Source organism: Lemur catta, chromosome 1 (assembly GCF_020740605.2).
Source record: "Lemur catta isolate mLemCat1 chromosome 1, mLemCat1.pri, whole genome shotgun sequence".
NCBI classification, from domain to species: domain Eukaryota; kingdom Metazoa; phylum Chordata; class Mammalia; order Primates; family Lemuridae; genus Lemur; species Lemur catta.
Genome location: NC_059128.1, coordinates 121,595,791 through 121,739,969, shown reverse-complemented (window position 1 = coordinate 121,739,969; position 144,179 = coordinate 121,595,791). Strand labels below are relative to the sequence as shown.

General features: G+C 38.4%; 1 protein-coding gene across 5 annotated transcripts; it reads right to left on the bottom strand.

Annotated features, from left to right (window-relative positions):
* Positions 1-23,942: 23,942 nt before the first annotated feature.
* On the bottom strand, positions 23,943-121,016 carry EPC1 (enhancer of polycomb homolog 1). 5 transcript variants are annotated; one of them, XM_045554224.1, is made up of 15 exons: positions 120,802-121,016; positions 58,584-58,743; positions 45,939-46,084; positions 45,332-45,538; positions 44,819-44,967; positions 43,357-43,516; positions 39,212-39,385; positions 39,042-39,131; positions 38,813-38,961; positions 36,765-37,117; positions 28,730-28,848; positions 28,581-28,649; positions 27,613-27,754; positions 27,142-27,505; positions 23,943-25,309 (listed from the first exon to the last, which is right to left on the bottom strand). In XM_045554224.1, exons 1-15 carry the CDS (start codon positions 120,802-120,804, stop codon positions 25,237-25,239), a joined length of 2,358 nt encoding a protein of 785 aa, XP_045410180.1. In that variant the 5' UTR covers positions 120,805-121,016; the 3' UTR covers positions 23,943-25,236. The 5 variants fall into 5 exon arrangements, with proteins under 5 accessions (XP_045410180.1, XP_045410165.1, XP_045410188.1 ...); XM_045554209.1 differs by lacking the exon at positions 120,802-121,016 and adding an exon at positions 91,656-92,104; XM_045554232.1 differs by lacking the exon at positions 120,802-121,016 and adding an exon at positions 90,447-91,643.
* Positions 121,017-144,179: the final 23,163 nt, after the last annotated feature.

Below are 144,179 nucleotides of genomic sequence, written 5' to 3'. Positions count from 1 at the left end.
TGTTTTATTCAAGTTTTTAATCCATTTTGAGTTGATTTTTATATATGGTGAGAAATAAGATCCCAATTTAATTCTTCTGCATGCAGATATCCATTTATTGAAGAAACTGTCATTTCTCCATTGTGTGTTCTTGACACTTTGTGAAAGACCAGTTGAACATAGATGCATGGATTTATTTCTAGGCTCTCTATTCTGTTCTATTGGTCTATATGTCTATTTTTATGCCAGTGCCATATTGTTTAGATTATTGTTACTTTGTAATATATTTTGAAATCAGGGAGTGTGATGCCTCCAGCTTTGTTCTTCTTCCTCAAGATTGCTTGACTATTCAGGGTTTTTGTGGTTCCACATGAATTTTAGGATTTTTTCCCTATTTCAATAAAGAATATTTATTGGTATTTTGATAGAGATTGCACTGAATTTGTAGATCACTTTGGGTAGTATGGACATTTTAACAATATTAATTCTTTTAATCCATGAACACAGGATATCTTCCCATTTATCTGTGTCATCAATGTCTTATAATTTTCAGTTTACACATCTTTCACCTCTTTGGTTAAGCTTATTCCTAAGCATTTTATTGTTTTTGTTGTATTGTGAATAAGATTGTCTTCTTAATTTCTTTTCTGGATACTTCATTGTGTATAAAAACGTGATTGTTTTTCACATGTTGATTTTGTATCCTACAACTGTACTGAATTTGTTTATTAGTTCTAACACTTCTTGTTGTTGAGTCTTTAGGGCTTTCAATATATAAGATTATGTTATCTGCAAATACAGATAATTTTACTTCTTTCTTTCTGACCTGGATGCTTTTTATTTCTTTTTCTTGTTTAATTGTTCTAAGACTTCTAGTAGGATGTTGAAAAAAGTGGCAAGAGTGGGGATTCTTGTACTGGATCTTTGTACTGAAAACTGAAAAAAATTTTCCATTTTCCCCATTGATTATAATGTTAGCTGTGGGCTTTTCATATACGGGCCTTTATTATGTTGAAGCCAGTTTCTTCTATACCTATTTTGTTGAAAGTTTTAATTATAAATGGATGTTGAACTTTTCAAATGCTTTTTCTGCATCTATTGAGATGGTCATATAGGTGTTTCCCTTTCATATTGTTAATGTATTGTATCACATTGATGGATTTGCAAATGTTAAACTATCCTTGCATCCCAGAGGTAAATCCCACTTGATCATGGTGTATGGTCTTTTTAATGTACTCTTGAGTTTGGTTTGCTAGTATTTTCTTTTTGCATCTATGTTCATCAGACATATTGGGCTGTAGTTTTCTTTTCTTGTATTATCTTTACCTGGTTTTGCTATCAAGGTCATGCTGGCTTCATAGAATGAGTTTGAGAGTATTACCTATTCTATTTTTTGGAAGAGTTTAAGATGGATTGGTATTAATTCTTCTTTGGTAGAATTCGTTCATGAAGCCATCTGGTCCTGGGCTTTTCTTTATTGAGATATTTTTTAAATTACTGATTCAATCTCTTTATTTGTTATTGGTCTGTTTAAAATTTCTATTTTTTTCTTGATTCAGTTTTGGTAGGTTGTATCTTTCTAGGAATTTGTCTATATCATCTAGGTTATTCAGTTTTGGGACATATAACTGTTCAAGTTAGTCCCTTATGACCCTTTTTGTTTCTGAGGCATCCATTGTAACGTCCCCTCTTTCATTTCTGATTTTATTTATTTTAATCTTCTCTTTGTTTTTATTAGTTAATCTAGATAAAGTTTTGTTATTTTTGTTTATATTTTTGGCAAACCAACTCTGTTGATTTTTTTCTATTTTTAAAAATTCTCTGTGATTTATTTCTGTTCTAATTTTTGTTATTTTAGTTCTTCTGAAAACTTTGGGTTCAGTTTGTTGTTCTTTTTCTAGGTCTTTGAGGTATAAAATTAGGTTTTTTATTTGAGATTTTTTTTTCAGACAGGGTCTTGTTCTGTCTCCCAGGCTAGAGTGTAGTGGCATCATCATAGCTCACTGCAACCTGAAACTCCTGGGCTCAAGGGATCCTCCTGCCTCAGCCTCCTGAGTAGCTGGGACTACAGGCGTGTGCCACCGTGCCTGGATAATTTTTCTATTTTTTGTAGAAACAGGGTCTCACTCTTGCTTAGGCTGGTCTTGAACTCCTGGCCTCAAGTAATCCTCGTGCCTCAGCCTCTCAAAGTGCTAGGATTACAGGCATGAGCCACTGTGCCTGGCCCAGTCTTCTTTTTTAATGTGGGTATTTCTTATTATTAACTTCTCTCTTAGTACTGCCCTTGCTACATCTCATAGTTTTTGGTATGTTAGGTTTTCATTTTTATTTGACTCCAGATACTTTTATTATAAAATTCCTTTTTGATTTCTTTTTCGACCAAATGGTTGCTCAAGAGTGTGATGTTTAATTTCAAAATATTTGTAAGTTTTCCAGTTTTCTTGCTGTTACTGATTTCTAATTTCATTCCATTGTAGTCTGAAAAGATACTTGGAATAATTTCAGTCTTTTTAAATTTGTTAAGACCTGTTTTGTGACCTGTAATCTATCCCAGAGAATGTTCCATGTGCACTTGAGAAGGATGTGTATTCTGCTTTTGGTGTGGAAAGTTCTGTGTATGTCTGGTAGGTCCATTTGGTTTATAGAGTTAAATATGTTGTTTCTTTACTGATTTTCTGTCTGTATGTTTTATCCATAATTATAAAGGGGAATTGAAGTCTCCCACTGTTACTGTATTGCTGTCGATTTCTGTCTTCAGACCTGACAATATTTGTTTTATATGTTGAGGTGCTCTAGTGTTGGTTGTGTATATATTTATAATTGTTACATCTTCTTGTTGAGTTGGCACTTTTATCATTATATAATGACCTTTTTTGTCTCAAAAGACTGGTTTAGACTTAAAATCTATTGTGTGTGATATAAATATAACCATTCTTACTTTCTTTTGGCTACCATTGGCATGAAATATCTTTTTCCATCCCTTCACATTCAGCCTACATGTGCCTTTAAATCTGAAGTGAATCTTTTGTGGACAGCATATTGCTGGATCTTGTTTTTTTTTTTTTTTAAATTCATTCAGCCAATCTATGACTTTTGATTAGTGAATTTAACTGATTTAGATTTAAGGTAATTATTGATAAGTGAGGACTTACTCTTGTCATTTTGTAAATTGTTTTGATCTATTTTGTAGTTGTTTTGTCTCTCTTTTCCTTTTTTGCTGTCTTCTTTTGTTATTTGATGATTTTTGTAGTAATTAGCTTTGATTCTTTTCTCTTTATCTTTTGTGTATCTATTATAGATTTTTTTATTTGTGGTTACCTCAAGGATTGCATAAAATATCTTTAGTTATACCCTTCTATTTAAGTTTATGACAATTAATTTTCATCACATACAAAAACACTACAGTTTTACTCCCCCCACACACACTCTTGTAGTCAATCTGCCTCTTTTTATATTATGTATCCATTAACAAATTTTTATCTTTTAACCTTTATAGTAAGATTAAAAGTAAATTACATACCACCATTACAATGTTACATTAATCTGTATATGTCTATATATTATTTTACTTCACCAGTGAGATTTATGCTTTTATATTGCTGGTTTAGTGTGTTTCCATTTCAATTTGAAGAATTCCCCTAAGCATTTTTTGTAAGGCAGGTTTGGTGGTGATAAACTCCCTCAGTTTTTGTTTTTATTGGAATGACTTTATCTTGTCCTCATTTTTAAAGAATAAATTTGTCAGGTATAGCATTCTTGAATAGCAGTTGTTTTTGTCTTTTAGTACTTTGAATATATCATCTCACTCTCTCTTGGCTTGCAAGATTTCTGTTGAGAAATATGCTGACAGTCTTATGGGAGAGTCCCTTGTATGTAATAAGTTGCTTTTCTCTTCCTGCTTTCAAAAATCTCTTTTTGTCCTTTACTTTAGAAAACTTGTTTATAATGTGTCTTGATGAAGATCTATTGATGTTCAGCCTATTAGAATTCTCTGGGCATCATGGATCTGGATGTTCATTTTCCTCACAAGATTTGGGAAGTTTTCTGCCATTATTTCTTTAAATAAGATTTCTGATCCTTTCCTTTCTTCTACTCCTTCTGAGACCCCCATGATGCATACATTATTTTACTTGATAGTGTCTTATAAGTTACATAGGCTTTCTTCACTCTTTTTTGTTTTTTTCTTTTTGCTTCTCTGACAATAATTTCAAACAATCTGTTTTTGAATTCACTGATTCTTTCTTCTGCTTGACCAAGTGGGCTGTTGAAGCTCTCTATTGAATTTTCCAATTCAGTCATTGTAATTGTCAGTTGTAGCATTTCCATTTGCTTCTTTTTTGTGATTTCTATCTCTTTTTTGAACATCTAATTTTGTTCAAGTATTGTTTTCCTCATTTTGTTTAGTTATCTGTGGTCTCTTGTAGCTCATTGAACTTCTTTAAGATGATTATTTTGAATTCATTGTCAGTTTGTAGATCTCCATTTCTTTAGCGTTGGTTACTGGAAAATTATTGTATTCCTTTGGTGGTGTTATCTTTCCTTTATTTATTGTGTTTCTTATAGCTTTTTATTGATGTCTGCACATTTGAGGAAGCAGTCACCTCTTTCAGACATTATGAACTAGTTTTTGCAGGGAAAGAACTTTACTTGAGTGGGCTTGAGGGTGCTGGCTGGGTGGATGCAGCAATCTTGGCTCAAGGGAGGGTGCAACGGCATAAATGGCATAGTCTCCATGCAGTTCCATCAGCTGAGGTCAGTGTCAGCAAAGATTGTGTGGGTCCTCAGTGGCCAAGGCTGTGAGTGTCTGGGAAAGTAGCAGAAGCTGTTAGGTCCTCAGAGGCAAAGGCCACTGGGGTCCTCTTGTTCTTTTGTTTTTTTTAAGGGGGAGCACCTGTTGCTCTGTGGTCCAGGGCACAAGTATGCCTGCTGTGGTGATGGCTGCAGGGTTTTAGGTACAGGCATGCCCACTGAGGCAGGGGCATCAGTTTCTGAGGCATGGATGCTCATGAACCCTATGGGCTGGGGTCTGGAGCAAAGGTATGTGTGGAGCAAAGGTGGCTTTGGGATCCAGGCATGCATGGTTGTAGGCAGAGGGAGGAAGGGTGACAGCTCTAGCCTAGGGTATCCCTGTGTGAGGCCACTAGATTAATATTACTATATTAGAGACAGAAACGATTTCAGTAGTTTTGCAAGGCTTTACCCTGAAGGAATATGTGAATGTGTTAGTTTGCATATCAAAAGCTGCCTAACCTCAGGAGAGCGGTCTTAATGGTCAGTAGCAGCTGCTTTCCAAGGTGACCCTGCAGTCTCAGGCCTGTGGTTTCCACCTGCTTTGAAAGACAAAGCAGGTTTGCATGAAGCCATGGGATGGGGAGCTGATGAAAGAAGTGACCGGCTGAGAGACAGACACCTGTGGCTAAAAGCAATTAGCCCAAGGGACAGCTTTTGCTAGACTTCTGAAGACCTGTCTCAACTCACAATAACTAGATAAAATATGGAGCCACTATGTCTCTGTTTAACTTTTCTGCTAAAGTGATAGTTTTATCTTTTTATCTTAGAACTTAAGTTTGTTCTAGAAAGATTTTGTAACCGTTTGTTCACATATATAGAGTTAATTAGGGGATCTATAGAAACCTTGTGGGAGACTTTGAACCTAAAATGAACTATCTGTTATTATGTAAATCTGTTACCCCTGGCAACCGATCACTGTACCCATAAATACTGATGTGAAATTTGAGTCCTGTCCCTGAAATTTATGAGAATGTTTTGGGGCCCCCTGAGGACCTCTACTTTTTCTATTTTCATAAATCTATTCTTTATAAACTGTATTTTTGCCTCTGGGTATTGTTTTATTTCTATTTTCTATTATTTTCTCATCCTTTGCAACGACCCCTGCCTGAGGGACCCGATTCTTCGCTGGGAGCACAGCTAACTCCCCACATCCCTGCATTGACTTCTTCTCCAAGGAGGTACAGTGGCCTTTCCTTTTCTGGGGAATCCATGGCACCTGCAATGGTTGTTGCGGTCCTCAGTGCTAAAGGTTGCTGGGGACAGCAGAGCAGGCCACAGAGGACTGCTGTGGTACCTGCCATGTGGCTGATACTGATAGTTCCTGCCCTTCCTCTGTTGCTCTCTAAGGGCTATCTCCTATGAAGACATGTAAGATGGCAGGAGTTTTGCAGGGCTTTTCCCTGAAGGAATATGTGAACGTGTTCACATACCAAAAGCTGCCTTGCCTCAGGAGGGTGTCTCACAGATGAGTGGCAACACTTTCCAAGGTGACACTGTGTCTCTCAGACCTGTTGGCTATGCCAGTTTCTGTATGACAAAGCTTGGCATAAGGCCACGGGATGAGAAATGATCAAAGAGTGCCCGCCCAACAGAGACAGACACCTGCGGCTAAAAGCAATTAGCCTAAGGGACAGTTCCTGCTTCACTCCTGACTACCTGTCTCAATCCACAAAAACTAGATAAAGAAATATAGAGCCATTATATTTCTGTTTAGCCTTTCTGCTAAGTGATAGTTTTATCTTAGAACTTAGAAGTTTGTCTTAGAAAGATTTTGTAACTGTTTGCTCACGTAGATACAGTTAATTAAGGGATCTCTAGAAGCTTTTGGGGAGACTTTTAACCTAAAATGAACTACCTATTATTATGTAAATCTGTTACCTCTGGCAACCGATCGCTGTACCCATAAATACTGATGTGAAACTTCACTCGGGGCCTCACAGCTCACGGAAATACTGGGGGTCTCCCGATTTCCCCAACTTTAATAAAATCTATACTTTATAAAACTGTACTTTCGTCTCTGTGTATTCTTTTATTTCTATATTCTATTATTTTCTATTATTTGCTTATCCCTTGCAATGACCCCTGCCAAAGGGACTGGATTTTTTGCTGGGAGCATAGCTAACTCCCTGCATTCTTCTATGTTCTCCGCCATCTCCAGATGTCTCAGCTATGCCGATCTTCCCAGTAACCCAGGTGGGGTAAAAATGAAGCAGGTCCTTCAGGCAGTGCTCCAAAGGCTGAGAAAGCTGGGTACGTACTCTGTTCTCCTTTTCCCCTTTTCCTTGTGAGGATTTCCCTCTCAGCATGAGCTGTGTCACCTTGGGGGATGGGCTAATGCAGGCAAAATGAAACTGTTCTTCCTACCCTCTTTGTGCATTATATTCTCTCCCCCGCCCCCACTACTGTGTTGCCACACCTTCTTAACTGGATTCCTGAGCACTCCCAGAACTTTTTTCTCATGGATAGCTGCCTAACTGTTGTTTTATGTGGAACAACAAAGGCTGAGATCTCCTACTCTGCCATCTTGCTGATGTCATGCAAATCTTCCTGAGGTAGTAACAAACAGTATCGAAGCCACACCTTTGATTTGATCTTTATCCTCAGGGAATTATTTCTTACTTGAAAATTTTTGCAAGATGGAGAACTAGTTTTACTTTTCATCCCAGCAAGTCCTGCCTTCTCTATATTTCCTCTAAAGTGTGCTTTTAAACTCAATTTAGCTAATTTCTTATTTTCTGTATTTTGTCATGTATAGCTTGAAGATAATTGACACTTTCAACATTCTGCCTTGAAACCTTCTTCATCAAATCTTAAATTTTGTTGGATGCTTTTTCCATCTTTCAAGTTAGTACAAGAGATACAATTGCCAATTATTGAGCTTCTGCATAACACAGGTCCCACTTTTCCTGCTGCTATATAGCAGTTTTCTCATTGCATCGTTTCCATTGACAGTTTGCTTGCCATTTTTTCAAGTTTCATTCTGAGTTTCTTTACTACATTTCCAGCTTCTGTCAAGCCAGTGCCACATATTTTGGATTTTTGTTATGACAGCATAACACTTCTGGTACCAACTTATGTATCTGCCATTCATTGCTGCATAACAAACACCCCAAAATTTAATCACTTCCAGCAGCAACCACTGTATTTTGATGACACTTCTGTAGGTCAGCACTTTTAGCTGAGTGTTCTTTCTGGTCTGGGCTACACTCAGCTGTTCTCAGTGAGCTTACCCATATGTCTGGGTCTTAGCTATGATGCCTGAGATGTCTTGGATGTCAGGGATATCTGGAGCCTTTGTTCACATAGTCTCTTACCTCCCAGCAGGCCAGTCTGAACTTGTTGCTATGGTAGTGGAAGCAATACCAGCAGCAAGAAAGCAATTCCCAATGCACAAGCTTTTCATGTTTTTGCTTCCATCACATATGCTATTGTTCTATTAGCCAAAGAAAGTCACAAGGCCAAAGAAAATGAATACAGGGAGGGGAAATATAGTGGTTGTGTCTGAACAATCTACCATAAAACATATTTTTCGTTTGTTTTAATACATAATCTGTAGGATAATCCTTTGAAACTATGTGAATATCTTGTTTCATAACTTTTTATCTGGTGGTTTTAACATCCATTAATAATCCCTGACTATATTGATGATTACACTGGGAGTTATAAAGTGGTGATTTTCTACTTCATCATTCCTTCTACATTTATTAGCTGGCATTCAGCAAAGGAAAATCCTTCCTTTTCCTCTCCTTTCTGTATCTCTTTTTGTGATTATTTCTATGTGCTCATGGATTTTTAAAGTTCAATGGGTTATAATCCATATGTTTCATTTTCTTTCTTTTTTCCTTTGTTGTTTCCGGAATTGTCTCAAATTTGGCTAGCGGGATCTCCTTCAAACTAAATTCTATGTCCTTTTGACATGAGCTCATTATCTTTTGAACTCTTCCTTCTTTTTGGAACAAGATGTTCATATTTCATGTTTATCTCGGACTTACCCTGCCCCAGGCCTTGGGATCAGCCAGAGGATTTCTAATTTCTTTAATGGGCAGTGGTATTTAGAAACCAAGAACTTGTCAATAGAAAAGAACCCAAACTCTGTAAAATAATGTAAAGAGGTTTATTCTGAGCCAAGTATGTGCAGCCACGGTCTGGAGAGCCAGGCCCAAGAAGCCTTGAGCAAGTGATCTTGCCGTGGCTGGGTTATAGTTTGGTTTTATACATTTCAGGGAGACAGGAATTAAACATAAAGCCATAAATCAATACATGGAAGATGTACATTGGTTTGGCCTAAAAAGGTGGGACATCTTGAAGCAGGGGATTACATGTTTTGGTGGTTTAAAGATTCTTTGATTTGTAATTGGTTAAAGAAGTGAAGCTTTGTCTAAAGGCTTGGAATATTTTAAGTTAAGGAAGTCCATTAATTAGAAACAAGCCACAAGACATAGACTCAGACTCAAGGTATCTGCTAAATAAATTGAGGACCTGCAGGTGTGGTTTAAGCTTTGTCTTGCGTAGCCTTCAGCCTGTTAATAAGGTATAAATGACATCTCCAAGAAGGGAGGGGGCACGATGAGGCACGTCTGACCTCACTTCTGGCCAGCAACTCAGCTTTAGGGTATTTCTGGGGTCCCCTTGGCCAAGAGGGGTCTATTCAGTCAGCTGGAGGGGCTTAAGATTTTATTTTTGTTCACAAACTAGGCATTAGATATATTCAGTATTCTGGAGTGTTGCTGTTTTTAGACTCTTCCTGTGGATGAAGCTGGGAAATTCACAGACACAATCATGAATTTATACTGATACCATCAACTTAAAGCTGTCACTCAGGATTCTCCTTCACTTTTTCCTATTTTATATCCAGATACATGAGAAAGTTTAGTTTGTGGTAAAGATAGTACTTCAGCTCAGTGAGGAAAATATGGTTCATTCGATACATTACTTGGGACATTTTGTTATCAGTTTTAAAGCAAACAAATCCTCACTTAACACTAAACAAATTCTAAATTGGTTAAAGAGCTGAGAAAACAGTATGAAAATATTAGAAAAAATTTTAGAGGAAAATAGCATATAATCTTCAGGAAGGAAAGACTTTCTTCAGAAAGATAAACCCCAGAAGTCATAAAGGAAAGGCTGACAGGTTTGGCCATGAACAACCCTGCACAATATTCTCATGCACAAGTGCAAGAAGTGCAGTCACTAGGTCACACTCCTTGTGATTTCCAATTTTGAGAGATAATGCCACATTGTATTCCAAATAGGAAGTGCATAATTAAATTTAAAAAATAACAATACCAGGTAACTAGCTGTCTCCCTGAAGGTCTCAAAAGAAGGTCAGAGACCAGGGGCCCGATTCCAGACTACTGCTTTAAAATGCTGTGGAGCAAGATCCACACGTGAACAGGCGGGAGGAGGAAGAGTATCCAGCAGAATTAGTGAACTGCCTTCTGGGATTGCTGAAGTCTCACACCTGTTCCAGGCCTTGGTCATCGCTCAGGCTTCCCTGGGAAGGGCAAGGCATAGATAGGGTCTGTCATGGGCACGTGGGGGACTGAAGCGCAGCACAGGACTAGAGATGCTGACCGCATCTCAGAGAATGAATGATAGAATTCTCCCTTTATGACTGTGCCTGGGTCAGCCCTGGGCTGAAGTAGCGTGATGGGGCCTTGGAAGCACATGCCAACATGCACCTATGGCTCAAGAGTCTAAGGGACACATGGTGGTTCCTCAAGAGATTAAACATAGACATATTTACCATTTATAATACCATTTGATCCAGCAATTTCACTTCTGGGTAGGTACACAAAAGAATCGAAAGCAGTGACCTGAACTGATATTTGTATACCAATATTCATAGTAGCATTATTCAGAATAATCAAAAGACAAGATAGACTAATGGCCAACAAACGTATGAACAAATGCTCAATGTCTCTAATCATCAGGGAAATGCAAATCAAAACCACAGTGAAATATCATTTAACTCCAGTGAGAATGGCTTCTGTCAAAAAGTCCCAAATGTTGGTGTGGATGCAGAGAGATAGGAACAATCATACACTGCTGGTGGGACTGCAAACTAGTGCAACCTCTGTGGAAAGGAGTACGGAGATTCCTCAAAGAACTGAAAGAACTACTATTTGATCCAGAAATCCCACTACTGGATATTTACCCAAAGGAAAAAAAGACATTCTATACAAAAGACACCTGCACTCCAATGTTCATAGCAGCACAATTCATAATTGCAAAGATATGGAAACAACCCAAGTGCCCATCAATACATGAGAGGATTAATAAAATTGTGGTATATGTATACCATGGAGTACTACTCAGCCATAAAAAGATGAGCTAGTTAATACCTCTTGTATTATTCTGGATGGAACTGGTGACCATTCTTCTAAGTGAAGTATCACAAGAATGGAAAAACAAGCACCACATGTACTCACCAATAAATTGGAACTAATTGATCAACACTTATGTGCACATATGGAAACAATATTCATTGGAAATCAAGTGGGTGGAAGGGGAGTGGAGGGGATGGGTAAATTCACACCTAATGGGTACAATACACACTATCTGGGGGATGGACACACTTATAACTTTGACTCAAATGGTACAAAAGCAAATTATGTCACCAAAATGTGTGTACCCTGTAATATTCTGAAAATAAAAAAAAAGAATGAGATTCGGATACACGGTATAACATGGATGAACCTCAAAGACATTACACTAAGTGAAATAAGCCAAACACAGAAGGACAAGTATTGTATGATTCCTTTTATATGATGCTATGGACTAAATTGTGTCCCTTCTAACCCTCCAAATTTATATGTTGAAGCTCCAACCCCCAATGTGACTGTACTTGTAGATAGGGCCTTTACAGAGGATATTAAGGTTAAATGAGTCATAAGGGTGTGGCTCTGATTCAGTAGGCTTAGTGTCCTTATACGACGTCGGAGAGCTCCCCGCCCCCTACTACCGTCATGAGGACACTGAGAGGCAGCAGTCTGCAGCCAGGAAGAAACCCACCTGAAACCTGCGCGTCCACCTGAAACCCACCATGTGCTGCCACCCTGCTCTCAGACTTCCAGCCTCCAGAAAATAAATGTCTGCTGTTGAAGCCACCCAGTCTGTGGTGTTCTGTTTGGCAGCCCAAGTTAAGATATATGAGGTACCTAGAATAGTTAGAGTCATAAAGACAGAAAGTAGAGGCCGGGCGCGGTGGCTCACATCCATAATCCTAGCTCTCTGGGAGGCTGAGGCAGGAAGGTCCCTTAAGCTCAGGAGCTCGAGACCAGCCTGAGCGAGAGCGAGACCTCATCTCATTTAAAAAAAGGAAAGGAAAGTAGAATAGTGGTTGGGGTACTGGGGAGTTATTGTTTAGTAGGTATAGAGTTTCAGTTTAAGATGAGACATTCTGAAGGTGGATAGTGGTGCACAACAGTGTGAATGTGCTTAATGCACTGGAAAATGACAAATTTTAGGTTATGTATATTTTATTACAATTAAAAATATTAAATTTAAAAATAGAAGAAAAAACTGGAAAAATAAAACCCAAAAAATAGTCAAAGGGGCATCTTATTGTCTTCCTGAAACCCTGGTCTGTGTGCTTATCCTAGGGCAAGGTGCCACCTTTCCTGTCACCCGGAATGGGCATGCCAAAAATGTCCTTCTGCCAGGGCCTGGGGAATGCACACGGCTCAGCAGATAACAAACTGGGGAACATTTTTAGTTCTGTCTGAATGAGCTCTAGAGCTCTGCTGTCACTGAATTTAAAAGTCTTTTCCCCCAAGAGTGAAAAAAAAAAAAAAAAACCATTGAGAAGAAAAAAATGTTTGCAGCTGGAGCCTGAATTAGCAGTTTTGTCTCCTGAGACTGGAAAACACCTGATCCCAGAAGACTTTCTATTGAATTTTATACAGCTTTCAAAAATAGACTAATTCTTAGTTGACTGGCAAGATTTAGTTATGTTTGGCTGTCTCCCACAGTGTTATCTAAACTTGAGCAATCACACGATATTTATTTTTTAGCAGGGAGGGGGGTAAACAAAATTACTGTCATATCTTTCCTAGATCAAGTTGTGGTTTTGATAAGTCAGGACACTTAGACCAGAGAATAGCCGGAAGCAGGATGCACATCTGCCAGGGCTTCAGCCCAGAGTCCCGGGCCCTGAGGCTTAGCACATGCTCAGAGCTTGTCAGCAACCCAGAATCTTCAGCTCCACCCCAGATGCACCGAATCCAAACCTGCGTTTTAACAAAATCCCTGGGAATATTCGCTACAGTTTGAGAAGTTCTGCCATAGAGCACTGTTGCTCAGAGGGTGGTCTTTCGACTTCCCTCAGCTGAATTGCGTGAATATTTATTAAAAATGCATATTCCTGGGTCTTGCTCAACACCTGTGAAAATCACCCCATATGATTTTTAGGCAAATGAGCTTGAGAAGCATCACTGTAGGTGTCTGTTAAAAAAGTTGCTCTGATGGTGGTGACAGTCACCCCCACCTCCGCAAGCCTCTCCCGTGAGAACCCCAGTTCTGAGAAAGTGAGACTCCTCAGGAGCCGTGGAGGGAGGACCGAGGGAGTGGAGCCTGCTGTGCTAGTGGGTTTGAGGGCCTTTGGCTCTAACTCCTGGTCTGATGAATTTTAAGGACGTGTGTGTCATTCTCGCTTCCTTCTCTCAATCTTACCCCCCACCCCCAATACAATTGGGATTGAGCCAAGAAGAGGAGTCAGGGAAAATAATCTTTGCACATAAATCCGAAGGGCTTGGTGCGGTGCTCACACCTGTAATCCCAGCATTATGGAAGGGTGGGAGGGGAGGATGCCTTGAGGCCAGAAGTTCAAGACCAGCCTGGGCATCAACACAGTGAGACTCCGTCCCTACAAAAATAGAAAAATTAGCCGGGCATGGTAGCTTATGCTTGTAGTCCCAGCTACTCGGGAGGCTGAGGCAGGAGGATCGCTGGAGCCCAGGAGTTGGAGGCTGCAGTGAGCTATGATCATGCCACTGCACTCTGGCCTGGGTGAGAGAGTGAGACCCTGTCTCCAGGGCAAAATAATTCTGAAGGATAAACTCTAAAGTGACATGAAGCTCAGACTTTTCACTGGGCTTACTGGGTAGCCTCATGATGTGTCATCACGACTAGGTGTGGCTGTACTCTTTCCTCCTCCAGTTTGATACAATAGCGCTAATGAAGTGGCAGCTTCTGCCCCCTCAGAGGGTTGCTTTGAATAGCGAGACGTGTGTGCAATGATGTGGGAAGGGCCTGGGAAGATTCTTCACCAGCTCGCAGTTGTGCCGGAGATGTCCCCATTTGAGCACCACTTCTCCAAGTTTCACATCGGGCTGGGAGCTGTTTCAACAGACCCTGCAAAGCGGATTTGTTGGTTCGGGTCTTTCTGACTCAGGCATCCAGTTGAGGGGATAATCCTATTGGCCACAGGTAAAGTCCCCGAGCCTGGGCAGAGAGGAGCTTGCAACATTGGGATGCAGGGGACACGGACACCAGTGACAAACGCCACTGTCTTCCCGGGTGCTGAAGATCAACGTTGGCAGGCTGAGATGAAAGCACATAAGGGAGCCCTGTCCGCTCTACCCCACTGCCCCACCTACCTGCGGGGCTGGGATGAAGGTAACCAGAAGTTCACTGAACTGGCTGCCAGAGCTGGAAGGGACAGTGCATGCAGAGTGTCTGCCCTGCCCGCTCACTTCACAGCCCGAGTCCCTGAGACACCCAGGCAACCTCAAGGGACCACTGAGTGGTGTGAATTGGCAAGGGGTGACCAGACTGTGCCTCTGGCTCACAGTGCAGTGCTGTCTTGGTGCCTCCTTGAGGCAGGAAGCCAGAAAACAGGGTCTACAAGGGCTGAATGCTAGTCTTGCATATGATGGTAAATTTTGCATTCACACCAGATGGCAGGCAGCCTGCTAACTAAGAGAATGGGCTTTGGCGTCAGATAGATGTGGGTTCAAATCTGACCTACTTATTTGCTCACAGGACATTGGGCAAGTGATGATTCTGAGTTTCAGTTCCCACTTCAGTAAAATGGGGATAACACTATCTGGACGGTGTTGTTGTTGGAAGGGTTAATGAGGTAACGTGAGTACAGTCTACTTGCTCAAATTTCAGTGAGCCTATGAATCCTCTGGGAGTCTTGTTAAACTACAGATTCCAGATTTGTATTCTTTGTATTTGTGTTGCTGAGAATCTGCATTTATTTTCATTTTTTTAGAGACAGGATCTCTCTCTGTTGCCCAGGCTGGAGTGCAGTGGCACAACCATAGCTCACTGCAGCCTCAAACTCCTGGGCTCAAGTGAGCCTCCTGCCTCAGCCTCCTGAGCAGCTGGGACTAGAGGCGTGAGCCACCATGTTTGGCTAATTTTTTAAAAAAATTTTTAGGGATGAGGTCTTGCTATGTTGCCCAGGCTGGTCTCGAACTTCGGGCCTCAAGCAATCTTCCCACCTTGGCCTCCCAAAGTGCTGGGATTACAGGTGTGAGCCACCTCACCTGGTCAGCATCTGCATTTCTAACAAGCTCCCAGGTACTTACCAAATAAGAGACTTAATTTTTTTTATTTGTAAACTTTAATTTTGAAATATCTTTGTATTTGCAAGAAAGTTGAAAAAAATAGTACAAAGAATTCCCAGAGAGCCTTTGCCCAGCTTCCCCAAACGTTAGCACCTTTTATATCATCACAGGTCAATGATCAAAACAAGGAAATTGGCATTGAAACAATACTATTAAGTAACCTTCAGACATTTTTCTAATTTCATCAATTTTCCCACTCATCTCCTTTTCTGGGACCAGGATCACACATGCTTAATAGTCCTGTCTTCTTGGTCTCCTTTGAGCTGGGACAGATGACACGAGAGACTTTTAATGGAGACAGTTTTAACAACGACAACCCACTTGAATTCCTTACACTTTGAATTCAAGTGTTTCTCAAACCGTGTTCTAAGACTCACCTGAGAGCTTGTTTTACAGGTTCGCTCCCCGAGAACCGGATGCTGTAGGGTTTGGGTGGTCTCAGGGAGTACGTATTTTTAGCAGAATGGCAAGTGATTCTGACGCAGGTGGTCGGAGGACCCCACTTGGAGAAACAACGCCCCAAAGCGGCCGGCACAGTCAGTGAGCTCTTGCTGTGTGATCTCCCCGTATACGAGGACAAACTGTCTCTGTTTCTTAAAAACACTTTGTTAACGCTGGGCATCCGCGCGGTGACATCGCTGGAGGCGTCGTGTGTAGACCCGCTCCCCGGTCCCTGCGTCCTCTCCTGACAAGCCCGAGCGCGCCGCGCCGCTCGCCCCCGGGCTGTGCGGTCTCTGTGTGCCACGCGCCGCGAGGGGGCGCCCGGGACGCGTCGCCGCACGCCTGTGGGGAAACAGTCCCAGCACGTTTCGTCAGCCCGTCACCACCGGCGGCCTCGGAGAGCCGGGTATTTATTTATCCCCTTGACGTTGGGTTAAGTTCCAGAAGCGCCGACTCCGGCCTCTCCCCGTCGCTAAGTGCCGGCGGGAGCGTGCGCGCTCGGACCCGGCTGGGGACTGCGCGGCCGCGAACACCTCGAGCGCAGAGCTGTAGGCTTGACACACCCTCCGCACCAGGACTGGGCGATCCTTTGTGTTTCCCTGCCCGAGCCTCTTGCTCCAAAAGAAAACAAAGAACAGAAACGACCCTCCATGTGGTCATCAGAGCCCGCCCTCCATGCTCCGAGTGCCACCGAGGCATTTGGAACAGCAGGGCCCTTTAGCTCCTTAGTGTCCTGTTTGATGGCAGAGAGGGCCGAAATCGAAATCTATGTGGTGTGCTGGTAAGTGTTTTAACCACCAGCTCTCCAAATAAACTACTTGTTTTTGGTGTGAACTGATTTCCGAGGGGTCAGTGGTCCCCTCCTGGCTGGTTTCGCACCGGCAGCGTTGGCAGCACTGGCCGGACGGAAGGAGGCACCTACCACGGAAATACTAGATGTTACTATAATAAATATAGTAAAATAGTACCAGGAAGTGACATCTTTTGAGTGTTTATTATCTTTGGGTATTAAAAATGTGTTTAATGTGTTAAAATATCATAACATTTAATCTTTACCAATTTTAAGTGTATGGTTCAGTAGAAGTTTATTCACGTTGGTGTGCAACCAATATCCAGAACTCTTCATCTTGGGAAGCACAATCTCTATAGCTATTAACTCCCTGTCTCCCCTTCCCTTAGTCTCTTGGTGACCACCTTTCTGTTTCTATGAGTTTGACTATTAGTATTTTAGATACCAAATATAAGGGGAATCATACATTGTCTTTCTTGTGACTATTTTATTTAACTTAGCATAATGTCCTCAAGGTTCATCCACGTTGTAGCATATGATAGGACTTCCTTCCTTTTTTAGGTTGTATATTAATAATATTCCATTGTGTGGAATTTGGCTGTATGGAATTCCATTGTATGGAATATTAGGTTGAATATTAATAATATTCCACTGTATGTATATACTACATTTTGTTGATGGACGATTGCTTTGCTTCTCCCTCTTGGTTATTGTAATAATGCACATAGGTGTACCTAATGATGAACATAGGTGTACAAATATCTCTTCAAGACCCTGCTCTCAATTCTTTTATATACCCAGAAGTGGAATCCTCGGGTCATATGATAATTCTATTTTTAAGTTTTTTGAGTAAACATTGTACTGTTTTCTGTAGCAGCTGCACAATTTGACATTGCCAGCAGCAGTGCTGAAGTGTGCCAATTTTTCCACGTCCTTATCACATCCTTACTTTCTGTGTGTGTGGTTTAATTTGCATTTCTGTAATGATTAGTGGTCTTAAATATCTTCATATGCTTTTGCCATATATTCTTTGAAGAAATGTCTATTCAGGCACTTTGCCCATTTTTTAGTTAGGTCATTAGTTGTTGTTGGTATATTGAGCTATAGGACTTATTTAATATATTGTGGATGTTAACCTTTTACCAGACATATGATATGCAAACATTTTTTTCCCATTCTGTAGGTTGCCTTTTCACTCTATTGTGTCTGACGCATAGAAGTTTTAAATTTTCATGTAGTCCAATTTATTTTTTCTTTTGTTATCTGTACCTTTGGTGCCATATCCAAGAAACCTTGCCAATTCCAAGAAACTTTCCCCTGATGTTTTCTTTTTTTTTTTTTGAGACAGCGTCTCGCTTTGTTGCCCGGGCTAGAGTGAGTGCCGTGGCGTCAGCCTAGCTCACAGCAACCTCAAACTCCTGGGCTTAAGCGATCCTCCTGCCTCAGCCTCCCGAGTAGCTGGGACTACAGGCATGCACCACCATGCCCGGCTAATTTTTGCTATATATATTTTAGTTGGCCAGATAATTTCTTTCTATTTTTTTAGTAGAGACGGGGTCTCGCTCTTGCTCAGGCTGGTCTCAAACTCCTGACCTCAAGCGATCCACCCGCCTCGGCCTCCCAGAGTGCTAGCATTACAGGCCTGAGCCACCGCGCCCGGCCTTGATGTTTTCTTCTAAAAGTTTTACATTAAATAGTTTTCGGTCTTACATTTAGATCTTTCACCCATTTTGAGTTAATTAGTTGAAGAGACTCTTCTTTCCCCATTGAATGGTCTTGGCACCCTTGTCAAAAATCATTGACCATATAGTAAGGGTTTATTTCTGGGTCCTTTATTCTGTTTAGCTGGTCTATATATCTGTCTTAATGCCATTACCACACTGTTTTAATTATTATAACTTTGTAGTAAGTTTTGAAATCAGGAAGTGTGAGCCTTCCAACTTGGTTCTTTTTCAAGATTGTTTTGGCTATTCAAGGTGCCTTGAGTTTTAGGATGAGTTTTTCTATTTCTGCAAAAATTATTATTGGTATTTTGGTGGGGATTGCAGTAAATCTGTAGATCCTTTGGATAGATAGTATTGACATTTTAACAATAGTAAGTTATCCCATCCATGAACATGAGATGTCTTTCCATTTGTTTGTGTATTGTTTAATTTCTTTTAGTAATGTTTTGTAGTTTTTGGTGTATAAATCTTTTATCTCCTTGGTTAAATTTATTCCTAGGTATTTTATTCTTTTTTGTGCAATTACAAATGGAATTGTTTTATTGCTGGTGTATAAAAACACAAGAGGTTTTTGTATGATTTTATATCTTGCAACTTTGCTGAATTTATTATTTCTCACAGTTTTTTGGTAGAGTCTTTAGGGTTTTCTACATATAAGATCATGTTATCTGCAAACAGACAATTTTTCCTTCTTCCGTTCTGATTTGGATCTATTTCTTTCTCTTGCCTAATTTACTCTGACTAGGACTTCCAGTACTATGTTGAATGGAAGTGGTAAAAGTGGCAACCTTGTCTTGTTCCTGCTCCTAGAGGAAAATCTTTGTCTTTCATCATTGAGTATAATGTTAGCTGTGGGGTTTTCATATATGAATTTAATGTAGAGTTTTTGCTCAGAACACGTTGGACACAAAATATAGGTTTTTTACCCCACACCAACAATCAGTTAGTTCTGCAACTCTTTGGACACCAACTGCGTGTCCTATAATTCAATTCTGACACTACCTGAAGTTAACGTAGACCCTCCCACAGGTTAAGGGCTCAGTCCCACAAGACTGCTCCCATTTTAGATACCAATCACAAGTCGCAGGTTGCCAGCTGTTCTTCTGACCTAGTGGGTATAAATATGGGGGTTCCCATGACCCTCTCCTTCAGGTTCAACAATTTGCTAGAACGACTCACAGAACTTAAGACATTGCTTTACTATTACCAATTTATTATAAAAGGTATAGCTTAGGGCCAGGCTCAGTGGCTCACACCTGTAATCCTAGCACTCTGGGCGGCCCAGGCGGGTGGATCATTTGAGCTCAGGAGTTCGAGACCAGCCTGAGCAAGAGCAAGACCCCACCTCTACTAAAAAATAGAAAGAAATTAGCTGGACAACTGAAAATATATAGAAAAAACTAGCCGGGCATGGTAGTACATGCCTGTAGTCCCAGCTACTTGGGAGGCTGAGGCAGGAGGATCGCTTGAGCCCAGAAGTTTGAGGTTGCTGTGAGCTAGGCTGATGCCATGGCACTCTAGCCTGGGCAACAGAGTGAGACTCTGTCAAAAAAAAAAAAATAAAAAAATATATATATAGCTTAGAAGCAGCCAAATGGAGGAGATGCACAGGGCAAGCTCCTCTGTGAGGGTGCTACCCTCTCAGCACCTCACTGTGACCAGCAATCTGGAAGCTCTCTGAGCCCTGTTATTTAGGGGTTTTTAATGGAGGTTCTGTTAAGTAGGCACAATTGACTAAATCATTGGTCACTGGTGATCGAACCCAACCCCCAGCCCTTTCCACTCTCCTCATGTTTGGGGGCCAGGCTGAAAGTTCCAACCCTCTAATCACATGGTTGGTTCCTCTGGCAACCAGCCACCATCCTGAAGCCATTTAGGGGCCCACCAAGTGTCATCTTATTAGCATAGATCCAGGGTTGAAATATGAATAAGGAAAGATGCTTGTCTCATTCCTGTCACTGGGGAAATTCTAAGAGTTTTAGAAGCTCTGTGTCAGGAACCAGGGGCAAAGACCAAATATATATTTCTTATCATACCTTTATTATGTTGAGGTACTTTCCTTCTATTCCTAGTTTGTTGCGTGTTATTGTGAAGGGTGTTGGATTTTTGTCAAATTCTGCATCAGTTGAGATGATTGTGTGGTTTTGTCATACATAGATTGATTTTTGTATGTTGGCCCATCCTTGCATTCCAGCAATAAATCCCATTTGGTTATCTTGTATAATCTTCTTAATGTGCTCCTGAATTCTGCTTGGTAGCATTTTGTTGAGGACATCTGCATCAACATTCACCAGGGATATTGGTCTGTTTTGTTTTCTTGTATTATCTTTTTAATATAGAATTTAACTCTAAGTTTATATAATTAAAAAAAGTGGTTTAACAACCAGTTCATAAAATTCCTGAAAATTTAAGTTGATTCTCATAAGCCAATGTGAGCCAGCTCTAGCCTATACCAGGCTAGACTTTGCATGTCTGTTCTTTTGCATTCTGGGCCACAGTGAACTGAGAGTCATTTAATTTCTCATAGTTATAGGAAGAACAGGAAGTGAAGGGTATATCTGCATTTCTGCATTTCCTCATTCCAAATAAGTATTGACAAACAAGTAAATATAAAACCAGAAAAAATATTAAGCTGTAAATTATCTTCCTAGTCCCCATCTCAACAGTATAAAATTCAGTTCTTTTTAGAGGAAGGCACTGTGTACTTTTTTTTTTTTAATATTGGCCTGAGTACTGTATCTCATTTAATTCTCATAATTTAAATCTCATGATTCTCATTGCATATTTCATTTAATTCTCTCAACAATGAAAAATGTAGGTACACCATTTTTGAGAAGACACTGAATTTTAGAGGTTAAGTAACTCATGCAAAGTCACACCGCGTCAGTGGTACGGACAGGATTTGAACCACAGCTGCCTGACCTCTGCTGTCATGTGATCACACATCTACCTGTCTTCAGTAGTGACTGACATAGTTAATAAATACTTGTTGAACCAATGTGCTATTTGTCTATTCTTCTATTGCTGTTATTTGTGAACGTTTAAAAAATAGCAGGACTCTTTTGTTGAAAGAATTCTTATATAGAACATAAATATGTAATATAAAAAAGATAAAAGCAGATTACTGCTAAGCATTAGTGAGGAGTGTGAAGCCTTGCATACCTGTAACATATTATACATTGTTTTAATATTCAGGAAAGGCCGGGCGCGGTGGCTCATGCCTGTAATCCTAGCACTCTGGGAGGCCGAGGCGGGTGGATCGCTCGAGGTCAGGAGTTCGAGACCAGCCTGAGCAAGAGTGAGATCCCGTCTCTGCTAACAATAGAAAGAAATTATCTGGCCAACTAAAAATATATATAGAAAAAATTAGCCAGGCATGGTGGCGCATGCCTGTAGTCCCAGCTACTCGGGAGGCTGAGGCAGGAGGATCGCTTGAGCCCAGGAGTTTGAAGTTGCTGTGAGCTTGGCTGATGCCACGGCACTTTAGCCTGGGCAAGAGAGTGAGACTGTCTCAAAAAAAAAAAAAAAAAATTGATGAAAAAAACTGCCGAATTTGGAATTCAGAAACAGTTTACATAGATAGTTCTTTTGCAAAAATGAGATTTACAGCTAGGGTAAAAAGTCATATAGTTTGGGAGGTTTTTTTGGTTTCTGCTCATAAAATGGACAAAATCATAACAATGCCAGGGTAACAGACTTAACATTACCAATTTCTTCAGGAACATAATAGGAACAAAATTTATTAAGGAAGCTGTTTAAATCTATTTTCAGGTTTATCCGCAACATAGTGGTAGGTAGGCAAACTACCTTTGGTGTCTGGCAGATAGCAGTTTAAATTCTAGACTGTCAATTATATATGACCTTCAGTGAATCCCGCTTATAATATGGTGACAATCCTAGCATCTACTTAAAAGGGTCATTGTGAGGATTAAACAAGGGAATTATTATGCATAGGGTCTGTTACATTGTAATTAAGTGGTAGTTATTAATTAGACTAGGTGTCAAGGTTCCCTGATGACCTATTTCTGTTTCCCTAAAGTTTTAGTGTTTAAATTGCTCTTTTGTATTAAGTCCTTTACTTCAGACTATTACAACATTGGTAGCGAAGTATATGAAAAAATGGCAAGAAATCTAGAGGCTGAAAACTCAGTTTTGGGTAAATTTTATCTTAAAATGTGCCTAATACTAATTTGTATTTTCTCGGCATCTCAGAGTTGTAGTTAAATAAGATAATTGAGTGCTGCATGGATATTGGTTGTCACTTGCTTGTCACTTAGCAACCCCAATGCAAGACTCATTTCAAATTCCTGATTGGATGTGTGTGATGAGGACTTAATTTTTCCTCAATCCAGTTATGAACTGGCTGTGGACAGTAGGCATACTTGGCAGACTTTGGGGACCCAGGTCTCATGCTATCTGCTGGGTTAATTTCAGAAACTTTAATCCTAATCCTAATCATTCTTGAGTATATTTAAACCAGCAGTTTACAGTTTAAAGTTTTAGTCACATTCACCAGCCACTAGAAGAGGGCAGCTTTTATATATTTTCCCCTCAAAAAATGTAGAACAAACAAAAGCAATTATCCAAATTGGAAGCCTGTCCTCTTGAGACAAGGAGTTCCCTTGAAGGTTAGAATAACTTTAGAATAACTTTAGAATACCCGGTGGTTGCAGATTTGATCCCACTCTCTTGGTGACCTCCCCCAGATTCGTGGCTTTAAGCTTCAACTATGAAGATGACCCTTAAGTTTTGAAACTCGAGCTCAAACCTCTCCTCCAAACTCCAGACTTTTCTATGCAGCTGACTGCTTGACGGCTGTTTGGATGTTAACGTATCTCTCAAACAGTCCCAAATTGAACTTCCTATCTTAAACCTGGCTCCTCCCACAGCGCTTTCCAACTGTGGTCAGTGCTCAGGGCAAACACTTTGACGTCATCCTTAACTCCTCCCTTTCCTGGGTCCCTTATGTCTATATTCAGTAAGCAAATTTTAATGGGTCCCTTTAAAATAAAACAGGATCCAACCACCTCTGACTACCGTCTTTGCCACTATTCTCTCTCTCACTTGGGTCACTGCAACAGCCTAACTGAGCTCCCTCTGCCGTCTACTCACCACCCCTCCGCTCCAAACTCCAAACTCCTTTCTCGGCAGATGGCAAAGCCAAAGTCCCGAAAGCCCCGCCCCGTCCCTCAGCAGGCCGCCGGGCACATTCCCACCTCGGGGTCTCTACTTTTCTTCTCTGCCTGAAATGCTTTTCCTTGATGCCAAGTCTCTGATCAAATGTAACTGCCTGTGAGGCCCTGCCTGACCACCCTGCCGGAAACTTCAACCTGCAGCCCACACTGCCAATGCTTTCTCCTTCCTTGCTTTACTCTTCTTCCTAATACTTACCATAATACATTTTAAAATGTAGCTTTTCTCCCCCCACGAGATTAATAAATTCTAGGAGGGCAGGGATTTTTCTCGCTGGTGTAGGACCTAAAACAGTCCCAGGCCTATAGTCATTCAATAAATAATTGTTGAAAAAAAGTGAACTTAAAAGTCACCACTCCCCATTTCCATCCCCTTTTACTCAATGATTGTGATTAAAGTCACACAAAAGTTCTTGGGTGGAAAATAAAAGCAAAAGACCACTACACATTAGTTTGTCAACATGTAATGCCCTGGGTTTATTTTGTGAGAATTCTATCACAATTTTTCCAGGTGGGATTAAAAACCTTAAGGATAATGTATGCCATTGGACTGGGCATTCAGACTTCGGCACTGACAAAGCCCTAGCAGTCGTCTGCCAGCGCCGTTCTCTTCACAGAAGAGAGGTCAGACATTCCCAGAGGAAGGCACCCGGTATTTGTGGCTCTGGCCTTGCAGCCTTCTGGAGAATCTTAAAAGGAAAAACGCTGGCTGTTTCTAGAAACTGGAATGATGATACACGTACAGCAATTACTGCATTCTTCTCCCTCATATCCTTTTGTAAGAACAAGTAAAGAATGAAGTCTTCCAAACAATCTGACAATAAAAAAGTACATTTTTTTGTGCTAGAAAAAGGGCAAGACAACATAAACTCCAGTTGTAAGGACTCCATTTGCATACTTGATTTAACACTTTTTGGTGTGGAAGGAAATGGGGCTACTGGGCTGTCTGTGGAGCAGCAACGTAACATTAGTGCTTTCAGTACCAGAAACCGCCCATAGCTCTGTGGGCAAGTGGGGGATGGGAAGATTCAAGAGACTTCATTTTTAGCTTGTTACTTGTCCTAATGATAGTAGACCAGGAAGATCCCCACTTAACAGTACATTCCCCATTTTGTAAAAAACTGATGCCTTTTTTTTTTTGTAAAATTCTGTATGTATGTCACCATTTTTTTCACATGATACACAGAAAACTCAAGGACCCAGAGGGGAACCAAGTTATGTTATACCATTTACAAAATACCAAGGAGTCCACAGCTACCTAACACATTTACTACAGCACAGGAACCAATGAAGGTACAGTGTACAAAAAACTGTAAACACGGCACAATAAATAGATAAAACAGCAGGTTCCGCACCATGCACATGATGTGATGACACTTCATCTCTATACAATCTCACATCTCACACTCTTTGTTGCAATTTATTTCCCTCCCACCCCCCCACCCCCAAGTGCAAAGCATCACGAATGAACATTTCTGTATTCAAGTAACATATATACAAGGGTATTACAAATATGCAGTACTGTACAGATAATTGCTGTATTCTTAATTTACAGATGTTGATTTTTTCCTATTAACAGTAAGGAAAGAAAAACTGAAGCATGAGAGATGAGCATTGCTGTCAAGTCTCCACAGCTGCCACAGAAATGCATGTGCTGCATTCTGTCATCCCTTGCATTCAAAATGCTACTGATGCATAGCACCTAATCAAGTCCCCAGGCTGCAGTTCCGCTCCTGAGGAAGCTACGTCACCTCCATTGCTACTGTATTGTCTGCTATGTTGTTCAGTGCTGGCTTTTCTGATTCATGATTTTCCCTGTTGAAATAAAGGTCGATCAATTACTTATCTACAATGTAAAATATTTAGCAAATGAAGACTATCTTCCCAATAAAAATTTTGATTGATTTTTTAATAACAGGAAGAAATTTGAGTCTCTCGGGATAAGACAGCAAGTAGAGAAATATGAACCTTCATATCAACTTTTATATATCAGGAATATATGCTCAGAAATCGGGCTAATGTTGACTATAAATTCCACGGTCAACTATGTTACCAACTGTAGCAGCACCCAAGCAACCTAGATGTTGAAAACACATAAAGAATTCTCAAGTTTTAGTAACCGTAGTTTTAACTTCCACTTCTATTAAACCTTTTCAAAGAGTCTTAAAAAAGGAATGCATATGACTGAGGTTCATGTCAGGACTTTAAGTCGGGGTTCTAAATACACAGGGTTGAGCAGGACAGCTGCTTAGCTAGTGACCAGAATACTGGGGTTTTACTTATTCTGTCACCTAGACTGTTGAGTGTCCCTGGAGAAGTCTGTTAACTTCTCTAGATCTCTCAGGTTCCTCATCTTTAAAAACAAAGGAACAAGTGACACACAAGTTCCACACACTGCAAATGTTCCACAGTTACACATTTCTATAGCAGTAGAATTGTATCATATGTATGTCAGAACTATGGCTGATTGATTAGCTGTGACCAGACCCAGAATACTATAGGAACGGCTGGGTGTTGGGCAGATAATGACTATTACTTAAGTTCAGAGCATGGCTTTGGAAACTAAAGGCTACAATCTGCTGCTACAAACCCTGCTCTTTCTCTTCCTCCTGGCTGAGGAAGTCCATCAGTCTAGCATTCAAGGTCCTCCACAGTCTGGCCATCTTCTGCCATTCCCATTTCAATTACTAACCTTCCTATAGAAAAATCAGTTTACCTGTTAACCTCTAAACACTTATATTTCTCCAACTTTGTTCTTTCACTTAGCACATTCCATCTGCCGGCAATACTTTTTTTTCCTCTTTGTCTAAGCAAATACTACCCCAGATTGAATCTGATCTTATTGTGTTAGAACAGTCCCTGAATCCCCTCAATGCAAAAAGATGTCTCTTCATACGGAAACTATAGCCACCAACCATACAATGAATTTGACAAGAATACAATGCTTTGTGATACCTCTAGAACAATATTCACCTATTACTTATAGTTAACATTATTTAGCTTTTCACACTTTTATGCTTGTCTTCCAACTAAACTGAAAACACCTGTCATTCTCTTTGTGTTTTCCCTATAAATACCTTGTAAACAACAGGATTTTAATTATCATTAATATTTAAAACATAATAGAGCCTGAGCAAAAATTCCAAACCATCTATTGAAACTCAAGAGGGCAAGTTAGCATAGAAAATAATGGTTTGATTAAAAGTTGACCTGGCGTGAATTCTTTAAGTCTTTGCATTATTAAGAATAGCTTAGGACACTAGTGATTGGGGACGGTGCAATCAATTCTAATTGTTTACATGAGAAGCTGTGCAAAAAAATCATAAACAGAAGAAATACTCTAAAGAGAATTTCTTCCATCCAAAGGTGAAAGAAAAATAAGAGCATTATAAACCATTGTTATAGTAAGAAAGGAATGTCCCAAATCATATACACAATATTTACTATACCATTTAGTTCAAATTCTCAACTAATATTAAATTATAACATTTTAGTTCTTAAATAAGTCATCAATGCTCATCTATACATTTTTAATGTATAACAGAAAAACAGCAGGAAACACAAAGAAATAGGTAAAGAACAATGCCAGAGGATTTAAGTTAGATCTCATATTTTTCAGATAGTTTAGGCTTAAAATAACTACTCACCTTGGAACTGAATCTACCGAGGACGAAGGCGGAACCTTGGAAACCTGACAGTTCGCTGCGGCAGCCAGCTTTAAGGCAGACGACGGAACAGCACTCAAAGTCCTAGGTATGTGTCGTGCACTTATTGGGGCAATAGAGTTTACAGTGGCAACTGACGAAGGTACAGTTAGTCGAATGTTGTTCCCAATCAGCACCTGAGCTGTCGCAGCACTGGCAGCAGTTACTTGGTGGCTCAGTGCACTGTGGGAACCTGCAGTCTGTGTGATATTTGAAGGCTGTAACAAAGCTGAACCTGCTGCCGATGGACTTGTATGCGCAAGTGCTGCTGGAGTCGCGCTGCTGAGGTGTAAGCCCTTGTAGACTCCTAGAGAGAAAAGGAAAGACACAGCTCAACCATGCATAACTTTGCTGTCTGTGTTACAGATAGACATTGTAAACATAACCAAAACAACTTAAATGTTCTCTCTCTACCTGAGGCTGGAAGGACGCCATTCACCCCAATTCCAAGCACCACATCATCCTTCATCTTGAATCCCATCAGTTGTTCTGACGTTACCAAAGCAGAAGCAGCAAACTGAGCACTAGCAGAATCCAAAGTCTTAGAAACAAAACCCTAAAAATAAAATACAAAAGGAATCTAATCAGTATCACTTAGTTTTAAATTAATATTAAAGCTACACAGGCATACCAAAATTAGCTTGAATATAAATGAAAATGCCAAACCACTGAAATCTCTTCATTTCTTCTGACAGTCATAAATTTGAGGGGTGAAAAGTAGCCTTCTAACTCAAGGGTTACATGTTTTGATCTTCATGTGTGACTATATGATACGTACTAGTCAATTATCAAAATAAGCCTTCTATAATGTGGAAACAGCAAACCTCCAACACAAAATGTTGGACAAGAAATATGCTAGTAGAGCATTTCATTTCAGTGATTTGCAAATACATATAATGAATAAATAAATACTTTCACCTAACTTAACACATACACACATATATACACACACAAACCAAGGGCACCTTTGGGATAGTAAGATAACTATTCCTTTAGAAATGGAAGTAATAGAATATCACATCATAATTAACCCTAAAATTGAGAGACCTCTTAAATTTTTAAAAATGAATTTTTCCTGCAAGATGCTCAGAGACTCAAATCTCAGCCTTTAAGCCCTAAATGTTTTAAACAGAAAACATTTATCATGCTTTAGGCTTAAAAGTGATCTCTTTCAATAGTAAAAGAGGATATTTTAGTATAATTTAAAAACTCTTAGTAATAATTGAAGCACCCAAGATAAGGAGCTGGTGGGGCGACACATGAAAGAGGTACGTTAACAGATCCCAGGTCATACTTGAAGACGGCATCTCCGTCTCATTCAACTATGTTTTTTATTTTTACTTTTTAAAATAGGGAGCAGAAGCAACGGCTTCGATACTCACCTGCAATGCTCTTTCTAAACCCTGTATATTCAGGCGAAAGCCACTTTTCTGCTGGTTAGATGCAAGGTTCTATGACAACAGTTGGTAATTAGAGATGAACTCTGGTGGGAAACAATGAGGGATAATCATAAGACAGACAAATCCCTCACCTGTGAAGCGTTGGTGGAGGAATTACTACTTGCTTGCTGTTGCTGAGTTTGCGCAAGCTGCTGTTTCTGCATTAGTGCCAGCTGCTGTTGATGTTGCTGGTATTGTTCGGCTGTAAATGCTGAACATAAAATAAGGAAACACTTTATAAAATGCACAGATATCATACATATCTTACAATATTTAAACAAATTCAGCATTAAAAAAATTGTGGAGAATTAAAGCATTTGACAAAGGTTCAAGATCCTGCTAAAGATCACTTCCAAATGAAAATTTCACCATTTCTGCTACCACGTTTAACAAGAGTGGCTTGAATTTAAAGAAAAAGAAAATTAAACTTCCCGAATTAAACACAGGAAAGAGAACTGCTCACTTCCCAAGTTTCAATACCACTATTTTTGTAAAGCTGTGTGACACTTGTGCTAGATAGTATAGAAAGGTAATATCAGTTTTTTTAATCCAGAGTTGGAATTCAGTTTTGTACTGAGCTTAAGAAATTCGATAATTATCATTTGATGTCTATTTTATCCATATTACCTTCCCAATGCATTCAGATGGTTCCTGATAGTTCTGTGTAAATATACTAATTGTTTTATATATTTTCTCATTTTAGTCATTACAAAAATTTCCTCTATATGAAAGATTACAATTATTGGTTTATTACCATTTTTTAAAAAATAATCCATCCTTTAAGTTTAACAGGAAGAAAAGAGGCTCCAATGTTAAGGTTAATTACTTTTCCCCACCCAATTAACCCACCTGGAAAAAATCCAGTCAATAAGAACGGAGCTGTTTGTGTTGGTTTACTGTACAGAATGATGTCTGAGGAAAGACACTGTGTTATGCTACTTATGTTTGTCTATGGAGAGCTCAGTTCTAAAAAAAACAAACAAAAAAATGTTCATTTATTACCCCCCAAAAGTGTGTGCAATTTTTAAAAAGGAAACCTTTTTCTTTTTTTCCTCTTTTTTGCCAATTAAAAAAAGGAGAAAAAAAAGCACATACAATCACAATACCTTTGAGCTCAAAGGCTTCTTTAAGAAGCCCATGATGCTTGAGTAAGAATTATTTTAAAACAAAAAAAGGGTTATCATGCATCCCTGGGTACCAGGGAGTCTATAAGTCATGCAAATTTCCTCAATCTAAAGTTTAATGTTTTCAAAATACTGTCACCTAATTTGCTGTTGTTTAACTGCAGTTTGATACTTTAGTTAGAGTATCACTTCATCAAGTTTTATAATTTTCATTTATAACTCAGGAGGAATCTTTCTCTATCCCTGAGGATACTGCCTCTACCTGGTACAACTAGAAAATGTCTAGGTACAAATTCTACCATATTTTGAATGAACCAGAAAATTATAAAATAATAAAATAATATTCAGGAAAACCTCATTAAGTTATTAGTATCTACACAGGCTCTTATACTTGAGCTGAACTAAGTTCCTGGGCTACAAGGGCAAAAAAGTAATTTCTTGTTGGAAAGATTCTACTATTGATTTTCTTATTTTATGTGTATGTTACAGATCTGTTTAGCTGGTACCTGTCCTTTGACAGGTTTCTTTTCCTACTATGTTTGTAATTCACATCATCTATAGAGAAGCCTTTTATAGATAATAGTATGATTCCTAAATATTGACATAAAAGTAACTTCCTGTTAACATGACCATTTCCATTTAACAGAAATTTGTATCAAAATTTGAAGACAATTGACAAAAGTCACTGCTGCCCTGAAATAATGTTCATAATTAACATAACATTTATTCTTATGTTTAAAGAAATCCACAAAAAGCAATTGTTTAAACCTTAACTTACTAGATACTTCTGTCAGTATGTGTTTGGGATTTACACTTTAATTTCCTAAATTGAGTGTGTTGCCTAATCCTTGATTTTTCCAGTAGGGAATGCTCAGTAAATTAAAGAAAAAAACTCCCTGTTTTTGGAAGGTCATCACATATATAGAAAAACAAGTAGCATTCACTGAATACCTATATACAAAACTCTATTTATATGAAGTGAAAGTATTCTTTTGTAGAACTTTGCTGATGTTTGTGTGTTTTAATTAAAATTTTAGCAATAATTAGAAATAAATTTGAATAAAGTTCCACATAGTTTTTGCTCTATTTAAATTAACGTCTTAATCCTGGGTCTCTGAGGGTCTTGTGAATTTCAATTATTTTTTAACAACTATTAACTTCCTCCTTGAGTTTTAGTCCTCAGCTCTATCATACCTAGCTGAGTATTCTTGGGCAAGTTAGTCAATCTTTTGAGACTCAGTATCTTCACCTAAAATGTGAAAGAGATTAAATTAGGTGATCATTAAGGTCCTTTTCAGCTATGAGATGCTAAGATTTTATATTGCTTCTGAGAAATGAAATTCCAATACAAAAGAAGGCAGTGTGAATAAATAGGAAAGGCTGGACCAAGGTGAGGTAGTAAATTTGCGCAAATAAAATCTGGACCGGATTTTACATGTTATTTACCCAGAAAAGCCCTTGCGTCTTTATCCTGAGAAGCCGCCAGGTCGCGATACCGTTGTAACTCAAAAGTCTAACCAAATGCTAAAGGGAGACAAGACAAAAATGACCACACCTCACCTCCCTAAATTTCTATGAATGGATTGAGACATCAAGGTAGAAAGCTCTTAGGTTGTATGTCTACCTCCAGATATGGTAGTCAAATTTGTAATTTACACAAAGAGGGGCAAGATGGTTACTGTTGGAAGATGACCAAACGTAGAATCAGAATCCTTTCACAGAATCAAAAAATGTGGAGATTAGGAGGGAGCCTGGTGATTTCTTCCTCCAATCTTACACTAGAGGTGAAAAAACTGAGGTCAGACTAGAAGGAATAAAAAAAACCCCCACATCAATGAGGTTTTAAATTTAAAAAGAAATAGCCAAAAACGTTTGGATTTAATATTATTTACAAGAAATAATCAAATATTTTATGCACCAACAGTATGACTCAAGTGCTTAAAAAAACTCATATGCAGAGGACTTTACAATTCTACGTAGAGGAGAAGACTAAGAATGTTTAACTGGGAACTGGGACTGGGGAAGGATGACAGGACTTCAGATATGTGAACAACATTATGGTGTTGGGGAGTGAGTAAACTTAGTATTCTTTCACGAGCAAAACAGGAACCTGCAGGTTTATATTTAAGGAGGCAGCTTTTGGTTCAACATTTGGACAAACTTTCTAACCAATATTCCCACATAACTTCTAGAAAGTTGAATTTGCCCTCACTTTAAGTAACCAATTGTCATGGGTAGGAATTTAGATGAAATAACTTAAGACTTTCTCAGTCCACGTCTTGCACAGGGAAACCGTGGAGCTGCGCACCAGCACCTGGAAGAGCCCATAGCTCAGACTGCTGCCCTGTAAGCCGCACTTCTGTAGCTCAGTCAACTGAGTGGGGCTGGGGCAGGGGACAGACACTTGGGAAGAAATAAACAACTTGAAAAATTCAGCTAAGAAAGATAAGAGTCTAGATTATCAAAATGTATACCTTGTGAAAAACAAAACCAAGACAAAAATAACTCCAAACACCTGTTTTAAAAGATATCCCTGAATTATAAATTTGAGTAGTACACAGGCAGAACATTAATGTAGGAAAAAAGGTAACTTTTTGATCTCCTAATTAGTGAGCTTGAGTTGACGAGATTCATGGGTCCTTATCAGCCATCAAGAAATCTAATTTGTAAACTAAAGTTTGTTGTAATTCATTTGGTGGCAAAGTATGATCGGGCCTGAACTCATCTGGCTTCAAGTGATTTGAATGAGATTATCCGTAGTCAAATATTTCTTAGAGTGAATATTCTCGTACTTCTCTATATACCTGTAAAACTATTTATGTATTTACTACAAGTCCTACTCTAGACTCTGCTATAGATGCTATGTGATAAATCCACTTTCTACAGTAAAAAAATTCTGAATTTTAAAACATATTTGAATAAAGATTAGATTTACAAACTATAGATTTATAAACTCTAATTAAAATATTCAGTGCTCAAATCTAGAGTTCCATTTCCACAGTAAGATTAACATTTTATGTTACTAACTAAATTGCACTAAGTTATAGATATTAAGAATTAAAACTTATGACGCTAGGCACATATCTCCTATTCACTTATTAAGATGAACCAAATCTTTAGTGCAGATTCTGAGAGCTTAGGACAATGACTTATAATGCTGATAAAATTTCACTGGGAATTCAAATCTTGAATATAAAATTGTAATTAAAAAAATCACTTTCTGTTTTCAGTCTTTCTGAATTACATAAGGACTCTTATGTGAGTATTTTGTAATTATGAAAAAGATATTAATTCTGATATTTGATATCCCATAAACTCAAACACATGCAAATGAATACTTAGTCACTGAACAAACACTAAATTTTTAAAGGTGCTTTTGTGAATTAAAAAAATATTAGAAAACTATATTTAGAAACTGTCCAAATAACATATTAACTAAAGATTATTAAAAATAAATAATTTATCCTTAAGTCCTAAAACCTAGTCCTAGAAATTCTGAATTTAAGTATATTAAGTCTTTCCAAGATCCTTAACATTGTGTTATTTATTCTGCTACACAGTGCCCAGAGGATCAAGCACTCAACACCACAAAACTAATAAGGCTACCCATTCCGTTCCAACTCTGCACAATGTCCAAGACTGGGAAATAAGTAAAAAAGATACCGAGCAGCTGAAACAGAGACTATAAAAGTTAGTGTGTTAAAGATCATGCACTTCACTAAAATAAATGGACTTCTGTTATCATCATTTATAATTTTCTATTTAAAAATGAGAGTAAGGAGGCCCTTATAATTACTTAGAAAAGGGAAAGTCAGCCCAGAGGGTATCACTATGTCACAGCATAAGTATAAATGTTAATATTTATGACAATAATTGAAGAATACAAAATGGCTAAATTATAACACATATAATTTAGCTTAAGTAGCGGGAAAGTGTTTCAACTGACTTGTAGCACACACAATGGTTAAGTTCAACTTAGAACAAGTTGGTACAAGTTGACCATCCCTAATCTGAAAATCCAAAATCTGAAAATCTCCAAAATCCTTAACGATTTGAGCATCAAAAAGATGCCATAAGTGGAAAATTCCATACCTGACCTCATGTGATGGGTCACTGTGAAAATGCAATGAACATTTTGTTTCATGCACAAAATTATTGAAAAATATTGTATAAATTACATTCAGGCTATGCATGTAAGGTATATATATGAAACATAAATGACTTTTGTGTTTAGGCATGGGTCCTATTTCCAAGATATCTCCTTATGCATGTGCAAATATTCCAAAATCTGGAAAAATCCATATCTGAAACACCTGTGGTCCCAAGAGTTTTGGATAAAGGATATTTGACCTGTAGAGTCAAAATTAAGCCTTGGAAATTCCTTTAGAGAGCACCCTGGTAGAGACTCTTTCAGTAAGCCCAGCACAGCCAGTTTTTCTCTGGCATCAGACTAAATCAGAGTTTCTTTGGTTAAGTAACAGATGAAATAGTTTGGTTTGTATTTGGGGGCCATGCTGTATTAAAAAAAAAAGTTATCTTTAAAACTACAATTATACTGAATGAGGTAAAATGCTTAAGCTAAGAATGCAGTGGCAGTGCAGGCAGGCACACTGCAGAAGATCAGATTCTCTTCTCCCATTCCAGGCCCACTCTGGAGAATACGCTCTTTCAGTAAAATTGTATTTAGAATTCTGTATAGCATTTGAACTGCTAATTTTTTTTTTCCTTCAGGGGCCTATAGTTGAATTCACTAAGTTAATTGTACATATATGACTGCACTGTAATATACTTTACAGAGCATAAAGAGAAAAGTTTTAGGTCTTTGAAATATTCACAAATATGAAAGAATAAATAGTGTTCCCTTATTAGTCTGTAAGCATCTATTCTCTAAGTAGGAAGAGCTAGCAAAATTTGAGAAACTGAAAACAAGTACTACAGAGAAAAAAAACAGATAAACCCTCTTTTTTAATAAAAAGAAAAGTATCACATATAAGGGGGAAGGAAATGATTAAGAAAACTACAAGGTTACTAGAGATTTTTTTCAGCTAAACTTTTGGTAATGCTCACCTTTTAAATGTTCTTTGGGCAAACACAAATCAAGTGAGTTTTACAAATGATATGGATATGCCTACATAAGTAGTACAGCAAAACAATTTGCATAAAAAAGACCATTATAAAATCCTTAGGAAGTTGAAGTTATATACTTCAACTTTTCTATTTTAAGGGGTAGAGCAGATGGGGATTGATGAAACATGTCTATTTTCTTTGAAAAGTCTCAAAAAATTTTATACAGCTTAGAAAGCTTAATTATCAGGGAAAACTACTGTAACTTTACACTGTTAAAATCTCTATATTAGCATTATATGTAAGTCTTCCTTCACATTGAAAATTTCATTATTGTGACTTTTAAGACAATAAAAGAAGAGAAGAACTGGCTTTTGGTGATAAAGACACTAAAATTAATGGGATTATAAATAACCTCTTAGGCCTAACAATAACGGTGATTTTCTTCCACTTGATTTCTGAAGTATGATTATTTTTCTCATGAGCTGAAAGACTTCCATTTCATAGAAATACAGCTGACCCTTGAACAACGCGACTTTGAATTGTGTGGGTCCACTCACTCACACATATGTGGCTTCTCTTCTGCCCCTGCCACCCGAGATGGTGATACCAACCCCTCCTCTTCCTTACTGACCTGCTCAATGTGAAGACCTTTATGATGATCCACTTTCACTTAATGAACAGTAAACATATTTTCTCTTCCTTAAATTTCCTTAATAATGTTTTCTTTTCTCTAGCTTACTTTATTGTAAAACTATAGTATATAATACATATAATATATAAAATATGTGTTAACTGACTGTGATATGGGTAAGGTTTACTTACAGCCAACAGTAGGTAATTAGTAGTTAACTTTTTGGGGAGTTGGTTACCCTAATATCCAGGTTGTTCAAGGGTCAACTGTACCTTTTTTTAATCACCAAGTAAATTAGTTTATGGAACACTTTTCTGGAGCTCTTTAAGAGAAAATTTTCATATTTATAAGGCAGTTTAACTGTAACCTACCAGGTCATTAGGGAAACAGAGTAAGTATCTTTATAGTCCTTTCAAAATCTAAATTTAAATTATCTTTACAAAAATCTGTAGTAACACAATTTTAACAGTGAATTTCTATAATCTATATGCTTCACGTAATGCAGACTTGTACTTTAAAACAAAAAGCTAAGATTATAGGAATATTTTAAAGACAATATTCATTTTATACATATTTCACATTGTAGCTATAATAAAGTAGATATTATCTGAAAATATATCCAAAAATATTAAAACAACCCTTTAACATAAATATTCTTCTCTGAAAAACTGGCTTCTCTCTTATAAATTATTCTGAATTATTGTGTTAGCACATAAGGTTATGCAAATCTACTTACTTGCTGGTCTACATTTAAGCTGATTAGGTAAAAGACTAGAGAAGTGTTCAAGCATAAAATAGTTAACAATTTAGGGCCCATTTTCTTTTCATATTATTTGAAAATATAATGAATCTTGTGGTTCACAGACTGCATTCAAGAAACAAGTATCACACATTAAATGGTAATAAACCACCTTTGTATGTGAGTATGTTTAAATGCAGACACATACACACAAGTGCCTATGGCAACAGGATTCAAATAAATACTTAGACCAAGGTCTTTTTTTAAAACTGTTTTGAGAGAAAAGGACTTTTTTAGCCATAAATCCTGCAGACCCCAACCCCAAGCCGCGGCCAGTTAGGAAACAGGCTGCGCATCACAGCCTGAGCTCTGCACCCACCCCCCCCCCCCCCCCGCCCACAACAGCCCACCCACTACGCCCCTTAACCCCCGGTCCATGGTAAAATTGTCTTCCATGAAACCAGTCCCTGGCGCCAAAAAGGTTGGGGACAGTAGACTACATACTCAAAAGTCAGTGGATGAAGCCAACATTTCTACAGAAATGTGCGTCCTAACAACAAACATACCGAAGTGTGCTGAGCCACTGCCACTTTTACTTTGCGTAGAGGTACTGCATGTCTGGGTCCCGGGTTGTGCTGTCCCTGTTCGATTTATACTCCTACACAATTTTCTACAGGAGAGTTCATCATTGTGACCGTCATGTAGGGATGGTGTCCGAGGCCTAAAATGCCGCCATCTACGTGATTTGATATTGACTAGTATCTGACTGAGGTCTTTAGAGAAAGTTCTGTCCGAGGTATTTGTTTCTGAGGTATTGGCAAGCTGACCGGCTGGAGAGTGCTGCGGTGAGGGAAGCGTGTCTAAGTCCAGATGGCGAAACATGCTGTCATAGTCTGAATGGGCTCTGTCTAGTAAGACCCTATTAAAAATAAAACACGAAACATATATTTAAAATAGCTATTCAAAGATTATATAAAAAAGGTTTTTCTTTCTCTTCCCCAACTCCCAAAAAGCCAACTCATACTGAATATTTAAAAGCTACAAAGTTGATTACTTCAGTATTTAGGCTAAAATCTCACTTTCTAATAAAGGTTCTTTTTTCAAATTATTTTCAACCAAAGAGTTTCACTTCCATTTCAAAGCACCAAAACAAACATTTTATAAAATATTGCTGACATGTTTCATATTTAAGCAAAAACTTCATTCTTTTGGGAGGCAAAGGGGAAGGAAGGAGAAAAGCAGAAGACGTGATATTATATACGATTAAAATTTCTTATAAACAAAATATTTGAGAGCTATTACTCTAGAGGATACATATATACATTTATATATATTTCTTTTTTTCCCCATTAAGAGACAGGGTCTCGCTCCATTGCCTAAGCTGGAGTGCAGTAGCATGATCACAGGTCACTGAAGCCTCGAATTCCTGGGCTCAAGCGATCCTCCTGCCTCAGCATCCCGAGTAGCCTGGACTACAGGCACGCTACCGTATTAACTAATACAGTAGCTAATATAATACAAAATACCTGGCTAATCCAGCTAATTTTTAAATAATTTTTCAGAGGCGGGGTCTTGCACTCCTGGCCTCAAGTGATTCTCCCGTCTCAGTCTCCCAAGTTAGGCGGATTATAGGTGTGACTCACCATGCCTGGCTATAGGATACATTTTTATGCTATTTATATAAACTTTACAAATGACTCCATCTCAACATGCTAACACTGATTAATGCTAGTAATAAAGTATAGCCAATGTGAATTTTTACTACTACCGATGTCAACATAACGACATTGTAATGACTAAATAAAATGTTATTTTAGTTCTCAGATAATCCTACACTAATATTTAAGAGATTAAAACCTGAAATTAAGAACTAAAAATGAAGAAACCTATGTATAATCTATTAATTTATTATAAATTATACCCTTGGGTTTCTTCCTGAAAGCACCTTGATACCATTTTTCTGTTTTGCCTTTTAATTTTTTTCTGTATTTATACATTAATGTCTTTCCTTTTCTTTGTGTTTGTGTTCTGCAATTCCTTTGCTCCCCCCCCAAACAACTTCTCACACAAAGGCAAGCGGAATATAAAGGAGTCCTGCCAGGTTTGAACAAAGGAAGGGCAAGTAGATCCTGACAGGCTGGGATGTCAGGATGGGTCGTGCACAGATCCCCTTCCCTGACCAGCTCAGCAATCCATTGTGTTAGGTAAGGTGACAATTCTGGGTACATTTTATCCCCTTTCCCAGTATCTCTCAGAATTCCCCAAACAACTTTTTGTAGTTTCTTTAACATAATACAACGTGTGCAATCATGAATTACAATTGTTTTCATCTGTTGCCTTTCCTCAGAATTCTCTATCTCTTGATAATTTATCTGAGGTTTTCAATCTTGGGGAGAAAAGCAGATCCTTTGGGGGGCCTATTAGAGTTATGTATTAAAAGCTATGATTGTGTAAGAACCAGGTAGCAAAGTGGCAAAACTATTTTAGTCAACAAATCAGGTAAGAACAGCAAACAGGAAGTAATGAGCTGTTTAAAAAGATTACCCGGCTTTAAATTTTAGATTCGATTACCCAAAACAGCCCTATACTAGGTAGGAATACAGAAATATCTTACCTTCCACCACGCCCAACCCGTCTTCGTGCAAATCCAATACACCTTTGGGGTACGGTGAGAGTAGTTAAGCAGTATCTGTATCGCACATCCCCTAATCCTCCATCTTCAGGACTAGTCCAAGGCCAGTTGCCAGTTTGGTCTAAGTGAGGCTTGAAAAAAAATCCAAATTATTTTATTCTGCCAATTAAAGGTAAGCAGGTTTTATTTAAAAAGAGAGTCTGACACTTACAGCATAGTACTGACACCCTGCCTTCCTACGGAAAGCAAAAGGACCATCAGGATCATTCTCTTCCTCAGCTTCTGAAGAGCCAGACAAAACCTTTAAATAAAATAAAGTAGGTCAAATATGTGACTTCTTACATTCCTCCCCTATATTTACAGAGAAATTCTTATTTCTACCTGGGAGACAGGTTCTTCGTCCGAGCTGGGAAAGTCATACTGATTCAGATCTTTAGCGTTAAAGACGGGCAGTGCAGCAGGACTCGTCTGTTGGGGAGCAGCAGCAGACGATGGTAAGACTTTGGGCTTCTTTTCATATTTCCGTTTCGGTCGGATAAGATCGGCTTTATCTTGCTGCAACAAAAAGTCAATTAATCATTCACCAGAAACCATGTTTGACAAACTTGCAGTTTTTTTAGAAATTTAAAAAACAAGTTTATTGCTATAATGAAGGCATTCATACTCACTAAAGACACAGGAGTCTTATGTTTGGCCATCTTCCATTGTAAAGTCTTAGAAAAGCTGGCCTCTGTGAAAGCATGAATATGTCCTACATTCTAAACATAATCCTATAAAACTATTTTGTTTCCATTCAAGCAAAAGGAGAGAATGCCAATTCTCTAGCTTCTGAAGTCCTATAACTGCAATTAGTATTTACCACTGGCTTATCTACTTTTTCTAAATTTCCTATGGAAATTCTAGGAGAAAATTTTTAAAAACGGATGTCTCATCCTTACTCTCAAGAAATAACAAATCAATATAAAGGCAATAATAATGAAAACAATCTTATATATACACAAAGCAAACTACAGATAACTGTTAACATAGTGGAAAATAAAGCCACAATGCTGAGGGGTTATAGAAACACAGAGCTGGCCGGGCGTGGTGGCTCACACCTGTAATCCTAGCACTCTGGGAGGCCGAGGCGGGTGGATCGCTCGAGGTCAGGAGTTCGAGACCAGCCTCAGCAAGAGCGAGATCCCATCTCTACTAAAAATAGAAAGAAATTATATGGACAACTAAAAATATATATAGAAAAAATTAGCCGGGCATAGTGTTGCATGCCTGTAGTCCCAGCTACTTGGGAGGCTGAGGCAGTAGGATCGCTTAAGCCGAGGAGTCTGAGGTTGCTGTGAGCTAGGCTGATGCCACGGCACTCACTCTAGCCTGGGCAACAAAGTGAGACTCTGTCTCAATAAAAAAAGAAACACAGAGCTGTAAGGATTTGGTAGTTGGAACAATGAAGGCTTTTTGGAGTGGTGAATTTTGAGCAGCTTTAGAGGATAAAGATATGAAGTCACTAAATCGGGGGAAACACAAGGATAAAACACCAAGGCAGGAAAGACTGAGTTGATGGAACACAGCACACATTACAATATGTATTGCAGATGATAGCAAAGGTTAGCAGTATGGATTTGATGTGCAGGCAATTAACAGGTAAGGAAGAACAGAGATAAAAATTATATTTGCTGGGAAGAAAAAGATCATGGCAAGTATCATGGTTATTTAAATATGCTACATGTTTACATTAAGTATATGTAGTTCATGGCATTACAGTTTTTTGGGAGATATTAACTACTAAATACAAAATGTCCAATTTCGAGTCAAAAGTTTAGTTTATTATATCTCATACAAGAAGCAGTACAATTAATCAAATTATGTGCCTAAACTATAAAGGTAGCTTGTTTATGCCGGTAGCAACAAGCCTGGAGAGTGAGTGGCGATGAAATCACAAAAGGCATTTTCCACAGCTTGTTGAGAATTGAGTATTTTTCCTTGCAAGAAGTGGTCCAAAGCCTGGAAGAAGTGGTAGTCAGTCGGTGCAAGGTCTAGTGAATGTGGCGGATGGCAGATAGTTTCCAGGTCCAGCCTCTGTAGTTTGAGCAGCGTTGTGTGTGCGACACATAGTTGAGTGTTGCCTTGCAAGAAGATTGGCCTGTCTCTAGTGACCAATCTCAGCTGCTTAATCGCAAGCATCCTTATCATTTCATCCAACTGGTTGCAGCAGACATCCGCTGTAATCAACTGACTGGGTTTCATGAAGCTGTAGTGGATAATACCAGCACTGGACCATCAAACACCATTAGCTTTTTTAGATGAATATTTGGTTTTAGACTGTGTTTCAGCACTTCATCTTTATCCAATCATTGTGCTAAACACTCTCGATTGTCAAAAAGAATCCATTTTTCATCACGCGTGACAATAACGTCTAGAAATGGTTCGCCTTTATGTCGTGACAGCAAAGAAAGGCAAGCTTCAAGACAATTTCTCTTCTGACACTCGTTTAATTCACGCGGTATCCACCCATCTATTCAGTTTCTTTACCTTGCCCATTTGTTTCAAATGATCCAATACTGTTGGAATAGTAACGTCAAACCTTGCTGCTAATTCACAGGTAGGTTGAGATGGATTCACTTCCACTACAGCTTTCAGCTCATCATTATCCACCTTGGTCTCAGGGTGCCCATGTGGCTCATTTTCAAGATTAAAATCACCAGAACAGAACCTCTCAAACCATTGACGTACTATGTGTTCATTAGCCACATCCTTCCAAAACACTTCGTAGACATTTAGAGCTGTCTGCACAGCATTTGTTCCACAATGGAACTCGTATTTTAAAATAACATTAATTTTTGACTTAACCATGGTTTCACAAAAGTTTCTCTAAAAAAATCTGAAAAATAATCACAAGCCAAACCGTGCATTTGAAAGAATGAGGATCTCCACAATAAAAATAAAACAAGAAGTGTCAAAGTGAAATGTCAGTGATATCAACGGTCAAGCTTAGTATTTAAGGAAATTGGACATTTCATACTTAATAACCTAATATAAGGCATCTCTCTACAATTTCTTCTGCTGTATTGACAGGACAAACTTGAATCAAAAGCTTGCTATGGCAGTGCAAAATATTATTTAAGAGTTAATACCAATGGTCAGCTAGAACAGTGCCATAGTATGTTATTACCTATTACTTTTCTTATAATTCAGAAGCTTCATCTTATTGAATAAACTCTGGGATCCAATTACTTAAACTACAATAAAAATTATCAAGGTAATAGAAGCTCCATTAATAATTCTGTCTTAATTTGGAATAATTTAAACTAAATCACTTTCAAGTGTGAGGGCTCACACTTCTGGCACATATAGAAGAAAGCATAAAATAGGCCAATTAAAAGAATTTAATCTTAAAATAAAAAATCTGAAGGATAATACTGAAATAGTTTACACAGTCAGGCAAGGGGACCACAGAGTTAAAATACTAAAAGTGGGAAAATTCTATTAAATTTTAAAAACATATTTAGGAATAATAAATTATAAATATAGAACAAAATTTAGATAAATACAAAGTTTAAATAAATATGTGCTTTTTTTAATATAGGAAACTATTTTGGAGCATACCCCTAACTTTCTAGATTATCAAAGAGAATAACTCTTTATTCTCCTACCCACCTTCCCACCACTATTTTTTTAATTAAAATGTCCATGTATTCTCACAAAGTAGTCCCTGACTGCTCAACATGACAAAAAATAAATAGAAATAAAAATTCCAGGCTAGGGCAATCATCACTCTAACTGGTATGCCAAATTGTACATTCAGGTTTGAAGGTCTGTTTCACAACAATAAAAAAATTACAGAAACATGATATTAACCAACATGGGAGATAAAACTGATGGTAGACTCACCCACTCCCCAAACTGAACCAACATGGTGAATATTAAGTTTCATGAAAAATTTCACACAAAAATTACACAATATACTTTTTTCCCAGATGATGCACACTTTCCACGAAGGTGCCACTTAATTCACTCCTTTATTTCCCTTCACTAATTGTACTTCTCCTTAACAATTTTATTCTTCACAAGTTGTGAAGTATTTGATAAAGTACTAATTTGTCAAATATTTCCATTTGTAAACCATTATCAAACTACTAAAAAGAGATACCTCAGTTCCTTCTTACACACTGATGTGTCCACAAAAGATGAGATATACTCATCCTGAGGGATTTTATGTCCTTCTCCCTAAACCTCCATATTTTGTATGAATTATTTCAATACATCATAATCTACAACTAGTAAAATATTCCTTTTATTAACAAAGGAATATTCCCTTCATAACCAAATCTTCCCTTTATAAGAAAATAACAGAAACAAAAATAAAATTTTAATTATAAATTTCTGCTTTTCTTCCTAATATGCCATAATCGGTAAAGTCTTGCAGCATACTTCATAGTAGGGTTTATATGTATTTTTCTTTTTTACCCTTACTCTAATGATATAAATCCCACCCCATTATCATATACTATTATCACGAAAACTTTAGTCACCTTATTAACTTTGAACTCCTTCACATCCATTGCTTCCTGATGTTTAAACTGACTGCTATTAGCAATAGGAATGATGGGGATGGTGTACGTAGGTTTCACTGGCTGTCTCTGTGCCATAACCTCAGACATGATCTCTCCATTGTAGTCACCCAAATTATACCTAAAATAAAAAAAAAAAAAAGTTAAAATTATATATTTTCAGTGTATATAATGTGCTGTTCTGATATACATATACATTGTGAAATGATTACCACAATCAAGCTAATTAATATATCTATCACTTCACAGAGTTACCCTCTGTGTGTGTGAGACAGAGAGAGATGAGATTACTTAAGATATACTCTTTTAGCAAATTTTAAGTATACAATGCACTGTTATTAACCATGCTATACATTAGGTCTCCAGAACGTATTTGTTTCTTAACTGTAAGTTTGTACCCTTTGATCAACTTACAAAATATATAATTTTTACTTGTCAATTATACCTACGAAGCTGAAAAAAGAAGAAAGTTTAAAAAGTTTTTGAGTACTTTTCCTTATATGAACATTAACAACTGACTCTGGTACGATTATAAACATCAATGAGACCTAAGGCAAGATTACAGTTAAACCGTGACTATTGGCTAAATGTCTATTAAAATGAAAGAATACATAATTCCTTTTATTTCTTTCTTCTATGTGGTTGGATTATCTTGGCACATACATAGAAAGACTGTGGAAAACAAAACCAAAAGTTGGAATTTTAACTTAGCAATTTTGGTGAAAGATTTGGTGGAGTTGAAATTAATACCTAAAAATGGTGCTCAGGAACTTTCTGATAATTAGAATTGCCTGTGCAATTTTCTTTTTTTTTTCAATTCTTCTTTTTATTTTTTTTCTAAGGCTAGATAATTTAGCCTGTGCAATTTTCTTATTTTTCTAAAAGGAATCACAAGAAATTTAACAATGGTTTTCTGTGGGGAAAGGGACTGAGAAACAGGGCAGGGAGGCTTGAAGTTTTCATTAAGTACCTTGCCAAACGGTTGAGTGTGAAGATTTATGGGCCTTTTCTCTTCCTTCTTTATACTTTTCTACTTAAAAACCCCGTATTTTAAATTATAAATATATTTAAAAACAATCAGTATTATCAAGTAAATAAAATAAACTTTAGAATTGACAAATGTTCTTTTCCTCACAGTCCTGCACACAACATAAACATAAGGACTAGAAAAAAAAAAAAAAAGACTTTGAAATGGAAATACTTGGTACAGTTTAACTTTAGTGAACCCAGTCACGTTTAAAAAAAATAGAGGAACACATGCAAAATTATACAAAGAATAACATCACACCACACATTTAAACAGTCTCTGTTATTAAGAGAAGATATTTCTGTATTTACAGATAATTGCATAAGAAAGAAATTAACTCAATATACAAAACATTGATGGTACTATATTTCCTAATGCTATTAAAATATACCTTACCTCTTTTCCATAATTTCCAGTGTTAAGTGTAATAGCTCCCTTTTACTCTTTTCTCGTCTTTTTATCATCTCTAGAATAGTAACAGCTCGACTTAGATCTCGACGCAGCTTAAGCATTTTTTCATAAGAGGCTTCATCATTTTTGCGATTCTGCAAATATGAAGTTGCTTAACGTCAATAAGTATTTCTAACTAGTGGCACTGTGAGCATAGTTACTGATACATAAAAATTATATATTTGAAGGGTTAAATTAGAATTTAAAGATACTGAAAAGGAGCATGGATCACCAGGAAATCAATTTTGTATATAATTTTTAAATGTATTAACATTAAAATATATCATTAACAGCTTCATAATAAATCTTAAGGTTGATTTATTTTAAACTAATACTTTTAATTATAATTGTGTAGAATGCCATATTAAAGCACAAATTAAACAGTATTAAGATATGCATGACTATAAATAATATTTCTTATATTAAAAAGATTACCAAAAAATCCTCAAATTCACTTACTTTTCGAGTCTGCATTTTTTCAGTACGTCTTCTAAAAGCCACATAAGGATCATTTGTGCTGGAACCATCTCTCTTCTCTTGTTTTACTGATGGTATAAGAGATGGCCCTCGACAGTTTTTTCTCTTTTTAATCCAGTACTCATAAACTTCTCTAATTAATTCATCATCTTCTTTTAGCAGTAGTTTGGCTTCCTGCAGACTGACTGGCTAAATGTAAAATCATTATGTCATTTTCATATAATAAATATGTAAGGTTCGAAAGTATTTACTGTTAGATTTAAATGACAATCAAAATTACAACAGTATTAACAAACAGCAAACTTACATGGAATACCTTATACATGTCAGTCATTGAGCTAGGTATTTTATATACATTATTTTATTTAATTTTTACAACAATTCTGAGGAATTTTAGGTACAGGGAAATTTAAACATATTGTCCAAAATTACACAAGTTAGTTAACAGGCAGAGATGACATTTGAATCCATGCTTTTTAATTCCAAAGCCTGCTTGCTTACCTCACCCTCCCAATATTATACTTCTTCCATATAATGCAGATATGTACATAGAATATGCACATACACACTTATATAAATGAAGTTGTACCTGCTGACCACTTCCTTTTTCTAGACGGTCAATCATCTCTTCAAACTGCAATGGGCAGATGTCCATTTTCTTTTTCAGTTTATTTACAAATACTTCATCTTCGGAATCCAAATCATAATCAGGCTGCTCAGCATCCAAACAAAAAGCTGACAGAAGGAACCATAAGCAATCATTTACTATGTGAATTCACCGACAAAAACCTCTCCCAGATGTCTGGATAAAAACAAGACCTTGTATTTTCTAAAGAAATAAAGATTTTGTTTTCAGAGCCACAAATAATCTAAGCTTATACATATGTCTTCCACATTTAAAGAAAGGAGATTATCTTTACTGTGAATATATTAATAGACATAAGTGATTAAAGACAACAAATGTGATCTCCTCTGCCCCTCCTTTTAGCAAATCAACTAGAAGACCATTATTAAGAACATAAAGAGATCACTGAATATATGGGACTGAAACATGTGAAAGTGCCATTTCTGTAGCTCAAAAGTCATCACATAGCAGTAATTTCATATAGTTTGACATAATATAAAAGGATACGGTCTTTAAATATGATTTTTTTCTAGAATATTTAAGTCCTATTTTATAGATTATTTAGGTACTTTACCCACAGCTCAGGGAGTGGTATTTAAAGCAGAAGTGTTAGAAACCGCAACTAGTAACAGTACAGGCTGAGTATCCTTTATTCAAAATGCTTGGAATCAGAAGTGTTTCAGATTTTGGAATATTTGCATACACATAACGAGACATCTTGAGATAGGACCCACATCTAAACATGAAATTAATTTGTTTCATATATACTTTATACATATAGCCTGAAGGTAATTTTATATGATATTTTAAATAATATTGTGCATGAAACAAAGTTTTGGCTGAGATCCATCCTGAGGTGAGGTGTGGAATTTTCCACCTGTGGCATCGTGTTGGTGCTCACTCAAATTTTTGAGCATTTCAGATTTTGAATTTTCAGATTAAGGTTACTTGACTTGTTAAACAGCTATTGTTCAGTGAGTACATTTCCTGCCAAGGAGGTTTGCTCCCCCATGAAAATCACTGTCATGGTGATGGAAATATGAGGTTTATTTCTTCGATCTGTTGGCAAGCACCACTGCTCTATATTCTATTATCAAATGTCATTCAATTACTTACCAAAATTAAGCTAGGTTGATATAAATATAAGGAAAATATTAAACAGCTTGACATCAAAACTTGTCTCACATCTTCTGTTTACTTAATTTCTTCTATTAACCTTAGAGTTCAAAGCCTTACAATGGTTGAGAGCCCTTTTTTCCTAGTCTCTCCAGTGTCATCAGTACTTTACGATCTAGTAATATCAAATTTCATATGTCATACAGCATGATATTTCATGACTTCAGCCCTTTATATTAGCTATTTTGTTTGCCCATCAAATAGGCAAATGTCTATTTAATCTTTTTAACATGATACCACTCTTTTAGAATCCTTTCTTGACTGTCTCCTACCCAAGAAGTGGTTCTTTAACCACTTTCGTCTTTTTTAGAAGCTGTGAATCTACTCCCCAGAAAAAGATTATGTAATAAACATACGTTTTGTATAAATTATAGGTAATTCAAATATGACCCCTAAAAGCTTGTGGCTCCAAGGTTAAAAAATCCTGCTCTAAGGTCACTCCCTTTCTTTTGTGCTATTTTCTGCACATACTTTATAATCTACTTGTTAAGCATAGCTCCCTATTAGAATGTGATTGATCTCCTTGAGGGGAGGATGTGTCTTATTTACTTTTGTACTTCTAAGTGGAGAGAGAGTAACATCATGTTTCACCTCCTATGCTACTTTTGCTAGCACTCTACTGAAAAGCATTCTAATGTTACATCTATCTGTTCAAATGGGAAAACCCCCCAAACCAGTCATCTATTAGAGAAGGTGTGACAGGTAAAAGAGAGGACTATTTGGCTGTGAAATATGTACCACCACTGCTTCGAGTATAACACAGTATCTGGTCTGGAGGAATCCAAAAAATATTTGTAGAAGTGAATGTATTATTTTACTGTTTTATTTTCCATTTTGACCTGTATCACTTGTATAACATTCCTAATTAAAGTAAGTAAATATGCAGACTCTATAAAAATCTCTACAAAAACTGACTCTATAAAAAATGTTAACACCTCTGTACCAATGTCACTTGCAATCATAGGCCTCCAGTGATTTCCCATGATCTCATTTTGTCATTACTATGTAAACAGGCATTTGGCGAACTTGAAGTTGATTATAACTCTGCTAGATTAAAAAGATATTTTTGTCCCTACCAAAATAATGCAGATCTGTGTTGTCCAATATGGTAATCACTAGTTATATATAGCAAATTAAATTTATATTAATTAAATAAAATTTCAAATTCAGTTCCTCAAGTTGTATTAGTCACATTTCAAGTGCTACCCAGCTAACATGTGGCTTGTGGCTAGTGCTGCACCCGACAGCACGGATTATAGAACATGTCCATTATCACAGTAAATTCTATTAAAAGAATGCTGACCCAGCTAATCCAGAAAGCCAAACTGATAAGGACCAAGGAAGCAATGCTGTGCCTTAAGGTTCTATTTTATGAATCTCATTTATACATTATACTCTGACATTTTTATTATATTAAAATGTATTTATTTTCTTTAGATCAAATCACAAGTCAAATCATAATCACAAAGCTTAATTATTCATAAAAACTAAATAAGCTTTCCTAGTATCACCTTACTTGTCATCAAAATACACTTAACATGCTTCTAGTATACATTATATCACCAGTGACATATCACAGCCAGCGTATCAGGGAACAGAATGAAGACAGGAAAGGAAGATTCCTATCCTATAAATCAGAGATGCAGTGTCTTTCCCACTGAAGTTAAAGGATCTGAGAATCAGCGTCTTCTTGCCTCTCTAAGAGGCTTTTCTTCTAGTCAGTGAGAATTCATCTAAAATCTTAAATATGAGAAGAACCAAATCTTGTTCAGATATAGAATACTAAAACTCTAAAGAAAAGCTAGCACGTAAAAAATCTACTTAAGGATTTCATCTGATCGAAAAAAACCACAGCCAATGACCTTAATGAGTTATTCAGCTTTAGCTGAACGTGCAGCTTCCAACTGACAGCTCACCCCAAGCTGATAAAGATGTCACATATTTATCATGGTCCTAGAAATGGGAGTACCTTCATATTTTCTGAGTCATGTTATTGAATGTGTTCCAAGTAGAAAACAGGGTCTAAAGAAAAACAGGCAAATGGGTCACCTCTTCTAATTAAGGTCTGTCAATCAAAATGAGACCTCAGTAGCCAATAATTGTTAAATAATGGGAACCACACTACAGAATCTGACTCCTTTTAAAATATTCTGACAAGCAGAAGCCCAGAGATATGTATAGTTAAGCAAAATATAGTATTATATGTGATACACAGATGTAGGAAAAAGTATTACATAAAATAAGTTTAAGTGAAAAGAACACGACAGCACATATTCATTAGATTATTTTTAATGGAAATACGGAGCAGTCCAAACCATAGTGCTTAAAAGTGTAGTAAGAGAGAAGAAATGTTTACAAATGTCTTTGTAAGAAGTGCCATTTGTGATTCAAACTGAGTGTGCAAGGGTGGATGTCTGTAACTCCAAATAGCATTTTAAAAATACAGGAAGCAAATAGTGAAAGGATGTTCGAGTCCAAGAAACAGCAGAAAATGCAGACGAGGAACAGAACATAATCCCTGATTGAAAGGAAGGCACACTATCCAAGCTTAAGAAGAAATTTCTCAGCCCAGTTTCAACACAAGCACTAACTCTGAATGATTTGTAATATCTACTTGAAAAGCTCTTGATAATAGATTCTGAGCAGCAGAAAAGACTGTTTAATGGTGATATTTACTGTGAGGTGGTAGGTATATGATATCCTTGCCTTAGATCTAAGAAGACAAAGATGTCACTGGTTAGCTAGATCATGAAATCCTTAAACCTCTTGTTTAAAAGCTAGGGCTTAGAGTCACTTCTAGAATGTAGTTACGGAGAATAAATGCGGAATATCAGATTGGAAAAACTTGAAATCTCAGATGTGTGTCTCGGATGTGACATCCTTTGTACATAAAGTTCTGTGGCTGATGCTATAGATTTTATCTGCCAGAAAGCAGTACCAGAAGAATAGCATAAATTGATGATTGTAGTGTGATCTAATCTTGATTTATGACAACTGCAAAAATGATTTTCTAACTCTAGCACTCTTTCCACACTGTTTCCTTCAACTCTTGGCATTCTACTATAAGCAAGGCATGGCTCTTTTCCCCTACCTATCATCAGTATGAATTTAAGAATCCTTACTTTTTCAATGGTTTATAATTTATTATTGTACTTACTTTGTTGCTCAAACTGTCCCAGAATTAACTAAATAGTGGAAACCTGTGTGTCTTTGTGACATGCCTCCATCTTTTTCTTGAGTGTTTAACATCTGGTATAACAAGATGCTCCAGGGTCATCTTGTACCTACCCTGCCCTGGCCCTTGAATCAGCCACATCAGCCATTTCTCCAAGGATTCCTGGATCCATTTAGCAGGCAAATGGATTAGAGAACAGGTACTAAGTATGCTTATTGTTACTGAATATTTTTGCTTCTTTGCCCTTTCAGAGGAAAGAACTAGAAATAAGTACACACACATCCCCACACACATGCACATAATAATACTCAATGATTTCCTTTGATTATTAACAGGACAGCCAAGTGCAAGGGAAAGAGGGAGAGAGAATGGTTCTTGTCTGTTCTGGGCAACACCGTTTATTTCAGAAAGGAAAAGTCCTAGCTGTATGATCTAAAAGCCTTATAGTTTACCAATCAAAAGAGAAACAACATTAAGACCCTTTGGATCAGGAGATACTAAGTAGCAGCATTCATGGTACCCCTACCATCTGGAACTAAAGAGGATTATGGTTTTAATATAGGTTTCTCCCTATATAGCTCTAAGATAAAAGGAAGAAATTTATGACTTCTTTCCTAAGTCAGCTGAACACAAGAATAGTTGAAGTTGAAATTCTCCAATGAAATGTTAAAAGATAACATGTAATAAATACATCTGGAAAATGTTGGGTAATCCCATGAGACTCTCAGAGCCTCTAAACACAGTAGTAATATGCATTATGACCCTGGGAGTGGGGAGGGGAATATAATATGCAATCATTCCCAAACATATTTGACCACGGCTTTTTCAGGGAATACTAATTATCAAAACTCTGAGGAAAAGTTCATATAACATTAGGTGCTTTACAAATTAGAAATCAGGGAAGTTGAAATGAACCAGTTCATTTTTTTTTAATTAAAAAAAAATCAAGGCAATGTACTCTTTTATAAGCAGCTTACTAGACCACTTAGCAGTCAGGATTCAATTTTACCTTTGCAGAAATTAACGTTATAATTAGTTTTTCCTCATTTACTGTAGTATATTGAAAGGTGATACTAATTTTTAAAGAATTAACATCAATTTTACACAATTTCTTCCAGAAAACAGAAGAAGAGGGAACACTTCCCAACTCATATTATGATGCCACTATTATGGATACTCAAATCAAATGAGACAGAGCACAAGAAGTGAAGGCTACTGACCAACATCTTTCATGAACTTAGATGCAAAAATCCTCAATAATATTTTAGCAAAATTTCATCCAACAATGTATGAAAAAAATATATATACTATAGTCAAGTGGGATATATTCTAGGTATGCAAGGCTGGTTCAATGTTTGACAATCAGTGAGTATAACCTACTATATTAAAAGGTTAAAGAAGAAAAATCACATGGTATCAGTTGTTGTAGAAAAAGCATTTGACCAAATTCAACAACCATTCATGATAAAAACAGTACACTAGGACTAGAGGGAACTTTCTAAATCTCACAAAAGGCAACCATGAAAACCTATGGCTAACATAATACTTAATGGTAAAAGACTAAATTCTTCCCCTCTAGAATTAGGAATAGGGCAAGGATGTTATTAGCTCTCACCTCTTCTTCTAATACAGTACTGAAGTTCTAGACACTTTAACAAGTTAAGAAAAAGAAAGTAAATGCATAAAGATTAGAAAAGAAAAAATAAAACTGCCTCTATTTGCAGATTACAACATGATTGTCTACACAGAAAATCCCTGGCTGGGTACAGTGGCTCACATCTGTAATCCCAGCACTTTGGGAGGTCAAGTCAGGAAGATTACTTGATGCCAGGAGTTCAAGATCAGCCTGAGAAATACAGGGAGACCCTGTCCCTACAAAAAAAAAAAAAAAAAAGAAAAATTAGCTGGGTGCAATGGTGTGTACCTATAGTCCTAGTTACTCAGGAGGCTGAGGCAAGAGTATGCCTTGAGCCCAGGAGTTTGATGTTGCAGTGAGCTATCATGATGCCACTGTACTGTAGCCTGGACAACAAAGTGAGACCCCAAAACAAAAACACTCCAAAAAACAAAAAAACAATTACTTCCTAGAACTAATAAGTAATTTCAGTAAGGCCACAGGATATAAGATCCACACACAATTCAACTGCATTTCTATATACTGACAATGACCAAGTGGAAAGCAATATAAAAAATGCACTACTATTTCCAACTGTTCCAAAGAAAATAAAACACTCAGGTATAAATTTAACAAAACATGTACAGGATCTGTATGAAGAAAATTATAAAGTGTCAATGAAAGAAATCCAAGATAACTTAAACACTTCGAGTGTCAAATCGCATTCATGGCCTAGAAGACTCACATAGTAAAGATGTCAATTCTCCCTAAATTGATCTACAGGTTTAAGGCCATTACTGTCAAAAAATCAGTATGTTTCTTTGAAGACACAGACAAGCTTATTCTAAAATTTATTGAGAAAGGGAAAGGCCCTAAGATACCCAAAACATTTTGAAAAAGAAAGTAGGAGGAATCATTCTCCCTGATGTTAAAGATTACTGTATTGCTGCAATACTCAAGACAGTGGCACTATCTTGGGATAAACACAGAAATCAATGGAATAGAACTGAGAATCCAGAAATGGATCCATACAAATATGCCCAATTAATTTTTGAACAAAGAAGCAAAAGCAATTCAATGAAGGAGAGAAAGCTTCTTCAATAAAGGGCACGGGAGCAACTGCATATCTAGAGGCAAAAAAAAATGAGCGCCTTGACCCAAACCTCACACTTTATACAAAAATTAACTCAAAATGGATCATAGACTTAAATGTAAAACAGTAAAACTTTTAGAATGGAACACAGGAAAAAATCTTTACAGCTTAGAACAAGGCAAAGAGTTCTCAGACTTGACACTAAAAGCATGATCTGTAAGAGGAAAACTGATAAATTGGATCTCATCCAAATTAAAAACTTTTGCTCTGTGAAAAACTATCAAAAAGATTTTTTAAAAATTACAAAACAGGAAAAATGTTTCTAATCACATATCTGACAAAGATTTTGTGTTAGAGTATTATTTATTTAGTTATTTTTTATTTCAAAATATTAAGGAGATACAAATGTTTTTGTTACATGGACAACTTTTATAATGCTTAAGTTGGGGCTTTTAGTGTGTCCATCACCTGAATACTGTTCACTGTACCCAACAGGTAGTTTTTTACCCCTTTCCTCCTCTCACCTCCCCACTTCTTGATTTCCAGTGACCTTTAAACCTCTCTGTGCCCGTGTGTGCCCATGGATTAACTCTCAATTACTAGCAAGCACATACGGTGTTTATTTTTTCATTCCTGAGATACTTCACTTAGGATAATGGTCTCCAGTTTCATCCAAGTTGCTGCAAAAGACATTATTTCATTCCTCTTTATGGCTGAGTAGTACTCCATGGCACACGAAGAAGAATGAAACAAGACCCCTATCTCTTGCCATATACAAAAATTAACTCAAGATAGATAAAAGACTTAAGTGTAAGGCATGAAACCGTAAAAATTCCAGAAGAAAATGTAGGAAAAACCCTCCTAGACATCAGCCTAGGCAAAGAATTTATGATTAAGATCCCAAAGGCAAATACAGCAACAACAAAAATAAATAAATGGGACTTAATGAAATTAAAAGTCTTCTGTATAGCAAAGGATATAATCAACAGAGCAAACAACCTACAGAATGGGAGAAAATATTCGCAAACTACACATGTGGTAAAGGGCTAATATCCAGAATCTAAAAAGAACTCAAACAAATCAGCAAGAAAAAAACAATCCCATTAAAAAGTGAGCAGCATCAATCCACAAATGGATTAGTAAACTGTGGTATATGTATACCATGGAGTATCACTCAGCTATAAGAAACAACGGTGATACGACATCTCTTTGGTTCTCCTGGAGAGAGCTGGAACCCATTATATTAAGTGAAGTATCCAAAGAATGGAAAACCAAGCATCACATGTACTCACCAGAAAACTGGTTTCCCTGATCATCACCTAAATGCACATCGGGAAAGGATACCAACTGGATATCAGACTGAGACAGGGGATGGGGGGAGCGGATGGATGCATGCCTGCATGATGAGTGCGTTGTGCATTGTCTGGGGAATGGTCATGCTTGAAGGTGCTAACTCGGGGAGGTGGGGGGGGAGGGGATGGAGGTATGACTGCATGGTGTATGCCAGGCGCACTGTCTGGAGAGTGGACGCGCCTGGGGCTCTGACTCAGGGGGACTGGCGGGACACGGACAATGTATGTAACCTGTGGTTTTGTACCCCCATGAAGAGCTGAAATAAAAAAATAAATAAATAAAATAAAACACACAGTTGATTCTAAAAAAAAAAAAAAAAAGTGGGCAGAAGACACACTTTTTTTGAAAAGAAACTTTTCAAAAGAAGATAGACAAATGGCCAACAAACATATGAAAAAATACTCAACATCACTAATCACCCAGGAAATGTAAATTAAAATCACAATGAGATATTACTTTACCCCTGTCAGAATGGCCATTGTTAAAAAGTCAAAAAACAATAGATGATGGCATGGATGCAGAGAGACAAGAATGCTTATACACTGTTGGCAGGATTGCAAATTAGTACAATCTCTATGGAAAACAGTATGGAGATTCCTCAAAGAAATCAGCAAACCCACCACTGGGTATCTACCCAAAGGAAAAGAAGTCATCTCATCAAAGAGACGTCTGCATTCGAATGTTTACTGCAGCACAATTCACAATTGCAAAGATGTGAAATCAACCTTAAGTGCCCATCAATTCACAAGCGAATTAAGAAAACGTGATATATAGAGTATATTGTTAAAAAAACCCTTAAAACTCCACATTAAAACAATCCATTTGAAAATGGACAAAATACATGCACAATATTTTCACCAAAAAGGATATATGATGGCAAATGAACACGTGAAAAGATGTTTCGTATTAGCCACTTAGGAAAACGTAAATTAAAAGTACAATGAGGTATAACTACACACCTATTAGAATGGTTAAAATGAAAAATAGTGATAACCCCAAATGCTGGAGAAGATATGGAGAAACTGGATCACATATACATAGATGGTGATAATGTAAAATGGTGCATCTACTTAGAGAAATAAATAGTGTAGCAGTTCCTGTCCAAACTAAAAATGGATGACCCAGCAACTACACTTGTATTATCCCAGAGAAATAAAAACTTATGTTCACACAAAAACTTGTACATGAATGTTCATACCAGCTCTATTTGTAATAGTCAAAACCTGGAAACTACTCAAATGTCCTCCAATAATGGGTGAATGGGTAACAACTGGTATATACAAATCATAGAATACTGCTCAGCAATACGGAGGAATGAACTATTGACATATGCAACAACAGGATGAACCTCACGGACATTATGTTGAGTGAAAAAAGCCAACCTTTAAAGGATATACACTGCATGATTCCATTTATATAACATTTGTGAACTAACATAATTATACAGATGGAGAACAGATTAGTGGTTGCCAGGGTACGGCAGGCAGGGGATAAGTATGGCTATAAAACTAACAAGAAGGAGTCTTCTAATGATGGTACAGTTGAATATCTTGATTGTGGTGGTGGTTATGTAAGGATACACATGTGATAAAACTGCACAGAAGCACAAACACATGTGCATGTATAACTGGTGAAATCTGAATAAATCTTACAGATTGTACCAATTCCAATTTCTTGGTTTTGATATTTTACTATAGTTGTGCATGAGGTTAACACTCGATGAGGCTGGAGGAACTGTGCAAGAGATTTCTTTGTACATTTCTTTTTTTTTTGAGACAGAGGCTGACTTTGTTGCCCAGGCTAGAGTGAGTGCCATGGCCTCAGCCTAGCTCACAGCAACCTCAAACTCCTGGGCTTAAGCGATCCTACTGCCTCAGCCTCCCGAGTAGCTGGGACTACAGGCATGCGCCACCATGCCCGGCTAATTTTTTCTATATATATTTTTAATTGTCCAGATAATTTTTATTTCTATTTTTAGTAGAGATAGGGTCTCGCTCAGGCTGGTCTTGAACTCCTGACCTTGAGCGATCCACCCGCCTCGGCCTCCCAGAGTGCTAGGATTACAGGCGTGAGCCACCATGCCTGGCCTTCTTTGTACATTTCTTTACAATCACCTATGGGTCTATGGCAGCTAACACAGATTTAGCTGCTCTGCCTTTAACTAATATTCCAAAGTATACATCTTTCCAAAGATAAGATACCTCAGATTTGTACTGAGTAAAAAATTTTCCTCCCAAATAAGCTACAATTCTTCTGCCATTTTATTACTATTATTTGATTACAATATCAGCAGAGTCAATTCCTTTCTCAATATAATACCTTTTGACTTTTCTGACCACTAGTTACCAGTAAAATGTAAATGTAAAATGATTTTTTTTTTTTTTCTAAAAGACAGGTCTTGCTCTCTCACTCAGGCTGGAATTCAGTGGCAAGATCATAGCTCACTGCGGCCTCAAACTCCTAGGCTCAAGGGATCCTCCTGCCTGAGCCTTCCAATAGTTGGAACTATAGGCATGCACCACCACAACTGGCTAATTTTTCAATTTTTTTGTAGACAGGGTCTTGCTATGTTGCCTGGGCTGGCCTCAAGCAATCCTCCTACCTTGGCCTGCAAAGTGCTGGGATTACAGGTATGAACCACTGTGCCCAGTCTGTTTTGTGGATTTAAATCATCAATAAGTAGGACATCTTTAAGATTGTATTCAAAGTTTTTGATATAATAATATAAATTAATTAATATAATTTTATCTTACTTTACTCAATCTTGCTTTAACCTACAAGCATACATTTGTGGCAGTGGAATAGAATGTGGTTCCAGCTAACATGCACAGGGAGGATCAGACCTAGAGCTTTCAGATCCTTTGAGAGGATCTGAAACACTGACATGATTTTCCAGAGAACAACTTTTTAGGTTCTAATATTTGCCAGATTTGTTTACAATGTCTGTATTTGTCTCTTAAACATGTGAGTGCACAAGTAAACACATGCCATAGGTTAGAAACTAGTTAAAACTGGTTTATCTATGTGCTTACAAGGAGGAATAAAAACAAAATAGGTTTATATTGCCCTAAAACAATTTTAGATGGGCCCCTAGAAAAACCCCTTGATCACAAAGGTCAACAAACACAATGAAAGCTGCTGGAATTTACCTTACTAACCTTTCAACTATTTTTTTTTTTTTTTTGAGACAGAATCTTACTCTGTTGCCTGGGCTAAGAGTGCCATAGCGTCAGCCTAGTTCACAGCAACCTCAAACTCCTGTGCTCAAGCGATCCTCCTGCCTCAGTCTCCGGAGTAGCTGGAACTACAGGTATGTGCCATCATGGCCAGCTAATTTTTTCTATTTTTAGGACAGACAAGGTCTCGCTCTTGCTCAGGCTGGTCTTGAATTCCTGAGCTCAAAGGATCCACCTGCCTCGGCCTCCCAGAGTGCCAGGATTACAGGCATGGGCCACCGCCCCAGCCCAACTATTTGTTTTCAGATTGTCAACTACTTGGAGATTGGGCACAGGCTCTCAGCTGTTCATCATCAAATGTAAAAGCTAACAAAGGATCAATTCTATCCTTACATCACTATTAAGTGAAGTAAGTTTCCAATTAGAACACTAAATTTTAAAAATTATCATCACTTTACTAGTAGAAACATAGATGGCTCATGGTTCAATTCTGCCCTGCTATCTGTTTTTATGAATAGTTTTACTGGAACACAGCTACGTTTGTTCTGTATTCTCCATAGCTGCTTTTGCGCTACAACAGCAGAACTGACTAGTTGTGGCAGAGAATGAATGACCTGCAAAGCTTACCATATTTCCGATCTGACCCTTTACATAAAAAGTTTGCTGACCCCTCACTTACATCAAGAAGTTCTTGAAAACTATTAATATTACTGATTCTGAGCAGGAAGAAAACTATTTCTGTATCTGAAATATATTATTTATCCTACTTGTCTAAAGCAACATAAGATTCCATACTGGGATGGAACTAAAAATCTAGAAAGATAAATGCTATCTTTTTTGTCAGGTAGGTGTTCAAACACAATTTTAAAAGTTGAAGATGGGCTCTAAGTAACTCTCAAGTTGATGCTGGTCTATAAAACAGGTAAAGAAAATGTTCTTGAACAGATAAAAATCTGTCAAGTTACATAAGAGGATAAATATAGAAAACACAATTATTAAAAGAATAATTACTAATACTTACGCTGTATGTGAATGAGCTGCTTTGGCATCTTAAATTCCCCAGGATATATAGACTCATAGTAAGCAATATTACTTTCTGCCTCTGGGACTGGTATAACCATATTATCCCTCTTCTCGCCATACACCTGCTGTGCTGAAATAGCCCGCTGAAGATGATGTTCCTAAAAAAAGGAAAAATAGATAAGTTTATGTAGTATTAAAAAGTAGCAAACAGAACGTATAGACTTACAAAGAGGGTTTTGCTCCTTTTTTTTTTTTAAAATAGTGGGATTTTAGCAGATCTTGAAAGCATGCTGTTAATAATAACTAGTGATAAAAACATTTTTTTTTTAAGAGACAGGGTCTTGATCTATCACCCAGGCTTGAGTGGTGTGATCATAGCTCACTGCAGAATCCAACTCCTGGGCTCAAGTGATCCTCCTGCCTCAGCCTCCCAAGCAGCTGGGACTACAGGCACGTGCCACCATGCCCAGCTGATAAAAATATTTTAAGTAGAAAACAAGAACATTTTGTTAGAAATACTGAATATTTCCTCAATTAAGGAAAGGTACTACACCAAATTGAGAGTTATACAAAGAGATTCCAAAAAGTTGACTAGAACTATTAAAACTTGCATTTTACAGAAGAGGTTCGAAGAAAAAGAGTTAAAACATTTGAGGTTATCATATAAAGAAAGCAGGCTATGGATAAAAAAAGATTTCATTGATTCAAATCTCCTATTCCTATAGTACTCTGTAAATTTAGAAGGTACTTTCATACAAATCAACTATTAATAATAGGATCTGGCCGGGCGTGGTGGCTCACGCCTGTAATCCTAGCACTCTGGGAGGCCGAGGTGGGCGGATTGTCTTGAGCTCAGGAGTTCAAGACCAGCCTGAGCAAGAGCAAGACCTCATCACTACTAAAAATAGAAAGAAATTACCTGGACAACTAAAAATATATATAGAAAAAACTAGCCGGGCATGGTGGCACACGCCTGTAGCCCCAGCTACTCGGGAGGCTGAGGCAGTAGGATCGCTTAAGCCCAGGAGTTTGAGGTTGCTGTGAGCAAGGCTGACACCACGGCACTCACTCTAGCCCGGGCAACAAAGTCAGACTCTGTCTCAAAAAAAAAAAAAAAAAAAAAAAAGAAATTATACGGACAGCTAAAAATATATATAGAAAAATTAGCCGGCCATGGTGGCGCATGCCTGTAATCTAAGCTACTTGGGAGGCTGAGGCAGGAGGATTGCTTAAGCCCAGGAGTTTGAGGTTGCTGTGAGCTAGGCTGACGCTATGGCACTCTAGCCCGGGCAACAGCGCAAGACTCTGTTACAAAAAAAAAAAAAAAAACGGATCTCTTCAAAGAAGGGTAGAGATTATTATCTCCATTTTTAGTTCATGAAACAGACACAGATTCAAATTCTGTCTTTTGTCTTAAGTAATAACCTTTCTTACAAATTTCCGAACCCTTTTTGAACAGTAGCAGAGTATGTACAGGAGCAGAAAGCACAATGCTCTGCACTTAGGCTGTTTGGATTAGAATTCAACTGCAACACTAGAACAGTTTGTGACTCCTGGCAAGAAACATCAGTCTTCTAAATCTGTTTCACCCAGTAAGAGAAAACTAGAATCTACTTTACAGAGTTGGTTAGAGATGTAAATAAAATAGTATAATGCCTAGCATATAACAGGTGTTAAAAATAAACTTTGGTTTAGTCTCCACCCATGAAGCTTTTGCCAGTTTGTGATACCACCAGCTGCCACAAAGTATTGTTCCTCACCCAGCCCTACCAACACTGAATTCTGGCACACATTTTATTAAATTCAAACTATTTTATATATATAAAAATACAAGTCCGTATGTAAAAAACATTCCAACAGTATAAAATGAAAAGTTCCAGGCCTCACAGGTAGCTCCCATTAAGAATGGACATATTCAGATATTTTAATGTGTATACAAATATATAAATATATAGGAGCCTACTATACATAATATAGAAATATATACATTATATATAATATAGTAGTATATACTACATATTGCATAGTAGGATGCCACATAAATGTGTATATACATGTAAGTGTATACGTGGTATTCTACTATGCAATATAGAACTTTATCCCTAGCTTTGGTTCACTTGCTAGATCCTGGACATCTTTCCATACCAATACTTCTACTATATTCTTTGCAACAGCTACATTGTATTCTACTATATAGATGTACCATAATTTATTTAACCAGGCAAAAATTGATAGGAAAAAACCTTGGAAACAACCTAAATGCCTACCTTCTACCTTCCTTCCCAAATACTGCAAAAACCCATCCTGTATTATGTACAACATATCTTCGTGGACTTGTGAAAGCATCTGTAGGACAACTACAAAAGGAAGTGCTTGAGGGCATATATAAGGTTACGACAACATACATTTGTATTATTCCCTGAGGTAACTACTTCTCAAAATCCCTTTTGAATTTAAAAATATTTACCCATCTTGTTATTTTAGGTTAATTTCTTTACAAATGATGGTTAAGTTTTTCTTCCCTCAAATGTTGTTGTTGTTCTTTGCTCATTTTCAAAAGTGCTGCTTTTCTTTTTCTCACTGATAATTAAATACTTGGGTTAATTTCCTTTTTAATATTAAGAAAATCAGTTCCATGTAATAAATCTTACCAAATATTTTTCTGCAGTCTTTTGACTTCTGATTTTGTTAAGACTATTTTTTCCATATAGGAAAGATCTTCTATTTGTCTATCTAATTTATTAATCTTTTCCTTTATAGTTTTATCTTACTTAATAACACATAAATTATACAGGAACTAGGATGTGTAAGCAAACATTTTCTTTTTTATAACTCAATTTGATCTTTCATTCTAAACCTTCAGGATGCCTAGTGTCTCCTGGGAGCTGACAGAAACTAAGTATGCATACGTGCATGGAGGGTGGGGGAAATGGCGGGACTTAATGGCTAACTGTATCCTCTTACACTTTGATAGAGCTTGTTGTCCTATCTACTGGACCCGAATGCCCACTGACACAGGGTGCTTTTGTCAGCCCCAGCATCAGTCAGTTACATATGCTCTTCTACTCTGATACACTCTCTACATGTCAAGAGAGATATTCTTTGACGTACCCCCAGCACAAACACACCAAACTCAAGGCACTTTATTCATAATTTGCATTTTGTTTCCAGCTCAGAACCCTTCATCTATCATTTCTGTGCGTAGGTGAACATATGAGAGATACCGTTTACCTCTTGGACTCTCCTGCAAATCTGTTCTTACTCCTAGTAATACTTTTGGAACATACACTCAAGAATTTGTTCATTTTGTTTCACTAGTTCTGTTATATGAGACCTCTGGTCCAAATGAGAGGTAGTTGTAGGTGAGAACAGAATATGCCAATGTCTAAGATTATTAATTGATCAAAAAATGAATGCTTCACATACTACCCCATCCTCCCACCTCAAGCTTATGAAAAAAACATTCACCCTTGTCAGGTTTTTACCCTTTTTTACAATTTACTTATTTTTACATTTCTAATTTATTTTCTGTGTAAGAGAAGGATCTAACTTTTTTCCCCAAATAGTGAGCTTCCTGTCTTAATGTCACACATTAAATCATCTATTCTCCTTAATCATTAAAAATGTCTGATATTATATAATACATTTCTGTTGCAACTGGGAGTATTTCCACGCTTTTTTCTTTTCCTGCTCTATTCAGCTCTCTCCTATGCCAATATTAAACAGTGTAGCCTCAGCCGGGTGCGGTGGCTCACGCCTGTAATCCTAGCGCTCTGGGAGTCCAAGGCGGGCGGATTGGAGTTGAGCTCAGGAGTTCGAGACCAGCCTGAGCAAGAGTGAGACCCCCGTCTCTACTAAAAAAATAGAAAGAAATTAGCTGGACAACTAAAAATACATATAGAAAAAATTAGCCGGGTATGGTCGCACATGCCTGTAGTCCCAGCTACTCAGGAGGCTGAGGCAGGAGGATCGCTTGAGCCCAGGAGTTTGAGGTTGCTGTGAGCTAGGCTGACGCCACAGCACTCTAGCCTGGCCAACAGAGTGAGACTGTCTCAAAAAAACCAAAACAGTGTAGCCTCATACATTCTGTTATCTAGTAAGGCAAATTCTTCCCCCAGATTTCTTCTGGTTATTTAATTTTTTCAGATGAACCGTAATAAAGTTCTTTTTTCAGGTGTAAAACAGGACCCCTAAGGTGTTTTGATTTTTGTAGGCAAGAAAATATAGCATGGTCGTTAAGAACATGGAGTTTGTAAACAAGAATGCCCTGGATTTTGAATGTTGGCTCCACAGTTTACTAGTCCTATGACTTTGGGACTTGGGACAAATTATTTACTATTTCTCAGCAACAGTTTTATTATTTGTAGACGCACACTGTATACCTGCCATATGGAATTGTGGTTAAAATGCCTGAGGCACACTAAGTACTCAATACATGGTAGCCAATGTATACCTTTCATTTTTAGAGAAGCTGAAGTGTTTTACGTGCTTAGTTACTATTTATATCTTCTGTGTGAACAGTGTTCTGCAGAAAAAACTTCCCTTATGTTTATATCCATTTTTCATAATCATGAAATCAAATTTTTGTTTATCAATATTATAGTGAAAACTCACTGCTTTAAAAAATCTTATTTGTGGTTTTATCATTGCATAAAATATTTCACACAATTCATGACTTCCTCATATCTTTAACAGTCAAGAATATGATCCTCACTTTATAATGGCATTTAAGGGTCATGATGTGTGCAACCTCCTTCCAAATAGTTCAATTAAAAAACCCACGATTTACAGAATTAGAAGAAAATGCAAATTACTAACAACTATAGACTTTAGTTGAAGGTATATTTTCTATAAATTTGAAAATTTTATAATTCAAAAATTATAATTTTATAATCATTTCTATAATTAAATTTTTTAATTAAAAGTTGAATAAAGAAGAATAGAGTACTAAGGGCCAGAGATGTATATAATATAGAGCAAATATGGTTAAGTTCTTCTAAGTCATAAGTAAAAAACAAACTTATTCCTCAACTACTGGTATAACTATTATCTTCTATTATTTATATTTATTTCCTCCCCAAGTATAACAATGCCCCCCTTATCCACAGGGGTTATGCTCTAAGACCCTCAGTGGATGCCTGAAACTGCAGATAGTACCAAATGCTATATATATATACTATGTTTTTTTCCCTATACATATATACCTATGATAAAGTTTAATTTTTAAATTAGGCACAATAAGAGATGAATAATAAAAGAACAATTATAACAATATACTATAATAAAAGTTACGTGAATATGGTCTCTTTTTAAAAATATTATACTAAAATCACCTTTTTTGTGACACTGAAATGATAAAATACCTACATGATGAGATGAAGTGAGGTGAATGATAGAGGCATTGTGATGTAGTGTTAGGCTACTACTGAAAACTAATTCAAAACTTACAAATTATTTCTGGAATTGTCAATTTAATATTTTTGGACCATGGTTTACCTCAAGTAACTGAAACTACACAAAGCAGAAGCACTTGTAGGGGGACTAGTGTATACAAGGAGACTGGACAGAGCAAGCCAATGTGGCTGGGTAAGTAAGGGTAAGTAAGGTGGGGAACAAATTCATCTGCACAATGTCAAGAATCTGTCTTTTTTCTAAGAGCAACAGTGGTTGAAGGATTTTAAGAGATCAACCTGGTTGCTATGTAGAAAATAAACCATAGTCTATAAAATAGAATTTAGGCAGCTTTTAAATAGTCCAGAATAATATTTAATGACATGGGTAAACTATCAGTTTATTAAGTAAAGAGGCATCTGAAAATTATATGTTCAGTAATTTTGTTTAAATTTGTTTAAATATTTTTTTAGAGAAAGACACAGTTGAGTATATCTCTATTTAGAAAAAAGTCTGAAAGTGTATCTATCTCAATCTTCCCTATACTCCTTTATCCTCTTCCATACTTTATTTTTTCATAGCACTTACCACCTTCCGATATGCCATATACTTGGTTTGATTACTATTGTCACCCATCTGTCCCCCTACCCCCAATTTACGCATCAAGACAGCAGGGATTTTTATCTATTTTGTTCACTGCTATATCATCACCCTAAAATAGTGCTAAGCACAAAGCACGGTGCTTAAATGAATATGTATGCATGTATACATGCACACATATAAATAACATTTTAAAGCATACACACCAAAAAGTTAACAAATTACCTGTGGGCGATACAATTTTGAAACTCTTTCATACTTTTCCTTATTTCTCATATTTCTAAAATGTACTTGTAATACTTTTTGGCAGAAAAAATATTTCAAGTACATTTTACTAAATGACTTTCTAAAACAATGGTAATTTCTAAAAGACATAATTTACCTGATTCAGTAAAACTCTTCCCATCTATGTCAGCTTCTTTCAAGAGTAAAATATTCATTTACTCATAGTTTTCCAGGTAAAGAAAGTATTTTTAAAACCCAAAGCTATATACATCTATTTCCATAAAATAACATTAAATAATAATTGAAAATGAAATTATTTTTGCTTTGAATAGGAAGATGTAAAATGATGAAGCTAAGTAACAAACGAAATAAATTAGAATGATGAGTTCTGTATTCAGTTCAATAGATATTTTTTGAATGCCTTGACTAAGTACCTAAGATTATACAAGTCTAAATTACAATTATATAAAAAGTTCAGATATTCCCTGAAGACAGTATCTATGAATGAAATTTCAGAATAAACTGGCTTGCAGCATTAAATAGGCTAGCATTCCCAAACTGTGTTCACTGGAATACTAATTTCAAATTATCAATAAAGAGTTCAATAATTAAAAAAAAGTATAGAAAAGGCTGGGTTCAAAACTTAGATTTTTTTTACTTAAGCACTTCTGAGAGCTTTTAACACGCTAATGTAAATCATGCTTCTTCATGAGGAAGGATATGACCATTCCAAACCTATGACCACAGAATCATTTTTTCAGAAATTATCCATTAATAGTTCGTAGACAACTTTTGGAAAACAGTTTAGGAAATGCTGGTGTAAAACAAAAACTAGAGATATGGAGCAGAACATATGGGCTTAAGTAGGTTCATTAATTAGTCTATATTTACTGAGTGCTAACTATTATGTACCTGGTACTGGGGATATGGTAAATAAAACAGACATTTTCTACATAACACTGTAGAGCTTACACTCTAGTAGAGAGGACAGATATTAATAAAATAGTCCTGAAAATAAATTGTAAAGTATAATAAGTGCTATGAAGGAAAAGTACAATGTGTTTTGAAAATATAAAACACTAAAATCAATCCCAATTTTCCATAAAATAACTGGGGCACAAACTCTCAAATCAGTCTCATCTTACAGGAAACAAAGTAAATAACATGAAATAATTTAAATAATTCTTTTATATGTAATCTCATAAAAATGGAACTAGATGAACCATAATTTACATTAAGCAAGTAACTGAAAAAGCCTCTTGCACTGCAAATATAGATAACATGTTTTGCATACATAGCAGTATGGACGATAAAAAGAGCATCAGAAAAGACTGAACAGGGATCTTTAGAAAGTTCAGAGGCACACTTTCACTCCATGAACCTCGCTCTCAAGAGTATTCATTTCTGTTAGTTCAGCCTGCTTAGTACAACGGAAGAGCACAGGCTTTAGAGACCCAAGTACAAATCTAGCTTCGTCATCTGACCCAAGTCTGGGAAGCCACCCTGCTATGTATTTTTATTATTTGTATAACATATATTTTTTTCCTTACCCATTTTCTCCTCTCTTCTCTCCAGCAGGAAATGCTCTTCCTTTTACTCTCCTCTGTTATTTTTGCATATCTCCGTGAAAAATATTACCTTTTCCAGTGACTTTTTATAGTCTATATTCAATGCATGGGTAGTTAATGCAAAAGGGTTAACTATTTCTAAACAGAGCATATCGCTAATATTTAAGAAGTCAGAAAATACAATTGTTTTAGTTAAATAAAAGTGACATCAGCTCTCTGTAGATAAAACCTATCTGAAGGGGTAGGTTTTGCAAATGTGTTGTAAACGTCTGCTCAGTACCTTTGTTCACAGAGATGGGAGTCTCTGCTGATGAACTCCTACTTGTTCTTCAAAGTCTAGTTTAAAATTATCTTGCCTCTGCCTCTCCTAGAAGAATTTCTCCCTCATTTGTGCTCCTGCAGTGCTACATCCATACTTACGACATCGTGCTGTATTTATTTGTTTACATAATGATCTCTCAAATGTGAGCTCTTGTAAGAGTAGAGACCATGTCTAATTTACATTTGTATCTTTTCCTTCAAACAGTGTATTCTCCTGCAGTATTTGGGGACAGTAAATCTTTGTAGGATGAGGACTAAATAACATTATCTTTGTAACTTACTCAGCACCTAATATAATATTTTGTCTTACTCTAGGTACTCAATATTTTATAAATTATCACTATGTAAAGATGAAAAGGATCAACCTAAATGAAATGCATGAAAAAAATTAAAAAAGATATTTCTACTTGCTCTATAATAAAAGTCTAATAAATATCACCAAATTAAAAAAGAGCTACTCAAAGTCATATTATGTGGATTCCTAAACAAAGATTAAATTATATTCATTTATTCATTAAGTTTCTATTTAAGCAAATAATGACCTCAACACTTAGCCATAACAACAATTAAAACCACATTTAGACCTTTTAGGTTACTGAATTAAAAAGTTTACTAAAAGCAGTAACAATGTATAAAATTCCTTATGGGCAAGTAAGTAATGACTAATTCTATAAAATACTACTTAAGAAGTTTAAATCCCTGATTATTTACGTAGAGCTAGACACCACTGCTACCTGAATAAAAGGCCTGAGGTGAATTATTTTCTCTCCTATTTTCAAATGACATTTCTAAGAACCAAAACATTAACCCTATTCTAGAACACTGCTCCAGCAAATACCACCTAGTTTTTCTACATCCAAACATCCAACTCTTGCCTGACTCATTATAATAGTCTTCTAACTGGTTCCCTGCTTCCACTTCAGCTATTCTTCATCTCTTAGAGTAATCCCGTTAATATACAAGGAAGATTGTGCCATTCTTCTATTCAAATTCTTCCAATTATTTCCCATCTCACTCAGAATAAACACCAAAGTCCTTAAAACTGCTTACAAAGTCCTACATGATTTACATTCCCTGTCCTTGTTACCTCGCTGGCATCGTTTACTCCTTTTCACTCACTCTGCTCTAGTCATACTAGATTCCTTGCTGTTTGTCGGACTTAGAAGAAATAGCTTGCTTCCTCACCTCCTTCAAGTTTTTGCTCAAAAGTCATCTTCCCAGATAGATCAATGCCACCTCTCCCACTATACACCCACCAGAATGGCTAAAATGGAAAAGGCTAACAACATAAAATGATGGGGAGGATATAGGGTAACAAGAACTCTCATACACTGTTATGGAGAAACAGGCATGATAGATATTACAAGATCAAACATACACAATCCATATGGCCCAACAATTCCACTTCTAAGTATTTACCCAAGAGAAATGAAAACACAAGCCCACAAAAAGACCGAATAAGAATGTTCAAACAGCTTTATTCAATAATAGCCCAAAACTGGAAACCACCCAAATGTCCACCAATGGGAGGACAGATAAGAGCCACACAGTGGAATACTACTCAGCAGTAGACAGGAATGAACCTACTTATACATTCAACAACATGGGTTAACTCTCAAAAACATTACAGTGAGTAAAAATCACTTTACACAAAAGAATGTATTTATGAACTTCTAAACAGGCAAAATTAATTTCTGACAAAAAAAAAAATCCTAACAGTAGTGGCTTCTGGGGAGTAAGGGTGGGGATGGGTTAGGAAGGGGAATGAAAGACATTTCAGGGATGATGGTAATGTTCTATATCTTGATGGGGGGGGTTGGGTTATATAAATATATGAATTTGTCAACATTCAGTTAATATATACTATTTGTGAATTTCATTGTGTATCAATTTTACCTCAAATGGAAAAAAACCAGTAAATAAACAGTAAATTCTAATTAATATGCACGCTCATGTATTTAAGAAAACATGCACTGATGTCTGTAATTTACTTTGAAATTCATTTCAAAAATAAGATGGAGAGATGGACCTTGTGTCAAAAAAAAAAAGTCCTGTTACCCACAGTGGTTAAAAAATAAAAGGGGTTCTTACAGTCTCAAAACTTTGTTGTTTAAATACATACCTGTTTCCTTCATTTGCTCAAACTTACCCCTACCTTTATTTATAGTAATTAACACAGTAGTAGATAAAAAGAAATCATATTTTATAATTTCAAATTATTCTTATTAGGTTAATATTATTTGATACCATAAATTTTTTCTTCTATATTATAAAACATGGCATATAGAAATAAAGTTTCTGATCTGATTAGAATACTCTTCATCAATCAGGAAGGCATACAAAAGGTACAGTACAAGGCCGGGCGCGGTGGCTCACACCTGTCTGTAATCCTAGCACTCTGGGAGGCCAAGGTGGGTGGATCGCTCAAGGTCAGGAGTTCGAGACCAGCCTGAACAAGAGCAAGACCCTGTCTCTACTAAAAATAGAAAGAAATTATATGGGCATCTAAAAATATATACAGAAAAAAAAAATTAGCCAGACATGGTGGCACATGCCTGTAGTCCCAGCTACTTGAGAGGCTGAGGCAGAAGGATTGTTTGAGCCCAGGAGTTTGAGGTTGCTGTGAGCTAGGCTGAAGCCACAGCACTCTAGTCTGGGCAACAGAGTGAGACTCTGTCTCTAAATAAATAAATAAAAGGTACAGTACTATTTAACATCACATACTTTGATCAGAAACCTGGATTGGAATTCTAATTCTGTTACTTACTAAGTGTGATATGACTTCTCTAAACTGCCAATTTCCTGCCAGTAAAATCAGGTAATAGCCATTATAAGGATAAAATGAGGTAAGAAATGCACATAAACCTCTTTGCACAGTCCCCAGCATACACTTATTAGTTCTTCAAATAATGAAATCAATTTAACCTATTTCCTTACTGGAAAAGGGCCACCCAATTTATAAGGTTGCCTTTAGGATTAAATAAAGTTACATCCATAAAGGCCAGGTCCATTCTAAGAGGCAAATTATAACAATGGCCTAAATTATTAACAGAAAGTTTTACTGTAGCTTAATAAATTAAGAATAATTCAAAATTTACCTTGTGTTTTCTTAAAGGAGATCCTTCCTCCTACTCATCTTAAAAAAGAAAACATTTAAAATCTCCAATTAATTTTTATTGACTGTCACTGTTAACTGTTTTTGTTAACATCTGAAGATAATAAAATCTCACTGTAGAGCTTAAGAACAGTCACTTCTTCAACTTTTACAAGAGAATGAGATCTTTCTACACACTTTAAAACATAAAATAAAAAAAGGAAAAAGTGTATCAAGGAAGCCCTGTTTTTACAGCTTTCCTGATCAAGTTAAATGAATGGCAGTAATTCATTTCAAAGATTATTTATATCACAAGCATCATCCCATAATGGATATGAGATAACTCTCTGGAACATTTTGAAAACTTTGCATGCTATCTGAAATAAATATGGTTTTGTCTTTCCTATGGAAACAAGAGAAAATGCAAAAGAACTTTAATTTGGGAAGGAGGAGGTGAATGGTTGCAAACCTTGAATAAAAAACCTACAGCAGTTTCAGGTCTAATTCTAATAAATTTAAGTCATTAACTTTTTATAGTTGACGTTTACAGCCATAAAAGAACGGAAATTATATCTCTTTTTGCTAATGTCCTTAGGTTCATATAAATATCACACAAATCCCTTATTTCACAGAGGAAACAGATGAAATATCTCAAGTAAATAAAGCTTCTGGATAATATTTAAGACACCTTTCCTACAAAAATATTAAATAAACTACGCTTAAAGTTTCTATTATCTCAAGAGTTGCACTAAATTTGGTCAGAATGAAAGGCTGATTCTTCTATACCCAAACAAAGTAATCACAATCTCATTTTAAGGAAACAAATTGTGGCAGGTATTACTAGTCAATTTTTTTTTTAACTCTATGAAGGCAAATTAACTTTCCAGTAATAAATAGTAGCTGAAGACTGGTATTACAACACACCTGTATGTAATTAGGAATTTATTTCAGTCTGATAATATCAACTATAGTATGTCTTCTATTAATAGTCTGTTTATATTTAAGTGTGACCAAGCCAAGGTCAGAATGCAAAACTTAGTTCTCAGTAGAGGGAAGAAGGATAGATGAAAGACTTTAGGAACAGATAAAACATGGCACCCTGAAGTTACACTTCTTATCTGTCTTCAAAAAGGTACCCTAAAAACAAGAGTACTATTAACACACTGCCAAAAATGCAAAGAGTTGTAGGATAAAATCCACAATATCTCCATTTCCTCATCTTTCCTCCTCAAATACACAAAGATGAATACTGAAAGGGGTGATAGTCTTTAGTGCTGTTCATCAAATATTTCTGGTACAGTTGCACTTTCTGGCCCTCTTGTGTTTGGGTGGAGCTAGGTAATTCTGGCCAAGAGTTTTAAGTTAAAGCGACCTATATTCCTTTTGGACCGTAACTTTTAACTGCTAAAGATGTGAATCCTTTAAGGTACTCCTCCCACCTGTCCCCATGTTTGAGATATTGACTGCTGCATCAGCCTGTTTCCCCAGCTGATCCAGGATGATAACCCAAAATGTGACAAGAACAAGAAAAAAAACTTTTGGTATTGTATGACACTAAGATTTTGAGGCTGTTAGTTATCACAGCACATCCTAGCTTATCCTAACAAACATAAATTGGTACCCAGAAGCACAATACTATGATAATTAAAAAAAAACTAAAATATATGCCATTGGTTTGAAAGCCAGGCAGCAAGGAAACTCCTCGGAGGCTAGAGGGATGGCAGTCCATATACAATACAAAACATGGGTAAAAGTCAGTTACGATAACTTGAAGAGCAGATAAAGTACTTACTAAACCTGTAGTTCTTGGGGAAGAGGTTAAATAACTGAACATTTCTCAATGAGTATATGAGGGAACCATGAGGGAAATGCAAATCAAAACCACAATGATATATCACCTTACCCCAGTCAAAATGGCTATTATCAAAACGATGAAAAATAAACGCTGGTGAGGGTGTGGAAAAAGGGGAACTCTTATACACTGTAGGTGGGACTATAAATCAGCACAGCCATTATGGAAAACAGTATGGAGGGGTTCCTCAAAAAAATTAAAAATAGATCTGCCATATGATCCTATAATTCCACTACTGGGTATATATCCAAAGGAAATGAAATCAATAGGTTAAAGAAACATCCGTACCACTTTTATTGTAGCACACTCACAATAACCAAGATACAGAATCAACCTAAATACCCACCAACTGATGAGTAAAGAAAATGTGGAGTATGTATACAATGGAGTACTATTCATCCATAAAAAGGATGAAATTCTGTCATTTGTGAAAACATGGATGAGTCTGGAGGATATTATATTGATTGAAATAAGCCAGGCACAGAAAGAAAAAAGCACATGATCTCCTATGTGGAAACTCAAAAATAATCTCATAGAAGTTGAGAGTAGAACAGTGGTTACCAAAGACTGGAGAGAATATGGGGGAGGGGGACACTGGGAGGTTGGTCAACGGGTACAATGTTACAGTTAGACAGGAGTAAATTCTGGTATTCTATTTGCACAGTAGGGTGACTACTGCTAACAATATTGCACTGTGTATTCCAAATAGCTAGAAGAGAGGATTTTGAATGTTCTCACAACAAAGAAATGAATGTTTAAAGTGATGCATATGCTAATGCTACTAACCATGATTTGATCATTATACAACATATGCATACATCAAAACATCATATTGTACCCCATAAATATGCATTGCTTAATGATGGGAATATGTTCTCAGAAGTGCATTAGGCAAATTTCATCACTGTGCAAACATCATAGATTGTACTTACACAAACCTAGATGGTATAGCCTATTAAACACCTAGGCTATATGGTAGTGCCTATTGCTCCTAGACTATAAACCTGTATAGCATATTACTGTACAGAATACTGTAGGCAACTGTAACACAATGGTAAGTACTTTGTGTAACCAAACACATCTAAACATTGAAAAGGTAAAGAAAGGCATAGTGTTATAATCTTATAACACAGTCATATACCGAAATGTTGTTATGCAGCATATGGCTAGATATACAATTACTATGTGTCAATTTAAAAAAAAAAGTTAAGATGCTATGTTGGTAGTTCTGTGTTTGGCATTACAAGAAAGAAACAAATTTTAAAACTGACCAGAGTTTGTAAGCAGGAATAAAAGGGAAGAGAGTTCAAAAATTTGGGGCCTTGGAGACTTCGAGGGAAAGAGTCCTTCTCAATTCAAAGCCATAAATTTAAAAACCAAGAAAGGCTTTGAGCAACAAAGGAAGAGTAATCAGCTTTGAGATAAGGTCCAAATCAAGAGTGTGGCCATCATATTCACTGTTAAAACATCTGAATGGATAAAGACAAGAATCTCAGAGCAGAGACTCAATTAAAATTTTGATGCCTTATAAAAGCTTTCAGTTGAATAAAAATGCTCTCAGAAAAAAAAAAGACACATACAGTCCAATAGGTTCATGGCAGCAACATTTAGAAGACAGACATCCCATAAAGACGTAAAGAACACTGGCACACTGAGCTGAATAGAAATACATTAGAAGTCTACAATGTTGTGCTGCCAACAAACAAAAATCAAGAGCCTGGATGAAAAATCTGATTTAAGAGTGTGCTTAAGTCTCCAACTTTCTATAGGCAGGAAGCAGGTTGTAAAGCATTTCAGCTCCCAAAGAGGGCATATCCTCCAATGCCTACTTCAGATGAGGCTAAGGAAGATGAAAAAGAAGAACCTCCTAGGTATCAATGACAACTGCCACAATAAATAATGGATTGGGGAGCCCCTCCAAGGGGGCACATCTAGTGCCTAAACAAGAACATCCCCTACATCTAGGGTAAGGGGGCCTTCGGAAAGTCTGGCTGGTGGGATTTCTGAATTCTATGGATTAGGGACTGCAGTATTTCTGTCTTCTGTTATCCACATGGGAGTGTTTATTGCGGTTATCCTGTCCCTATTATTCCAACTGGTATTGGGTGGGTGGGTGAGGGACAGCTGCACATAACATTTTCATTCATGGATCTTCAGATCAAGAGGAAACACATACATACCCAGTACAAAGTAATGTGTTATCGCCTGGAAATTCCAAATTTGATGCTGGAACTAACTGGTGATTTGGGACAGGCTTCACTGGGAAAGAGACGAGTATAGTAAAAGACTACAATCAAATAATCACAAAAATAAAGTTAGTTTACAACAGTAATTGCTATGAAAGATACGAAATCATGAGAACCTGTCCCAGACCTGATATAATGAATGGACACCTAAGGAAGCAACCTTAAACTGAGATCTAAAAGATCAGTGGGAGATTACTAAACCAACCCACAGGGGTATAGTGTTTCAGTATATAGGAATAAATGAGAAATGATCCTGTGGCTCAAGGGAACTTGAAGGCTTTAGGGGAGGTAAAAGGAGGTAGGGGCCAGAATACGTAAAGCCTAATATATATGCCACTTTGAAAACAATGGGAGTCCTTCATAGGTTTTTAGCAAGAGTGATACAATGAGACTTCCATTTTCAAAGGACCACTTGCTAAGAGTACTAGGGAAGGAACAACTGTAGTCCTGGGAGGACTGGTGAGGAAGCTACTTAAATCTAGGCAAGAGATGATAGCACCTTGAATTAGGGAAGCAGCAATGGAGACAATAACATCTGAAATATTTAGGAAATTATTTGAACATCAATACACTGTAATTTTTACTCAGGATATTTTAAACTCTTGCTAGCCTATCTAAACTTTGATCCTAGTTCTCTAAATTCTCCACTGGGATTCATAGTGAATTTGAATACATTAAACTAAGTGGAAGGACAACCTAATACTAATACTGATTTGTTACAGCTAGCTAACAAAGGAACAGCATCTATATTAGAAGTATGCCTCCCCAACAAGTCCCAGCAATCCTTTTAGAAGACACATGTATATTAGGAATAAGTGGTCATCTTGTTTCATGACACTTTATTTAGTAGTTAAATACCCCAGATTACATTCCATTATTTCCCCACTGATAAGGCAGGCTTTTTAGTGAAAACTTTCTGGATCTCTGAATCTTAGAAATTGCTGATTCTATTCAAACTTAGCTGGGCCCTCAAATAAAGGAATATTTTTGTAGTTATTAGTTGGTTTCTTGCTAGTGATTTCCTTGAGAAATAAGTTTTAGATATAAACAAGAATTAAGGTTCAATTGAGAAAGTTTGTACAAAAAAACAAAGACCAGGAAAAAATGCTAATCTTAGCATACGCGTTTCTTTATTCTGTCCCTACTTCAACAACAAAAAAAAGAACAAAAATGTTTGTCACCACAAAAGTTAGAAGGAATTTCTGATATTCTGTGTATGACATAAAAGTTCAAACACAAGATGAAATAAAACCCAACAAATGTTTCAAAATAGTATATAGAAAAACCCAGGACAAATGAATCAAGCAATATATATTTCTGGAGTTGACTCTACAATATTTCTTGGTATACAGAAAAAAAAGGCTATTTTATTCTATTGGAATTGCATTACAAAGGAAAAATTCACAAAGAGAAAAAATTCATACAGAATTCTCAAGTTTACTATCAAGATTCTACCATGGTAAATAAAAAGGAAACTTCAAGGGAGGTAATAAGAAGGTAATTGCAACTAAAATCTTCATTTTCAAAACTTTCAGATCAGAGAGAAGGAATTTTAATGTAAAAATTTTAAAGCAGACCAATTGATTTTGATCTTACATGTTCTATTTTACTTATATTTACTTCAAGTGGAAAACAAGAGATGACTTTTCAGGAACTGAATTTTACAAGTTGACTTATAGAGTTTTATTAGATTCTGAGTGTGATAACATACAAACTATCCAAAGTAAAAATAAATATTTCTAATTTTTACAACAGAAGACTTAAAAAAGACTACTTCAGATTGTTTCATTTACCATATAAATTAAAAACTCCACAGTATTTAACATTATACTTTATAAGTTTACAAATATTTAATGAGTAAGTCATCTTGTAAGTTCACAAGTAAACAAGCACTTTAAGCACAGCATTACAAAAAACACACTTTGGAAAGGACATTACATTTTCTCTGGGTTAAAATTTTGACTTATTAAAATGTTTCATGTCCTTTCCATAAACCATAGCGTATAGCCTCACTCCAAAAGCTCAAAGGCAGAAAAACCCCAAACAGGTATCTGATTACCATTTCAGAACACAGTGTTATCACTGAGTGCCTATTTTTTCCCAGAACTATTTAAACATTAATTCAAGAAACATTTGTGACAGAACAATATTAAGCCTTTAAGATATAACACTGGTTTTGCTTTCAAAGAGCTTGTAGCGTAGAAAAGCAAACAATCATATAAATGAATTTGTTTTCTAAAAGTTCAAGTGCTACAATACGCCTTGGAAAGGGGGAGGAAAGGCTTCGTAAAAGTTGTCAGTAAACAGGGGTTTGTTGAGTGAATATAGGAAAAGGAAAAACATTTGGGGTCAAGAGAGGCCGTGTAAGTAAAGGCAAAAGTGAGAAACAGCATGGCCCACGAAGACAACATTAAGTACAGTTAAGCAGTTCAGTTCTCTGAGCAGCGAGCTTGTGTTAGCCAGCCTCCAGGAGGGTACCCAATGTTCCCTGCCTCTCTGGTATTCAAACCCGTAGGTAGTCTCCTCCCATACTGTACCAGAGTTGGTCTGTGCGACCAATAGCATATGGCAGAAGTGATGATACGTCACTTCTAAGATTAGGTTATAAGAGACTGCAGCTTCTCTCTCAGGTGGCACATCCTTTCACTTGCTCTGTGGGAAGCCAGAAGTCTGACTGTGAGGCCATGCAGGTAGTCAGTGGAGAGGCCTGCACGACGATGAGGAACAGAATCCTCCCGTGAGCCTGGAAGCAGGGCTGCAGTTTTCCTGCAGACTGAGCCAGAAGCACCCAGTAGAGCTGCTCCTGGATTCCTGATCCTCAGAAACTATGAGATTATAAATGTTTATTGTTTTGAGCTGCTAAATTTTGGGTAATTAATTACATAGTAACAGATAACTAACACATATGTTGGTACTGAGAGTCCCCACTGCCATAATAAAAAACTAAAATGTTGGATTGGCTGTGGGACCAGACCATGAGCTCTGAGGATAGTATTAGTGAAGAGGCTATTAATAAAAGCTTAAGTGGTGTTTCATTAGGCTACAGGTGAGGGCAGAAAAGTGAGGTAGATGTTTTGGGAAACTAGAGGAAAGGTTATTCTTGTTAGGAACGGGCAGACATTTAATAACACTGTCACCTGTAGTTATGTAAAAAGTGGAAAATTTACCTAATGAACAGGGTGATTTAGCTAAGGAGATTTTCAGCCAGAGTTGAAAGGGCTGCCTTGTTTTTTCTGCTGTATATAGAAAAAAATGAGAAGAAATAAACTCAATCAAAAGCTCTTAAAGAGGAGCCAAGACTCGATGGTTTTGAAAACTTGCAGTCTCTTCAAATTGCAAACAATGCTAAAATTTAGAAATAGACTCTGAGACAAGATCAAATCCAGGACACTGCCAGGAAAGCATGGTCCAAAAATTAAGCCAAGGGAGTAGCTATAAAATCTGCTGTTAAGGCCTCAGAAATATCAAAGACAGTACCTCAGAATACTATTTAGTCAGACAAAAAACATGCTAAAGAGAATTATGTGCTTCACAGATTGTCGCAATCAAATAATAGGGCTTTTGGGAAGCTTGAGTGTTGTCTCTCAGCAGAAATTCAAGGCAGTTAAGGACTTATCTCAAAGAAATTTATACATATGGCTTTGAACTAATGGATTGACCCCACTAAGTTTCACAGAAGACCTACACAATGTTTTTAAAATAATTATTTATGCAGAAACATTGCCAGCTTGAAATGAAAGAGACAAGAGCTAGTACAAAATCAAAAGAGGACTCCAGAGGCCCAGAATTTTGGCAGGAAGCAGGCTAAGAAAACTACTCAGCTGTAAACGTGTCACCTTTCAGGAAAAAGGGTGAGTCAGAAGGCAGAACCAAATGCCCAAAGGGCAAAGCTGAGAGCCAGGGGTACATTAAACCTAGGAATTCAGAACCAACCAAGGAACTTTCAATATTTGCCTGATTGGATTTCAGAACTGTTATGGACCAGGGACTCTCTTGTGCCTACCATTCCTTACCACCACCGAGCCCCTTGACAGGAATGTTTTATAGCAGCTATCTTAAGCCTGACCCAAGATTGTATGTTGGGTATATGGTGGTGGGGGGACAGATAACACCTCTCTTTAGCTTTACAGGTCAATAGAAATTGTACTTGAGAAGCTGTACTTAAGGAAACACATTCAAGATGCTTCAACTATACCTGAATTTAATTTAGATGAGAGTCTGGACTTTGAGCTGATACTGTAAAAGGGATGAGACTTTTGGGGGCTTTGGGAGGGGGTAAGAATAGTTTGCAGGTGAGAAGGATGTAAATCTTTAGGAGCCAGAAGGACAACAGTGGTACACGGCCTCCAGTGATCTCTACTTCCTAGCACTCACAGCCTTGTGCAGTCCCCTCGTGTGTTTTACCAGGGTTGATCTAAGTGATCACCAGCATATGACAGAAGTGATAGCAAGTAACTTCTGAAATGAGAACATAAAAGACTGTGGCTTTTGTCTTGTGTGCTTCTTGTGTGCTCTTTCATTTGGATTTCTCACGCTGGGGGAAGCCAGCTGCCATACTGTGAAGATGCTGACACAGGCAATAGAGAAACCCATGTAATAATGAACAGAAGACTCCAGCAGGCAAGGAACTGAGCCTTGCCGACAACCATGTGAATGAGCTTGGAAGGAATTCTCCAGACCCAGCCAAGCTTTTAGAAGACTGCAACTCTAGCCCAAAGCTTTACTGTGACATTGTGAAAGACTCTGGGCCAGTACCACCAAGATTCCTAGCCCTCAGAAACTGTGAAATAATTGTTTGTTGGTTTATGCTGCTAAATTTGGGGGTAATTTGTTATGCAGCAATAACTAACACAGGGTTTAAGGAGGAAAAAGGGAAATGACTGGAAATGGAGACAGAGGCTAGATGATGCAGGGCTCAGTAAACTCCTCCCCTAAGGAGTTTTTGCATTTTGTTCTACGAGAAAAAGAAACAATTTAAGCATTTTAGGTATCAAAGTAACAACCAAATTCACATTTTAGAAAGATCAACCTGAAGACTTTGAAGGGGCTGCAGCTTTGAAAACCAAAAGTAGGAAGACCAGTTAAGAAGCAATTATAAACCTTCCTAAGAGGGCATCATAATCTTTAGTAAGAATTCTCAGATTCAAATGCATTAATTTAAGTGACAGAGTAGCCTTGAGAACTTAAAAATCACTAAAATGTACATAACCTGTTAAAACGTGCAGAAAACTTTTTTTCCCTTTGGCAGCTAATAAATCCTTTCAAAACACATTTTATACATCCTAGGCATCCACTGGGAAGCCGAGCATGTATTTAAGTTGAGAAGACAATTCATTTGAGTCGACTTTGTCTAAAGGCCATGTTTTTGGATATCTTGCTTATTACATTATATCATAAATACAACTACGTATTTATAAAAACCAGTGTCCACTATAAAACCATTCCATAACCAAAATCACTTTTATGATGGAAATTTGTTGAAATTTCTTAAGCCTACTTAAAAAAATTTCTATCCTTCAAAGACTAAAAATGAAACTAAAATAGTAAGTTAAAAAGCTCTGAGCACTTACTGTATGTATGTAAGGCACCATGCTATATACTTTACACAGGATCTTGTTCAATTTTTATACCATGCTTAAAGAGGACTGGGGTAAGTAGCGCAACCAGAACTTTAATGGAGTCTAACTTCATAGCTTATGTGCTGAACCCAGTGGAATAGCTGCTCCCAACCCTATCAGACTCAATGCTCCCTCTTTTCAAATTCCTTCACTATCCTACTTATGCATACATTTTTCAAATGATCAATCCTAGGACCTAACAGCAAAATAAAGGAGAAATGAAAAGAATTTATAATAAAATATGCATTCTAACATATAAATGCTTGAGGTGTCTACTCTGGAAAACAAAATGAAGTAATCACAGATGCTTACATGTCTACAGAGAATCACTGTGAATATAACTAAAAACCCAGACTTTATACAGGTGTGTGCTATTGTTGATTCAAATACCACAAATGGTGTTGATGAAGTGATTTCCAAATCATAACAACACCTGCAAAAATTCTGAAAAAGTACAACATCCCTTTATATACCAGTTGCATTCCTGGAAAATTCAGAGTATATCAAAACTGTACAAAAAACACTTCACACATAAAATGGGATTAGGCCCTAGATTCAGATAATCTCTTAATGGAAATTTCATCTGCTAGAATGCTCTATGGCTGTGGTTCTCAACCCCAGTACCAGTCCGTGGCCTGTTAGGAACCAGGCTGCGAAACACTGCCTGAGTTCTGCCCCCCACCCCTCCCCCACCAACTCCTCCCCCACCCACCGCCACCGGGCTGTGGAAAAATTGTCTTCATGAAACTTAGGAACTGGGCTGGTGAGCAGCAGGCGAGGAGCGAGTGAAGCTTCATCTGTATTTACAGCTGCTCCCCATTGCTCACATCACCGCCTGACCACCCACTCCTACTCCCACCCCCGCTGTGGAAAAATTGTCTTCCGTGAAACTGGTCCCTGGTGCCAAAAAGGTTGGGGATCCCTGCTCTATGGCATAGTCAAAAGTCTTTTTGTAGGACTGTTTTTTTATGGTGGGACTTACATCATTCTAGGCCCTCTATTAAACAGCAATAGCATCCCTCAACTGTGCCAATCAAAAGCACTCCCACAAATTTCTGGAATGTCAGGGTGGGAGAATGGTACAGTCCCCTGAGCATCACTATGGAGGAAAAATGAGAGGTCTCAGATGTTCAATAATAACCCTTACAGGTCTACTTCCTGAGTCCTGAAACAAGTGTTTCAATCCTTTGTAAAGATATTTATGCGACTGTGCAGCAGGAATGATAGGACTCCTTGGAGTTCAAGGGCCCACCGGTCAGGTTATCACACCATTTCTAGCTGCAAGAGTGGTCCCTTATGGCTCAGAATATCTAGTAGGAGGGTTATCTTCAATTGTTTGCTCATTTGAGATGGCTGGATAAATCCCATCATTCTTTGTATCCATTACCAAAAGAGTCTAAGACTTTAACAGCATCATCACCATTTTGCTCTGATGTCTCCTAATCTGACCTAATCTTCCACTCTTCAGCACTTTCTCAAACTCTTCTACTTTGTTCTCTAAAGACATAAAAATAAACCCCTCTTCATACTCAGTCTCAACTTCTTTCAAGGTCCCCTCATCTTGCCCCAAATGAAGCCTGGCAGTGACTACCAGAAACAGCCTTTCAAGAAGCAGCTGTTTATTTTCCCACATCCTACATACTTATAGATGGCATAAGTATTCATCCTCCTTGCTTCCTATTGCCCAGTTCTGACCATTTCTTCTTTGTTATCCCTTAAAACAAAACCACAAACCCTCAGAAGTTCATACATCACTTTCTCCCTGGAGCTCTCATATACATTCTCCCAGTCACAGAGCTCACTGTCTTCTCAACTAACACACTTCTGGCATCATTCTAATGACAATACCTGTGTGGATAATAATCTAATACCATGACCATCTCACCCACACTGACCTTTTCCTCCACTCCACCTCAGCTACCACTCCTGCAGTAACACCGTAGATCATGCCTTCACTAATAATTATGCCTCCTTTGAAATCTAAATTCAAGCACCCCACTCTTTAACCACCACTCTCCTGACTTGGTTTCCCTTATCCCAGCATTCCCAACGTGACAAATCAATTCCACCATGCTTCCACTGCACTGAGTCCTGCTACTTCCCCACTATTCATCGGCTCCCAGACGCCTTCTTTCCCTGCTTACCCAGTTTACATCCCACGGCCCATCACAATATTCCACCTCACAAATACTTCCCTCTCTTCCTCCTCTGTACTTGCTAGGCAAACCTCAACCCTTGATAAACCCTATCTACCTACTCTGTGCTGAAACTCAAGTTAAGTGCTATTGTCCAAGCGAGCTGACTGGTCTCACTGTAAATGATCACAAATATTGGACCCTCAGCAGGTCCATCCATCAATCCTTCTACCTTTCTCTAAGTTAGCTTTCCCACACCCACCTTCGCCTCCCTCTCTTAAGGCTCCCCCTCACTCTGAGGTGATGATCTCACCACATACTTCATAGAGAAAACAGAATCTTAGGATGAAATACCTCATCTTTCATTACCAACTGTAACAACTGACATGCATCTTTCCTCATATATCTGCCTTCCTCATTTTTAAAAATGAAAAAAGTATTCTTGTTCTAATCAGTAACCAGTATCTCCATGAAACTGATCCAGGAAATAGTTATCAGGAGCAAAGTTCTTGAGTAGGAGAAGGGATGAGATTACTTCATCCTTTTTAATGGAATCAATCTACTAGTTCTAGCAATTTACTTTTATTTATAACCTCAACATTTTTTATCTATTAATTCCATTACCTGGGTTATTTTTACGCCTCTATCTGTTGATTAATTTCTTTCCTAATTATGGGTCTTATTTTCCAGCTTCTTTGCATGCCTGGAAGTTTCTGATTGGATGCCAAACACTGTTTTATGATGTAGGATCTTTTAATATTCCTTTAAACATTTTTGGCCTTTGTTCTGGGACACAATTAAGTTACTTGAAATTTAGTTTGATTCTTTCGAGGCTTGTGTTCAATCTTTGTTATGGTGTGTCCAGAACAGTCTTTAGTCTAGAACTAACTTAGACCCACTACTGAGACAGTAACTTGATGCCCTTTGTATTACGAGGCCTTTCTATTCTGGCTGGTGGGGATATAAGATGGCTTCAAGCCCTGTAGCTTCCAAAACTGTTCCCCCTCCTACTTCTTTCCATTTGCTTTTCCCCTAGACTTGGAAATTTCCTCATAGGCTCAGATAAGTTTTCAGTCAGAGTCTCAAGGGGAGCCCGGTGTAGATCTCTGGAGTTCTTTTTCTGTGCAGCTCTGGTACTCTGCCATGAAGTCACTTCAGCCCTCCAAACTCTAAATTCTGTCTTTTCAACTCGAAGAGCTGCCAGGCTCTGTTTGAGATCTCCCCACCCTGTGCTGCAATCTGAAAATTCTCAAGGCAGTGAACTGGGGCAATCTAGGGGGCTTGCCTTCATTTGGTTCCCTCATTTGTGTCTGCTGAAACTTCGTAACTAATTTTGAAAAGAAATCATTTGTTGATCTGGCAGCACCCTGAAGCTATTGCCCTATTTTTTCTGCTCTCTTTCATAGCAGACCCTTCCCCCAAAATCAACTATACTTGCTATGTCCCCCACTTCACCTTCTATTATTTCTTTTCCTCCAACTGGGTTTTCCTTCCCACCACTCGACCAAAGCAGGCCAATGGCATGCATCCAATCAAATCAGTTACTTTCCCATAACTCACCTTCTCAGTGGACACAGTTAACCAATACCCTCCCTTCTTGAGATGTTTTTATCCTCATTTTCTTTCTCTCTCTCTAATAGCTGCTCCTCTAGCCGAAACCCAGAGCACAGCTTTAAATACCATCCATATCCTAAAGACTTTTAAGTTTACAGTACCAACCCATGATTTCCAAATTATACACTTCTAGCACAAACTGTTCTACTGCACTACACCCTCACATATTCAATTAAATTAAACAAAAGGCATTTCAAACTGCACAAGTCTATCCTTTCTAATTTTCACTTTCTCTGTAAGTGGCCCATTCATATATCCAGCTGCTCAAGCAAAAATCAGAGGTTCCCTCTTGGATTCTCTCTCTCCATCTAGTACATTCAAATCCCATTAGCAAGTTCTGTTGATTCTACCTTCAAAGTGTGTCTCCAACCCATCCATTTCTCTTCATTTCTGCTACTACCACCCCACTGAAAGCCACCACCATCACTCCTGCCCAGTATGACTCATCTCCACATGGTAGCCAGAATAATCTTGAAAAAACATTAAACTAGATCATGTCACTCCCTTACCCAAAACTCTCTAATGGCTTACTTCGTTTCAGAACAATCTGTACTCCTTTCAGTCGCCTGCAATAGCCTACCTGATCTGGATTCCCTGAATACCTACGGTTCCTTCATCTCATGATATCTAACCCCTTGATTTCTCTGCTGTAGTCACACTGGCTTTCTTTCTGTTTCTACCTCAGGCTCTGTGTACCTTTAGGTCTCTCTGCTGTCACGTTCTTCAGCCAGACTTTCACAGGTTGGCTCACTCCCACCAGTCAAATTTCCTTGATCACCTATGCGAAGAAACTTATCTTCCTCCTTCCACCTAAAATTCTATATTATCTTGTTCTGATGCCACATAAGAATCATGACATATTTTTACTTTTATTCATTTGTTTTTTGTCTGTGTTCTCATCACAATTCAGTAAATTCCATTAAACAAATATGGAACACCTACTACATGCCAGGCACTATTAATATTTCTGGTGCTGAAAACACATCTGTGAATACAGCAGACAAAAATTTCTACACTCACAGAGCCCACAGTCTGGATGTAAGATCCACAGGGCCTATAACAGGACCCTCATAGCAAATATGCAACAAATATTTGCTACAAAAGTGAATAAAAATGGATTTATCTTTATTTTCTCAGTCTTTGTATTAATACAATGTACCTAGCCTCAGATACCACTACTTAGCTATTAGGACAATGATCAGTTTCCTGCTTTAGACTTCAAAACAGTCATATTTATACTCTGTTTCACCTTCAGACTCTATTACCTACAGGTAAAACACTAATTTGCAACCATCACTATAGAATTCTGGCTCTATTCTCAAATTCTCACAACAATAAAAGCATTCTGGCTACTGAACCCCTTTATATCCTGGAAGTCCTTTAGGGGTTGGCTTTCAGAACTTGAGGTGCCTAAACTGGAACCAATTATCCAGGTACTGACTACCTTTACTTCTGTATACATTATGTTTATGTAATATGCAGATAAAGTCTTTAATTCAAGATTTAATGGCTATTCTCTAAACACATAAAATTCATTTGGAAACAAATATACTGGCAACACAATATACTCATTACAACAAGGAACTATCATAGGCCTATTTCTTCATGACAGTTAAGAAAACGTGGGTGTGTGGGAGCACCCATATACACCCACACAGCATCATAGGCGAGGGTAGGCCTAGTAACTCCCAGTGTGATACTTTTTCCAATTAATGATGATCTAAATTTAAAGACACAGTGTTTCACAACTATTAACTCTTTTGAGAGAGAACACGTCTAACACTTTTTTATGTCAGACAACCTCAAATTCAAGGGATTATATAAATGTTAAGTCATTTTGAACACTAACAAAAGGCTGTTCTAAAAATTCAATTAGTGTTTGGTAACAATAAAATTCATCTGTGGATCACTTCTACATAAACCGCCTTATTCACTCCTCAGAGTTACCTCGTAAGGTAGGTCAGAAGACAACCCATGAAGACACAAAACTTCACCCAGTGAGATTAAGAGACTGCAAAGGACACAGAGTCAAGGTACATTTTCTCAGGGGATATACAACTGCTAGTTAGGATTATAAACTATCAGAGTAATTCATCCCAATATATAAAAAGATTGAGCCGGGAGCGGTGGCTCACGCCTGTAATCCTAGCACTCTGGGAGGCCAAGGCGGGCAGGTTGTTTGAGCTCAGGAGTTCGAGACCAGCCTGAGCAAGAGCGAGACCCCATCTCTACTAAAAATAGAAAAGAAATTATACGGACAACTAAAAACATATATATATATATATATATATATATATATATATATATATATATATAAAATTAGCCGGGCATGGTGGTACATGCCTGTAGTCCCAGCTACTCGGGAGGCTAAGGCAGGAGGATTGCTCGAGCCCAGGAGTTTGAGGTTGCTGTGAGCTAGGCTGACGCCACGGCACTCTAGCCCGGGCAACAGAGTGAGACTCTGTCTCAAAAAAAAAAAAAAAAAAAAGATTGGAACCTATATTAAACCATTCACAAGACATTTTAAACTTCAGGTTATCTTTGCCCCTGGATTCATTCTAACACCACATCCCATTTCTTCAGCCATTACTTGAGACACTGAGGGAAATTCAATTAAAATGATTTGCTTTATTAATCTCTTGCAAAATTCAGCAATGCACATCCAAAGCTGAAACAAACTTTGTAAAGATAACCTCCATTACAGCAAATAGTTGAGGAAGGGTTTTAACTTCTAAAGAAGTTATTACATTTACATTCATCAAAGCTACAAGTCAGATAATGTGTCATAGTAGATTTATTAAGTACAGCAAGTTTATTTTTATTTTGCAACTACCTACAACAGCCCTACTGGTGGATAAAAGTCACTTCATGTAAAAGTGCAAGGTTGGGTGTCCACTACATTTAAAATATTGTAGTAGTTCAAAATCACTACCTATAATCATAGCCTTTAAGTTAATAAACCTGATCAAAAAAGATTTGCTGAAGTTTATAAACGCGCTAAAAGGAAAGATAGCATCAAGTAATAAATTGGAAGCAATTCTAGCAAGTTGTTTAAAACATCTGGATCCTCTTTCTCATTGATTTCCCCATAATTTGTTTTATTCTTACTGAGAAGCTATTCTATTAATGTTAAGTCACACTTTAAGGGTCCAACAGTTTATTTTATAAGACATACTCTAATTCTGTCTCTAAAAATACTTCATACTTTCACACCCCTTTTGCACGTAGAGACTCACAATTCATTTTATTCCCAAATTACAATATAAAACTCTAATTCCCTTGTGGGTTCTCTTCTAAGCAGAATCACAAAATATACCACTATTCCATGGTATCATCACTCCCTTTAAAATGCTACCCTCTGCTTTTAATTAACTGCTGATATCAGTTAAGTCCTCTTAACTTTCCAGGAAAACTGAGTCATAAATGTAGTCAGAATCCATACCTTCACATATACAAAAAGAACTCTTGCCATTATTTAATAAGTGCTTAAAGACATGGCCATATGCATGTGTGTGTAGGTATACATGGCTTCCATATCTGTTTCTTTACCATTACTACTACTAGATATAACACAGTAGAATGCAAAATATAAAACTAAAACCTAGTCATTTTTAACAGGAGTGGTTGGCATAACATTTAATCTCGTCCACAAATTCATGAATCTTTAAGCACAGCTTTTTATCTCATTTACAAAATTTAAACTATCCTATATTTAGATGGTACTTTTCATTGAGTCCTATTGATTAACAAAAACGTAGTTCAGTACAAATTCTGATCATGGAGCACCGACAAACACCATTAGATACATGAGCCCATTAGTTATTATTACTGCTGTTTTATAAGGAAATTAAGTATAAACTAATCCAAAATTTTAAATATCAAACTGTACAATGAAACAAGTTTTACTAACACTTTAGGCATGTAAGCACTTAAATTTTCAAGAGGTCCCTTTTGCATTTAAGAATCTGTCTCTTCCTGAATTACCAATATCCTTTTTCAATTATCCTCCTCTTATTAAGTATATTTAATAATTGCCAAATTTAAAAAGAACCAAAATAACTGTTTGAAATTGCTAGGATCGTAACCGTGAGCTTTCTGCCCTAGCCCATTACCAATACCTTGAGAAATTGATGGCAACTATGAATCACCTTTTTCCTGGAAAAACATATCAATATTTCATAGGCATACTGTGGGAATTCAGCAACTTCCAGAATCATTTTCATGTAACCCTCAGAACCCCAGCTTAGAAATTTCTACTCAAAAATACCCTTGGAGAAGGTAAAAGCTGAACTTGTTAATACTTCTCAATTGATTTTTATGTGGACTAACTGTTTGCTACTTGAGGCAAAACCCCCAAACACTCCCAATTTCTTTCTAATTCAAACTATCTGTAATTAGTTTGCTGAACTTTGCTTGTATTATAATTGAGGTTTCACATATTTCTCTTTACTTCCAAGACAGTGGATAGAATTGAGAAATCTAGATTGATTTTTACAGCTCCAGAGAGAAGGGCTAAAAATCTTGGAAAATTTAAAAAAACTTAATTTCTTTCAAAAAATGAGAAATCAAACTTCTAAGCTTAGTAAAGTGACTTAAGCTTATTTTTAATCAAACCAAAAAGATTCCTTTAAGTTTTGAAAAAGTATTCATATCAGAGATATGCACACATTTCTAATTTCTCTCTAATTAAACAAAAAACTCCTGTCCACTTTATAAATCGTTCTTAACTTGGACTTAATAATATTGTCTATACTGGCTCAGTAATGAAGGAGAGAAAGGTGGGAGTATAAAACAATTTTGTCTGGTTAGAACCTCATAAAACCAAGGCCCTGGATGATGGTGGCTAGACCCTACTCCTAACAGTCTCAAAGGTGACTGTGTGGGTAAACATCAATGTGGTATCATCATTAACATCTTAATTACATCTAATATCCTACCCAAACCAGTTTAGGTAACAGGAAATGAAAGGTTAAGCCACCACCCCTCATGAAACGGAGCCTCACTCCCTAGACAATACAATGAAAAGTTAACCTATCTGGGAACAAGTAGCTCCAATTTGTTAAATATCACTTTAAAACCAACTTTCTACAAATGTCTATCCTAAAGTGATGTTCCCACAAAGGAGAAGTGCAACACATAAATTTCCAATTTTAATCAAAATAAGTCAATTTTAATAAAAAATTTGGTACTACTAATGTCTCTGGTAAGTTGCCCTTTCAATTAAATGTGAAGCTATAGTGCTACATTTAAGATTATAAAAATAATAAAATTAAATTATAATGTTAAACTCAGAAATGTTAAAATATTTATAAGGGGACATCTGTACCCCTAACCACTTGTTTAAATCTCTATCTTTTTTAATCCCCAAAGGAACTCATTCATTGCAGAGTTGATAGTCTATTATTTCCCTATGATTTCAAAATTCTATCTGTAATTCATTAAATACAAAGCTTTCATGATCAGAGTTAGCTAGTTGCAACAAATTACTTTTTGTAAATTTACTCCCTAACATCTATAACCCAGTCAAATCCTTCAATTTATTACAATCCAGAGTTACTTTTCAGTCCTACTACAATAACAAAAAAGTAACTAAGTTCTAGAGCTGAGTAACATTTTTTACCTCCAAATGATTTCTTTTTTTTTGGGGGGGTGCCTTCTACTTAAAGTTGTTTCCTAAAAATTAAGAAGCATGCCTAATTAGGCCAATGTGTTCACAGTTTATATTATTATTAAAATTGGTTAAATGGGGCTATATTAATAATAGTTATTTCCCCACTGTTAAAAGACCTAGATTTCTGTCAAGTTTACCACAGAAACAAAATGTAACAAGTATATTTCACATAACAATTTTACAGATTTGATCAAAAAATGCTTTCTTAAGGAAGTGTTGTATAAGAAAAGTGTGCTCATCTACATTTGCCCCCATCTTTCATGACCAAGATAAAATTATATACTTTTTTCTAACTAGACAGTTGATTCAGGTTCTAGGTTACCATGACCTAAGAGGGTAACCAATAACTAATACGACTCATAACCAACGTGTCAATCAAAGGCAGAAGTTTGTTTTAATCCTTCCTCTTTATTAGAAGTACAAAATGCTTCAACAAATCAATTTGTGTTTTTCGAAGGTTAATTCAGATACCTTTATTTATATTTAGTTATACATTTTCAACATTATGTAATATGCTACTTTCAATATTGTGACTGATACAACCTACAGCTACTAGCATGAACCACAGGATTGTAGAACAGTTTACCAGGTACTTCTTACATTCTTCTATCAAATTCAGTACCTATTCTTAAGGTCTATGCTTCACATAGTTTTGGTTGGATGTGAAGTGAAAAATTCTAAACAGATGAAGTACAAAGGTAGTCTGAATGGAAAAAAAACTTCTGTGTCCTTCAAAAATAGGGACTCCACATCAAACTAATGACAGCCATTGCACTATAAAATGTCAACATTATTTCAGTGAACAAATATTATCTGTAAAATCTGACAAGCACTGATACTTTAGTTATATTGTAACTCTTGGTACTATCCAAAGTATTCAAAAAAGACTTGAGTAAATTTCTAAAGTGTACTGTAGTGCTGTCTTGCTTTAACCAAGACATTCCCCTTCCTTGGCTGCACAACAACTACAAATTAATTTCCAGGGCAGAGTAAAACCAACACCCCAACTTTAAAGTATTATCTGTAAAACTTATAAACAGAAACAAAAATAAAACCAAAAGACAAGATTCTGCAGTCACAAGCACTTTAATTTTTAAAAACAAATCACTTATTTAAAAATAAACAAATGGCACCATTCTAATCTAAAGTTGGTACAAGTAAAATAAATTGAGAGGTACTGTCTCATAGCTGATGTGCTGAAAAGTCAGTACCTCACTAGACAATCTCAACTACTACATTCACTTATCACTTAGCTTATCTGTAAAGTTAGATTTGAGACACTACTCTCAAAAGTAACATTCCACTGTCATAACTATTTTACTTTAAAAGGTTAAACATCCCAAACAGTTTAAACAGTTTTATTTTCGAAAACATTACAGAGCAAAATTTCTACATTAAAAATCTTACAGTACCAATAGAAGTATTACAGTAAAATTTTCCACAACAAAATTGTAGCACACAAATCCACGCGACTCCTTGACTTCCTTTAACTGTCAATACACTGCACCCTGTTTAAATGGCTGTACCTGAAAACCAAGGTATGCAATTCCTTAGGATTAGAAGTCATCAAGTTATACTGTCAAGCATCTGGGAGAAATGAGAGGAAGATTCTATTATCCTTGTGTCTGAACCCAACTTCCAACAAGGTAAAGCCACAGCTATGATAACATGTCCATTGGCTGTAAACCGTCATTTAAATATTGAAACCCACCCAATTTAGACATCTCAATGTTAAGATTTCTACGAATAAAAATCCACTTCAGTTCGGTTATGAATAAGAAAGGACCCTCTTTTGGAATTTACATCTTATAATATTAAGTCGAATCTTTTCGTCCCCTATGTTGAGAGACCAGAAAGCATGCGAACTTAAATTTATTTTACAAATAAAAACAATAAAGCTACAGGCTTAAGAAGAACCATGTACTCCAAACAAATCAGCAACCTAGTCTCACAGGCCCAAAGAAAAGGTCAGGGAGAGCAGCTTATCATCCTCCAACCAACTAGCATCGGGGAAGGAGGGATGCACAAGTCCCAGAAAGAGGATATTGCGAATAAGTCTTATCTTCTACGAAAGTCAGTCGTCCGGGCAGACACGCAGCACCCTCGACATTTCCTCGCAGGGAAGGGAGAAAATAAGCCTCACAGACCTGCAGTCAGCGTTAAACACTACATGCCCTTCTGGGGCTCCACGTGGGGGCTGCATGGAGCCCAGCAAGCTTTTCAGGCCACCGGGAAGTCGAATTCCCCGACTGCGCACAGAACCTGCGCTGCGGGCTCGGGCAGCGGCGCGAAGGCCGCGTGGCCCTAGAGCGCCACCCAGCGGCTCGAGGAGGGGCCTGCAGGCTGCCCTCCCCGACTCCCGGCTCGCCGCACCCCCACCGCCACCCAGCCGGTTCCCCTCGGAAGCACAAGGCCCAGCCCAAGAACTAAGACCACAAAATGGCTGCCGACAGCTTCGTCACGTGATCCCTTTGTGCCTTTCGGGCCCCCGAACTCCGCGGGACCCGGGTACAGAGAGCCCGGGTCAGCGGGTGGCCTTCCAAGGGGCCCCGCCGGGTCGCGGCGGCCGGGGGTCGAGGCCGGGGGAGGCGGGGTAAAAGCTCGGCCGGCGACCGAGAGTCGGCGGCGAGGAGAATATGGCGGCCATTTTGTGTAGGTATGCTGCTCCGCCGCCGCCGCAGGCACCAGAGGGAGCGGGGCCTGACGGTGGGTCGGACAGGGGAGTTAACACGTACCGACTCCTCTTCCTTCTCCATTCCGGTGGGCATCTGCGGCACGGCCCGGTTTATCGAGGCGTATTCGTGCAGGTCGGGCAGATCCTCACAGCGGAAAACCGGCAGCGGCTTCGAGGCGTCTAGCGCCCGCGCCCGAAACGACAGTTTACTCATCTCAGGCGCAGCAGATACCTCTCCGCTCTGGGGAAACGGCCCCGGCCAGCGGGATCATGGAGAACCAGGGGTTCGGTTCCCACTCGCCTGCCGCTGCCGGGGATGAGGGGCGGAGCGCAGAGCCCGCCGTCCGGGCACTAACACCAGCCGGGAGGGTGGGAGGCTGTGCCGCTCCGCTCCTCTCTCGCTCGCTCTCTTCAATACGCCATGGCCAACATGGCGGACATTAAAACTCCACTGTGCGCTCTTCAGCCAACCCCAGCCATTCCCCACACTGCATCGCGCAGCGGCGCGGGCACGCGGGGGGGGGGGGAGCGCGGGCTCGAGGCCGGGCGCCGGCACGGAGCGCGCGTCCCGCCAACCCCCGGCGCCCGCCGGCCTCGCTCCCCGCGCCTCGCTGCTCGGGGCCCCCGCCCTCCGCTGGCCCGGGGGCGGACGAGCCGGCCTGGGAGCTCGGACGCCGGGAGCCGGCTTCTCGGCCGTCTTCTGCCTGGGGCGCACTCTCACTTTCTCACGCTCGCTCCCTCCCGGCGCCGTCTTCCGACGGGCGAAGGTGCAGGGAAACTCTCCCCGCGCACGCCGGCTTTCCGAAAGGCAGCAGGGGAGAACTTCAGACGGTGCTTCTGCCCCGGGGTCCGCGGGCTCGGGCACCGGTGTCACCCCGTGCCCGGCGCTCGGGCCGGCCGGCCGGCGACACTCCTGGGGGCGGCCCGGAGGCGCCGCCGGCAGCGGGAGGGGCGAATACACACCTTAGGTGTTGGCGCGTTGAGGTCTTGGCAAATACAAGCGATGTCGGGGCAGATTGTACTCTGGGTAAACTTTTACCGGCAATTATTTTTATGTCTGATGAAACTTTGAGTTACAGTATTTGATAGGCTCCGCACCAAGCATTGATCATTTTCCCACCCATTGGGCTCAATATAAATGGTAGGCATCCTATTCTGCTCCAAAGTAGTTTTTTCTTAAATACTGCATGTATTTTTAAAAATCCTGCATTTTTTATCACCACAAATTTACTCTTTTATAGTAATTAAAGGAAAGGAAATTATTACCGGACATTAATAATTCACGAAAAACATTTAAAGTTATACTTCAAAATTTTAAAGCCAGTTCTTTATATCTAGCTTATGATTTTGTTTGTACTGAAGGAAAATGCTGCTTCAACATAGCCAGAGGTTCACACTTATTCTTATTCGTTCTCTGAAAAACTTTATCAAATTGAATCATATGAAGATCTGTAGTACTCCCACCAAAAGAAAAAAAAAAAGGAAAAGCTGAATTATTAGATGAGATCTAGATAGGTATGACAGACTACTGACATTTGGTTTATATTACACATAAAAATGGGCATCCAGAGATCTTTTCAGCAGGATATTTTAAAAATCGGAAAGATTGTTGCGGTGGGTTTCATAAGTTTGGTAGCAAAATTGCAAATGTTCACCACGATACAAAAATGTTTTGTCAGTCTGCTTTTCATCGTAGAGGCTACATAGTAAAATAATCGCTGTTCTTAAAAACTGGGCTTGATACTGAGCTGTCATTAACTTAGAGCAGCACATAGGCAAACTGCTATCTTCTAGGTTGGTTTAGGTATATTGCACCGGTGGGGAGAAGACAAGGAGGGCATAGATGGCAATCCTCCAAAATTATTTTAAAACTCCGTTATTGACAACCCACGTCCATAAATAAGGCAGAGGGACTTTTTCACCTACATTTCCTATACCAAGCGCATGCTGCATTGAGCTTTCATAGCCTTCCACATCTGCTGCTGGTTACTTGGCACCCACAGGGCTGCTGGAAGAGCTTACTCAGTGGGGAGTAGGACCTGTGAATGGTACCTGTCACACCGTGATAGTAAAATGTTATGATGAAAGCCTGGGCTATTGTGGGAACAGGAGGAGTGACACCTAACCCAGGGGAGTGGCTGTCATGAAATAGTCAGGGAAGGCTTTTTGGAGGAGATGATATCTGAGAAAAAATTATGTAGCATAAGTGTGGGTTAACTTTGCAAAAAAAAAAAAAAAAAAATGAAGGGAAGAAAGATATCCATGCTAGCAAGAGCAGCAACATGTGCAAAGACTCAGAACCATCAGAGCACGTAACATTCTGGGAACCTCAAAAATTGCCAGCTTCGCTGTGGAATATGACAGGTTTAACAGTTCTGAAAATATTGGTAGAATATTAGTATAATGGTCCTCTCCAGCTTACAAAGTTAGAATCTCGAAAATCCTAATAGTATAATTCGTAATTGGGGAACCTACGATTTTATAGAACAAAATATGGTTTTAAGTCATGAGTGAACCAAGGAAATGAATATATTCTACCTTCATTAAAATAATAACCAACAGGTAACTATTTCCACATCCTACATTAGTAATGGCACTGTACAAATAAATTCCTTGTTCTCTAGACATTCTAAAAATCACCTTCCATGGCAAGTTCAGAGATACACTTACAAACTCAGCTTGCCTTTTTGCAGACAATATGCCTGCTAAGACACATCTTTTTTTCTCATCAGTTTTTTTTTTGAGACAGAGTCTTGCTCTGTCACCCAGGCTAGAATGCCTGGGTATCAGTCTAGCTCACAGCGCCTTCAAACTCCTGGGCTCAAGTGATCTATCTCATCAGATCTTTATTGCTCCTCAATCCCCTGGATTTCCACTTCTTGGGTCCCTCTGGGTTCCTAAGGACCCAAAGGCTGGAGTCCCACGCCTCTCTCATATTCAGTCCACTTCTCTCTGTCCTCAGAAGCAGAAGTGCAGTAATAAATGCTCAGGTTTAATTTTCCTCAGAGTCCTTTATCCAACCAAAAAGTTCTTTGGAAAAAATGGCTAATCCTGCACTGTCTTTCTCGTTAATATTCTTTTCCATTCCCAACATAAAAGTTTTTCTTTTTCTAAGTATCCCCAACAAAAATGACGTGAAATTCTCGATGTTGCAAAAAAAATGTATACTAGGGGAAAGCTGACCACAAATGGAAACTCTTGTTTGGGAAAGGATTTGTAGTACTTAAGACAGCTTGAATTCATGTCACAAATATGTATCCAACAACTAGATAGCACGTAGTACTATCAGTGTAGAGGATACAAATAAAATACTGGTAAATGGATACCCAGTTAACCCAATGATCAGGCAGTGCCATGGGAGTTCAGAGAGAGTCACTTTTAGCCAGGCTCCTTCGTGGCGAAGGTAGCATGTGATTTGGTACTAAAGGGTGGCTAAGATTTCAATTAGTAATAGGAATGAAAAGGAAGAAGAAAGGATATCCATGGGGGAGTGCATCTGTATGAACAAAAGGGTGGGAGGAGGCAACTGCCAGGTGTAATTGAGGATGAGGAGGTTCATTTGGCCAGAGTTCAGTAGGAGACTCCAACAACAATCCACTTAGGGGGCAAAAGTGGTAGAAATGGAGTAGAGTAGAAAGTAGAGAGACGTAAGTTTTAATGGTAATAATAATTACTTATAAGATCATCTTTTTTTTTTTTTTAGCAGTAAGCAGGCTGTTTATTCTCTGAAGGTTATCAACAAATTGATCATGCTTTGAATTTAAAGTCTGACACTATTAACGCTGGTTTGCGGGGACACTGGAGACGTGTGGCGAAAAGGCCACACGCAGCACCGTGGCCCAGTTTCTCCACGTTTTGCCGTCCAGGGGTCACGGAGCACGAACCTGATGGGAGGAGGGGCTGGACGTAGAGTAAACACCACGGAGACCACCGCTACCAAGTGCTGACCTGTCCAACGCCAGGGTTCCCCGAAGGCGGCTGGGTCCCGCCAGGGCTCTGCCTTCTAGAACTCGCCAACGTGGACGGATCGGACACGTCCCCGCGGACCACGGCAGCAGACAATGGCAAGTAGCGGCCGAGATGCGGGGGACCCCGAACTGCCCAGCCTGGGACGGCGTCCACACCGCGCGTCCGAGCTCGGATCGGGCGAGACCCCCCGAGCGCCCGTCCAGCACCTGGGCCCGACCCCACGTACCCGCCCCGGCGGTGGCGTCAGGGAGGCGCGAGCCTCGGGAATCCGTCACCGTGGGAGCCGGGGCCAGCATGGTGTAGGCCGGGCCACGCGCCTCCCTCGGCCAGAGAGGCTGCGGCGTGACTCCGGGTCCGGTTGCGCTCGCGGCCGCCGCAAACGGCGGGGACACGCAACCACTGGGCGGCCGCCAGGGGCCCGGGGAGGCCGCGCTCGCAGGCGTAGCCACCGTCACCGCCGCCCGCCCGGAGACCCGCCCTCTCCCGCGCGCATAAGATCATCTTGAAATGTGATTTTTGTTTCAAATACAGAATTTCTGCTTAAAGAAACTTACAAAGAGAATGTACCAAATGCAATGGCTCTGACACTACATTTTGCTATAAATAATAAATTTGAAATATGGCTCTAAATATTAGTGTTTGTCCAATATGTATCCGAGTCTTATTATTTCTTCTTCAAAATCATTTCTAGGATTTGCCTCCATATTTCCATTCCCATTGTCTTAAACACAGTCTCAGGTCTCAGCACTTCACCCCTAGAAACAACCTCCAATTCATTATTTAGCCAATTTGCCTTTATATTTACTCATTCCCTCACTAAACCTTTTTCAAGCTCCTACTTTATAGGAAACTGTGCTAACGCTCTCCTAGTGGCTAGTGGTAACCAAAAGTGGCTTGTAGAGGCCGTGAGTCCAGCAGTCTGAAGAACACTGTTCTAATTCTGCCCTCCACGGACCTTCACAGTGCATGTCACCAAATCAATGTGCCTAAAACTCTACTTCCCATTCTGTATCCTCCCTTCCCCAAATCATATATTTATAACTGCTCTTTATTTTGCCCATTAGATAAAGCCAATTTTGTTGAGGTACGGTTGTCAAGGCCTCCTATAATTTTGCCTCACTCTGTCCAACACTGGTCCTCTCCATTGCTTAAGACAAGCTCTTCATTCCAGCTGGCAAGCCTCATCACCATCTTCAGAAATTAGCATGTCTTTCCTTCCTCCACCTTTTTATTCATTCTTTCCTCTCTATCCTCCCCGTCCAGCCTCAGACTGTCTACTTCTAGCTGCCAAAATCTGATCTCATGGGAATGTTCTGAGGATTAAATAAAACAATCCATGTAAAGCATTTAGAATGGTCCCTGGCCCACCATGAACACTCAATAGATGTAAACTATGGTTATCATTCTTCAAAATCCAATTCACATATCACCTCCTCCATGAAACATAGACTACTTAACCTCTCTGGGCCCTAATTTCCTAATCTGAAGAATGAGTGAGCAGTTGGATGAATTCAAAATAATTCTTAAGCCTACACCAATCTTTCTCATCTCTGAATTCTTATTACTCTTTCAATCAGTAAGAAGAACAGCTGCCATTTATTGAACGTTCACTATGTGCCGGGTGATGCAGAAGTACTTTAAATGCATTATTATCTCACTTAATTTTCACGACAGCCCTAAGAGATATGTCCTGCGGTGTTTAGAGAGATTGTGTGAACTGCCTATGGTCACAAAGCTGGTAAGAGGCAATGCCAAGATCAGAACCCCTGGTGTCTGACTCCAGAGTGGAGCCTGGAATGAAATAAAGTGAGGCTACAACTAGAGGTGAGGGAAGAGAGGTATTTCAGAGGCTTGGCAACAAAGGGAAGAGAGAGACAGTGCATTGCTATTTGAGTCAAGAGTTTGGTTGTTTTTTGAAGGTGGGGAAGATGTGGGCATGTTTGCATACTAAATTCAAAGAATCATGTACATGGCTTAACTTTATTTTATTTATTTATTTTTTTTTGAGACAGAGTCTCACTCTGTTGCCCGGGCTAGAGTGAGTGCCGTGGCATCAGCCTAGCTCACAGCAACCTCAGACTCCTGGGCTTAAGCAATCCTACTGCCTCAGCCTCCCCAGTAGCTGGGGCTACAGGCATGCGCCACCATGCCCGGCTAATTTTTTCTATAGATATTTTTTGCTGTCCATATAATTTGTTTCTATTTTTAGTAGAGACAGGGTCTCACTCTTGCTCAGGCTGGTCTCGAACTCCTGACCTCGAGCAATCCACCCGACTCGGCCTCCCAGAGTGCTGGGATTACAGGCGTGAGCCACCACGCCTGGCCCATGGCTTAACTTTAGGACCATCTTCCCCTGAGGTAGGAAGCAATGAGGACAAGAATGGACAGTGATGCAAAGAGTTAAATTCTCTTTGATGGGACAAGAAGATTAAAAACCATAATACCGGTTTTGGTAGCAGGAATCCAGATTCCTCATTTCTTCAAGCATTCCACAAATATTTATTGAATGTTTACTAAGAGCCAGGCAAAACAGTTTGTGCTGGAGAAACAATAATAAACAAGATATGATCCCTATAAGCTCCCAGAACTAATAATAAAGTGATATACTGTGTATTAAACCAGGAAAATGTGAAATTAATGTCTTTAAAATGTGTAAATGCACAATGATCTCAACGTTAAAAACTGATATAGTACTATAATTTAAAGCATTGTGCAAAAGTATTAACGCTGAATTAATACATTTTCACTTGAAGTAATCATTTTTAACTTTCTGCTTTTTATTTTTATAATAAGCTATATGAAGAAATGACAGCAAATACTTCTTCCAACACAACATTTAGGAAAACAAAAGCTGGAAGCTCTTTATGATATATTGTTTTCATCTAGGTAACGTTGGAAAGGAAATATTACAATTGTATTTAATATGTTGTCACAGGAACAATATCTCAGTTACTGATTTCTCTACAGAATGATTTATGCATGGAATTCTGTACATAATCTTTAAGAACTATATCTAATATAAAATAAAATCATTCAGAATATATGTAGAAACAATCTATCTTTACCTTAAGAGAATAAAGGAAAATTATCAATCCTACCAAACTGTAGCAAGATGGACTCAAAGTTACTTCAGTTTAACTATATCTCCAGTATGAACTTTGGCCAAAAAAAAAAAAAGAAAGAAAAGAAAAATGAAAAATACATGACTCAGCCACAACAAATGGGACCATCTAAGAATCAACTGGAATTTTAAAAAATCAAAATAATGGTTCCAACAGTATTTGGATTTAAAAAAAAATGACATACAGTACATTTTATTGTATAACATAAATTCTAAGGTTATAGAAAATCTACCCTGAGCACAGCATGGATTTTGTCAAAATTTGGGATGACCTCCAATCCCCAAAGGAGGTGATTGGCTAAGTTTAATCATTTTTAAGACTTGTCTCCTTCAATTCTTAGGTCCTGTAAATCATCTGACCTTTTTCTCACCCTGCTGGCAGGCAGCTGAGACCTCTAATGACAACATTTCAATGAGGGTACTACTAGATGCAGTTGTGAGAAGTGGTAGAAGGCATGAACAGGAAACCATTTGGCACTTGAACTTGGAAAATATTAACAACAATTTAGTACTCAACAGAGAAACTATTTAGTAGTCTCTTCCATGTCATACATCCCAACAATTAATTTTTCCTGTTTGGAAAAATAGAAGAATTAAACCATATATATTTGAAAAATATGTGGTAGTATTTATCTAAACTGGATTATGTTAATTTACTGTCAACCCATTAAACCCATTGACTGGCACCTGTCAAACCCTACTGTGTATGGCCCAGGCATTAGTGCAAGGTTGTAAAGGGCAGTGGGATAAAAATGAGGGGGGTGGGGGAGAGGGAGAGAACGAGCACACTAGCAACCTTTAGGTGCCTTGAACACTCTTGAGTAGAGAGAACATACTGCTTGAGTATTAGTTTTCTAAGTAACGCACATACAAATGGTACATGAGGGGTGAAGGGGGGAAACTTAGAGGAATAAGACAAAAAACTGTTGACAAAGTAGAAACTTATGTTGGAAGGTCAACAGTTATTAGTGGATGGGAGACAGAGAAAAGCTGACCGGGAAGACAGCCTTCAAGAGAAAGGAAATATAATGAATTGCTATTGGTTCTATGACCTGAGGAAGGAAATTATTTATTTTCTTTCTGAAACTTGGGGCACAGAATTATCTTTCTTATGATCTAATAAGTTAGTATTTGTAAAATAAAATGTTTTGCTTTCACTATATTTATTCTTCTCAGTGATACATTAAGTAACTTTGTGCCAATTGCTTAAACACTCTGAATGCAGTTCCTCCTCCCTTCCAGAGTAGGGAAGGGAAAGTGAGTGATTTCAAGCCCATGGACATTACAGGTGTGAAGAATGACTCAGGGAGTGAGAAGGAAGCATGGAGAATGGAGCCCCAGGGGACACTAACATCCCGTGGACAACCAGAGGGAGAAGGGCCAGGAAAACAACAGAGAAGCCTGCACACGAGCCAAGTGAGGCCAACATTTCAAGGATATCAACCAGGAGAACCAAAAAGGAGGAGCCCATTGGAGACCACAGCAAGCTGACTCCTACAGAGTACTGTGGGTGGAAAATGGACTCTGGTGAGTGGAGGCGTGAACTGGAGGACTTACAGGCTGAGTGGTGCCTGAGCATGTTGATGAAGCATTTACCGAGCAGGCCAAAGCCAAGTAAACATTTGGAGTGATTTCCCTGTACGCTCCTATAATAATTCTCTAAGTACTTGCTCAGAACAGTAAGGCCACCTTGAGGCCAAAATTTAGTTAAGCTTCAGACACAACCAGGGACACAGAGTAGCTATCTTCAGCCATGCCTTCCAGATTAGAAGAGAATACTTTTCTCCCATAGTGAAAGTTGCAGACACTAGTAAACAAAAGACCTCCCTGACGTGTCTACGTGAGTTACTGACAAAGGTAAAGGCCATATCCAGATCTTAAGATTTCTTCTGAATTTGGTTTCAAAAGCACAAGACTTGACCCATTAGCTAAAAAAACAACTACACATGGTAGCACATATATTAATATTTAAATGAGATAGCGTATTTAAGTTTTAATTAATTTATTAATAATAAGGTTAACATCTTGATTTTTTTGTTCCTTCCAGTCCTTTCTGGTTGTTTGTTCTTGGTTTTGCTTTTCATTTGCTTGTTTTACAATATTGGGACAATACTGTATATTCTGTTTTATGGCCTTTACTTCCTGACATAACTTGAGAATGTTCCTGTCTCAATAAGTATTCTTCTAAGAATATTTTTTGACAGAGATATTTATCCTACGTATGTAACATAATTTACTTAAGCATTACCCTCTTAAGGAACATTTAGTATGTACTAATTTTCTTTATTATAAAGTATGTACTTTATTATAAAGTATGTACTAATTTTCTTTATTATAATCTTAATAGGACATTTGAAATAAAAAATGGATTTACATTTTCATGATTTAAGGCACCGAACAGAAGTCTGCTATTCTTTGAATAATGATAGTGCCAAGTCTACACAAATGAAGGTTGGCAATTTTACTGTCCATCTGAGTAGACAGCAAACACTTGAGTCTTAAATACCAATATTTCCTCCCAGATATTAGTTTAGCATTTTCCTAAAGTATGTTCCTTAAAACACTAATCCGAGGTGTTCTGAGATGAGAGTTACATATAAAACTAATACGTTAGGGAAACACTGCCTATTACATCTTCCTCTTTAAGTAGGCATAGGCTTACAATGCACAGGCTCAGAGAAGTCTTGCAGAAAAGAAACTCATTTACTGATGCTTAGCACAGTATTTTCCAGAGTTATCTGACCATGGGACCCCTCTCTATGTACTACTAATTATTACCCTCAGTTCTGTAAGGGCCCACTTTAGGAAATTCTAGTCTAGGCAACTCAAGGAAATAGAAGTTTTTCTGATCAAGTTATCCATTTAATTACTTAAGTCTAACCCCTAAATCTTGAGAAGGCATAAAGATCTTATAAATGTGAAGTATTATCTTTATTACCATTTTTAAAAAGATTTTTATCCTGCTAAAAACAGTACAAAACAAGACATTTAAATATTAATATAAAACGGGACAGAATTGTGCAGATCACTATACTTTGACAATATAATTGTTTTATATTTTATTTAATGGTTTATTATATTTCTTTAATACCAAATTAACTAGAAATGTTTAGCTACAGTTCCTTCCAAAATTCTTTACTAAAAAGATCACTTTGATTCAAAAATTTGTACTCGAACTTAAGTTCTTGAAGCTACAGTTTCCCCATCTATAAAATAGGAATCTTAACAGAATCTATCAACTAGGTTGTTGTAAGGATTCAATGAAATGATTAATGAAAAGGAAATACCACGAACCTGACCCACAAGTCACGCTCAATAAACATGAGTTATTTTTAAGGATATTTTTACTCTATTCCTTTGAATAGATCATTGTACTTTTCTGAGGTTTATTTTTCATACATACAGTATAAAACATAATCTTGTTTGGAAAGGTTTCAAAACTCTTAACTAAGGCAAAAAAAAAAAAAAACCCCAATGAAATCCTCAAATGAAACCAATGACCTACAAGACAGTATGTTAAACTAATGTATATAAAATATTACATTTATCTTCTACAAGTTTTTTGTTTTGTTTCCATTTGTAAGTATTGTATCATTCATATTTTTAAATCTACAAGGAGTTCTGGTGCCTCTTTTCCTCCATGCCCAGATGATTCCCCAAGCGGTTTGTGCAGTGACTGCTCCCTCTGCGAATCTGGTCAGGCAGCTCCCCAGGGGATGGGGCCTTTCTGCACAGGTTGCTACTGTTTGCCTCAGGGTGAGCAGTTTGTGCAAAAACAGTCAGATGACAAGTTAACAGTTTGCCTTCAGAGCAACCACATCCCCAGTGAGACACAGTATGAGCTACAGTAAGGAACACTGCCTTCTGTGCTGGAGGGTCTGGATCTTTGTCTGCTATCTACCATCCACCAGCACTACGACCCTGTGGGAACGATTTAATCTCTGAGCCTAAGTATCTCACGTGAAGAATACTCATTCTTTTCCTTCTTAGGCTATTATGAATACCAAATGAGATAATGTGGTGAAAAATTTTTGAAAACTGCAAAGTACCATAGAAGTAGAAGGAAAAATATTATTTCAATTTCACCATGGTGATTGGGAAGGGCACACACTGCTTAAAAGGACACATAGGAATATAAATTCTATGACCTGTTCAAATCATACAGTTAATCACAGAAGATTTAATCGCTGCTAGAGTAGGTCCCTTTGAACATTTCCTTATACACAAAATCTTCAACGCAACACCAAAATTCACCTATTTTATTTATTTTTTAAATAGTGTTTTCTTCACCCCTTTAATTATCTTTCAGTAACTGCAGGACCATTTCAAACTGGGCCTACTCTGGTTGATAACAAAATGTCAGGTTACCTAGCAGGTAGAAGAGCCCAAACTGCAAGTCATGTAGCCTGGGCATGTGCAACAGAAATAGCTTTGACCTCCAACAACACCCAGAACCAACAATCCCTCCCCTCCCCATGGAACCAGGAAGACCAGGACCTGAAGGCTGGAACTCTCTCAAAAACAAGGGATCTACTGGCTAGGAAGATCTTGGGCTAAAATCTGCCCCAACATACCTTGCTGCAAACAACCAAATTGGAAACCCTCCAATCAGACCCTGCCAAGCCAACATTCCTAAATCCTTGCCCCCTGGCCCCTTAAAACTTGCCCCAGACCCCTGAATCAGAGAGACAGATTTGAGCCACATCCCCTGTCCTCTTGCCAGCTGGCTTTTCTTTTCTCAAAAGCTGGTGCCATAATATTGGCTTCTATGTGCATTGAGCCATGAGCTCCTTTGCTCAGTGACATTTCTTCACTGTACTATGGAGAATGTCTACATAAAGTTAAGGAAATTTATGATAAGTTTGCATTATTTCATGATAAGAAATTTACCTGTATTTTCATTTTTTCCAACATAATCCTTTTGACATGAAGTCTCTTCCTTATCAACACCCCATTTAGAACAGAAAATCAATAAAAACATTTTCTCTCTGAATTTTCTCTGCTCACTTATTTCCCCCATTTTAAAGCAGCAATAAATGCTGTTAGCAGATGATACGCAGGAGCTTTGAGCAAGAAAAGAAATTTAAATGTGAGCCCATTTAAATTGCCAGGTCCAGAAAGCCATTGAAATGCCACAGACAGCAATCACATCTTACTCCCCCCTGAGCTAAATAATTACCACTGGAAGCCACTTCCTATGTGGGCTCTGGACTAACAGACACCAACTAGCCATAAAATGCCATATGCTAGACACCATAACTCATACTCAATAGTTCAACAATGTACAGCCAATCACTGATCAATGTTATTTCTCTGAACCAATGAGAATTCCTGTCAAACAATTTTGTATCAGCTCACTCCTTGTCCCACTTTGCGTTTAAAAACCTACTTTTAACAAAGGCCAAATGGAGCCCTCCCCAAGGAAACTTGGAAGTGTGTCCTAGGCAGCTGTCTTCACTTTCACTCAAGTAAACTCTTTAAAATTATATTTTGTGCCTCGACTTCTTCCTTTAGGTTGACAGCTTTAAGAAAACAAATTGCTAAAAGATACAGTGTACTGTACTGGTTAAAAGTTCTGGCTCCAGAGTCAAATATGATTTGGGTTTGGGTTTGAATTTCAACTGTTTTTTTCTAGCTCTGTAAACTTAAATGAAATTCTTAACTGCTTTGAGCTTCAGTTTCCTCCTCTGTAAATGGAGATAATGCATACCTGCAGGTATTATATTGGGGCTCAGGACATATTACCCCAAAATATGATAGTAAGAGATCAGAATATGCCACCCCAAAATATACTTCTTTGGCATATCTTGAGCTGGTTATTCTGAAAAACTGCAGACACAGGAGTAGCTCTGAAAAACCATCCTTTTGTAAAAGAAATTTACATCTATAAAGGAAATCTACATTAGCTGCTCTAGACAACTTTTATTACCTGAGAGGCTTTTTGTCTGCACAACAAGGCAATCTTTATTCATCATACAATCTCTCTCATAATGTGTCACCACTGCTTCCCTCCCTAGAAGTCCCAAGCCTCTAGTCTTTTCTGTAGCTCAATGATCAGACCCTTCTTCAAGTCTCATGTTTTGTGGGACTTATATATGTGATTAAAGATGGCTTTTCTCCTGTTAATCTGTCTTATATAATTCATAGCCCGGCCAAAGTACCTAGAAGCCATACATTACTCTCCTACAATTGTTTGGAATAGATATTAATATTAATAAATAATCCAAGTAACCAAATTTACTAGTTCTTACTTTGGGCTGAGTACTTCACATGCATTACCTTATTTAATCCCTACAAAATCTGATAATGTATCTTCAGCACCTATCAATATAGTAAGATTTCAATAAGTATTAGATATTATTATTTCACCAAAAAGCTGAGAATTTTTCTTAGAATGATTAAGGAATAATTTTGAGTGTAGGGTAGAAAGTTAGCTGCCCCAGCAGACTGAACCAGGTCCTAATTACCCTAATTTTAACATAAATGCTAAACTGGGTTTACACTAGCTGTTCAGTCCTTCTTTCACAAAAAACCAGTCTAAACCTAGACCTTAAAAATAAAGAAATGCTATTCTGCATAAAAGTGTTCCTTCTTGAATAATTTTTAAAACCCTATCCTTTCACTGTCCATTCATAAAAATACTAGTGCACACACATATACACATGCAGACTTCTTCACACCAGGCTTGCAGAGGACACTGTTGTGTCTATTTCCAATATCTAGTTTCCACTCTTCTGTCTTAACAGAACTCTTTGCCTTTGTTTTCTAGAGTTATTCCACTATCTGTGCTTTTTCAAATAACTAAACTTTCATGACCTACTTGAAAAGCTCTTCAGCATTAATTTTCAACTATACTGTATATAATGGTCTTTCTTAGAATTCTCTTTTTAAAAATTCTCAGTGGGAATAAAAACCAAAACCATTTTAAGTAAAGAGAAAATAATCTAATTTTATAACAGTATTGCCTACATCATGTTTGTTTTTAAGACTTTTTTTTTTTTTTTTTTTGAGACAGGGTCCTGTGCTGTTGCTTGGGCTAGAGCATAGTGGTGTCACCATAGCGCACAGCAACCTCAAACTCCTGGGTTCAAGCGATCCTCCTGCCTCAGCCTTCCAAGCAGCTGGGACTACTGGCATGAGCCACCACACCCAGCTAATTTTTCTATTTTTTGTAGAGATGGAGTCTCGCTCTTGCTCCGACTGGTCTCAAACTCCTGGCCTCAAACAATCCTCCCACTTCAGCCTCCCAAAGTGCTAGGATTACAAGCGTGAGCCACTGTGCCTGGCCAAGATTATTTTTAAAGAGCAAAAAGCTTTTTAAGCCCTATGACATTCTTATAATTAAAGTTGTCAATGAATTAAAAATTGATCCATGTTAATCTACCTTACCTGTATTATTAATAAATATTCATGAATATTTTATTTTAAAAGATGTAGGTTCCCATTCTGGCTCTGCCACCAACTAGCTGTATGATCTTGCTCTTAATCTCCCTGGGCCTCAATCTCCTCAATTTTGAAAGACTAAGACTGGATGATCCTTCCCAATTCTTCCCAACTCTCAAATTTTATAATTATTTTTATTTTTGTACAGTTTGTAGAAAAAAATGGGGATGCATGAAATTTTTTAAATGTAACAATCTAGGAAAAGATAATTTACTTTGATATGTGATTTCTAAAGAAACTATGCCTTTAAATACGGATTATAAGGAAGCTCGGCCGGGCGCAGTGGCTCACGCCTGTAATCCTAGCTCTGGGAGGCCGAGGCGGGTGGATCGCTCGAGGTCAGGAGTTCGAGACCAGCCTGAGCAAGAGTGAGACCCTGTCTCTACTAAAAATAGAAAGAAATTATCTGGACAACTAAAAATATATATACAAAAAATTAGCCGGGCATGGTGGCTCATGCCTGTAGTCCCAGCTACTCGGGAGGCTGAGGCAGTAGGATCGCTTAAGCCCAGGAGTCTGAGGTTGCTGTGAGCCAGGCTGATGCCACGGCACTCACTCTAGCCCGGGCAACAGAGCGAGACTCTGTCTCAAAAAAAAAAAAAAAAAAAAAAAAAAAAAAAAAAAAAAAAAAAAAATAAGGAAGCTCAATGAAATCCTAGAGAAAATGGAAAACCAACTCAAAGAAACCAGAAAAACAATTCAGAAAATGAACAAAAAGTTCACTAGAGATCAACATATTAAAAAAAAAAAAAAGCAAATACAATTTTGGAAATAAAAAATCCATTTAAGGAAATACAAAACACAGTGGAAAGTTTTAAGAATAGACTAGACCAGGCAGAAGACAGAATCTCAGAGCTTGAAGACAACTCTGTCAAATTCTCAGTCAGTCAAAAATAAAGAACAGAGAATTAAGAGGAATGAACAAAGCCTACAAGAAACATGGGATTATGTAAAATGGCCAAATATATGAATCAGAGGCATCCCTGAGGGTGAAGAAGAAAATGCACAAGGGCTGGAAAACCTATTTGAGGGAATAATTGAGGAAAACTTCCCTGGTCTTGCTAGAGATTTACACATCCAGGTACAAGAAGCTCAATGAACACCTGGGAGATTCATTGCAAAGAGGCCATCACCAAAACACACAGCCATCAGACTGGCCAAAGTCAACATGAAGGAGGAACTGTGAACCATGAGGTGAAAACATCAAGTAACTTACAAAGGAAAACCCATCAGTCTAACTGCAGACTTCTCAACTGAGACCTTGGTAAGCCTGAAGGGATTGGGGCCCCATTCTCAGGCATCTTAAACAGAACGGTCTGAATGCCCCACTCAAGAGACACAGGCTGGCTGAATGGCTGAAAAAACATAAGCCAAGTATCTGCGGTCTCCAGGAAACACATCTAACCCACAAGGACTCACAATACCTCAAGGTGAAGGGATGGAAAAATATATTCTATGCAAATTGAAACCAGAAGAAAGCAGGTATAGCCATTCTCATTATCAGAACAAACTGGCTTTGAATCAACAATATTAAAGAAAGACAAAGACGGTCATTATATAATGGTAAAGGGAGCAATTCAACAGGAAGACATAACAATCCTAAATATTTATGCACCTAACACAGGAGTGCCCAGATTCATAAAGCAAATCCTACCACATCTAAGCAAAGAGATTAACAGCAGCATCGTAACTGCCGGGGACTTCAACACTCTACTGACAGAACTGGACAGATCACCCTAGCAGAAAACAAACAGAGAAACACTGGACTTTAATGGGACTCTAGAACAAATAGGCCTAACAGACATTTACAGAACATTTCACCCAAAACTACTAAATATCCATGCTTCTCATAAGCACATGGAACATTCTCCAAGACTGATCATATCTTAGGCCTCAAAACATGTCTCAACAAATTCAAAAAAAGAGAAATCATACCATGTATCTTTCCAGACCACAGTTGTATTTTCTGACATAGTATGTTTACATAGTATAGAAAGCAATTAAGAGGAATATAAGAGCAAATAAAATTCTGAAAGATATGCCCTAGGGAGAGTAATTTCAATGACTGAACCAAAGAGAGTATGGTCTATTCGTTAGTAATTAGTAACACTTGATGCTTAAAAGGTTCCTAAAGGATGGTTCGTAGAAGTAGCTTTGCCATAAGTGTGGTCAAATGTGATTTGAGGAACCTGTACAAATATATCAACAAACTGGAAAGTAAGAATTCAGAATTAATATGAAAAGAAAGATGAAAACTTCAAAATAAAGGCTGAAGGAGAAATGATCAAAAATAATTGTCTAGTGGCCGGGGCCGGTGGCTCACGCCTGTAATCCTAGCACTCTGGGAGGCCGAGGCGGGTGGATCGCTCGAGGTCAGGAGTCCAAGAACAGCCTCAGCAAGAGCGAGACCCCGTCTCTAATAAAAATAGAAAGAAATTATCTGGCCAAATAAAATATATATATAGAAAAAATTAGCCGGGCATGGTGGCGCATGCCTGTAGTCCCAGCTACTCGGGAGGCTGAGGCAGTAGGATCGTTTAAGCCCAGGAGTTTGAGGTTGCTGTGAGCTAGGCTGACGCCACGGCACTCACTCTAGCCCGGGCAACAAAGCGAGACTCTGTCTCAAAAAAAAAAAAAATAATAATTGTCTAGTAATAAAAGATCTGCAATTAGTCTGATATTCTCACTGGAAAAATGCATGAAATTTCTCTGTAACAAATTAAGAAAATAATTAACACAACAGTATTGTTTAGGCACTGAGAAAAATACCAAACAACAAGAAAAACAACAACAATACTAACACTGTAACCAGTTTAACAATTTGAAAAGTATGATGCAAGTATGAAGAGTACATTTAAATCTACATCAAAACTTGATTATGAGACCCAGCATAGTGGCTCATGCCTGTAATCCTCGCACTTTGGGAAGCCGAGGTGGGAGGATCACTTGAGGCCAGGTGTTGGAGACCAGCGTGGGCAACAGAGACCCCATGTCCAGAAAGAATAAAAAAAAACTTAGCCGGGCATGGTGCTGTGCACCTGTAGTCCCAGCTACTTGGGAGGCTGAGGCAGGAGAATTATTCGAGCCCAGGAGTTTGAGGTTGCACTGAGCTATGATGACGCCACTGCACTCTAGCCAAGGCAACAGAGCTAGACCCTATCTCAAAAACAAAACAAACAAAAAAACTTGATTATGTTTCATATACTTTAGTAAGTTTTCCTAACTTGTTTTGTTTATTGCAAGCATTGTACTATAGAACTATGGATGTACAAAAGAAAAAGATGTTGTTATTGCCCTTCATGAACTTATGAATACCCTGGTTTGAAAGGTAACATTTAAAAATATTAATAATTTGGTATCTTTATATTCCCAGATTTCCAAATGATTAAAATAAAATATATAGGGAATGTTTCATACATTTATAATCTATTTTTATCTTTTTCATGATATCAAAGAACTAATTTTTATATTACCTAGCTTAAGCCAAAAATGTATTTGTGATTTCAGATTCTCTTTAATACAATTGGAAATCAATAGTCAATAATCATGGGATAGTCAGCCCTCGATTTACTTGGCCATTTAAAGTGACAAGTAGGAAGTATTATATCAATACATGCAAAGAAGTATTTATAATATGGTGAAATATGGAAAAAAAGGAGCACATAAAGGACAACCTGCACAGTGACCACAATCTCCCAAATCATACGATGGGCACCGAGAGAATCATGAAGGAACAACGAAAGGTTTCTCCCTAAGTGTGCAAGGAATGAGGCAGTGTGATACCATTTTCCTTACACAATCAAGAGATTTCTGGTTAGTATAATGTAGCATTTAAAATGGCCAGAACTAAAAAAAAAAAAACTACATTGAAACTTCCAATTTTCCACTCTTAATATCACTAACCACCTAAATTTTAAAAGTTAGTAAGAGATGAATTTCATTAGAAAAATACGATTTAGTGTAGTTTTGAATTTTAGATAAGAAAACATTTCATTTGAAAATATAACAAATTTCATAATCATAAAAACCTAATATTTAAAAGTCCATATATTTGGTATATAAAATAGAACGTATATTAAGTTTTTATTTAATTCATTATTTAACTCCAATTTTATCATCAAGCATTTCTCTACTTTTTCACTTAAGTCCTTCAACATAGTGTAGCTGAACTAGTGTACTTAAAAAAAAAAAAAGCAAAATCTTAAAGCCTTATAAAGGTGTGTTTCCCGACTGAAATTTACACATTAGAATTGAGCTCTGAGTTCCCATTCATTTGAAAGGAATTAATACAGACAATATTGTCTATTATTTTATCCTTTCACATAAACATCAGTGCCATTCTGCCCTGAGCAAGCCTAACAGAGTACAGCTGTTATTTTTCTTCTTTTCTCTGTTAATTTCTATTCATTTGGGGGGAAAGAATACTAAGTTACTAACATAAGTAGCCCTGTTAATGTAAACTCCTAATTGTCAAACACTGTTACATAAGCAAATCTCCTATGTGTTCTTTCAACTTTTTGGTGCCCTCATGCTGCCCCCTGCTGCCCAGTGTCCATACTTACTGAAAATTGTCCCCAACTTTCAACCTTTTCTACTTCTCTTTACTCTCCCCATCCAAACTTATCTGGCCAGAGATCCAGACCACTGCGGTTTTTGTCTCCAAGGCCAATGGCTTAATAGATTAACATAAGAAAGAGGCAGATCCCTCCTATTTAAGCCTTCACCATTTTCTGGCCAGTTAAGCATTTGAACTGGTGTTCTGTGGGCAGTGACTGAGATTCAGATTCCCTAGTTTGGGATTTCAGTCCCTCCCTGTGCTGGTTCCAAGCTGCAATCAAGGACCTCTTTCCTAGTCTGCAACCCATGCACATTATGATTACTCTCTAACCACGCTGGACTTCAAGCGGTGCCTCGAAATGCCACGTGTTTTCTTCCCTTCTTGCCCACGCTCAGCTCATCTCACGCTGCTTACTCTACCTGGAATGTCTTCTCTCAGTTTCTCTACATTGAAAGTCGACCCATCCTTCAAGTCTCCAGTCAAAAGCTGCCCTCTCTATGAAGTTTATTTACCACAATTCCCAAATAGTTCTCTTTTTCTGTTCTCTCTTTAATCCTTTAAGGCTTAACACAGTGTTTTTTTTTTAATGTAGTAGAAGTTCAATAAAGATTTATCTCATGAGTGAAAGGCAGATAATAAAGAAATCTTAATTCTTGGAAAGGCTATCTGACTCCTTGATTTTTAATAGAGTACCTGGAGAAGTAAAGAGAGCCTCCTTAATACTGCAAACACCACACACCTGAATGGGGTGATCTTTTTAATTTGCATCACACTGTGTAAGGCCTATTTTGATCTCTGAAAATCAACTGTGTTCATGAAACAATGAACTTAGAGCATATATTAAGTACCAATGGCAAGTCTGGCACTATTCTACGCACTGGAGATGTATTAACACATTGTATTCTCACAACAGCCATGTGAGGTAAAGTAACACCACCTTGTTTCAGAAGAGGAAACTGAGGGTCTGGACAGTAAGGAATCGACCCAAGATTATTAGGTAGTAAAGGACAGAGCTAGGAAGTAAAAACAGATCAGTCAATTCCGGAAGTTAAAAAAACCTTGTCAAGAGAATAACCTTGGAAATTGAGACCACACAGTCAGACAAAGCCATGAGAGAGATCCAGTCAATCGAGTATCTGTAATAGCTGCAAGAGTTGATGGTTCTGCAAGGAAAAATGTGAAGGAATGTGGCATTTTGCCAAGTTCAAAGGTCTCTAGATTTAGATATAAAAGACAGTTATATATGCTCAAAGATTAAGAAGTGCAAAATCCAAATATTTTTCAATTGGTCCCCTACTTGTGTGGGGATCATAGATTCCAACGTGACTTGAAAATAAGTAAAGACGTGACTCAATATCTGAGGCAAGTATGCTTTGAGAATACTTTTTTTTAATACAGTGAATATAAATAAGGCTTAGCACAGCCCATCAGTGTCTCACACAAAGATCTAGCTGTGCTCCAACCAACACCTCTGCTGATCAAGAAACATGAGCAAGCTGAGCAGAAGACCAAAAATTCACTTGGAAAGGCAACACCCAAAATTGGTAGGACAAAACTGTCACTTTAACATATAAGCATATTTGAACTCCAGAATGGTTTAGGATGTATTGTAGAAAGTAGTTATGTTTCTTAGTGGAAGTAATTGTACTGTTTAAAAACATTTGACCTAATGAAGTAAAAGGTCAGCTGATTAGACTTTTAAGTAGAACTCCTACTAAGTTTATATGCAGTACTGACATGTTAAAAAGGACTTAAGAATCACCATATTTAGAAGTTAAATTACTTAGATCTGTAAGACTTCTTTAACTTCTTGAAAATGTTTACCAAGTGCCAAAGAAGGCAATTGTATGTAGTAAATTTGTAAATTCAGTGTAGAACGTTGGGAGGTATTTAGTTAAGTAATGCTATAAATAAGATCAGATATTACTTAAACGACCATGATTTCTAAAATTTGCAAGATTTATAAATGATAAGATCTGTAAACTAAATTTAAAAACATAAGGAAGAACTACCATTGAATATGTAAATTAAATAAATTTTATATATGTATTTTTTGAAACTCAAATGAACTTCTGCATAGTCTTTCAATATACAAGATTCACTCCCAAGGGCACCAAATAATTCATGACCCCAAAGAGCAGTTGTAGGGCTGTTTTTCTTCCAGCCAAAGTTTGTGTTCATTAGGCTGTCAACTTATTGCTTCACTCACCAGAACTGGTTTGACTGTCTAATTATTCTTTAGTTAGGTCTGGACCTCCCTCAGTTCTTAGGAGATGGATTGTAGCTTTTGAAAGATGGAACAAAGTAGCAGCACTAGTCTACTGATCCTCCCAAATTTTTGGTTTGGTGGCTCCCTTCAATAACCATCAGTTCGTTTATGTAATTTAGCAATTCTCAGCCTTAGCTGCATGTTAGAATCCCACAGACAGTTTTTGGAAAATACTTATGCCAAGATTCCACCCAGACCAATTAAGTTAGAATCTCTTGGGATGGGACGCAGGCATTTTGTTTTTAAGTTTCTGAATGATTCTACCTATAGGCAGAGCTGAGAACCACTGGAGCAAGAGTGAGAGCCTCCCATGGTCTGAAAGACTTGGGGACATTCTAGACCAGGACTATTTGATAGAACTTTTTGCAATCATTGAAATGTTCCATAAATCTGTGCTGTCAGTACGGTAGCTGCTAACTAGGTATAGGTAGCTATGGACTCCTTGAAATGTGGATAGTGTGACTGAGAAACTGAATTTTAAATTTTCAATTAATTCAAATTTAAATATACATAGCTCCATGTGGCTAGTGACTATTGTATTGGACAGCACAGTTCTGAAATTTTAGGCCATTTTAAGTGATCTGACTCTATCTATTATTAAATAGGTGTTGAATGACTCCTTTTTTTTTTTTTTTTTTGGAGACAGAGTCTTACTCTGTTGCCCAGGCTAGAGTGCCGTGGCGTCAGCCTTGCTCACAGCAACCTCAGACTCCTGGGCTCAGGCAATCCTCCTGCCTCAGCCTTCCAAGTAGCTGGGGCTACAGGCATGCGCCACCATGCCCGGCTAATTTTTCTATATATACTTTCAGCTGTCCATATAATTTCTTTCTATGTTTAGTAGAGACGTGGTCTCGCTCTTGCTCAGGCTGGTCTCGAACTCCTGAGCTCAAACGATCCGCCCGCCTCAGCCTCCCAGAGTGCTAGGATTACAGGCGTCAGCCACCGCGCCCGGCCAAATGACTCTTTTTGATATTGGATCCCAGAAGCCCAAATTTACTGCTTGCGCCTCTTTGGGGCACTTCATACAGCTTTTTGACAAGACCTCCAGTGGTATGGAAAGATAGCATGAAGCTTATGTTGGCTTCAGAGGATAGCAAGGATATTGAATTTGCTGTTTTTTTTTTTTTTTTCCCCCTCATTTATGTTGGCAACTTGTTTCTGGAAAAATGAGCAAAGGTCTTCAGAACTAAAAATTTCTCAAGTCTCCTAATATTACTGCTTAAAAATGGAGCAGTAAAGCAATGAAACTCTTGGAAAAGGTCCTCTTCACTCTTTGGCATGTTACAGTGTTTTTCAACGGGGGGTTGTGACCTCTGTCTTGCAGGATGGAGAGTTTCCAGTGGATTGGAGCAGTGGCCTGAGTTTCAGAGCTTAATATAGGGCATTGGCAAGATGGTCTCCCTTTCTCAGGCTCATGGATACTATGTCCTACTAATGAATCTGGGGCATTAGTGGTTGGTGGGATAAAATCTTGAGAAAAACCAGCAAAATGACATGGACACAGAAGCCTTTTTCAGATGGAACTTGATATTGAGCAAAACTAAAATCTATTTTTACCTACTTTTAAAAATTACTCATAAAGTATTGATTCCTGTATTTTTTAAAATAAAAGTTAAAAATACACACATGTATGGATTTTGGCAAGTAAATCTCAAATGTGATATTAATGCTGAGCCATAAGAAGAATCCTCTTTTAGGTCTCATCTGTCACCTGCTCCATGAGGCCTAAGCACCCTATTTAATATTTCAATGTGTATTCATTATATTTGCCAAACATTAAATGATACCCGTTAAAGTTTGTGATCCGTACTTCAAAGCAAAAATATTTATCATGGCAGATACCATCTAATTCTCTGGAGCAGTGTTCTCAGAGTGTGGTCTCTGGGCCAGCAGCATCAGCTTCATCTGGGAACTTGTTAGAAATGCAAATTCTAAGGCTCCACTGCAGACCTACTGAACCAGGAGCTCTCAGGGTGGGGCTCAGCAATCTATTTTAATGAGCCCTTTAGGTGATTCAGGGGCACACTAAAGTTTGAGATCCACTGATCTAGAGTACAGCAAATCCTCCAAAATGTCCCAGAGGGACATTTATCCCAAAGCTGATAAAGATGGAAACATTTCAGTACATAAAATTGGCCTTATAAGTTGTGAAACAGAAGCCAATATGCCACTTGGACCTAATGCCATGAATCATGAATTTACCCACTTAGCAAGGTCTCACTGAATCTCTCTAATCTTTGATCTTTTTCCCCCTGTAAAAATTCAACTTTTTGAATTTTTATGATGAATTTTGTGAGATGTTCCTGAAGAGATGAGGTGCAATCCAAGAGTACCTAAAGCAAATTCAACATACAAAATTTCAGATATATATGACTGATAAATTAGGATGGCAATTCCTCATTCTATGAAAAGATTATTAGATTTATAAAATAATAAATTCACTAGAAGATTCAACAGCAATATCATACAAGTCAATTGACAGAACATTAATTCACAAATATCTAATGTGACAATAAAGAAGAGGAAGTAAGTACACAGTTTCTGATTTTGGACTTCCCAGCTTCAAACTCTAACTTTTTCATTTACTATGTAACATGCATGGGCCAAACCTCAGGGATGTAAACCTCTCTATGCCTCAGTTTCCTCATCTGCAAAATGGGCATAGTAACTGTCCTATTTCCAAACTCTGTGAGAGGATTCAAAGACATAGTAGAAGTAGCATTTAGGCTAGTAACGTATAGTAAGTTCTAATTAAATGTTGTTGTTATTGTTTTTTAAATTAGCCACCAATGACCAGTCTGGTCACTATGAAAACAGATATTAATGTTTTATCACCCAAGAATGTTTACACAAAGCAGTTAAAATATATACAAAGTAAATAAGAGCTAACCATATTGAATACCAGATACTCACTTTTAAGCACTCTTGCCTAGCCCAAACCATCACGGTGATTTCATTTGCCTTGGCAGAAGTATGAGCATGTCCTACAAACCAGGCTGATAAGCTGTAAAAAACACTATGCTGTGGAGCTTCTGGGAAAGGATTTCTTCCTTTATAAAAAGATGAGTAAGAGAAACTCTCCTCACTTTGGAAATTTGAATATTAGGATATGATGCTTGGATCTGCAGCAGCCATCACATGACTATGAGGATCAACATTGCTGACATTCTGGCAATGCAAAAGCACCAAGGAACTTGACAACATTGTTGAGCTATTGAACCAAACCTAGACCTGGCTTGCCTCCTGATCACTAAGTTAGCTGAAATAATAAAGGTCCTTATTTTTTATACCACTGTCAGTAGAGTTCCATGTTGGTATGAAAGCAAACTAAATGATATAAGTATAGATTAACAGGCCCTCTGACAAAACAATTTGGTGGCTTTATTCCTGAAATCATCTTAAACCACATATAGAGAACCCTTAATAAATAGTTCCTTCTCCCCGGATTCATCTGTATAGAAATAACATCAGTCTTGCTTTCCTGCTCGATACCTGATGTGTTTAACTAATTAACCATTAGCTAAATGTCTAATTCTATTACCTTCATAAACGAAAATGTTTTTATTTTTAAAATCTCTGCTATATATATGATTAGAATTTACTATAGAAGATTTTAAAATAAAAATATTTTAGTTTTAATACTTCAATACTAACTGTATTTCCCTGTTTCATCTTTACAGTTTGTATTTACATTGATGTTTATTTCATGATATGACCATAATGTACAAAATGAGGCTCCACTATGTTTTTTAAAAAGTTTTTATCAAAGAGACCTCACGGGGACATGCCCCAAACTCCTAGTCCCAGAGTAATCTTCTCAGTGTCCTTCTCAAGCAAGTAAGTCAATGTTTTATTTCTCACCTTGCAATAGGAATTTGCATTAAGTAACCATCTGTTAATATAGCATCTATTTGAGCTATATCTAAAATTTAAGAGCTACTCCCCCCCCAAATGTCTGAATATTTGGTGCCCAAACAATGGTCCTTTAATGGAAGAATACCTGTCAAATCCTAAACAAACAGATTTAATTTAAAAAATTGTTTACCTCAGAAATTTTATCTGGCCTTCATTCCCAAATGGGAACCTCACACATCTAAGACCTTAGATTTAAAATATCTTTAGAACTTTGAACCATATTGGACTATAAACTCCATTAGAGCAGGGATTCTTGCCACTTTTTCTTAATATAACCTAGCATCTTACCATAATAGATGGGGGGTGTGTGTGTAGGACAAACAAACCCTCAAATAAACATGAATGTTGAACAAATCAAGTATAAAATGTGTTTTTATCTTTGTCATAAAAAAAACCATTTTTATGAAATCATAAATCTTGGCTTTACTTGCCCTTTAGATTCTCCATTTGAGAATCATTTTGGAAAGATCAAAAACAAAGTCACAAATACAAACACCCATTTTGTGTGCTATCTTCCCCTTCTCTTCCTTTGCAAAACCATGCTGAGGACAGTAGTGTATCTGTATAGTCTTATGGAAAGTAGCAATATGTCTAAGAATAGCTGAGGTAAATATGCCCAAGAAGTGGGTAGGATTGGAAACACAATTTCAGGTGTGTATTGAACTTGGTTTCAAAGGGTAAAATTTTTCCTTCTTCTAAAAAAGTTTATTCCAACATAGATTAGATTAGTCCTGGCTAATATTTTCAGCATTTTATGTTAGGTCTTCTTAATATCTGTAAATGTTTCTTCCCTTTGTTATCTCATCCTACCATTACCAATTACCTAACAGGTTTGGCTAGCCTGAAATTTCCTCAATCTTTAGCAATACTAATGAATAGAAATTAATAAATGGGGAAATTATATTGGTTCATTACATTCAGTCTTAATTTTCAGTTCATTTATGTTACTGACCAAGCTCCATAATTTCAAGCTTGTTTTTGTTTTTCTGAGGTTCATTGTTTAGAATTTAATTTACAGATTCTCCATGTCTTCGGTGTAATTTCTTTCTTCTTTCTGCAACCTGTTTTTTGGTCATTTCACTACTCATAAACCCCTCCCTCCATCAGAGGGATGGGCAGGATGAAAAAAATAATATGACATTTTAATACAGTCAATTTTGCTACTTGCTGCTATCTCTGATAAAATGCTGTGCAAGAAGGAAAGAAGTCTAATTGTTGACCAAAATGACATTTTGGGATTTTTTTTAAAATAATTTTTTATTGTCCATGGTCTAGCAACTGTTACTATGGAAAACTGAGTTAGTTCTCTATATACTAAATTTAATAAAGGATTTTTAATGATAAATGCATAATTTATTATAATAATTCTAATCATAATCACACCAAACTCATGAACTAAATGTCTATAAAAATGTTATCAATTAAAAAAATTAATGGCCAAGGAATCAAGAGCTAAAATGAAGCTCAAGGTGGATTTTAAAATGGAGAATAATACAAAATAGTGAATTGTTTTTGCCTCATAGATTTAAACCTCCTTACTTACATAGTGATATAAAAGTCATCTATAAAGGAATATCTTTAATATAAATATCTGTGGATGATTTTAAAAAGTGAAGATTTAACTCTATGAGTTACTTCATAATCAATGATGTAATACGAAATCGTGTAGGAGAACAAAGCATTGCATAGCTACATATGGACTTCATAGCATCAGTTTGTTTTTAAAGGGGGGCTACATTATATAAACATTTTTAATTTTCAGAGATTAAATAAAATGAAAAATATCACCACTCTGAATAACAGAATCTCTTAGCAATAAATGTGTTGTAAAGTATATTTAATTTGGTCGGTCAACTTCAGAGAACTAAACTCTCCAGCATAACCAGAGGGTTAGATAATATATTTACACTTTCAGTATTTCATTCTATAAATAATCTATAATGTCAAAAACCAGTCTTGATGGGACATTCACATTTTACAAAGAGATGAAAATGTTAAGGTGAACACTTTCAAATTTTTATAGCATAGTATGAACAAGAGATAGGCATAATACATAATTATTTTTGAAGTTCAAGAGATATACAGACAGATTATAGGGACAAGAAAATCATAAATACTATTTCTAGTCATTTTCACACATTCTTTTACTTCACTGTTAAATGATTAAATAGTGAAATGAGTATTTACATATTTCAAAGTAAATAAAAACACTAAACAATATCCCTGAAATTTTTACTCTTTCAAAAAATAATCTATACAATCACATGGAAAAGTGGTCTAGGATACTGTTCAGTTGTTTTTATTATATTTGGTAAAATAATATGTTTAAAGGTACAATTACTGATTGCTCCCACTTTCTTTTTGAACTAAGGACATACTTACTATCTTCCTAAACAGCTAAAATGTTTACAGAGACCAGTAAAAGCTATGTCATATCGTAACACATTTTTGTTCTTAGGAGGCTTAGGCCTAGATCCCATATTCTCTCATTAGATAACTCAATAAGAACAAAGATGGAAAAGATATAATACTGCATTTAGATACGTGACTATCAAAATTTTTAAAGTTAAAAGCAATTGTAGATATATTCCTAAAAAATTATCTTATTCAAAAATATTTGCTCTTTTTTGAACAAGGCTACCTGTAAATTCAATTTTAGTACCGTTTCAAAATAAAGCAAATAAACAATGTAAGAAAGTAGGCATTATTGTACGAAAAACTACTAGAAAATCCTCAGGAGAAACTTAGAACAGTTATTTAAGAAATCCCTAGGTTCAAAATGAAATTCAACTTTTACAATGTTCAGGGAACTAAAACTCAGATGTTTTGTTAAACTGAAAATACACTAGCATGTATGATTGGTAATAGAAGGAAAATACAAAATGTTACTTAGGAAAAATCGACAGCTTATTATTGAAGAATTCTGATATAGAGATAATAAATCAGATCAGCTAAAACACAACTGCAAACTGCACGCCTCTCCCTAATGTTCCCTGGACTGGTTGTGACGACATGTCTGCTCTCACCATAGTTCACAGAAAACATTTGAATAACACAACTGAATATTTCCACTGACCAAACTGAACTTTCTTTAAGAAAATAAAGGGATAAGAGATCAAATCTTGCCCCACCTCTTTTTCTTCCTTTCGTCTTTTAGTGAAATTGACATAAATTGTTGAGGAGCACTACAGCGCCACCAACACAGATCAATGCAAAACAAAAAAGATCTCCCACCGTGTGCAAAAAGAAGAAAAAAAAAATTAGAAAAATGCCCCAAATTACAAAATGTCTCCCAAATGTACCTTTTTGGAGAACCAGACAGACTTGCAAAGATTATCTAATAAAGAGATTCAAAGAAATCATATCATAGACTACAAGTTTCGATCTGATCAGCAAATAAAGATCCACTATTTAGTAACAGCCATAACTTAATATAGACCCGGTTATGTCAACCTCCACCTTCATTATACCAAGGGCAGCTTTTCTGTAGTTTGTATCCAAGTAATCCATCAAGAGAACCACAATAGCTCTATTTTTTAAAACTACATCCATAGTTTGCCTGCTGTTAATTTAGTCCTGGACAAATTAGGTAATACATAATTTTTATAAAGAGGATATGCACATATTTGGCATTACCAACATTGCTGGCACACAACAAGTCCATCTTGAAATATCTGAGTTCCTCTGTAGTTCACAGTAATTAAAGTATAATATATATTGTAAATACATAGCTTTAACAATGAAAAAAAATATATATATATTTTTTGCCTTTTGGTAAGAACCAGACAAGATTATGTGGAACACGCAGAGATGAAAGCTAAAGAAAAATACAAAGATTGATTTTGTTACAAGAAACACAATGAAAATCCCTTTTATCTGGGTGGCTCATTCAAAGACTTAAAGGACATAAATGTTTAAAATTACAAACTTACCATTCGTGTAAGCAAAGCAGCAGCCAGTTCTTGAAAAAAAAATTGGAACAATATGGGCTGGATACTTGTGTCCCTAGAAACGACAGCCACCAGGCAGCATATGGGTCCTCAGACATCTTTGAGACGGCGGCTGAACGCAAAGTAACACTTTCCTCCATGGTCGGCGCCGACTGGGGCGGCCTCTCGGGCCGTGGGCGTTCGGGGAGCGGGAGGCGCAGCCGCGGCGGCGGCGGCGACCTGGCCGGGCGCAGGCGCTGATTAGCCGCGCCCGCGCGCGCCCGAGAAGCGCGGCGTGTGCCGTTTCGCCCCGCGCCGTGGGAGCGCGGCCGCGAGTGACAGCCGTGCGGCGCCGCGCAGTGACGCTGCGGAACAATAGCCCGCGGCCGCGCGGCGGCGCGGAGAGAAGGCGCCTCCGACGTCTCAAGGCGCGGGCTCGTTTCTTGTCTGTGGACTTTTTTACGGAATAGAATGTTTTTCTTTTTAAGCGAATGGTTTTATCCTTTTCAAAAACGGCGATGGCGAATCCGGATGCAGATGTGGGCACGAAAAGTCCTGGCACTGGCGTTTCGGATCGGACACCACGAGGAGAACCTGGAAACGCCGGCCGTCCTTGAGCCACATTCGGACTCCCCTGGCTCTGCGATCTTCAATTCCTCGAAACAAAATTATGCGTCATCCATCGTAACTACCATGGGTGCAAAACGTAAAAGAAAACAGTGAACGTAGCGAGCACAGCAAAACAATAGGCGTCCTCCCACCCCCTGCCCTACCCGGCCGCCGAGCCTCGCGCGGAGCCCGCGCCCGCAACAAGATGGCCGGGTCGGGCGCGACCCGCCCACCGCGCCCCCTGTCGGCCCTCGCGGGCACAGCGGCAGTGCGGCGTCGCGAGCTCCCGCCGAGGGTCCGCCCGGCGAACTTTGGGTAAGGTCGTCTGGCGAAGGCGCTGGCGTTTATTAGTTTGTGTCTTTTTAATTGTTTCGAAAAGAACATTGATCACGGGAGATTTACTTGACTGTAATTTGAACTTACTGCTTTACATATTTATAAGCTGTTTCACCTATCTTGGCAGGCTTTCAAATTAAGCGGGCTGGGAAATTTGATGCTCTGTCTCTAGTTGTGAGGTGAGTCAGGTATTTGGTGGTTGCAACTGGGCTTTTAAATAAAGGCAAAGTCTAAAACTTAAAAAAAGTTAAACGAATGCAACACTATGATTCATTGTAGGTGAAAAGTCACAAAAGTCAGCAAATATTGAAATGTGTCAAATACTGCATATATGTGTTAATTGAACACATTCAGTATACAATTCTTAGCCAGCTAAATTTCTCAGGAGCCAAGGATAGGACAGTATTTAAAGGAACTGGATGAAGACAGAGGTGGTAATCGCCCTCACTCTTCAGGACCTTTGCTCTCACCCCCCCCCCCCCCACAGGTCTGTCATGCCTGCCAGGCATTTAACAGGTAACATTCTTCAAAAGCTAAAGCTAGAAGGACTATATAGTTTATCATCTAAAACAGGACATTTTGTGAGTGAAAGGGAGCATATTACTCATTTTAGGATGACCAGAATAAAACGGGGCCTGTCCATAGCAAATCAGAAGGTAGAACTTACCATGTATTTAGAAAAACCTCCATGAACTTTGCCAGGCAGGTCACCTACAGCCATGGTGCCCCGACCAATTTAGACAGATGCTGAGGTGGACCCCTCTCTGCCTTGCATCTACTGCCCTTGTTCTACTGTCAACTGAAGTAGACAATCCGAGTAGACTTGCATTCGGGTATATTTAATGAACAGCCATTGTTGGGAAAATATCTAGATATGCACAACCATATATGTGTATGTATACATATATATACTTATCTGTAGATTAGAATATTCTGTGCACTTTGCACAATATGCATATTTCTGATTACATCCTTTCCTATGGGAGATATTCTTTGAAGTTTTTGAGACCATATTTATGATATACATGATTTGAAGGCTTTTGGTTTTTTGTTTTGGTAAAGGTAAAATGTAGAGTGAAATGTTTGGGGGAAATTATCATAGAAAGACATAGGTTAAGTAATTCTTGTGTTGTTTATTCAAATAGTTCTTCAGAACTTAGAATGTGCTAGGCATGACACTCGGTGCTACACATATATTAATGAACAAGCAGAGAGTTTTACCTCCTCCTTGGAGTTCTTAATCTAGTGGAGAAACAGATAAATAGCAAGCAAACAAATGCAGTTGACCTTTGAACAATGTGGGGGTTAGGGGTGCCAACTCCCCCACACAGTTGAAAATTTGCAGATAACTTTTGACTCACCAAAAACTTAACTACTAATAGCCAGTCAATTAACACATATTTTATATGTTATATGTATTATATGTTTATATATTGTATTCTTACAATAAAGTTAGAGACATAATGTTATTAAGAAAATCATAAGGGAGAGAAAATATATTTACTATTCATTAAGTGGATGTGGATCATCTTATAAAGGTCTTCATCCTTCACTTTCAGTAGCAGAGGAGGAGGAAGAGGAGGGGTTGCTCTTACTGTCTCAGGGGCGGCAGAGGCAGAAGAGATGGAGGAGGTGGAAGGGGAGGCAGGAGAGGCAGGCACACTTGGTGTGACTTTTATTGAAAAAAATTCATGTGTAAGTGGACCTATGCAATTTAAACCTGTGGTGTTCACAAATCAACTGTATATTACTGCAAATTATGATAAATGCTATTAAAGAAACAAACCTGTTAGTGAATAACAGGTTGCCCCAAAGCAGGTGACATTTAAGTGAGATTTGAAGGACGAGAAGGAGCCAAATTTGAAAAAGAGCTGAGAAATAGCAGACTAGGAAGAGGTTACGAGAAGTGATTAAGGTCCTGTGGCAGAATGGAGTTTGGCATTTTCCAGGAAGGGAAATGAGGCCAATGTGGTCTGAGAATATATAGAGAAAGGGAAAATGGCATCAGATAAAGTCAGAAATGTGGGAATGATGTCCTGCAGAGGTTTGTAAGCCACAGAAAGGAGTTCCATATCTTAAGCAAGTGAATTGAAGACAGAGAATACAATGTTGGAATTGGAGATTTTAGAGGTTTTGATGATGCAAGTCCAGAGAAGCTGTGATGAAGTGGAGAAAAAAATACCTCAATGCTAATTTTGAATTTACATAGCTACATCACAAAGTTTTGGTATTATATTTTAAAAATCCACATTTCATTAATATAGCCATTGATTATGACTCAGTTCGTAAATATGTTAATATATGAACCAGAAACAAATATCTAAGATCATACATATTACCAATGAAATGAAAAGGAGAAATTTAGGCAACTATTTGCCTCAATTTTCTGCTTTTCTTTAATAGTGCTAATTTTGTTTCTGTTTTATTTTTATTTTTTGAGATAGAGTCTCACTCTGTTGCCCAGGCTGCAGGGCAGTGGCCTCATCAAAGCTCACTTCAACCTTGAACTCCTGGGCTCAAGGGATCCTCCTCCCTTAGCCTCCCAAGTAGCTGGGATTTCAGGCAGGCACCACCATGCTTGGCTAACTTTTCTATTTTTTTGTAGGATGGAGTCTCACTATGTGGCTCAGGCTGGTCTCAAACTCCTGGCCTCAAGCAGTCCTCGTGCCTCCCAAAGTGCTAGGATTACAGGCATGAACTACTGTTCCTGGCCTGATTTTGGTATTTTTGATTCAAAAAAACATTACATTTTATATCAGTTGAACATTTTTTTTAAACAAATGAGGCAAAGCATTATTAAAGCTTGAATTTATTAATGATATAATTGGAATAAAAACAGCTGTTCTTTTTCAGTTTAGTAATTGGCTGTTAGCTAACCAAGATCCTACCCACACATGGGCAGAAATAACATATTCAATTTCTTAGATCTAAGACTTAGAAAAATTTAAAAAACAGTTATGTCAAATCAATGATATATAATCCCTTGAATGAGCTTTGATAGTAATGGGACTCTCCAAACAAATCAAATTCTGAACTAATTAGGTATTGTAGTTTTAAGATCTTTACCTAACAGAACTCTTGGAATTCAGATTAATTTTCTGAATTTTAAAAATTAATATAGTGCAACAGCACCCTGTGATCAAATGCACTAATATTTTTGCAGTGAAATATATGACCAATCACACTAAATGGGGTAAAAGACTGTAAGAAGTTCAGGTCAGGTCAGTTCAGGTCAGCTTTTGCCACCAAACAAGATGCTGCAACTTGCAGAAGAGCTTTCAATTTTCAAAGATTTGGGGAATTCATAATTGTGGATAAGGGATTGTGGATCTGTAGACTTCAGTCTCATTTAGATAGTTTTAAAAAAGCTATTCTTAAATTACCTCAAAGCTCATAATCCTAATGATTATGAATAATTACAATTTGGAAATGGTCAGATTTCTATTTGTGGGCCCTAATGCATGAAGGACAGTATTATTAAATTTTGTGTGGTCTTAGGCAAATCCTATTAATTTTGCCCTTTATGATTTTTCCCATATTTTTCCTCTTAAGAACAATGAAAAGTTACACTTTTTTGTAAAGGTATTTTAAAAGGGTGTATTTTACCAGACTTTTTATTTTCTAAATGTTTTAATGGCTTTGGCAGAGATCATAAGGGTGTGCATTTTAGAATTCATTACATGTTGTGAAATGATTTTGGATTGCATTTTATCCATTGCAAGTGAAGTGGTATTTTCAGGAAAGATCATTCACAGGAGCGGTTTGTGACCATTTGTATGGCTGAGACAGCTTTACTGACCAACCAACATCCTCCTCCCTTTCTTTCTTACTCATAAAATACAATTTTACTTTGGATTTACCACCCAAAACTGTGTTGCATAACACAGTTCTAACCAATGAGATGTAAGCAGTAGTCATTTGGTTGGGCTCCCAAGAAAGCATTTGAAAGGGGCTGACTCAGTGGGCACTGCCTTTTGCTCCTTACCTTTGCCCTTCCTGGATGGTCACCACACCTGGGTGGAGTCAGGTGTCAACAAGTAGGGGAGAATGCACACAGCTAAGGGTGGTGGAACAGAAAGAAGAAAGCTGGATTCTGCGGAGCCAGCCCTTCATGCCTTCATGGCTTGCCTCTAGACCTTTTTTTTTTTTTTTTTTTACACGAGAGAAAAAGAAAACAGCTAATTTGTTTAAACTATTGTTCTATGGAGTCTGTTCTTCATAGCTAAATACAATTCCTAATAAAATTAGTGTTAAGTAATCTTCAAAGTATTTTCTCTCTGTAAAAATCAGCTACTTTTTAATTGCAGTGTAATATACTCCTCCTTTCTGTAATTGTTCAAAGTTCAGACTTAAGTGAAAGGATTCACCAACTGTGCTTCTATTGCTAGAGCTATTCCAGCTCCTCTTTTACCTCATAAATCTATGCAATGCTGAGATTTTAAGCAGTGTGATTTCTGTCAATGCATGAGTTTTCTCATCACTACCCTGCATTGGAGAGTGGAGGCGGGGAGAGTCAGGGGAAATAGTTCTATATAGTTTTGGGCTGTGGTCCCCAAACCCGAGGCCGTGGACCGATACCAGTCTGTGGCCTGTTAGGATCCAGACTTCACAGCAGGAGGTGAGCAGTGGGCAAGGGAGTGAAGCTTTGTCTGTATTTATAGCTACTCCCCATCTCTGGGATCACCACCTTAGCTCTGCCTCTTGTCAGATCAGCAGCAGCATTAGTGTCATAGGAGCGCAGACCCTACTGTAAACTGCGCATGCGAGGGGATCTAGGTTGCACTCCTTATGAGAATCTAATGCCTGATGATCTGACGTGGAGCTGAGGCAGTGATGCTAGTGCTGGGCAGCAGCTGCAAATACAGATTATCATTAGCAGAGAGGTTTGACTGCACAATAAATGTAATGCGCTTGAATCACCCCCAAACCATCCCACCCCTGCCCCCTGTCTGTGGAAAAATTGTCTTCCATGAAACCAGTCCTTGGTGCCAAAAAGGTTGGGGACTGCTCGTCATGGGGGAGCAAGGGACCTTCTGGGATGCAAGAAATCTTCTGTGTCTCAATCTTGGTTGTGGTTACATGTGGTTACCTATATATGAGATATGTCATATATGTACACATATCATATACACAAAATTATTGAGCTGTACATTAAGCTTAGTGCAACAAATGTATCTTATTGTATGTATGTTATCCCTTAATTAAAGAAAGGTATTTTAATATATTACAGAGAGTGATAAGATCTGATCATTTGAATATAGACATTGTAAAAAAGCTGGACAGATATAATTATTTTGAAAAATATTCGGTAATCTTTTTGTTCTAAGTGCCCCTATTCTGCAGAGTGCCTAAGACAGCTGCCCATTTCTCCCACACACACAAAAATGGTGTTTCTATATTTATACATGTTTCCCTGTGATCATGTTGCTGACACTTAGTGATCTAGAATTGCGTATTTCATGACTCTTCACTCTCTCAATATTCCTTTCCTTGTATTCTTGTTTTACAGTGCTATGCGTGCCTTCCTCAGCAGTAGCCATCTTACTTCATCTTGAACCCTAATCTTGAGTGACCTCAGCTGCCACTTAAGTTCTCATTCCCATGTGGCTTGTTAGAATCCTGGGCTCCATGGTAACTGACCTATGTGGACCTAGTGGACATGAAGTGGTTAAACAGCAAAATCCTAGGTTAGGGTTTTCTTGTAATATGATATAGGAAGTATCACAGTAAAAGCGCAAGGGGGAATTTTTCATCTGGTGTTCAATACGAAAGTTATTCATTCTTGGTTTGCTATCCAAAAACAAGATTATATAGAACTCCTTCCCCTGACTGCCCCCCCCCCCCCCAGTGCAGAGTAGGGATGAGAAAACTCATGCATCCACAGAAACCACATTGCTTAGAATTTCAGCATTGCGTGGATTTGCGAGGTAAAAGAGGAACTGGAGTAGCTCTGGCGATAGAAACACAGTTAGTAAAGCCATTCACTTGAAGTACGAACCTTGAACAATTCCAGAAGGGGGACTGAGAATTTTCTGTAAGAGATCATTGAGGCTGATATACAAGCAAGGCCACTTACTGCTACGGAATATGAATCATTATTGGAATGAAAAGAGTGTCAGCAAATAATTCAGGCCTAGGATGACAAAGGAAGAGGAGTTTAATAGGATCAAATCATAAACAATATCCCAAGCTATATTCTAGCTAAGAGTTTTTATAATTCCCTAGTGTGAGTGTGTGGGGGGAAGGGGTTGACATTAATGACAGAATCTACACAGGTCGGTTTATTGTAGTGCTAATATTTAGTCAGTTATTCTTAACAAATCATATTGTCTTTGTACCGTACTACCTTAAAAGAACAGTTTTGGCATTGTTTTAAGCTATATTGTGAGACTGAGTAGTCCTCAGCCTACAGTGGCAGTCACAGTTACGTGCTCAGAGTGGGCAGTGCAGAGAGCAGCACCCCTACCTGCCTGGCTGGGTAGCACCATGCAAGGCTACACACCGGGAGGCATGGAGCCTTGACGTTTCCAGGAAGAGGAACGAGCAAAAGAGTAAAAGGCAGTTCCTGCGAAGCTGAGTTGCCAGTGTGATGATTCATTTCAATTTTTTAACCATTGAAAAAGTGATATTTGATCTATATGTGATATAAATGTATATATATTTATAACCAGCAGAGTATTACCCAATGTCAAATCAAGCCTTCAATTTTTTCTATTGATAAAAATAACTAGGGTCTAAGTAACCTTTACTATTTTTTGTGTGTATTATTCTCTTCTATTTCATTTATTTATTTTTTTGCCAGAGGTAAAAGTAACATAAACTTATTACCAGCCATTTGGAAAATAGGGAAAAATTATAATAAAGAATGTGCCAGCTACCTGTCATCCTGTTTCTCTGGATCTCTTTACGGTGTCTTTCCCTGTACTTTTCTCTGTGTTGGCAAACTTTCAGAGTAAAGAGTGCCAAGTCAGCGATCTCTGTTATATAAATGAACACGTATATGTAACAGCAGCCACAAAAATAACTTGGACAGGAGTGATTACATAATTAACACAGTTGCATCCGACTTCGATATTTTGCAAGAGGCATTAGGAAACTATCCCTCCTCTATAGTTCTGATTATTTGTAAAATCATAGTACAACTATAGACTACTTAAAATGAGATAATGAGATTGCTTCCTTCCTTCCTAATCATTTACTAAGATCTTCTGCGCTGAATGCATGGGGGTTTCAAGGCAGGGGGTGAACACTGAATGGGCGGTAACTCTGGAGCATGAAACTCTTGGAAAACAGGGAAAGACAGCCAGTGGGCAAAAATGAAAATTTAGGATTCCTATAGAATGAGGAAGAAGAGATATGGAAACAGGAGAGGTGGAACATACAGTATTATGGGATGGTGCCACCACAGATAGCATGCCCAGAAAATTTATAATAAAATCCAGAACATTTTCAAGAGTGAAAATGGCACTATTAATAATTGTACTGGGAAAACAGGTTGGAAAATCAGGAAAATATGTTTACTTGACATATATATGGTTACTTTAAATACAGAGAAAATCGGAAAATATGGTCACTTTAGCTAAACTTTTGAAAAACAAACCTATTAGCCCTGTTGATGGCCATCTGTTTGCTACCTTTACCACTCAGAACTGCTAGTAAAGATCCGTGTTAATGGCTCTATATTTTACAGGAATTTTGAGCCAGAAGTGGATGTGCCGGACTCCGTCTTGGCCTCTCTGTTGCAATATATTATTCAGTGTCAACACAGAAGTCTTAAAATGTAATTTTCACTAATAGATATCTTAAGCTATTTGCAATTTCAAGTCACTCTTGCTGGGTCTGTTGCACATATTTGGAAAACCAATACATCAAACCTCAATTTGCAAACCATAATTTGAGGGGTATTCACAAGGAAACAGGCTGAGTTCTTTTCCATTTTGAACCAGAACTGAAGCAGGGCTTCTGGGCCAGCTTTCGCGTGGGAAGTCTGTTTAGGGCTGAACTGCCTACTGAGGGCTGCAACCTTTTAGTTTCTAGATGCAGAGCTGAGCATGATAGTAGGAATTTGCTGTTGGCAAAAGAGCCCCTACAACAGAGCCCTTTGCCATTCTGAGGCCTCTTGGGCCAGCATGTGGCACTTAGTACCATCAGAACAGATTTTTTTGTACCCAAATGCCCCCCTGCTCTTCCTTTCTCCCCAGTGGTCGATATCGAAATAGGACACAGTCTGTACTCCCTACCTCAAGATGCCCTGAGAGCCCTGGGACCTGATTGGAAGGGATGGAACCTTGCAGGAATGCAGATGGTACTTGGAGGGAGACTTTTTGCTCTTTCTAGCAGGAGAGGGTGTTCCAGTGGTTCCTCTTTGGCAAGAGCCTGGGATAGGGTTGCACATCAAATTACAGAGAGGCCTTCTGGTCACTTGCTTTTTAAGAAATACTCTATAGTGGGATTTCTCAAAATAGAGATACTGGTATCTGTGAACTCTCCCTGAGAATTTTTTTTTTTTTTTCCTGAGACAAGGCCTCGCTCTATTGCCCTGCTAGAGCACAGTGGCATCATGATAGCTCATTGCAACCTCAAACTCCTGGGCTCTAGCAATCCTCCTGAATAGCTGAGACCACACGTGCACACCATCATGCCCAGCTAATTTTTTCCATTTTTAGTAGAGAGAGGTCTCTTGCTCAGGCTAGTCCTGGCCTCAAGTGATCCTCCCACCTCAGCCTCCGAAAGTGCTAGGATTATAGGCATGAGTCACCAAGCCTGGCCCTGAGAGTTTTTAAATTTTATATTTTCATTTCAGTATAATTTAAAAAATAATATAGACATACCCTGAATCATCTGGACGACCTCTCTATAGCCAAGTGCTCCCATGTGATTTTAGTCTTGTGTTTGTGTTTATGGTTGAGTTAGCACCAAGCAATTCTACTTTAATCAGGGAGCTAATAAGAAAAGAACTGAGATAGACTTAATATTGCAAATGATGCATTTATACCAACAAAGGCCACATAATAGCACAACAAGCTGTATAAACAAATGGTTTACAGTAATTAGAATGAAAAAACGTAACAAGGAATTGTCATCTCACAGTACCTGGTAGTAACCTGACAGTAATAGTATCAAATTTATGTACAATTGGTGATGAGAAAATAATATTGCATGTCACATAAAATTAATAGTTTTAACTTTTTTTTTTTTTTGAGACAGAGTGTCACTTTGTTGCCCGGGCTAGAGTGAGTGCCGTGGCATCAGCCTTGCTCACAGCAACCTCAAACTCCTGGGCTTAAGCGATCCTACTGCCTCAGCCTCCTGAGTAGCTGGGACTACAGGCATGCGCCACCATGCCCGGCTAATTTTTTCTATATATATTTTTAGTTGTCCAGATAATTTATTTCTATTTTTAGTAGAGATGGGGTCTCGGTCAGGCTGGTCTCGAACTCCTGACCTCGAGCGATCCACCCACCTTGGCCTCCCAGAGGGCTAGGATTATAGGCATGAGCCACCGTGCCCGGCCAATAGTTTTAACTTATTAGCTTTATTATTTGGCTTATATTCAATTTGTAAATTAGTATTTTTTATAGTTATACAGGACTATGAGCATAGGAGTTTATACTTGGTTGTGTGTGTGCACAAGTATGGTTAAAGAATATAATCTCAGTGGCCAAATTTCCTGGATATCAATCTTAGCACTGCCACCTACTAGCTGAGTAAACTTGGGAATGTTATTCAACCTCTTTGTACCCCAATTTCTTCATTGGAATGAGGACAATAGTACCTATTATTATTGTGAGTAGTAATTGAATACATGTACATTATTAGAACAGTGCCTAGGAATGCTGAGTATTCTTATGGTAAAAATAATATAGCTCAGTAATTTCAATGAATGTCCAAAAATATGATAAGGATTCTGTACTGGGTAAATTAAGATATATAAAATAATAAGTAATATTTACATAGTACATCAAGTTTGTGAAATACCTTTTCATATATGTTAATCCATTTAATTCCAATATCAACTCTGAAAGCTAGATAATATTTTTCTTAAAGATGTGGAGACTAAAGCTTGAATAATTGAAATGATATGCCCTAAAAGAGCATATGTTTGCCATGAGCATTTGGTATTTTTTTTCCCCTCATGAGGAATGAATGAATATTTTGTAACTGAACATTTTCCAAATTTCTTTTGGGTTGCCAGGAAGCTCAGAGTTAATTTTGTACTATAGTACACATTAGTACTTGTATAGGACTTATTGGTTTAAATATCAACATTATATTTTCTCTGCTAGTCTTAATTTTCCATTCTAGTTTATATTTTACCTGATTTTGAAATTTTGTGTATACTATTTTATTGTTTGGAATTCTCATAATCTGCCTCATGTACATTTTGGAAAATTTTGAGCCATAAATAAATAGACCAAACCATGGCCACCTAACTGGAAAGATCCAGATATGGACCTGAGATCTTTTGGCTTTTTAGGGAAGTCACATTTATTATTTTGGTGCTTTATATGCATTATATTGTGCAATCCACACTTAGCTGGGTGGATTATTGCTGTCATTACTGTTCTCATTTTCAGAAGAACTTAAAGCTTATAAAAATTATATTTTCACATTTTCCCAAGGTTAATAAATGCTCTACTATCTGGCCCTATAATAATTATTCCTAAACAAAAGCAAGAGCTTCCTCTTCTGAATTCTGCCACGTTCAGGGGTAAGGCCAGATCTTTGTACCCTCCCCACCCACCCCCACCCTCACCCACCAAGTGGGCTTTTTCTCTTATGGCTTTGCCAAGAACAAAATTTGCTGTTCTCCCTGATCCTGACCAGCCTGTCTGTTTCTTTATTTGGGCCACTTTTACGGGTTTTTTTAGGACTTGAATACTGTTACTCAGATTTGCTTCTGTCCACGTATTTCCTGGCTATTCCAAACCGTTGCTAAGATCCAGCAGAGGGAGTGAAGTCAGCTACTGGCTGGATTAAGGCAGAGCAGAGCATCTGGGTTTGGCTCTTGCCATTATGGCCTCCCATGTCATAAGGAGGCACAGGTAGTATCACTAAGCACTATCCAGAGAATAGAATAAATGACTCTTGAATCTCAATTCTCCTGCCATCATTGTGCACCAGATGTTGCAGTGTTTCCCAAACAGTGATATTTTCCAAGATTTATCATTTGATTATTATAATTTTTGCCATGTCCTCATATCACCTTTACTAATATTTACTTAAATTTTCTTAAAATTAGTGACATTTAAGCTTAAATATATTATTTTAAAGAGAGACTTTGTATTGTTACCATCAATGGAAGGACAGTATCATTAACTATTTTCTTTTTTTAGAGACAGCATTTCACTCTGTCACCCAGGCTGGAGTGCAGGGATGCAATCATAGCTCACTGCAGCCTTGAACAAGTGATCTTCAAGTGATCCTCCTGCCTCAACCTCCCACTATAGGCATGTGCCACCATGCCCAGCTAATTTATTTTCTAATTTTTTTAGAGACAGGGTCTTGCCACATTGTCCAGGCTTCTTTTACTATTAATGGAAGATAATCTTAAAACTAATTATAATGATAAGACAATACTATTTAGTTTTTTCCAGCACAGGGATTGGAAATTAGGAGGCCTGTTGTTTGTTTCTAACAATTGCATAACCTGTACAACAGTATGCAAGCAATATAACTTTCTGTGCCATAATTTCCCCATTTTAAAAAGGTTTGAAACTACTTACCATGTTTATTAGAGTCCATTATATGTGAGGAAAAGAGGAGAGATTTCCTGTGCCAATTGCAGGAAGTAACTGGAGGGCATTAGATTACAACATAAAGGAGCTAAGAGAAGTTAGAAACTGCAAATAAAGAGAATCCACAGAATGATACAGAGCTGAAACTGGAAGGTATCAAGTTTGACAAAATTTCTCCTCTTGATTACAGCTGGAAAGTTTGGTGAGCCCTACTTGTAGATTTTGAGTAATAAGATGGGTGAAGAAAAGCAAAAACTATGGTAAGATCTTAAAATAAAGGGCTGAGAAACTCTTAAGTGAGAAGGAAAAAGGATCACAACCGTGGAGAGATTAAGAATGAAAGAAAAAAGGATAATAAATGTTCCAGTGGTAAGAATTACAAGTCCTGATTCCTAGCAAAACTCTGCTTCTGACGATCATTCTGGATTTGTTCATCTGCTTTGGAAATGTACATGCCACACATCCTAAATGGTTCCTTTATTTTTGTGTGGGCTTATAAAATGCTGCATGAGTTGCTTAGGTGGCAGCTACACTTGTGGATGTTATTGTTCATTGAATGAGCAAAGAAAGGCCCAGAAGTCTCTTAGGAAAAGTACACAGATGACGAAACCATTATAAAGATAACATTATTCAAGAAAATTGAAATAGATCATTTATTGCCCACATATCAGAATTATGTTATTAGAGCCCTGATTAAAATGCCCCTGAGAATGATTACCAGAGACATTCTTTCAGTGGTTCGGCTGCCAAGAATGAAGAGTATGTTGCTTGGCTTAGGGATAAGGCAAGTTGTGATCTATTTTGGAAGAAATGTATGGAGCAAAAATGAAAATTGATGATTAGATATGTAAGGCTGGTGGCAGGCACCCCTCCCTTCCCTAATGGAAAAAGAAGAAGCCCACGAGACCTGCTGAGAACAATGCCTGCAAGGTCCAGCTAAGTTAAAGGATGACCACACCTGGATGGTTACCCTGATAAGAGCCTCGGTTCCTGGAGTCCACACATACCACCAGCCCCTCCTGTTTCTCAATACCCACCCTAAAACTACAACAAAGAAATTCCTCACTCTTTGCGCTGAAATCTTCCTGCTGAAGAAACCCTCATCCCCCAGCCCTAAAAACATATATAAACCCACTCAGACTTCTGGGTGGGGTGACTTTTTGGGTCTCTCTCTCTCTCTCTCTCCCGGACCCTGAAAATCTCGCCCGGGCCCCTCTCTTGGGACCTGTTACCCTCACTCGGGAGCGCTCCAATAAAGCCTCTTTACTTATCCCTTTCAACTCTGCTTGTCTTTCTTTCTCTGGCACTGGCCAATCGAAGAAAACCTTACATTTGGTGCCAAAACCCTGGAGGGGCGTTTGGCTGCGCCACCCCTTTCCACAAACTCTCTCATTCCAGACCGGGATCTCCGCTGACTGCCTTCGATTCCCTGATTGACGACCTCGGCCTGGGTGAGTCACCCGTGTTGTCCCAGCCTGGATCCCCCAGGAGCCTCCGTTCACTCCAGGAAGCTGTTCCCGTCCAAAACCCGTGGGCCTACATCGGAGGTTCCCCCATTCCAGGGGCTGAGGCTATTCCGGGACACCTGAATTCCTCTCACCCCTTTCCATACTGGCACACTAGTCTCTGGTGGAGACATCCCCCCAGACTTTTGCTGCCTCCATAGCCAGGAAACTGTTCCTGGCTGTTTCCCCATCCAGGTTGAGGTGACATGGGTAGCCAATCTTCCAAAATTCCCCGCGAGACGCTCCTAGGGTGTCTGCTGGCCAATCTGAAGGCTCTGGATTTAGACATCGGCCCAAGCACCTCATTGTTTACTACAATACTGCCTGGCCAATGTATAAATTGGACAATGGCTCCCAATGGCCTGAGAATGGGACTTTCAATTTCAATATTCTACAAGACCTTGGTAATTTTTGTCACAGGAACGGCAAATGGTCAGCGATCCCATATGTCCAAGCCTTCTTCTGTTTGTGCTCTCGTCCTTCTCTCTGTCTGACCTGCCACCCCGCACAGGTCCCCCTTGCATAGCGTCCCCCACTGCCCTCTGCCTCTTCTCCCTCTAACTTTCTTCAGATGCCACTCTCCTCAGGTGTCTCCTCAGATGCCCCTTCTGCTTTCTCCGATCCACCTGGCTCTTTCAGCTTTCCCCCACTCAACCTCCACCATACCTGGATGCACCCCATCACTCTTCCCCACCACCCAGCCGCTTGCCGCTGCCGTCTCCCGTCAACCATCACACTCGCTCTCACGCAAATCCCTCAGACCAGTCCCTCCTCTGTCCATTACGGGAGGTGGCGGGCGCCGAGGGGGGTCGTACAGGTGCATGGTCCCTTCTCCCTTTCTGACCTTTCCCAGATTGAAAAGCACCTAGGTTCGTTTTCTAATGACCCTGTAGCCTATACCAAAGAGTTCTACTTGACACAGGCATATGACCTTACCTGGCATGACATTTTTATTATACTCTCCTATACCCTTACTACTGATGCAAAGGAGCGCGTCTGGGCAGCGGCTCAGGGACACACTGACCAAGTCCATCTTACAGACCACTCTATGCCAGTGGGGGCCAAGGCTGTCCCTCACAAAGAGCTGGAGTGGGAATACCAACTCGACACCGCGGCCAGCCAGGAGGGCAGGAAATGGCAGCATTGCATGTTGCAGTGCATCCTCGCTGGCCTCCAGGCCGCTGCCCACCATGCTGTAAATTATGATAAACTCAGGGAAATCACTCAAAGGGCAGATGAAAACCCCGCAGCCTTTCTCAGCCACTTTACAAATGCCCTTATCCAATATACCCGCCTAGATCCTACCTACCTCCCCTGCAGGGACTACTGTCCTTGCAACTCACTTTATTACTCAGTCCTCCCCTGACATCAGAAAAAAAAAGGCAGAGGAGGGCCCTCAGACCCCTATCTGAGACCTGGTGAACATGGCATTTAAAATCTTTAATTCCCGAGATGAACAGGCAGAGGCCCAAAAGGAGGCCCGTGTCCGCCAAAAGGCACACCTGCAATCCCAAGCCTTGTTTGCAGCCCTGCAGCCAGCGGGACCCACGAAGCCATCGACCTGGTCTAAGGTGACCAGCCGCGCTCCACCAGGCACCTGTTTCAAGTGTGGTAAGGAAGGCCACTGGGCCAAGCGGTGCCCGCAGCCACGTCTACCCACCACACCTTACCTGGCATGTGGTCAAGAGGGACACTGGAAAAGTGACTGCCCCTCGGGACAGAAGTCTGGAGAGTCAATCCTTCCATCCCTAAACCTGCCAATGGCAGTTTTGGGTCTGGCTGCTGAAGACAAAGAGGCCCCAACTCGGTGACCTCCGATCACCCTTGCTGAGCCCAGGGTAACAATCAAGATAGCGGGGAAGGCTGTGTCCTTTCTGGTTGACACAGGGGCTACCTACTCTGTCCTGCCTTCTTTTTCAGGCCCTACTTATCCTTCCCAGGTGTCAGTCATGGGTATTGATGGCAATCCCTCTCAGCACCCCCACCATTGGTCCCCTAACCTGCCTAATAGATGACCCGTCCCATCACCCATTCCTTCCTTATCATGCCCTCCTGTCCTGCTCCACTATTGGGAAAGGACCTATTAACCAAGCTGGGCACCACCCTCCACTTTTCCTCCAGGGCCTCCACCATTCTTCCTCTATCTCTCTCTCTCCAGCTCTGCCCACATCCTCTCCCACCTCACCAAGCCCTACATACCCCCTCCTGCCTGAACTCATAGACCCTGGGGTTTGGGACACCTCCACCACAGTGGTAGCCACACACCACACCCTGTCCTCATTCGACTCAAAGACCCCTCATCCTTCCCGTCCTGGCCACAGTTCCCTATTTCACCAACCCACTGCAGAGGTCTAAAACCCATTATGGAACGTCTTCTGTGTGAAAAACTCTTAATTGCTACCGACTCTCCATATAACACACCCATTCTCCCGGTAAAAAAGCCAAATGGCTCCTACTGGCTAGTCCAGGACCTCAGACTCATTAACAAGGCAGTTGTCCCCATACACCATGTAGTGCCTAATCCCTATACTTTACTGTCTCATATTCTGCCCTCCACCACCCACTTTTCTGTCTTGGACCTCAAAGACGCTTTCTTTACCATTCCTTTAGACCCAGCCAGCTACAATCTCTTTGCCTTTATGTGGGAAGATCCTGACACAAACATATCTTGACAACTCACTTGGACTGTCCTGCCCCAGGGGTTCAGGGGCAGCCCTCACCTCTTTGGTCAGGCTCTCACCCAAGATCTTCTTCAATGCCCTTACAGCCGAGTACTGTCCTCCAATATGTGGACAATTTATTACTCTGTAGCCCCTCATACTCCAACAGCCACACATACACTGCCTCTCTACTCAACTTTCTTGCCTCTAAGGGCTACCGGGTGTCTCCCTCCAAAGTTCAGCTGTCTAAGCCTACTGTCACATACCTTGGACTTAGTCTCACCCCCACTTCCCCTCATCTCACTGTTGATTGCCAGCAGGCTCTTCATGACCTCCAGTCACCCACCACTGCCGAACAAATTCTGTCCTTCTTCTGTTCGTTGGTTTCTTCCAACACTGGATCCCAAACTTTTCTCTCCTTGCCAAACCCCTCTATGAGGCAGCACGTGATGCCTCTGCTGGCCCTCTGTTAAACTCTCAGGCTGTCTGCCGTGCGTTCCTAAAACTCTCTCTTACAAGCACCCCCTCTAAGACTCCCTCATCCTGAAAAACCTTTTTATCTCTACATGGATGAGTGCCAGGGCCTGGCCCTCGGCGTCCTCACCCAACCTCTGGGACCTACTCCCATGTCCACCTCAGTGGCCTACTTATCCAAACAGCTGGACACCACAGTCCATGACTGGCCACCCATGTCCACGCCTTTGCCTCGGCCACTACTCTCACTAGAGAGGCCCTTAAACTCTCCGTGGGACAGAACTTACATGTCTTCTCCATCCACCATTTACAGGACCTTCTGACTCACCACTCTTTAGCCCTCCTCACTCCTTCTAGACTATAGGAATTGCATCTCTTGTTTATAGAAAATCCCACCATTACTTTGTCTCAATACCCAACTTTAAACCCTGCCACTCTGCTCCCCATTCCCTACCTAACCCTGTCCTCACACTCCTGCTCGGAAATGGTTGAAGCCTCCACTACCCCTAGACCCGATCTGTCAGATAAGCCACTTCCTACAGTGAACTTAACTTTCTTTGTTAATGGCAGCTCAGTCACAGGTGAGGATGGCAAATGCCGGGTGGCCTATGCTATTGTCTCTGCCTCTCAGGTAATAGAAGCCTCCCATCTTCCGTAGGGCACCACCTCCCAAAAGGCAGAACTCACCTGAGCCTTACACCTAGCCAAGGGCAGGATTGTAAATATTTACACAGACTCCAAGTATGTGTTTATGATAGCTCACTGCCATGTTGCCATATGGAGAGAACGGGGCTTTTTCTCCACCAACGGCTCCCCTGTTATTAATGCCAGCCTTATCTCCCCTCTCCTCGAGGCCCTTTAGTTACCCACCCAATTAGCTATCACACACTACAAGGGACACCAGATGGATGGGTCCCCGGTCACTAAAGGGAACAACTATGCTGATGCTGTCACCTGCAGCTTAACATCCCCAAAACACCCTAGTCTGGCTCCTCTTCTTTTCCTTTCCATTCCTTCCCTCCAACCTCACTACACTCCAGAGGAGCGAGATAGCCTTCTCGCCCAAGAGGGATCAACCACCACCAAAGGGTGGGTCCTTCTTAATGATGACAAGCTGTCTCTCCCTAAGGCACAGGCCCTGGAACTCATTGGCCAGGTCCACTCCTCACTTCATATTGACATTAAGGGCCTCTCCCACTTCTTACAGTCTCTATTTTCACACCCTTCTCTATACTCCCCCATCAAAACTGTCTGCTCAGCCTGTGACAATTGTGCTTCTGTTAATCCTTAAGGGGGCCTCAAACTCCCCATGTCCACCTATCAGATATGAGGTCACCTCCCCGGACAAGACTGGCAGGTCAATTTTACTCATGTGCCACCTCACAGACATTTCAAATTCATGTACGGCCCGCCTTTTCTCATTGACCATCATCTTCCAGCCCATCCCCCACCTTTGGCCTCCTAGTTCCCACATCTTTCTCTCCTCAGGCAACTTCTCCATGCCCACGCAGACCAATATCTGCCTCAGCTGCAGGAAACCTACTCTGATATCTCTAACACTGGTATACAGCCTGGTGACTCAGAGAAATGCTGCTACTACATCAACAAATCAGGCCTGTTTCTCCAATGCCCCCTGCAGGAATTATCCAGAGTGGCAGTAAATCAGATACTTCTTCACCCCTAATCTCCCCTTCTAGTCGCCCCTCCACCAGTTGACTCCAGCCCATAGCCCCCACTACACCCTTCAAAAGCAGGAGGTAGCCAGAAAGACTGTGGTGCCCTATTATCACTAGAAGGCTGGAATGTAAGGCTGGTGGCAGGCACCCCTCCCCTCCCTAATGGAAAAAGGAGAAGCCCATGAGACCTGCCGAGAACAATGCCTGCAAGGCCCAGCTAAGTTAAAGGATGACCACATCTGGATAGTTACCCTGATAAGAGACTCGGTTCCTGGAGTCCACACATACCACCAGCCCCTCCTATTTCTCAATACCCACCCTAAAACTGCAACAAAGAAATTCCTCACTCTTCGCACTGAAATCTTCCCACCGAAGAAACCCCTATCCCCCAGCCCTAAAAACATATATAAACCCACTCAGACTTCTGGGTGATGCAACTTCTTGGGTCTCTCTCTATCCCGGGACCTGAGAACCTCACCCAGGCCCCTCTCTTGGGACCCGTTAGCCTCTCCCAGGAGCGCTCCAATAAAACCTCTTTACTTATCCCTTTCAACTCTGCTCGTCTTTCTTTCACTGGTGCGGCCAACCCAGAAAGCCTTACAGTTTGAAAGACCCATCCCCCAAAGATTCTTTGCCCCTTCAAAATAATGTGAGCCTACAACCACATTTGAAGATATGGGAACCTAAATTGGTGGGGGAAACTGGGCTTTTTGTTGCTTTGGAGAAGAAAAAGAAGAGAAATGAAATTGATTTTTTTATCTCATCCTTTTCTACAGGATTCCAAAAAAAGTGTTAATCACAGAAAAGTTTTGGAACTCCTATTTGGCTTTCTAAGAAGCAATTTTGCTAAGGTAATAAACACCTAACAGTTCCCTAGACCCACACGTAATGGAGGTGCGCTGTGACTGAGTGTGTGTTCACAGCAGCACTTCTCTGTGATAAAGAGGTCAAGATTGATGGTTTGTTCCACTTACTTTTCCCACATTATTAGCGTCATACCTATTTACACCCCAAATCTTGCTCAATTTATTTAAAGACCCTTTCTATGTTTTTTTTTTATTGCTACTATGCCACCTTTGCAGCCTTTTTCTTTTATAATTATTTGCAAGCATTCCTTATTCTCAGTCTGATTAAAAGAACTACTACAATATCTTGTAAGGCTGGTGGCGGGCACCCCTTCCCTCCCTAATTGAAAAAGAAGCCCACGAGACCTGCCGAGAACAATGCCTGCAACCAGCCTTACACAAACATATCTGCTTCTTAAGACTAAAAGATGGGATAAGAGCTTAGCAGTTTTGGCTGATTGAGTTTAATCTTAAATTGAAAAATTTTAAAGAAGATGATTGAATCTTTCTGCCCTCTATAGGTGTTTATCTGTCATAATTGGACTTCACTATCTCCACGGGAGGAAGAGTAACCTCTCAATCACACATTAGCAAGTCTGATTTGGGGAGAGTTGGCTTTCTCAAAATACTGGTGTAAGCAGAGGCTTCCTCGTCTCCAAACACTTTCTAGCCACACAATGGTTCTATTACCAAAACTCTGAACTTGTCCTCCAGGCCTCATCAGAAGAATGAGAATAAGTAGCTTGAAAAGAAGGAAAGAGAAGTTTATTAATTTGCCAGAAAAGGATGAAAAATGGTAGACCTTCTCATCTCAAAATCTAGTTTTTCTAAACATCAGCAGAAATACAGAGCTTTTAAAGGGAGGGCCCTCAGTTCTTGGCTATCATGGTTAACTTTTGTAATCATCCCATGTCTGCCAAAGACAAAGCCTATGATCTCCGCCCACCTGGCCCACCTGCATGGCTGTCGCCCAGCCTGGGCTGGCTGAGCTATCTCCTATAACACAAAGAACAGGAAACATTACTCTGCCCCTCCCAACCACTGAGGCAGGGATGCAGATTTTAATTCTCAAAAAGGAGTGGAGGATAGTTTAAAGAGACAGAAAATATGTTTGTTATTTTTTTTTTTCCAGGCCATTCCCTCTGTTACAGTACCCACGTGGTCTTGGAGGTGTCTGACTCAAAGATACAGAGCTAAGGCTACTCAGAGTAAACTGGGATTGGGACAGAGAAGAAGATCGCTGGCTTAGCCCAGGGACATACAGAATTCTGCTCTTGCCTGAGTACATTAGAAAGTGACCTATGAATGGTCTTTTGTCTCTGAAAACTGAATCCCTAAGGATCAATTGTGCTTTCACTTAAGGAGTCTTTTGAGTCATACTCATTTGATTGAATTTAACATACATACTAAAAACTATACAGATTGCGAGAGTACAGCTTGATGAAATTTTACAAAATGAATAGGACCCAGATGAAGAAACAGAACAGTATTAGAAACTTAGAAACCCTTTTTGTGCCCTCTTCCAGTTATTTCTGCACAAGTAACTACTATCCTGACTTCTAATACCTTATATTGATTTTGTCTAGGTTCGACCCTTATCTAAACAGAAGTATACAATGTATACTTTCATGTTTGGCTTCTTTTTATTCAATATTATGTTTGTTGGCCAGGCACGGTGGCTCATGTCTGTAATCCTAGCACTTTCAGAGGCTGAGGCAAGAGTATCACTTATATCCATGAGTTAGAGACAAGCCTGGGCAATATAGAGAGACCCCCATCTGTACAAAACATTTTCAAAAAATTAGCCAGGCATGGTGAAACATATCTGTAGTCCCAGCTACTTGGGAGGCTGAGGCAGGAGGATTGCCTGAGCCCAGGAGTTTGAGGTTGCAGTGAGCTATGATGGTGCCACTGTACTCTAGCCCAGGTGATAGAGTGAGACCCTGTCTCTAAAGAAAAAAAATATGAGATTCGTTCATGTTGTTCCATAGTTGGAGTTCATGCATTACAGTATAATATTCCACTGTTTGAATATACCACAATTTATCTATTCTACTGTTGGTGGATAGCTGGGTATCATGTTGATCGCTTGCTGGACACACTTGGCCCAGAAAACTACTTTCTGTACTTTAAAGGAACATTGCTGGTCAGGCGCGGTGGCTCATGCCTGTAATACTAGCACTCTGGGAGACCAGGGTAGGAGGATTGCTCGAGGTCAGGAGTTTGAAACCAGCCTGAGCAAGAGCAAGACCCCGTCTCTACTAAAAATAGAAATAAATTATCTGGACAGTTAAAAATATATATACAAAAAAATTAGTCAGAAATGGTGGCACATGCCTATAGTCCCAGCTACTCGGGAGGCTGAGGCAGGAGGATTGCTTAAGCCCAGGAGTTTGAGGTTGCTGTGAGCTAGGCTGATGCCACGGCACTGTAGCCCGGGCAACAGAGTGAGACTCTGTCTCAAAAAAATAAAAAATAAAAAAAAATAAAGGAATATTTCTAAAGGTTGGCTGGGATGTGATGCTGTTGACGAAGGCTAATACTACCTGGTTAAGAGACTCATATGAAGGCTAACTTGTTATCTAAGGAAGAATTCAGATTATCATTAGAATTTGCTTAGACTTCTTTGTGTAAGAGATAGTCAAGAATATCATTCATACATGGGAATTTTGTTACAGTTTTCCAAGCATAACCAAATATTCATATTCCACACAAGTCTAATGATACTTTCTATCTTTTCTTAAATGAGGTTATGTTTGCCCTCAAATTTTGTAAATTGCATTATCATTACTCTGAAAAAGTCAGAAATTATCAGTTTTTTTTCCTAAAAAGAAAACCAAGACCTTTTTCTAGAGAAGACAAAGGCCTGGTAACTCCTTATAGTGTATTCATGTCTTTATATTTAGTCGCCAAGAGCCCTAGCTTTTGATCTAAAAGCTTCCATGGGGAAGAGTTAGCTTTGGCACTGTGTAGGGGCTCCTTTGACACAGCTATTGTGACATAGTGATTGATCATGAATGAGTTTGTGAGCATGGATTAGGAGAATTCAACTGTGGAGCCCAAGTGGGGACATCACTGTGGCACTGGCAGTAATATCCTCAGCCATGATCATGATGTCTATAGAATAGTCTCCATAGGACTCTGAGAGACTATTACTGAACAGAAACTTTGAGTTACTGCAAGAAGTAGACAGCTGAATACTGATCAGACTCTTAGAATATTTCTACTTCTATTTGGCATTTGGAAGCAGGATTAAACTCTTCCGAGTGGTTAAGCCCTTAGTTTTCTGAACAATCTGTAGGTAAGAAGCTTTAAAATAGAATTATTGGTCTGCCTTTATTCCTTCCTTCCTTCACATTAGGCCACTCTTTCCCTCCTTTCTCCTCCCTTGGAAAAGGTAGACGCTGTGGAGGTGGCAGTTTCTGGGGTCTGAGGAGGCAACTAGCATGGTAGAGAGATCAGTTACATACAGGGAATTTGAGCAAATAAATAAACGTATTGAGGATAATGAGAGTCAAGTTTATCACTGTTGGAGAAG

What these genes read in the sequence shown, in the direction of transcription:
- EPC1 (XM_045554209.1), bottom strand. Translation starts at nt 91,808, where the DNA reads ATGAGTAAACTGTCGTTTCGGGCGCGGGCGCTAGACGCCTCGAAGCCG. An exon ending in GCAGCTCATTCACATACAGC is followed by an intron (nt 46,085 to 58,583) that starts GTAAGTATTAGT and finishes TCCTTCTGTCAG; the next exon opens with CTTTTTGTTTGGATGCTGAG. An exon ending in CAGGGTGTCAGTACTATGCT is followed by an intron (nt 38,962 to 39,041) that starts GTAAGTGTCAGA and finishes TTTTTTTTCAAG; the next exon opens with CCTCACTTAGACCAAACTGG.